The 125,955-nt window shown below is 42.2% G+C and overlaps 4 protein-coding genes across 6 annotated transcripts; 2 read left to right on the top strand and 2 right to left on the bottom strand.

The window, feature by feature from the left end:
* Positions 1 to 19,797: 19,797 nt before the first annotated feature.
* LOC310857212 (proteasome subunit alpha type-1-like) lies at positions 19,798 to 20,577 on the bottom strand (the record flags this gene model as incomplete). Its single annotated transcript, XM_083762822.1, has 1 exon — positions 19,798 to 20,577. The coding sequence occupies one exon, from the start codon at positions 20,575 to 20,577 to the stop codon at positions 19,798 to 19,800; it is 780 nt and encodes a 259-aa protein (XP_083618948.1).
* An 872-nt stretch (positions 20,578 to 21,449) lies between these two features.
* On the top strand, positions 21,450 to 22,205 carry LOC310857684 (proteasome activator complex subunit 3-like; the record flags this gene model as incomplete). The annotated part of the gene is made up of 1 exon (XM_083763472.1): positions 21,450 to 22,205. One exon carries the CDS (start codon positions 21,450 to 21,452, stop codon positions 22,203 to 22,205), a length of 756 nt encoding a protein of 251 aa, XP_083619598.1.
* Positions 22,206 to 25,355: 3,150 nt separating this feature from the next.
* LOC310858138 (anoctamin-1-like) lies at positions 25,356 to 97,678 on the bottom strand. Of its 3 annotated transcripts, none has more exons than XM_083764216.1 (25): positions 97,315 to 97,678; positions 84,052 to 84,519; positions 77,519 to 77,617; positions 76,817 to 76,968; positions 73,249 to 73,303; positions 72,470 to 72,521; positions 72,288 to 72,343; positions 70,423 to 70,461; positions 66,420 to 66,484; positions 65,375 to 65,509; positions 63,631 to 63,791; positions 62,998 to 63,080; positions 58,261 to 58,335; positions 56,198 to 56,275; positions 48,022 to 48,096; positions 47,249 to 47,450; positions 46,601 to 46,712; positions 46,224 to 46,281; positions 44,979 to 45,079; positions 44,193 to 44,335; positions 36,504 to 36,656; positions 35,353 to 35,405; positions 34,385 to 34,569; positions 33,291 to 33,396; positions 25,356 to 31,903 (listed from the first exon to the last, which is right to left on the bottom strand). In XM_083764216.1, the coding sequence occupies exons 1-25, from the start codon at positions 97,423 to 97,425 to the stop codon at positions 31,610 to 31,612; spliced, it is 3,111 nt and encodes a 1,036-aa protein (XP_083620342.1). In that variant the 5' UTR covers positions 97,426 to 97,678; the 3' UTR covers positions 25,356 to 31,609. The 3 variants fall into 3 exon arrangements, with proteins under 3 accessions (XP_083620342.1, XP_083620343.1, XP_083620344.1); XM_083764217.1 differs by having other exon boundaries at positions 56,198 to 56,272; XM_083764218.1 differs by lacking the exon at positions 56,198 to 56,275.
* Positions 97,679 to 115,559: 17,881 nt separating this feature from the next.
* On the top strand, positions 115,560 to 121,457 carry LOC310857211 (actin; the record flags this gene model as incomplete). Its single annotated transcript, XM_083762821.1, has 4 exons — positions 115,560 to 115,676; positions 117,193 to 117,303; positions 118,307 to 118,391; positions 121,450 to 121,457. The coding sequence occupies 4 exons, from the start codon at positions 115,560 to 115,562 to the stop codon at positions 121,455 to 121,457; spliced, it is 321 nt and encodes a 106-aa protein (XP_083618947.1).
* Between the last annotated feature and the right edge of the window lie 4,498 nt (positions 121,458 to 125,955).

The raw sequence follows: 125,955 nt of genomic DNA, 5'->3' as shown, positions 1-125,955 counted from the left end.
TGCCAAAAACAACACTGTCACCGACGTTTTCGCCTGGATCAACTACAGTATGGACATTACCCGGTAGCCCCTCTCTTAAATCTGATAGTCATGTCAGCAGCTTTTTGGTTAAAATCACAATCAAATGTGGCTGGTCAAAGGGAATGTTTTAAATCAGATGAGGCAGGTGGAATGAATCCACTCTCCGAAGAGTGTTTCTTGAGGTTATCTTCCTATACAAGGTAGTGTGGAGTTTGCCCAACTCATATTTAAACATCGTTAGATCCAGGAAATTGATGCTTTATTGTGAGAACTCAATGGTCAATTTAATATTGTCCGTTTAGTAACTACGGAACTCAAGAATTAACTGGAGTTTATAGAACAAACGTCTTCTCCCAATAGCCCAAATAAAGGCATGCAAAATTAGGGGAAAACATGAGCACCATGGACATACTGTATACCAATCAGTTGTTTATAAATCTCATCTCCCTGTAAAGTGTAAACATGAACACATTGTTGTGAATAATCCAGTCAGTGGAGGCAAAGTGTCTCTGTCAGAAAGGAAATGTAGTGTTAAAAAGCATGTCAAGCCATCTCCATATTCGTATTGAGAGATAGTGTGTGATCAAGAATTCAGAGTGACAAGTTGTGACGCCAGATAACTTGTTTAAAACATCAGTAGTGTCTTATAGAAATGATGGCAGTTTCATTATGTATGCAGACAATAATAACTTTGGGAGGCAGGTTCGGTTTTATCCATGCATTTTAAATAATTTGTTGCCCTGCCACTATCGGTGAGCACGGAGGACAAGATGACACCATGCAGAATCAATCAAGTTCTGAAGTTTATGAAATACAAAGATATAATTATAAAGATATAAAAGTCATACACTATGAAAAGTACACAATGTAGCCTACTTCAGCAGCTGCATCCCGCATTATCCTTGGACATGCAAGCCAAGGTGTCACAAAGAAACTTTACTTTTACTCAAGCAAAAGTAAAGCAACACAATACAAAATATATAGCCTACCCTGTTAAAAGTAAAAGTCCTCTATTGAATGTTTTACTTGAGTCTAATTATAAATGTATTTGCATCTAAATGTACTTACCAGAGTAAAAGTATCTAGGCCTATACTCAAATGTTTAAACACATACAAAAAGCAGATCTGCAAGGTCACAACACATGTGACATCATTATAGGAATGGATACACAGTAATTGATCCTCATTCTCATTGTGATATGATTATTTCTGATGATTATGATCTATACACTGTTGGACTCCTGGAGAGAAACAAATACTGAACTTTTAACTTTAAAGAAAATAGTAAAGTCACTCATGTCATGAGCTAATTGAAGTGACCAACATAACTACCGTAGGCGCATATATAATGAATTTGCTTGTTTTTGTCATTATTGATAGTTGAATCATTTATATTTTAGGACAATTCATTGTGCATTTTTGTGACATTGGATTACTTTTGTATCCAATGCTATTAAAAACTGATGTTCTACTGTACATGTATAGTTCAGGGGTGGATGACCCTGTCAGGCACAATATATATGCGTTAATGACTTGTTTCACATGAAGCCTGGTGAGATCTACCACTGCCATCACCAGACAGTGATACAATTATTTTTTTCAAAATTCCCGATTGGCTAATTCCTGATTGGTTAAGATTTGACTCGTTTTGAACAAAATGCCTCAAATGCTCGAATGCAGCATGCGATTCTAGGCAGAGGAAGACATTCCACACTTTTCAAAATGGCCTGTTATAGCACCACCAGCAGGCCGATTTTTGTACAAAATACCCCATCCCCACCATCATCATCATCAATAGTCCGATTTCCATGAAAGCCAATACTAAGAAAAGTTACCAATACCTTTCTCTTAGTTGTGTGGATGCTTGGTAAACATTTCCACTCCATATTTATTCCAGTGGTACCCTGGACAGTAACATCCCATTTGAATGTCCTATACTGACTGTAAACTAAAACTGTGCAAGAAATTATAATGATTTGATACACAAATCCACACAAACACAAGTGACTGATTACATGCTTTTATTATTTTAAGTGTACCTGCTGTGATTATATTTAATCTTTAAGAATACTAAACAGTACAGTTTTAGTGTGTGTACAAAGCCTCGAACAATGAGGATCAAAAACATTACAATATACTGGAGATCAATATACTGGAGCCCTCGATTCATGGCTGCAAAAACATTACAGGCATCAAAAAGGAAGGCCGACAGAAAGACGTAATATAACACAAAACCTTTTAATTTTAACCCAAAATTATCACGTGCACTTTCTTTAACTATAACAACCCTGAAATCAGGCGTTATAAATTTCCATAATCATGACAGGCGTGCAAGTGTCCGCCATTGTGGCCATCTGCTTGGTGACTGATTTGTTGCGGGGATTTTGGAGCACGTAGGTGCAGCAACCGACAGCACCCCTCGCAGTGTGTGGCGTCTTCTTCAACTCAACCATGTGGTCGCTTGATGCGGCGATTTGGTGCGGGAAAGATCTGGTACACTTCCACTCGAAACGTACATGCTTAATAGTGGGAAGAAAGAAGAATGAAAGTTAGAGCCAGAGGCATAATTTCAGACCCCACATTTTTACAATTTGTTGGGGTTGAGAAAGAGAAAATGTTTGCATATAATGACATGCCCAAAAGAGGAATGTCATGTTGAAACAACTGAATTTGAGGTTAAATATGAACACCAGGGGAAGAAATTGTCATCCTGGGAGACCCTAATTGACACCACTGGTTAGAGCAAATGATGAAAATAATAATAATAATAATGAACCAACCAATTGGCACAGCAGCCTGGTGTGCCATAAGATGTGCCGCCATGGTAACTGGAAAAGCAAAGCATGGTCAGAGTGCAAATAACATGTTAATCACTGATCACCACTGATGTGGTTCAGGTATATGCACCGACACATAAGAGCTTCTGGTACTCTATAAGCTTTGTATACTACTTGACTGCTAACAAGTAAATAGAAAATATATATGTATATATATTCTTACCTGGAATCAAAATGTATGTTCTTCTGTATTCAGTTCTTCAAGAGCTTCTTGGGTCCCGTTTCATATGTGACACAAATGGCAAGAATATATATACAGTGAGAGCAATTGGGGGCGGAGCTCCGTGTCGTCATATATAACATGGGGGCGGAAAATATGTTTTTTGTGCGACAGCATTCCCTGGACCTTAGCCAGCATTTGATACTGTGGATCATACCATTCTGCTACACCGCACTGCATTCTTATGGCTCAGTTGATACCTATACTCCAAAGAACCCAGTCAGGCAAGTCCAAAGTCAGCTTTGGCATCCCACAGGGCTCTGTGCGTCATAGACCCTGTTCTTCTCGTTATACATGCTTCGCCACATATGTTGCAGGTATTTCATCCAATGTCACTGCTACGCTGACAATACCCAAATATTCATACCACTCGCTCCCAATAATTCCTCTCAGAGCTGTTGTCACAGATTGAATGTCCTACAATTTGTCATTGGTCCTAAATCTAAACTACCCTCTACACAGATCTCACTTTCAACTTTCATATGTAACCGTCTATGAATAACCTTGGCATTGTTTTTTATTCCATTCTTCATTTTAACACTTTTGCTTCTCTCATGTTTAGTGAGCTTGTAGCGCTGCTATTTTCACTAAGATTTATATTTTATTCAAATGTCTAAACAAATCATAGATTTGCAAAGTGTCTCGAATTTAAGGACCGCTGACCAGAGCCTTTCAGTATCTGTCACTTTCACAGACTTTGAAATGACGTTCCACAGGTCTTGAGAGCTGCACCCTCTGCACCCTCTGTGGCCTGACCTAAAAAATTGTAAAACAAATCCCCAGTTTTCTGAAATAAATATTTTCACGATTTTTCTAAAATAGCAGACTTACATTAAGCTTGTAGCACGTCACTCGGTGGCTATGAGCTTGTAGATGTGCTATTTTTCAATAGCTAAATTACAACATAATGTTTAAAACACCAAAAGGGGTTCCCGCCTTTTTGGTTTGAGAAGCACCTAAAGGCCGTTTAAACAATTTGTGCATTTTATGTCTTTGATTTGAAGGGTTTTGTTTTTTCCCCATGCTCGAGTCAAGATATGTTTGAATCTACACTAGTATATATTCTGGAACTACACCACCTGAATGCTATATTGAGTCTGGCACTACACCTCTGAAATCCGGAGTACGGAAGCTGTCATCTGTTTACTAATGACACGGACCTTAAAAATGTATAAAATGTCAGCTGGTGGAGTAGGGCCTTCTCCCACCGTGCCCCTATACTTCTGTAAGACGTTGAATCCATGAATGTTTTTAAAAGCAAACTGATAAAACACATATTTTGTTTTTATTATGATCAAGCATAATGTCGGCGTCTGGCCGTCTGCATGACTGTTTTGGATGAAGAATTGTATTAGAGATTTTATGTTGTAAAGTGGACATTCTTGTGATTTCTACATAAATACCACTTGAACTTGATCCCACTGACATGCTGACAAAACTAAAAGGTGACAGAGGCTTTCAGTCTCTGTCATCTTTTACAGATTCTGAAATGCAGCCTCTGGGGAAATTTTTAAGAACCACTTAAAAGCTGTTAAGGGTGCAGTCACACCGAACTTTGCTAATGCTTTTCTATGCGAACGGACAGAGGCCTTCTGACGTCACCTACTTGTGGGTGCACGTGCGTGTAGCTCAACTGGCTCGACTACGTCCCTGGTCTTTAGTGTGGGGTCATGCCTATGTACCCTCAGCCCTATGTTCTCCCATTCCAAAACAGACCCTATGTTCCCTCAGCCCTATGTTCCCTCAATCCGATAAATGCAAGTATAATAAATGTAATAGTGTAATAAGTATAATAGTGTAATAGTGTGTGTAATAAGTATAATAGTGTATAGTGTAATACAGACAGCATTTCTTTCCCAGTGAAATTGGCTGACAGCTTGTCTCGTCATAATAATAGGTTCATAATAATTACTCAAATTAATTAACTTATAATTATATCGGTCGGCCTCATGGTGGCGCTATAACAGCCCACTTTACGTTTTGGCTTATAACTCTTGAACCATATCGTGTGTACGGTTGCAAGTTGGTCATCTCCGTCAACGTTTTGCAAGATTCTATAACCTGGACGTGGCAGAGCTTGCTATGACTCACGTAGTCCTGCGTCTCGCCTCTAGACGAGGCAGGTCACGTACATAGACTTTTAGGTTCGGGTAACTTATGTGAGTTGACCCTGGTATACCTATAGGGCATAGGGCATACCCCGGAGCATTTAGGTGGACCAGGACTGTCAGCTCAGTTAGCCTTTGGAGCATATAAGGGCATGTACTGTGTCATGGCGCAAAAGGCCCATTCATAGTCTAATGAAACTGTGTGCCTGTGGCACCCAGGGGTCCCTGGAAGGGCCTCTGCTGTGTTTATATGCTGGTAGAATCTAAAGCAGCAGCATCAAATATTTGCAAGAAAAACTAAATAGGTCAAAATGGGCAGATTGTTTTACAGCCCAAAACACACCTTCATTGAGTTGACTGACAGCTGACATGACAAGCCTCTGTTACGGCACTCCTTATATTAGGACCCCAGAGAACCAATGGGGTAGAACACTCCTTATATGAGGACCCCAGAGAACCAATGGGGTAGAAGACTCCTTATATTAGGACCCCAGAGAACCAATGGGGTAGAACACTCCTTATATTAGGACCCCAGAGAACCAATGGGGTAGAACAAACGTTCCGTCCTCACTGCATGTTACACTTTGCTAGTGCAATTAATTCACAGTATAAAACCTTCATAAAACTAAATTATTAAATAATTAAACAGACTCTTAGGTTAGGTTTAGGTGTGCTTCCCCGTGGGAGGTTAGGGTGTGGGTTTGAGATGGTTAACATCGGTAGACTGTAGACAACTTGACTGCGTGTACTGTACGTGCGTTTGATTTGTGAGTTCTCTTGGCACAGTGCCATGGGTGTGTACGCATAACAAAACCATGATGCTTCTATGCAATGATTGGTATGAAAAACATAATTGAAGCTGAGAAGTGTCGGCTATGTGGTTGACACGCACTGTGAGAAGATGAGTTCAGATATGTACCAGTGCCAATGTCTGCTATTTTGTTTAAAGCTGCATTACACCTCAAGCAGACTGAAATTATGAACCCTTTTGGGTGTTATTTTGTCCATAAAGAACACAAGATTTGATATATCCAGACTAAAATTATTAATATTGCCGCCACCACCAATAACCATGATAATACAGCAGCTATCTGCACCCGGGGAAATCACTTTGCCAGCTTGTGAATGTGATGGACATTTCCATTAATATTTTATTTTTGCCACGGACATGCAAAACAAGTGATCAATGATATTACCAGAACACAAATGTATAGCCTATAGTACTAATTGACTCTTGACGTGTCATAGTGTCTACTCTATTCCACTGCGCTACACATGTTAAAATAAGTCATTTATCAAAACGTATTTTTGGGGAAAAACATTACGGCATGTTGTGACCTTGTAGATCAGCAATTGTCCTTTCTTCTTAGCCTATAATGACATGCCCAAAATTGGGATTTCAGGGTTTAGCTATAGTTACCCAACTTAGCCAGAAAGACTGGGAAGTTATCCACTATATACTGGCAGGTGGCAGTCCTGAGACAGGCATTATATGTGGCATAATGCATGGTCCAAGTATATTCCATGTTTGGGATTTCAATAAATGGGTCTTATACAGTAAGTAGGCTACAGTTGCAGTCCGAGAAAGGGACACTTGGCTGCAAAGGTGAATGGGTGCGCAGTATACTTAATATTAGGTTATTGCAGATGGCCTTTCAGAGGACAGTGTTACTTGGGGACATGAGACAGGATGTTCTACAAGCTAAACTAGTTTTGTGTTTGTCAACGTAGCTTAAATAGTTGGTGTCAGTTCATTAAGGTGTGCACTCTAGGTTGATGAGACAACTATGCAATGGAAACATACCTGAGATTCAAAACAGATAATTAAGTAGCCTACTGTTTAAGGAATGATTCACTGTTCACTGTTTCACTGTGTTGTTGTGGAGCATTTGCTATAACAAAGTAGATAGACTAGACCCCATGCAGTAGTGTCGGAAACTGCCCATAGATCCGAAGTCCCATTAGTCCGAACCATAGACTGTAAAAAATATGGACAAAGCGTTCGCCGGGTCTAACATGGACGTAAAATGAAGCCTGTTATTCCTGCACTGTAAGTCGCCATCTTTCTAGATCCGTTTGGTACCAGCTGGCCATTGGCTGGCTCCGTTTTGGACCAGCTGGCCATTGGCTGCCCAGACAACGAGGCGGGACTTCCCCCCTTCTTCTCCGTTGGTTTTTATTTTGACTCGAGTGGGAGGGGAATCCCGATCATAGACTGTAACGGTAGCCACGCCCCTCAGAACATACGCAATGGTTTTTTTTCTTTATGGTCATTTTTTTAATTAATGGGACCATAATTTTCCAAAAAGAATATTATGACATTAGAAATGAGACTTTAAACTAGTGACTGGAAGAAGAAAGTATTCATGACCATGTTTATTAAGGTAATACAGTCTAGGTGAAGTTGGGCCAAAATACATGGGCCTCTATGGAGCTATGGGGCTTTTTGGGTCCAGTCCAGCGCCACAACAGGCGCCACATATGAACTACCGATTTCAAATGAGGCTTCACGAAATATCTGGCTGACTGCCCCCCTGGTCCGAACATGCACTGCTCCCGTGCTTGCGGTTAGGTTTGCTCCCGTGCTTGCCGTTAGGTTTAGGTTAGGGTTAGAGATAGGGATAGTAATTTCGGAACAATGAACCTTCTGACTAATGACACGGCACCGTAGTGTCATTGCTGTAACTTGGTATCTGTAATGTGTTCTGTTGCTGCAGGGTGAACTACTGTATGGGTAGCATTATAGTATAATTGATGCCTTACAGCCCCCCCCCCGCTGAGGGAACATAGGGCTGAGGGAACATAGGGCTGAGGGAACTTGGGTACGGTCCCTTTAGTGTGTGTTTGTATGAAAGTACAGTATGCCATTAGTATTTCAATGTTTTGCATTTACTTTACCTGTGGGACATGTTTTTCGGGCCGATCTGTCTGTATGAGTATCTATTGTCGTGAAGCTGTGCACGCACACTGTCTGGATGCCAGTGCAGAACCTCTGTCCAAAAATCTTTCACATCACGATCGAGGAGGCCGACTTTGTTACTCCTACAGATTTAGCAAATCGGTATACATAATCCATAGTCATGTCATCAAGACTTCCAAGGTTTGCAGGAGAGGCCGTTTTGAACAAAAGGCCTCAAATAATTTCCGTGAAACTTTTACCCACACATTCCCACTAGGCCAAGGAAGAAATGCCACATTTTTTTTATCACCTCCTGGTGGCACTATAACAGGCATATTCACGTGTTGCCCAATAACTCTTGAACCTCATACAGTCACAGTTATTGTCTCCACCAGGCCGAAGGCCTAGGGGGAGAGTATGTTTTGCACTCCGTCCGTGTGTCCGTCCGTCCGTCCGTGTGTCCGTCCGTGTGTCCGTCCGTGAGGAGCTAATCTCGGCCACCGTTAACCCGGTCGATGCCAAATTTTGCACACACACTCCCTGGATGCCAACGATGAACCTCTGCCCCAAACTTTCCAGAACGGCCTGTTATAGCGCCACCAGGAGGCCGCTTTATGCAAAACAAGTTTTTGCACAGTACACCTACAGATTTTGTCCAAACGTCACGCAAATTGGTACACAGTCTCTCTAGAGCCATTCAACGAAACCGGTCTTTCAGATTTCTCAGACTCCATCCTGATTGGCTAAGATTGGCTTCCAAAGTTCACAGGAGTGCTCAGTTTCAAACAAAATGCTGCAAATCATGAACACATTGCGTGATTTCCGTGAAATTGTGCACCCACATTCCCACTAGGCCGAGGACGAAATGTCACATGAACAATTTCAACTCAGCCTCAAGGTGGCGCTATAACTGGCCCAAAAGTGTTTTTACCTCTAACTGCACGGATCTGTGGATAACTTTGTATGCCAACTCCCTAGAGGCCAAGGAAAAACCTTTGTCTGGAATTTTTCACATCTGCTCTTTATAGCGCCACCAGGAGGCCCACATATGTAAAACACATTTTCTATTATTACTCCTTCAGATTTTATCCACATTTCACGCAAATCGCTACACATGATCTCCATAGTCATGTGATCAAGACAGCTTTGTTTGATTTCTCATATTCCATCCTGATTGGCCACGATTGGCTCCTACAGTTTTCAGGAGTAGCAAATTGCCACAACTCCTCAACGCAGCGTCCGATTGCGATGAAACTGTGCACGCATATTCCCACTAGGCTGAGGAAGAATCCTGGTGGAGACCTGTGCCGATTGGCACTTTATCTAGTTTCCCCTTGAATTCCTTGGGTTGTTACGCAACTCCCTAAATAAGCTCTCGATTGCTGTGAAACTTCGAACATAGACTAGGCCAAGAAAGTGGAGCTCTTCACGGTCCCTCAGATTCCAAAAGTACCTGACGGACCTGTACGGTTCTGGATCCATGTTTTATCAGTATCGGTATTGGTTCTAATACCTCACAACCCTCCAACTCTGCTCGGTCTATCATTATGTGTAATACCCGAGTGGATCCAAGATAACGTGTGCTGTGTGTAACTGTGCGGAACCCTGCACTGATCAGGAGAGAAACGCAATTAAGTGTGATGTTTCAGGCTGACCAGGATCAGGTTAGTGCAGCAGCAACATGAATGGCTGTGTAACTTGTGAGATGATTATACTGGTTTAGGATCACATTACTACAGCGCAAAAAATGTGTACCATACTGCAAGGCGAGCCATCTTGCCCCTCTGATTTGAAAACACAGGTGTGCAATTTGGATTGTCCTCAATGAGGTGTAAGCAAAGCTTTCAATAGGTCTGATATTATTTCATAAAGTCCACATTTATTTACGAAGAAAACGTTTTGTTACGCATTTTAAATCAATACCTCTGTATTTGTATTTGTTTCATTTTTTTAAGGGATGTCTGAGTCGGGTCTGTAAAATCTCGGAACTAATCGCATAATAAAAATAAGTTTCACAGGTCCAATTAGGGTCCGGGTCCATAAAAAGAACGGCTCGGAATCTGACCAAATTTCATGGGTCAATTTCAGTTTGGGTCCGTTTTTTTGGACCCATGAAGAGCTCTACAAGGAAGAAACTCCACCTCACATCAACCTCATCGTAGCACAACAACAGCCCACTTAACGTTTTGGCCAATAACTCTTGAAACGTGGTTCGTACAATACAAATATGTTTTTCGTTGGATTCCTTGAAGTCATACTCTCCTATAGGCCACTTGTACCAGATTACAATTTCCGCCATTATGGGTTTTCTTCATACACTTTTTGCAACTATTCCTACTGACCAAGACTCACACAAGCAGCAAGAAACGGAAACATGAAGCAGGTGTACGACACCACCAGAAAAATGTCAGGCAAATAATAGCAGGCAAAGACCAGTCAGAGATAAAGATGCAAACAGCATCAAACAAAGGATGGCCAACTACATAGATGGGCAGAACTTTGAGGAACTGCTGAATAGACCCCCCACCAGCAAACCCCCCAGATATACAACCAGCACAGATCAACCTGCCCATCAGCTGCGACATACCCAGCAGAGAGGAGATCAGGAAAGCTGTACAACACCTTAAGCTGCCCTTAGAGCGGAATTCAAAAGCTGCCCTCAGAGCAGCAATTTAACATTGGTGTATGTATAGCATTAAAATTAACACAGTTCTATGTATAGCATTTAAGATTACCCTGAGAGCAGAATTGAGAAAGTTCCCTCAGAGCCGCAAATTAAAACACTTTGAGAGCCAAGGCCTCAATCATTTCAAGCCATAAACGGATATGTATAGTGCAAACACGATGCATGTAAAATACGGGTTTCAATAAAAGTTAAAGAAAAAAAGTTATGGTTCTGTGTGTGGTGTACCTCAGCTTTCCAAATAAAATATGGGCTCCATGGTAACAGCAGCAGCATGCAGTCAGCAGCAGTGGAAGCTGGGCGTATATCATCATAGATATAAAATAAATATAAATAAATATAAGTGGCAATAAATAATCATCCAACTGCATCATGCAGTACACACACACAATAGATTAATTTGATGTAATCTAAAACATACAAACATAGCCTTCTTAATTGAAGGTATAGTGTAGGCTACATTCCAACTCCACGACTTCTGCTTGAGCAGTGAACTTGGCGACAATCCGCGAATATTATGACAACTTTGTCATAATTAAACTGAGACAAAGTGCTGAAGTCCTGGCATCACTCGCTCACCACTGGTTCCAAGGGATTCGCGGAGGTTTTTCTCTATGGAGAATAACATAGAGTCATCTTAAAATCGTCTCATAATAATAGTGGTCCTAAAAGAAACAAACTGTCTCTGCGATATTGTCGGGGAGGTGTCTCTGTATCCTTTACGTTTCTAGCGAAAATGTAACTAATTCGGCAGAAGTAACATTCGCTTTTTTGCGTTGTAATATTGTGTGAAGTGTATACATTTATGTGATTTTGCACATTAGATAAATACAACAAAAACTTGAAACACTGACATACTGAAGTTCCCCGCAGGCCAAAAAAAAGGTAATAAACAAACTAAATTAGGTCACCGACTCTGAAATGTTATTTTACAGGTCTTGGGAGCTGCAGCCTCTGGGGACAGGGGCATTCCAACGCACGCTTCCGAGTGCAGTATAAGGTTAGGGTTAGTGCATATAGGGTTGGACAGGGTTAGTAATGCGGCCTCTCTGGATATTATTAAGAACCATCTAAAACAAGTATTTGTGGAATGTCTTTGATTTTTGCTATTCTTGCCCTGAAGAGATACAAGATATGTTTGAATCTCAATAATACAAATATATAGGCTATACAACGCTTCTTCAATACTACTACTTGACATAACACAGGACAAAAAAATAAAATAGTTACATACATAGAAACATATGGGCAGAGAGCAATGTCCACAGCTCAGTCTAGTCCTGGCCAAAATCCAGATTAAGCCTCAGAGTTGAGAGCATAGTGATGGGGGATCTGTGTGTCTCTAGTGGTGCACCAAAAATAATCTCTTCTGTCTTTTTTGTGTTAATGATGAGAGCGTTGTTATCACTCCATTCAACACCCTTATTTACTCTGTGTTGGTGCAGTCCAGGATCACTGGAACTATCTAGAAGAGAAACTAAAGTTGTATCATCTGAGTACTTTAGAATGTACATGCTGCATTCGTGATTTGAGTCATTTTCAAAAATGTTGGTGGCGCTGTAACAGGCCAATGTGAAAAGGGTGGGATATATTCCTTTAACTCTAACAAGTACTGTACTTTTAGACAGACATAGCAGAATAGTATAACAACTAATTTCAGTGGACAATGGAGGAATGGAGGTTGATGCATGCATGGTAATGCATTATGGTAATTATACAGCTTTCCAGAATGGAATTTCCAGAACAATGGAGGGGGGGTGAGCCATTCATTATCCATGCATCATTTGACCAACAACAACAACAACAACAAACTGGTTCTAAATGTTCTAATATGAGAAATAACATGAAACATGAAATAAACATGGGGTTAGATATCCATGCTTTGGGGCGAGATATCCACGCTCTGGAGAGGGAAGTCTGGAACACTCTGGTGGAGCCGTTGCCCCCGCGACCAGACTACGTTTAAGCGGTTGAAGATGGATGGATGGTTCATGGACTAAATACTAGTTCTGAACTGAACCGGTTCCCAACCGTCAGTATGTCAGTATGTGGGTCACATACTGACATACTGAAGTATGAAGTATGAAGTATGAAGTTCCCCATACTGAAGTTCCCCTAGGTGACAGAGACTGATTCACAGATTCTAAAATGTAGTTTTACAGGTCTTGAGAGCTGCAGCCTCTGGGGACAGGTATTAATTTTTGCCCCGAAGAGATACAAGATATGTTTTAATCTTAATAGTACACATTTTAATTAATACATAAAGTCAACATTAAGTGGAAAAAATGTGTTATTTTGTCTCTTTCAAAGATTAGCTATTCATTTCCATTTGGTGGTTTGGGTAGGATATTTCAAGGATCAACGATGTACTTTGTTACATCTTGTGCAGGTAGGCCTACTTAAGAGTAAACCTTATTTTTGTTTGTCTTCCTTCAGACAATGCAGCAGCATATGTAACCAAGTGTAGCAAAGGATTTACTTTTATAGTTATGACTACACCACCTTGAGATAGTTCAAGGAATTACGTGAATAGACCAGTAAACTGGGTTCCCCAACAAATGCAAGTTATTTATAAGGACTTGAGACAAAGTTCCAAAACACAGGAATTTATTAACTTTTAAGAACAGTATGGAATAACAAATATTTATTAGACCAATGTCCAATTTCATATATATAATGCAGTAAAATGCGAACAATATCTTAAAAAACTAAGAACAAAACTAAACACACGCACTGAACCACACAGCATGCAGGAAAACAACAAGAGGAAATGGCTCAATTAAATAAAACCAAACACTAAAATCAGTCTAAACAAACATAAAAAAAAACAGCAGTGGTGACATCTATAAGGAAGTGAAAACAAAACATTTAGTACACTATGAAGTTAAACAAATAAATCATTGCAACAACAATTTGATATGATCATGTATATACCTATTTGAGTCCGTGTTCATTCGCATCGGCCCCTCTAGCACATGAGCTCATCGCTTCCAGGCACATGAACTCACACTGGGTAGGGTAGTATAGTAACAAATAATTAAAATACTTATTTATAAAACACTTATTTAGTACAATCTAAATAACATCTATCCATCATGTTACTCACCAAGGCAGGGACAGATAAAACACAATTAAGACATGATCTCAGGACCCACAGCCAACACCAAGAAACCTGTGTTTGTTAGACTGCAGGGCCTTTAAATAGTCAACACTGATTGACAAGGAAGTGGCAGGGCAGCCAGTCTACGGTGGCCCCAAAGGCTCAATTCCAGCCGGCTACACATAGATAGCGTAACATTCAAAACAACAAAAACACAGCAAGCGCAGCAAACAAAGGGATAGAACAAAGAGTGCAAGAAAGAGCAATCAAAGAGTAAAAAGTGGTAACGTACATGTGCATGTTTTTCCCTGTAGAAGCAAAGTTAGGAAAATGTCAGATATGGTTAAAAATGGAACCCCATGGGACATTATTTCAGCCTGGTACCTGGCAGAATCTTAAAATATACATAGGCCTACTATGCAGTTTGGTCAGAAAAATCCACCCTTTAGTAAAAACAGAAATAGGTAATCTGAACATTTTGCGGGTATGTTTTGTTGTGGTTTTGTCCTGTAATAGAGTCAATGTGCTTAAATTAATAATAACCACTTTAATTAATTCCTTGAATCCAAATTGTATTGTCTGTAGGCGGTTTCCTTCAAAGGTTGTGCTTTTTTTCGTGCAAAAAAATTTGACGCACCTGTAAAATATGTGGCCAAGCATGTATTACGACCAGGGGGGCAGTCAGCCAGATATTTCGTGAAGCCTCATTTGAAATCGGTAGTTCATATAATGGCCTGTTGTGGCGCTGGACTGGACCCAAAAAGCCCCATAGCTCCATAGAGGCCCATGTATTTTGGCCCAACTTCACCTAGACTGTATTACCTTAATAAACATGGTCATGAATACTTTCTTCTTCCAGTCACTAATTTAAAGTCTCATTTCTAATGTCATAATATTCTTTTTGGAAAATTATGGTCCCATTAATTAAAAAAATGACCATAAAGAAAAAAAACCATCGCGTATGTTCTGAGGGGCGTGGCTACCGTTACAGTCTATGATCGGGATTCCCCTCCCACTCGAGTCAAAATAAAAAACAACGGAGAAGAAGGGGGGAAGTCCCGCCTCGTTGTCTGGGCAGCCAATGGCCAGCTGGTCCAAAACGGAGCCAGCCAATGGCCAGCTGGTACCAAACGGATCTAGAAAGATGGCGACTTACAGTGCAGGAATAACAGGCTTCATTTTACGTCCATGTTAGACCCGGCGAACGCTTTGTCCATATTTTTTACAGTCTATGATTACGACCCGAAAAGAGCTAGGGGCTCATGAAGCACAGCTAGCCCTGTGCGACGCCAAAGCTGACTTTGGACTTGACAATAAATAGCTGTGTGAAACGGACTGGCTTCTATGGAGTATAGGAATGAACTGAGCCATAAGAGTGCTACAGATACCATGGTGGGTTGCCAATTGTGTGACCCATTTGTGCTACATTTATGCCGCACATGTCAGTCTGTAGCCCCTCTCGGAACCCTACATAAAGCTTTTCTGAAATTTTGATGAGTTTTATGTAGGGTCCCTGTTTATGACTATATTTCCGTATGGGAATTCTGGAACGCGGACATAAACATGCTCTCTAAGATCGAATCTGGTTTGCGTTAAGTATTTTTAATCTTTGTTTGACCGATTTGGTCGCTTTATTTCTTCTTGTTTGTTTACCGTTTATTGTACCGCCTCCCGGTGTGCGGTTGGCTTGTGCCGGCTACGTTCCTGCCTCTGATCTGCTCTGTCATAGCTATAGCGCCACTAGCTAGCCAGATAGGCGGTACAATGAGGTGTCAATAAACAAGGAAGGAAGAGAAGAATCAAAGCGACCAAATCGGTCAAACAAAGATTAAAAATACTTAACGGCTTCCGCGCCACAGGAGATATTCGCAGCGGCATGTATGGGTACTTATACTTCACATATTCAGAAACCCTCACACGATTTTTTTTTGTCAAAGAGCGCAGACAGGCGTTATCCATGTTGTTTATGTTTTATGTATGTCCGCGTACCAGGTGGCAGGATACTGCTGGAACAGGACCCAATGCACTGGGTCTAACAAATGTCAGAAACTTCAGTAGCATTGGGTTCTGCTTGGAGGGCTAGTCAGTCTGCTAACCGCAAGCGGGGGGCATAGATAAATACTGGAAATACATGAAATCTGTGTAAGATCACAGCATTCTAGAGCTAGTAGCATGTACCGTGTCACAACTCACAACCTTAAAAAGGGGGGGAAAAGAAAAAAATATTGTGGATCTTCTATTTTCCAAAAAAACAAGTAATCCATGAAGTCATAAAAAGGCTATGCATTGCTCAAAAAGGGGGGAAAAAGTATATTCCTCACCCAACCAGGAGGCCACAGCATGCAGGTTCCTCTTTGTCCAAAAGCTCTGAATTGACTCAGAGCTAAACCCTCAGAAATGATCTTTGACCAAACCTTTCTTTTTCAGATCTCAAGGATTTTCAGCCCCACTACTCAATTTCTGATTATGGTTTAGTATTGTCATTGACCTTAAAGGATTCTCTTTGACAAACCACCACCAAACACTCTTTTTGATAACTGGAAGTTGGAACCCCATGTCACTTCCTGTACTTTTATAGATGTTCCTGGTACCTCACTTCCTGGAACTATTGATAACATGCCTTTTCCCCACAGCTCTGTGAACAAACCTTGTCAATGGAAAATAAATGACATGGTTTAACTACACAAAACAAAAATCTTTACATTTCGGGGTTAAAACATAAACCTTTTTTTAACCAATCTTCTTCTTCTTCTTCTTCTTCTTGCTGCGAGAGTGAGGTCTAGCCAACACCAACTCGGGATTCCTGGATCGCTGCCCTCCGCAAATTCCTATCCAACCAATATATTTTAACCAATATATTCCCTTATTATCACCCAGTATGTTTCATAACATGTTTCTTTCAAAACTCATACCAGGGCAGGACATACATTTCTTCACACATTTATGTGGCAGCGTCACTGGTATTTAAGTAAATTATAATACTTCAGTTCCTTGCCTCATGTCATTAAAGTCATTCCAGTAGTGTTATAGGTTGATAACTGATAATCAGTTTTTTATTGTCATTCATCATCACAAGACGTACACTCTGGCCAGGAGCACCTGCTCCACATGGTCAGGTCATCTGCATTGTCTTTTTTTTTTACAATTTTGAAAAACTAGTTCAACTAGTCTACTACATCGACACGTTGTGAGCTTGTAGATTGGCTATTTTAACTATTCAAAAATGTTTTTCAAAATAGTAAAAAAGGCAAAGTTTAGGGATACGGGGTTCAGCATGGACAAAAATAGAGCCCTAAATGTTGTTATTCAAAAGGTTACTTAAAATGTTGTAAGAAGAAAAACATTGTGTTTATATATATATATATATATATATATATATATATATATAAACACAATGTCATGATGTGTCACAACTCCAGTTGGCTTTTTGTTCCTTGGCGTAATCGCCTTTAAATAAATACTTTTTGAAAAGTCTATGAGGAAAATGAACGAGGAATTCACTTCACTGGTTCTAGCGTTGTCATGAAAGGGGTGGGACTGTGACGCTCTATAGAGGGCACCGGAAGAGACTTTCCCATTTATTTTTCCATAGACGTTTCAGAAAGTATTTATTTAAAGTCCTTTAAGCCTCGGACAAAGCCAACTCGGCTCCCGACAGATCATGACAATAAACACAATTTGTTTGGGGCCAAGAAATTAGTAGGCCTACAAGAAATTGAAGTGACCAAGAACCACAAATCTAATCTAACACTATATAGGGCTACATCTTGCGCCACCCCTTAACCAGCTGATCTACAAGCTCATGACGTGTAGATGTAGATCGGCTAGTTGAACTACAGTACCGGTATATTTAAAAATGATTTTAAAAATAGTAGAAAATGGCAAATAAGTTTAGGGATAAGGGAGGCGCAAGATGGAGCCCATATACTGTACGTTCAACAGTGGCCACAACAACACAACATACACAGCCACTGTACGCTGTGACGGTCTAGTAATTCTACAGTCAATATGACTCATAGGTGCAGGATGATGAATTTGCACATGAACTTTGAACTCTGTTCCATCTATTTAATCTGTGATTGTGTGATCCCCCTTATTTTATCTATACTTTTTATTCAGCTCAGTCCGCCCTGAGATTGGGAGGTCGGGGTTCGATCCCCGGCCGGGTCATACCAAAGACTGTAAAAATGGGACCCATGCAGTGCCTCCCCGCGTGACACTCAAGGGTTAGATTAGGGGAAAATCCCTGCGACATACTAGCGTCAAGTCCAGGGGGTGTACTTGTACATCAAGCTGCCTCACACTGCAGAAACAGGAGACAGGCTCATGGCTCGGCAAGGCTACTTACTTTACTATCATTGTATTGGTGTATTTTACTATTTTTAACTGTGCATTATAGTGCTCTTATTAATGGATTGAGATGACTTGACTTGACTTGACTGGACTATGACGGGCTATTGGCTAACAGTTTTATGCCATGAAGTTTTAGCCCCATCAGTGTTTCTTTCTTTTGTCCTTTTTGTTCTCTCTCTGTTGATACTGCTATAGTGTTATGGTTGTCTCATACTGTGACAATAAAGATCTTCTCATTGCCAGTCAATGTAGCCGACTAGCAGTGCATGGTAAAATTATTTTTACAATATCAGTTGACAGATATTCAACCACACAGCTATACTTTGTGACCGTCAAATGTACTCTCCATCATGTTTATAGATAATAGTTAGTAACTGTGTTCAATTAGCACCTAAACCTAACAAGAACATTTGTCACAAATACCTCACAACGCGTCGCAACATGACAAACATTTTCGACAAATACATGGTGTATAAGAAAACAATCACACTTGTGTGAAGTGAGGGGCACTCTTGTCATCATACATCACATTCCGTGCTCAGCCAATCGAATAATTTCATTGCATTTATGCGGAATGGTTATTAGTTATTGTATACCACCGGTGAACGATAAAAAAAAGGGCAGCTCTGGTGGCATGCAGAGAGGTAAAGTACTTGCCCACCACCATAGAGTTTATAGGGGTTTGCATCTTAGAGAATATATTAATACTAGAGGCTCACCCAGCACATGAGGCGTTCTTCTAGGATTGCTTATGTGCCAGACATGAACGCGCTGGGTCGTTGACTATCATTGCGTGCGTTCACGTATGAATTATGAAACATATAGCGTTCACGTGTCATCAGCCCATAACGTGAACGTGTGCATTGCTGCATATAGTGCTGGCTCGAGCTGCAATACCACTTTCGGCCGCTATGTCCATTTCGCCTCAGGGTTTCCTCTCGGTGACGTCTCTATTATATTTCTAAGGTTTGAATCCACCACGCTGCATCCGGTTACGCCGAGTGTCTTTACCGAAACAATTTGCCCGTGTTCATTGGCCTGTATACTCCTACAGGCTGGAGGGGCTGTAGCCTGTCAGCGAGAGGGTTGTTTGTTGAATGGTAGTATAGGATGGAGGCACTATGTCCTCCCAGTTGGGGCTCCTCACTGGCGGGTGAGCCATTGAGGTACAATAACAGTGGCAACACAGAAAGGTCTTAATTGGCACTAATTCATCGGGAGAAAAGGGGAACGGCCCATAGATCCGAAGTCCCGTTAGTCCGAACATGCACTGCTCCCGTGCTTGCGGTTAGGTTTAGGTTTGCTCCCGTGCTTGCGGTTAGGTTTAGGTTTGCTCCCGTGCTTGCGGTTAGGTTTAGGTTAGGTTTAGAGATAGGGATAGAAATTTCGGAACAATGAACCTTCTGACTAATGACGCGGCACAGAGAAAAGCGGGTCAAATATTTGGCTATATTCACTCCCGATTACATGAAGGAAAAAAAATGTTTTTGTGAAAATGTTACGTTGTATAACATTTGAGTGAAAGTTATTTTGACTGGTGATGATGATGATGATGAGGGCTGTGACATTTCCAACCTCAGCCTTCCATTGGCTCTGCAGCAGGCTCCTCCTCTTCAGCCTGCTCCACCTGCCTCTGTGGTCTCTCCTCGAGGCCCTCAAGGAATGGGGCAACATCGTCGTCGTCGTAGATGGTGAACTCCATATCTTTGCCAACGATCCCAATGGACACATTCTTTGTGGTGAGATCTAGCTGAGAGGGCAGGGTTTCCCTTAGGGCGCGGACGCCGTGTTGCACGAGGTCATGCAGATTGCAGTCGAGGAAGGTGTCCATGTTTCTCTCCAAGTAGGTCCGTGCGGACTGGGAGCGCGCACCTATGGACATGGCCTTGCAATCAAAGAAGTTGGCAGAGGGGCAGGTTTGAAAAATGTGCGGACCCATATCGTCATATCCGGCAATGAGCAGCCCTACACCATAAGGCCTTCTTCCGTATCTCTGCGTCGGTATTTGGGTCTTGCTTCCGATGGCCGAGACCAAGCGAGACACGTGGAGTGGCTGGTCGAACACGTACCTGGAGTCCAGGCACTCCTGACGCATGAAGTTGCAGAGAAGCCGGGCGTCGGCGTTGAGACCGGCGATGGAGATACCCACGTGGTTATCAACGTGCAGGATCTTCTTCTGGTGGGCGGCCAACTCCGACTGAGCTCTCTTCAGTGCAACGAGGACCGCGTGAGTGCGAGACTTGAGACCCACCGTCGCCGATCCCTGCTTCACGGCCTCCATTGCATATTCAATCTGATGAATGCGCCCCTGGGGGCTCCAGACTGTAACGTCGTTGTCGTACCGGTTGTGGAACATTGTTCGCGATTTATTAGAAACTAGCTATATGTATTATTATTGTGTGATGGAGGGTCAGCCGTGGTTGTGCTATACTTTATCGATCCACTAATGACCAAAGACCGCAAATTACCTCGGCTGTGAGGCCTTTATACACACTCTTGCCGTGATGTATACGTCCATCTTTGGACTGGAGGATGGAGATGTCCATATTTAGGACATTATTATGAGATCATGTATGACGTCAACAACCATGCGTCAACAACCGTGTGCCAGACCAAACAAAAATTGTGTTTGTTGTCATGATTTGTCATGCAAAGAGTTGGCTTTGTTCGCGGCGTAAACGTCTTTAAATAAATACTTTCTGAAATGTCTATGAGGAAAATGAACGGAGAATCATTTCCTGGGCGGGACTGCGACGCTCTATAGCAATCGCCATGAAGAGTCCCACTTTGGCCACGCTTCCATCTAAAAAAACGGCTGCACTTAGAAGGCATTCAGACTTTAATAATGAAAATTCTGGTTGATCCTATCCGGGTGGTATAGGGTTGAAGTACCTGCCAACCACCATGGAGACTGGTTTGAGTCCAGATAGGTGCCTCCATTGTCCTAGCATACAATGGCAAACATCAGGAAACACTTAAACTGTGCCTGCACAAACTGCCGTTGTTAGGCGTGCAAGGCTACGGTGTGTGTGTTGTGTGTGACAACACACCTGAGCCCTAGGTCTGTCTGTATAAGGCGTGAAGGCACCCTCACTAGTAATCGTTCTCAGACAACCTGCAATGCACATCAATGGTAATTTAATAACTCACACAATTCTTGATGTCATAATTTAGGAAGGCACACATGTCTGGTACTGTAAGGGCCATCTTTATATAATTCGATTCAAGATGTCTCCACTCCTCAAAGTGGATAATGAAATAAAAACCAAGGTGGACGCTTTCAGGGAACGGATCACTAGAGAAGCAGAGCACCTCGTTGCCAATTTTTTCCCCAACAAGTTGCTGGAATTGGATCACTTCCTCACCACCGATCCCTGCATAAACGTCTCTGAGCTGAAGGAGATCCACTCGGAGATGAACCTGAGCAGACCTGACCCCGCTCTGATGGCAAACCTGCGCAAGAGGCTGGAAGCGCAGAGCGATGGCGGGTGGGAGGATAAGGCGACGGGCGCCGCGGTCTTCGACGTGCCCAGCGAGACGACGATGAAGAGCAACGCCAAGCTCGTCGACCTGATCGAAAAGGTCAAACCGGAGATCAAGACGCTCATAGAGAAATGCAACACGGTTCAAATGTGGGTCCAGCTGCTCATCCCCAAGATAGAGGACGGCAACAACTTTGGCGTGTCGATCCAGGAGGAGACGATAGCCGAGCTCCGGGTGGTGGCGCTCGTGGCCTTCTCCTACCTGGACCACATATCGAGGTACTACATCACCCGGGCACAGCAGATGTCTAAGATAGTAAGGCACCCACAGGTGGAGGACTACTGGCGTACGATAATAGAGATCGACGAGAACATATACATCAGTCTGAAGATCATCGTCTCCGATCTCAGGAACTATTATGTGACGTTACACGACACGATCATGAAGAACATCGAGAAGATCAGAATTCCCAGAAGCAGTAACACGGGTTCGCTCTACTGACGTCCCATTCGGCTGAGAGAGAGACACAGGCACGCACCAGTTGAAGCATAATCAGTACAGTATGACTACACGAATGATGACCGTCCATGTGGGTCGGATTGGCAATGCCTGCTGGGAGATGGATGAGATGAAAATGGGATGGATAATTCTGTCAACACTTTCTTCAGGGTATAACAGCCTAGATAACACGTGGCTATCACTCTTATCACTTCTGTAAACATTGTTAGACAGTAGACACTAATACCAATATAAGAAGTTTAACCAGTTAAGCTGTATCTCATAATTTCACAAATGTTCGAAAGACAGTAAAAATAGGCCTAGCTGATCTTACAAGCTCGCAGTGATGACAGGTAACAGGAAATCACAGTTTGATTTGAGGCAGTGACGAGAAATGACAATCCAGGACCCTTTGGAGTGCCTGTACTTGGAAAGAGGGGACAGTTCCAAAGCCACAGTTCCGATGTGACGCTTTGTCAGCTTGTAGGCCTACACAGTATGTCTATTTTGACTATTGATATTAGATCTTTTCAATCAATATTCAATCAACTACTTTATTAGTCAGAAATGTAAACAGCGTGAATTACAGTAAACTCTAAGGCTAAAAGTTTAACACACATGTTCTGAGGTCTTATAATTGTTTCCATTGTGGTCCCAAGTTCTCCATTTAACCAAATTGCCAAAATATTTCAAAATTACAAATGGGAACATTTTACATTTTTTTACATTTGCCTAAACAGTACAGTTCAACCACCTCTCCACAACAATATGTATTTAGTATCTTAGAGGGCATAACCCAGTCATTTATATTGTATTAATATGATTTGTTTAATAAAAACATGAATCACCTTGAAGACAGAATGATTTAGACTTAGTTGTATGAAGTAGAAATGTAAATACTAAGTTACTTTCCACCACTGGGATTCAGTGACACATTCAGTGACAGACACTGTTGGCCAAAGTACTCGACCCCACCAGTACTTCAGTCAAAGTATAGATAGGCTATACTATACTGTCAAATATAACTATATATAATATACTAAAGCCATTGCTTTAAAACATATTTCACCATTCAAGTAGCCTACATGATTTTAAAAACACTGTAGCAGTAGCATTCAAAAGCACCACACAAAGCCCATAGAAACCCCTATAGTGTACTAGTGTATAGTGTATACTGCAATTGAATAAACGAAAAGGATAGTCATTTATCTATTTATTTTTATTTAAACAGTAGCCTAATAATGTTAGCTATAGTGCTGAGCTAAATGAAATAATTTAGTTGTCATTAGCCTACATTTTTATTTTGGTCCAAAGCTTTTTTTCAAATTTATGTAGGCTGCAGGTCTTGGTTTAGTATGGAAATGCACTCAAATGGTTCACATCACATCACATTCAGAAGTGACTTGTTACGTTGCAGTCTTCCTAGAAATCTAGTTTAGATAGTTTCATAGAATGTTTTGACAGCACTATAGCATCGGTGTTATATAATTCATGTTTTTTTGTTTATTTACTTGTTTGTTTACACATCTTCTTTATCATTATACTCGATTCATGTCAAATGTGTATTTTCAGAAATGTGGCCACTTAAACCTGTGCTTTGTAAACTTTACCTTTGGCTCTGTACTTGGTCTTCTCTTTTTCCCTCCAAGGGCTCCATCTTGCGCCACCCTTATCCCTTATCCCTAAAGTTTAGGGATAAGGGATAAGGGTGGCGCAAGATCTCTCGATGGAGATCGGCTAGTTGAACTATTTTTAAATGTTTTTTTTTTTAATAGTAAGAAATGGCACATTAGTTTAGGGCCTAAACTAATGTGCCATTTCTTACTATTAAAAAAAAAACATTTAAAAATAGTTCAACTAGCCGATCTCCATCGAGACATTGTGAGCTTGTAGATCGGCTATTTGAACTATTTTAAAAAGTTTTTTTAAATAGTAAAAAAATGGCAAATTAGTTTAGGGATACGGGTTAAGGGGTGGCGCAAGATATAGCCCTAAACCTAGTAACCTCTGTGCCGAAAATAGCCGATCTACAAGTTCACAACAAGTCACTGTGCGACGTGTTGTGAGCTTGTGGATCTGCTATTTTCTGCAACTGTTCCCCTCAGACTAAGAATGTTAGGGTTGAGGTAAGGATTAAGTTGATCGTTTTTGTTGGGTTAAGGGTTGGGGGTTAGGTTCTTTTTGGTTGGGGTTGGGTTTTGATTGAGGTTCAGCCCAAAATAGCAGACCTGTTGCTGAAGGAACATTCTGTAGATACTCTCCCCTTGCATTTATCTGTTTTTGGAAATGCCAAATTATGTAGAGTAGATGTGACAGTGAGTTGGCAAGTCATTTCATGAACGCCATGAGCCCTAAAGGTCTCCACACACCCTTGGCGTGAATTCGGATTTTTAAGCGGCGTTTCTCCATCGGTCTTCCGAAAAACGCGGCCGGTGTGCAACCACCTTAAAGGTATATTCAGTGATTTCACTCAAAAAACCTTAGGTTTCGATTTTTGGCTGTGGGACCCAGCCTTTCGTCCAATCAGGATAGAGAGTCAAAAACGAAACCTAAGGTTTTTTGACCCCCAGGGGTTAACTGGGGACAGGGAGGAACTCCTTATATGGCCAGCACACTCTATAGTAGGGAGGATTATCACAACAAAACAAAAAAAGTGATATTTGAATTAAGTGAAATCACTGAATATACCTTTAATGGTTGGGTGCATCAATTTGCAGTGGTGGAAAGTAACTAAGTACTTTTACTTAAGTAGGCTATTGTACTTTTTGAAAGAAATTTAGGTATTTGACTTTGTATTTCCAATTTCCAGTACTTTTACTTCTACTCCACTACATCTGGGAGCCAAAATTTGTACTTTTACTCCACTACAATTATTTGAAAAGTTTAGTTACTATAGTTACTTCGGAGATTTTAATTTTGATTAGAAAACAAACATACATTAACCACTTAAACACTATACATCTTGGCAATTTGAAAATAGCCGATCTAAAAGCCCACAATGCGTCACATTGTGTAAAAACTAAATCTAGAATTTGTCACAGACAAGGACAAGTCTCGATGGACACACATTCATATTGATGACCCCCGTGTGCTGAAGTGATCTCTGTTGGCTGAAGAGCTCCTTGTCTCTTTATTTGAACAGTCCTACACGCATGAGAAGCAGAATCCACACCCTTTTAAAGCTTAAGGGAGATTCTAGAAATACAGCTATACCAAGTGCTTTACAAGAGAATCAGAATAAAAAGGTACAGATACAATCAATCAAAAGTAATAAAAGCAAAGGTAAGGTATATAATAGAAAAAAAGTCTTTCTGCACACTAGGACAGGTGTGTATAGGTGAGAACAGTTAACGTTTAAAAAAAGGAAAGCTCCCGCTGCACACTGTCACTTACAAGCACATTTAACCTTTCGGTCCAGCTGACCTTTAGATGTAAACTTTCAGTCCAACATGAACTTCTTCAGGTATCCAGGGGCAGGGGTCCATCATTATGTCCATACATGGACAATTGTGTCGGTGGCAGACTTGCGGTCTTGTCTGTGGCAAATGTTGGTTTTCTTTTTTTCTACACACCAATGTTCTTATTTTGATCATAAGACCCAATTAGCCCTTCACTAAATCCCACCCCAAAAAGTGATTATCCAATGCCAATCCAAATAGTTTAGCAACGGTTGCTATGCAGGTCAAGCTTTCTTCGCTGCTAATGTGCCTATTGGACAAGGATGGGTTGGGGAGGGACTTAGTGAACGGCTAATTACTGCATGTCAAGTCTCCAGGCTTTCTTCGGAAAATGTATTGCACTTATTTAGAGTCAGACCTGTTGTGGTCATTCAGGGCGATCTCTTAATGTGTTTATGGTCCGTGAAAATAATAATAATTGACAAACAATGTCCAGCACAAGCCAACATGGCAATGACCCCTGCAGTTATCAGATGAAGATCAGTTGGACCGAAACATTGTTCTGTATAAAGTGAAGGACCGGGCAGGACCATTCCTTTTTGTCAAGATACTATATACAAAATGACAAGAATAAAGTTAAATGTAAATCCTAAAAGATAATCGATAAGAAAATACAAAGATCACATTAAAATCTATAAAAGTGAGTTTTAAGAAAAGACGATACATAATGATACATGAAGTAAAATATATATATTTTAAATGCATCCACAAAAACAAATACCACTTCATTGCCCTAATTTTACAGACTAGTATTCCCATGCGTACACTTACTGTATGCCTTTCCACGAAATGTACTATCCCTGTCCAGGGCAGGCAACAGTGAAAGTTGTCACAATTAAAGGACCACTTCACCACTTTTCAACCTATCTTCATATAGTAGGTTCTCACAAATAATCATGAGAAAATGGCGCAATTCCTTTCTACTCAGTCTGTGTCTCATAGGAGGGCTGTGGGCAGTTCAGAAACCGTCTTCCAGTGACATCATCGATGGGGAATACAAGCTAATAGAAACTGCAGGCTTTCTAGTCCTGAAAAGTTGCAATGCGAAAATGGAAGCCATCGTTCTCACGATAATGAAAATCTAAACATTTTTGTAAAAGAATCTTGTTTAAAAAAGAATCTGCCTAATGATGATGTCACTGGAAGACGGTTTCTAAACTGCCCACAGCCCTCCTATGAGACACAGACTGAGTAGAAAAAAATCGTGCCATTTTATCATGATTATTAGTGAGGACCTATTGTATGAAGATAGGTTGAAAAGTGGTGAAGTGGTCCTTTAAGATAAATATACTATAGTTCTCATGGCAAGAAGAAGGGACTTGTTCTACCGGACAAGACCAACATTTATGCCCATTACTCTAGGGTTCTGAATCAGTGCCAAGCTACCTGCGTTCCAAACATCAGTGGCATTGGACCATCTCAATGTTGAGAAAGAGACGAGTGATTTGAAGCCTGACCTGAGATCAGATTCTAAAAATGTCTTCTACATCCTGACAGTTTTTCTGAAAAAGCTATGTTTCTATTTCAGTCGTTCTTCGATTTAAAAAAAATAGCAGACCTATAAGCTCGTAGCGCGCCACTCGGTGGCACGCTATGAGCTTGTAGATCTGCTATTTTTCAATAGCTAAAGCATAACATAACCCTAACACCAAAAGGGGTTCCCGCCCAAAATGGGTTTTAATTCTGACACATGGAGAAGTTAGCCTGCACAGTATGAGAGACCTAGCTGATTAAACTTTTTTTCTCCACTGCCTGTGTGTGTATAACTTCATCATTCTTCACAGTCACAGTCAACTTAAATAAAAACATGAAAGTGTTATCTATCAACACTTTGTGCAATCTGTAATATAAGAAGGAATATAATGAATGCATCAACTGTGTTCACTATATAACATACATACCAAATACAGTCACCTGTAGAATTATTGGCATTATTGGCAACCTTTATTGATAAAAGGCAATCAATGAATAGAAATTACAAGTATTAAAAACAACAAAAGATTCACAATTATGTCTTGCATTATGCCTAAGAAGTAGTACAAGTTATTTGACATTGTCCTGCAAAAGCATATACAATGAAAAGCCCTTTACACATACATTGAAATAGGATAGTGAGTCATGATGAATGTGAATAATGAATGTTCAATACAAAGGCGGTTTGTGTAATTAGAAAGCCTACTTTCCTTAGTGGACGCACAGTGAGAGCCCCCCACCACATAAAATGCACTTTTTGGCCAGAAAGGGATTGTTTTTCCACCGGAAAATAAATACTTTTAGTTACTACTCCACTGCGCCCAAGACAAGATTTTCCTTCCGGAGGTGGGGGGCTCAGAGTGCGTCCACAAAGGAAAGTAGGCTTTCTAATTACACAAACCGCCTTTGTTTTGGTGAGTAGGTAAAACGTATTTCTTTATATTTACACTACAGACGAGAGGCTGGTCTGATTTATGCGAGCGTAGGAAGAGAAGAACAGTTCCATAGCTCTAATGAAGGCATTAGAGCTATATGGACCAGAGCTAGAGAAGACTGTGAGCCCCTAAAGGCCGTGCTGCTCCTTACAGGACCAAACAGGTTTGAAGCAACTCACATTGCCATCCTTAAGAGCTCCACGTGCACACTAGTGGGGCTAAAACATGAAACAAGTTGGCGGTGCAACAGTTAATGGGATTAACTCAAATGGTTTAGGCTTCGTCCTCCGGGGTGGCATGAAGGTGCCCAGCAAATTACATGACAGTTCAGCAGCCAGTTGCTTTCGAGATATCTTGATTCGGATGAAAGTGCGTTGATGGGTTTAAGACAAGTCTTTCCATCATCCTGTCCTCGTCATCAGTTTCTGCTTGTGGGCAGCCTTTTCTGTACCATGTTAATGCACGGAGGAATGCAGACCATGTAAAATGTAGACACTGAAAACAAAGGGTGCACCAACAGAAAGCGGCCTTGAGGCCCTGTGAGGCACACCAGAGGGAGTGCTTTATGCCAAGTGCATATGGCACAGATACTGTCGACTCAGTTTGTGTCCAAGTTGCATACCGATAGGGTGGGGAATTAGTTATATACACTTTAGAAATGACACGCGTGCTTAGTGACCACAATGGAGTATCCATCCTAATGCTGGGAGGTCGGGGGTTCAATCCCTGGTCCCGAGTCATACCAAAGACTATAAAAATGGTACCCAATGCATCCCTGCTTTGGCACTCTACACCAAAAGGTAGGACTGGGGGTACAGTAAGTCCCAGCGACATGATAGCGTTATGCCCAGCAGGTATACAGTAGTACAGTACATGGCTGGGGGATGTACTTGTACATAAAGCTGCCTCATGCAACAAAAACAAGAGAGACTTCTATTGGAACCAGTGGTTCTCAAGGCTACTATATGTGATAAATATATAAAATGCCTTTTTAAGATAATACGTCATTCAACCAGCGTGCCAACAATTCTAGAGATGACTGTATTTTCTAACAGGATAATTGTTTCAAGTCATTGGTAGTATTACTATAATGGTGCAGACTTTATCTTAATTTTCCCATTACATATTGCAAGCAATATCCTCTGTACAAACATGTTGTGTTAGCAATCTGACATTCACCAACCGGCAACTATACATTTGTGAACATTCTTGCTAAACTCACTAGGGTTGTGCCGATCCGATCGTGTGGTCGGAAATCGGGGCCGATCACATCATTTTCAAATGAATCGGATCGGGAGCAAAATAAACTGTATCGGGACATCCCTAGTATTAATTTTATATCCATATCATGATATTATACTGGATATTGTCTGTGATTTTGGATATTGTACTACTATGATATGGCATAAGTGTTCTATAAAGATAACGCAGGTTAGCGGTCTTGTGAAACTGTGTTACCATGTCTGTCTCTTCCTCCATGTCCCTCAAAGCTTGGCCAATATGATTTTGGTATACTGCATCTCCAATCCGTTCCATGTTTTTTTATGACCTTTCAGTTAAGCAAAGATCTATTAGCTAAGAACATAACACTTGCAGGGCTGTTTTGTTAAAGCTGACCATACCTCAAATGTTATTTGATCTTATTGTTATTGCACAGATCTTATTGCACATATTTTCAAAGACACACAGTAAAAAGAAAAAGAAAAACATTTTAGCCACCTAAGCTTGCCTCCCATCACCACTAATGTAATTTTCGTGCTATAAAATATATATTGCCATCGTCTTAGTTATTGAAAATACAGTTGTAAGATTACAAAAGGCAGTGATTTTGTTTTCTTCTTATTTTAAAGACAGTAGGTTTGCATCAGTCTTATAACTGTTGGAAGACATAAACATATAGTTACAACTGAGAGCTCTAATCTCCAGATGAAGCTGTGGTTACAGGGGTCTTCAACGTTTTTAAGCCAAGGACCCCTTCGCCAAGGACCCTGGCCTTTGCTGTGAAGAGATGAAGCAGGGATGCCCCATTACTTATTGTTAAATGTGTGTTTTCAGACATCATGTTAAATGTGTGTTACTGATTTCAGACATTTAACCATTTAAACCCTCAAGACTTTGTGAATTTGACCTTTGGCATCGGTACATGGTCTGCTATTGTGTCCCTGTACACCAAGTCTCTGTCTTCGCAGTCTGCTCACAACGCAGACACGTTGTGAGCTTGTAGATCTGTTATTTTCTGCTAATGTCCCTCCGCCCCAGAATAGGGATGTGAGGGCTAATGTAAAAAAATAAAAAATAAAGTTCCTATCACACAAATAATATTTGGCTGGCAGTATCTCTCGAGGACCCCCTAGGCGGTGTCCCGGACCCCCTGTTGAAGACCCCTGGGTTAAGACATTACTTAGTGAAAGAAAATGGCAGTGTGAACTCTCTCTATTTTATAGCCTATAGAACACTGTAGTCATCCTACATGTTCTCAGAAAGCTCCTATTCCATATAAGTCCATCCCTATAGTCAATCATCAGAGTGCTGCTCTCCCATTCGCTGGAATGTTCTGGACAAGAATAAGGGCACATACTTGGTTACACCTCAGCTGTCGAGTTAGCTTCACCCAGCTACAGTAGCAACCCTGATATTCTGATTTGGCTGGGAGTACGTAGCTTATCAGTGGAGTAATTTACTTGTTAAAGAGTAATGAAACACTATAAGGCCAGTTTGAATGTAGAAAATCATGGAGATTTGGATAGTGGCTGCGTCAAAGTGAAAGGACTTAATGTTTAGGTTTTTTTTACACACCAGGGGCATATGGGCAAATTTACCTTACCTACCATATGGCGTATAAATGATCCAACAAAAAATGTAACTGCAAATATATGGTTTCAAGCTATATTCATATAGTTTAAAACTCATAGAACGCCCAATAGTTTACTTATCGTGGTTTCCATGAACTCCTGGAGCGCCAATGACTTCTTTTACGTGTTTTTATAGCTTCCTATTAATTGATAACATTATATTAATGACTTACCCCGGATCGGGGCTCCCGTTTGATCGGTAGCTCTCGGCTACCGATTGGCTTTGCCTGGAGCCTTATACAGGTCCGCACACAATGGAGAGGCCTGGAGGCATTTCTAGGCCTTTTTTCTCGTATTCACGGCTCAGATCGCGCCGGATGAAACATAGCGACTATGGTTAGCGGCTCAATCGTAAATCCACGTCGCCACCTGGTTAAAACATGAATTCTTCATAAAGACTCTTAGATAGACGATGTTGACAACTTGACATTAGCTTTAGCCGCTAGCTGCTTTTGGGGAGGAGGGGGTGCTCTACTTCTACAAGCGAAATAGAACAGGAGCCTATTACGTAGTCGCTGAACAATCGCCACTGCCCCCTACTGGCGGTGGACGAGTTGCTCATCGATCGCGCAGGTGGATGCTTTTATTTGCGGTGGAAAAAAATCACCACATAGATTTTTTTTGGGGTGAATTAATCACACACGCGCACAAAAAAAAGGACCGTTGGTGTTTCATTACTCTGCTAAGTACTAACCCACTACATTCAAGTTGTTGGCGTTGTTACTGTGGACTGTGGATCGCGGGCGGAGCGCTGGGCTGCGGTGGGCTTTGCTGCCGGGGGGCTGTGGGCCCGACGTTTGTACTTTGCTGCTGGGGGGCTGTGGCACTGGCATCATGCAGTCCAGGATGTGCATCTTGCCCTGCTCCTCTTTCATGAAGAGCTCCACCAGCAGGATCTTCTCCTCGTGGATCTGGAGACTGATGTCCTTGGGAATGTCGGGAATCAGCCAGTCCACCACGTCGCTCATCAGCAGCACCACGTTCTGTGAATGTGTGTGTGTGTGTGTTGTAGAGGGGAGAAATACAATAAAAACATATTATTATTGCACTATATACGACTGCTAGGGTAGAGTGGCCGGATGGGAACAAAAAGGTTCCCAGTTCGATCCCTGTGGGCTCCCCCAGACTTAGTGTCGAAGTGTCCTTGAGCAAGACTCTGAACCCCTAATTGCTGCCGATGTGCAGGTTGGTGCCTTGCATGGTTTCCTCCATCATCGGTGTATGACTGTGTGTGTGTGTGTGAATGGGTGAAAGTAATGCACAATCTATGTAATGTGCTTAAAGCGCTACATAATTGGCACCATTTACAAAACATTATGAATTTTCTTTTAATTTACTTTATCAGTAAAATTGCACACTCGCTTCCCAACATAGATACATTCTATACCCTAAAATAAATACATATTTGGACCATTTTCAACCTGGCAGCCATATTTTGACCTGTTATTTTTTAGGTGCAACACATTAACAACCAGTAAGACGCCCTGAAGGGTGAGGTCGCGTGCACGCATCCACCTGGGTGACGGCAGACTGCTGGGCGAGCGCTGGCGCTTTGGCATGGGGGGGGGGGGGGGGGGGGGTGTCAGATCAACATATGGAATTAATTCTGTACTGGCCATATGGAGCGTACAGGGTTTGATGGGGTTAGATCAACATATGTAATGTCAGAACAGGTCAGCTCCATATATGGAGATGTAAGGGTCACAGCGGGGGCAGTGTCTTTAGTGTACAGGGTTTGATGAGGGCCCAGGTAGGGCCGGTCCATAATTGTCGGGCCTGTTGAGAACCAGGCCCAGGTGCCTGGCACGGCTGCACTAATCACTTTGGGGCGAGAGTTTAAATGGACGGGTATCAGTCAAAAGGGAGACATCGACGAGGAAGGACGGGGGAAGGATCTACATATGGAATGTCAGAACAGGTCCGCTCCATATATGGAGATCTAAGGGTTTGAGGTCTGATGTAGAGTTTCTGGCCAATACTGATGACATCAGGGATCTCCATATATGGGCATTTCCCATATATGGGCTTAATATCGATGACGATGTCTCGTGATGTCACGTTATGTCACCATATATGGTCATGCCTGGGGTGACGGACTAACAAACTGTGGGTAAATGCACGTTTTCATAGTAAATGCCACGGATGCGTATATATAATATATACCGGTATATATATTTTTTATAATTCGTCTTGATTTTGTTAAATAAAATTAATTAGAGAGATGACTTCAGCACACCCGGTTTAATTTTACAGCAGGTGCGTATAGGTCCTGGCAGTGCGTATAGGTCCTGGCAGTTAAATAAAATAAAAAATAGAAATAGAACAGTATCATAAATCAAATCAAACTGCGAGTTGAGGGAATGGCGTTACCTGGAAGAGTATGACGAAGGCCAAGCGCACGGCGAGGATAGCGTAGAACTCCTTGGAGATCTCGTAGGGAGTGGCCGACCACGGCGGTTCCCTGTAGTCTTTATACCTGCAGACGGAATGAAGAACGTTCCATCTCTGATTTATAGATGGGTCTATTCACTCATTTAGGAATTAAGGACTAAAGGCCGATTCTAAAAAACACTTTCTAAATCCTGACCTACGTTTTGTGAAAACACTGCCAAATATTTATTCAACGATTACAAAACACACACCAACAGACGGACTAGGAGAAGAACAAAATACAAAATAGGAACAAACTAGGAAGTCAAAACCAGTGTTGTTTTTGGCAGCAAAATTTAGATTAAAATTTTAGTCATAGTCTCTGAATAGTTTTCATTTAGTTTTAGTCACATTTTAGTCACCCGGAATGTTTTAGTGTTAAGTGTAGTTTTAGTCGACTAAATATCATAAGATTTTAGTCGACTAAATCTGCAGTTGATTTACTCGACTGAAATGTGTTTTGGCGGGCCTTGATGCCGTCGTAATGATTGTTTTTACACTTGCTGAAAATAGCCGATCTACAAGCTCACATGGCAGCTTGACGTGTTGTGAGATTGTAGATCTGCTATTTTCAGCACGCAACCATGTGTAAAATGACTTATACTAGATCTCTAGTCCACTAGTCCCTTCCTAACATTTTAGTGTAGTTTTTATTTGTTGACAAAATTGTCAATACATTTAGTCTTAGTTTCAGTCATCATAGCTTAGTTATCATTTCGTTTTCCTCAGTGAAAAAGGTAGTCAACGAACATTTTTCGTCTTACGACCGATTCATACTCCTATTTTACCGCTGTAGTGCCGAAATGATTTTGGCTCGTCAGAAATCCCCCCCCCCCCTCCCCCCCCTCCCCGAACCTCATTATTCGGCTCTAAAATAGGAGTATGAATCGCGCCTTAGTTTTAGTCGACGGAATCAACACTGGTCAAAACATAATAATCTGTGGTAGGCCCCTCCAAAACGGGGAACTATATATCGGACCCAAAACATCGTTGCATCGTTCAGGTTCTTTACTGGCCTCTACCAGACCTCTCACCTGCACATCTCCACGGGGTAGCCCAGGTGCATGGCGTCCATGGGCGCCGTGCCGTTCTGGAAGTGGCTGACATTAAAATAAGACAGGGTGTGGTTGACGAAGCCGTGCATGGACCCGTCGGGACTGTACATGTACTGATACACCAGCCGAGGGATGAAGTCCGATGTGAAGGATATGACAAACGCCTGGAGAGTTGAAACATAACGCGTATATAGTGAAGAAATGGGAAACGGGGAGTGAGAGAGAGAGAGAGAGAGAGAGAGAGAGAGACACATAGAAGGAAGGAGGGAGTCAGAGGGAGAGAAATTTAGACCCGAGTTAAAACTTCTTTGAAAGAATATATATTCAAAGATTTGCGTAACATTTTTACGATCTTTCAAAAATAGCAGACCCACAAGCTCGTAGCGCGCCACTCGGTGGCGCGCTATGAGCTTGTAGATCTGCTATTTTTCAATAGCTAAAGCATAACATAATGCTAACACCAAAAGGGGTTCCCGCCCAAAATGGGTGAACAAAAACAGTATGAAGACAGGGAGCGTAAGAGTAAGAGGGGAGAGAGACATGCAAGGACAGAGTGCGATTGCAAAAGAGAGCATGCTCTCAATGTTCTTCCCTGATAAAATAAAATAAAAAATAAAAAACTGCGTCTAGTGTGTTTCGCCTCCAACTTTGTTATAGTTAGACGGCTGCTAAATCTAAGTGCAAAGTGTGCGTAAGATAGCAGTGATTGTGCCAGACCACACCTAATTTCAAAGCCAACATAATAATGCTCATGTAAATGGTCGCTAAATAGGCCGCAAGATCATTTTGTTATTCTAAACAACGTGTGGGCCGGGTTTACAAATGACATGGTTGGAAAATGTCCAGTGAGAGAAGTCTTGCACCAGGTTAGTGATCAATACAGATTGATTGCAGCAGGGAGCTGATAGGTGTGTGTCTTGCCATGTGTAAGATGAAGCTCTACTTACATTAATTATAACAGCCACTTTCGCCACTGCTCGGAGTAAGTTGTACCATATACCTGAAAACACATACAATATATTTAAAGGAGCATTCAGTGATTTGGGTGATTTTGAAAAACCCACGGTCCGCCCCGGTAACAAGATGTGCACATGCACGCACAGTGGGGGGACACGCGACAGGCCAACAGCACACACACCAAGGCCCGCCCCCGCTCGATCATGATTGGCAGAAGGCCCCTCTCTATCCTGATTGGATGAAGGCTGGGACACCTAGCCAAAAACAAAACCTTTATCTATTTATGCCATGCAAGGATAGCCTCAATGATACATAGCCAATGTAGTCCTTTACAAAATTACATATTTTGACATACTATACTGTAGTTTATATTTTGGCTGAACACGTAGGCTGTTTAGATCAGGTTCTTAAGACCTCCAAAATAATCCTAATCATTTTAACTGAGGAACGACCACTTGGAGTTGAGTCATTACATTTAGTTTGACTCAGTTCCATAGATAAATATTGTGAAAATAGCAGATCTACAAGCTCACAATGCCTCTTTCTTTTATTATTTGCAACTTGGTCGATGTTTGCGATAATGGTCTTTTTTTTCTTGTTTGAGGTATTATACAAGTCTGAATGTCTGAAGTTGTTAGTTGTGGGCGTATACTGTCAACCAGTGTTGTTTTCGTCGACTAAAACTAAGACGAAAAATGTTCGTCGACTACCTATTTTCACTGACAAAAACAAATGGAAACTAAATGAAAACTAAGCTACGATGACTAAAACTAAGACTAAATATACTGACAATTTCGTCAACATAAAAACTAGACTCAAATGTTAGGAAGGGACTAGTGGACAAGAGATCCAGTATAAGTCCTTTTACACTTGGTTGCAAGTAGATCGGCTATTTTCAGCAAGTGTAAAAACAGTCATTACGACGGCATCAAGACCCGCCAAAATACATTTTAGTCGACTAAATCAACTGTAGATTTAGTCGACTAAAATCTTATGACATTTAGTCGACTAAAACTAGACTAACCCTAAGACATTCCAGGTGACTAAAATGTGACTAAAACTAAATGAAGTTTCAGTCCAAAGACTATGACTAAACTAAAATAGAAATTTTCTGCCAAAAACAACACTGCCGTCAACCTACCGATATCTTTAGCTCTTGCTGCCACGGGCCTTCGGAGCTCAGCAACAAACTTCTTGGCATCGAGTCGGATCTCAATGATGTTGTTCAGCAGAGCAAAGAGAGGCGCCAGGGGGAAAGACGCCACAAACAGCGTCACGAAACCAAACTGAATGACTAGAGAGAGAGACAGAGTGATAGAAGAAATGGAGAGTTTGACGTTTTATACTGTAGTATGGATTGAATCGAATCGATTGCATTTCATAGGAATTTCACATAAATGTAATGGAATCACAGCTGTATTGCGTTGTACACAGAACTCCACTACACAGTCTCTTGGCTGCTAGTTTCTATTATGTTGTAACATCTGTGCCCAGAGTCACATTGTTTTTATGCATTTTTCATTTGCTATGCACTATTTTCATGTATGTTATTATTTTTCCACCTATCTGCCACACTATGCGTTTTTTATAGTTATCTGCTGGACTATGCCATGAGAAACCAGCTAGATACATGTGTTGCTATGGTAACAGAACAGGCAGTGATTGTGAAGCCCCGCCCACAGCTCACCTGGCTGATGGGGTGAGGGGCAATCACATTGTTTGGGCCACCTGGAGAGATTGAGTCTGGCAGTCCAGTGTGGAGGTGGAGAGAGACAGACAGCATGTGCTACACTGAGAAGCAAGAGGATTTATCCCAAGTCTTGCTATAGTAGTTTGTGGGATCGTGTGGATTTATACCCTTTGGAGAAGGAGAACTTTCTTTCCATTTTGGATTATTTCCCTGGAGTTTGGATTATTAGGAGGACGGACTTTGCGTACCGGGTGAAAGGGCGGTAAGAGCCGAGTAGACTTTCCACTACGCAACTTTGGAGCGGGTTCCATTTTGGATTTCTTTTTTGTGGACATTTAAGTTAGCCTTGAACAGTTCCAGGACATTTGAACCTCACACCCATCCCTTTTGAGACAGTTTATTTTATTTTGATTTCATTTAAGTTGACTATTGTTATTGGAATTTGTTTTGTTTTAAGTTTATTAAATTACAGTTAAACTTATTTACTGATTTCTTTAGTGATTTTATTCTGAACTGACCCACCACCTCCCTCATTTTTGCTATAATTGATTTATTTAATTGTTATTAGTGTAATCGTTATAGAATGGAGCCTGAACAGGGACGGTCAGTTCAATAGAATACCAATAATATAATCACTTTTCAGTAATTTAAGCAAACATGTCTGATGATGAGAACAGAGCAGGTGAGGAGCCACCAAACCTGTCTCACTACCCTGGGTCAGGAAATGTAGATCAGACTCCAGATTACAGTGCAGCCTCGTTTAGGACTAGGAGAGATGCGTTGTCAGAGTCCCTCAAATCACTCTATGGCGAGGATGATACAGATCCCGAGGGCAGTGAACAGGGCGTAGAGGAGCCTCCTCCACCCAACCCAGTCCAAGAACCTGCAGATGGGGCTAGTGGAGTGACTAACACTGACTTACAGGCAGAGCCACCTTCATCACAAGACAGGGTGGGAGCATTAATAACTCAACTGTACAGTCATTATGGTGACATGGACACTAGAGTCACGGCTGTTGAGCGGAGCCTTAACCTCACCAAAGCCCTCGTCGAAGGTGAATTCAGCCAAAGGTTGGTGGCAGTGGAGGCATTGCTGCAGCAACAGGGCGCAGATATTGGGGCTCTGTATTCAAATGCAAAGAAAGGAGAGCAAGGAGTTAATCACCGCATTGACAAGGAGTGCGCAGCTCTTAAAGATCTAGTCTCAACCTCCATTGAGAATCTTGACTCTGAAATGGTGAACTGCTTGAAGCGGAGAGATGCTCGGTGGAATGACATGATGAATTCTCGTCTGCCAGTTAGCACCTCTACCCCCATGCCGGTGGGTCATGCATCTGCCAAGTCTCACTCAAAGCAGAGTTCACCCATTCCTTTTGGGGCAAAGACAATGCCAGACGACAGCCAGAGGAGTGTCATTCACCCTGCCTATCACTTGAAACCTCCAGTCAAGGTGGAGTTTCCTTGTTTTGGCGACAGGGGAAGTGACTTGGATCCAATCTCCTATCTGGAGAAGTGTGAAGAGTTCTTGGCTGTGCGCCCCCTACCTGATCTTGAGATCCTTGCAGCACTTAATTCAGTCTTGAGCGGAACGGCCAAAGACTGGTGGAAGGCCGAACGAACCCGGGTGCAGACCTGGAATGAGTTTAAAGATGCTTTCTTGAGGTCCTTCCTGTCTGAGGACTATGAAGCGGAGGCCGAGATGCGGATCCGTGAGAAACGACAAGAACCACATGAGAGTATTAGAGACTTTGCTTTCCAGTTACGAGCTCTCTGTCTGAGATGGCAAGCCGATCTGCCTGAGAGAGCCATACTCCAGCACATTCTTCGCAATTGCAACCCTAGGCTGGCAAGTCTAGTCAGGGGATCTGTGCGATCGGTTGATGAGTTGGTACGTGTCGGGACACTCATTGAGAAAGACCTGTTGGCCTCTAAGTCATACTGGGCACAAGCTAACAAAGCAGAGCAGCAGAAGAAGACGACTGGAACCTCAGCACCTCCCACGGGGGGAAAGAAAACCCCTGGGAACCTTTCTGTTGTGCAGTCGGCTGAGACGCAAGAAAAGCCTAGCGAGCCAATCATGCTGTCTATGCTCCTGAAGTCATACCACTGTTGGGGTCTTCTGGATACCGGCTGTACCTATACTCTGGTGCAGGAGTCTTTGTGGAGACGTTTAAAAGGTCCCAGTGAGGGACTGAAGACTTGCCACAATGGTGCTTTCATGTTGGCTGATGGCAAGATCAACAGTGCCATTGGTCATGCAATGATTGACTGTGTCTTTCATGGTCGACAGTACACAGTCGATGTCAAGATTATGAAAGACGAGCACCTGGCTTTTCCAGTAGTAACTGGTCTGGACTTCATGTTTCTTACGGGAATCATCCTTGACTTCAAGAACTCCCGCTACGCCATTTCCAGAGGAGACCAACTTGAGTACCATCCTTTCAACCACCAAAGCTCGACACTTGACCCTTTGCATGGTGCCCATCTGTACCTTGCTGTCCCAGTGCCTGCTGCTCCATGTATCCACACCAGTAGCCAACTGGAGGATGGAAGGGAGCAAGAAGGTGACCCCGGTCCGGTAGACCATGTGCAAAGACTGGTTCAAGCAGCTTCTGTCAGTGAACTGGTTCAGGGCCAGCTAGAACATCTTCTCAATGACTGGTCATCCGTCTGTACGGACGCAATTGGCCACACCTCAGTGGTTAACCACAGCATCCTAACTAACGATGAGGTTCCTATCCGTCGACGTGCATACAGGATGTCACAAGAGAAACAGGAGTATGTGGCAGGAGAGATTAAGGACATGTTGGACAAGCGAATCATCAGGCCATCTGCTTCACCATGGGCTGCACCTGTGGTGTTGGTGAAGAAGAAATGTGGAAAGCTTCGGTTCTGCGTGGACTACAGAGCTGTCAACGCTAAAACCCCTTTGGACGCCTACCCCATGCCTCACATTCATGAGATCTTAGAGTCCATGCATGCTGCCACAGTGTTCAGCACCCTTGACTTGAAGAGTGGATACTGGCAAGTGGGAATGGATCCGCGGAGCATCCACAAGACAGCCTTCGCCACTCCACAGGGTCTATATGAGTTCCTTGTTCTGCCTTTCGGGCTCAAGAACGCAGCGGCAACCTTCCAACGCCTCATGGAAACAGTCCTGAGAGGGCTGATAAGGAAGTTCTGCTTTGTGTACATCGACGATATTGTGATTTACTCACAAAACGATCAGCAGCACCTACAGCACCTGAGGGAGGTGTTTTCCAGGCTCCAGGGCGCCGGACTCACCCTGAACTTGGGGAAGTGTAACCTCTTCCAGCGATCACTGACCTTCCTGGGTCACGAGGTGTCTGGCGAAGGAATCCACACTGAGGCGAGGAAAATTGATTCTGTCTTGTCTTTCCCGACACCGTCCTCAGTGAAGGACATTGAAAGATTCTTGGGGATTGCCGGCTGGTATCATCGGTTCATTCACCGATTTTCTGAACGGGCTGCACCCCTTAATGCGCTAAAAAAGAAGGGCACACCGTGGGTGTGGACCTCAGAGTGCCAAGCCGCTTTTGAAGACCTGAAGCAGGCTCTCACCACAGCTCCAGTGCTGATGGCACCAAACTTCAGTTTACCTTTCAAGGTTCAGACAGACGCAAGTGGCATCGGTTTGGGGGCCGTGCTTACCCAAGAGGTGGAAGGCGTTGAGCGAGTCATTGCGTACGCATCGCGTGTCCTCAACCCTGCTGAGAGAAATTACTCTGTCTCAGAGAGAGAATGCCTTGCCGTTGTATGGGCGGTAGAGAAATGGAGAGCCTTTCTTGAAGGGCGGAAGTTCGAGGTGGTTACTGACCATTCTTCCTTGGCGTGGGTTTTCAACCACCCAAAACCAACTTCCAGACTGGCACGTTGGACAATTAGGCTACAGGAGTTCGACTTCAATGTCATTTACAGGAAGGGACGATTTAATGTTGTTCCAGATGCCCTGTCTAGAGCACCTGTCGGGGTGGAAGACGTAGCCATTCTGTGTGTCAGCCGTACTGTTCACAGTCACCGATGCACCCTCCCTGTAGACTGGGCCGATATTTCTGCGGCTCAGCAGTATGATCCTGAAGTACAAGAGTTGGTGAAAGAGGTGCAAGATGGAAAAGTCAAACACGGACGCATCCACTATGCCCTCGAAAATGGATTCCTGTACAGGATCGTACCCATCAAGCAGGAAGGACAGAAATGGCAGTTGTTCATCCCAAAAGGAATGAGGTCCCAATTCCTCAACTACTTCCATGACAGCCCACTTGGAGGACATCTAGGAAGGCTGAAAACCCTACTGAGACTGTTGGATGTTGCGTACTGGCCAGATGTGAGGAAGGATGTATGGGGGTACACCAAGAACTGCATAACCTGCCAGAAGTACAAGCCCCAACTGACCAAGCTCTCAGGCCACTTACAATCGACTGCCGTGAAGGAGCCTGGTTTCATGCTGGGTGTTGATCTCATGGGGCCTTTTCCTAGGAGCAGGAAAGGCAACCAATACCTTATGGTGGTAGTCGATTATTGCTCCAAATGGGTTGAGCTGTTCCCCATACGAGAAGCGAAGTCCCCCAAGATAGCTTCCTTGCTAATCGAGGAAATCTTCACTAGGTGGGGTACCCCCAAGTACCTCGTGTCTGACAGAGGGGCACAGTTCACCTCTCAGCTGCTGGCACAGATATGTCAACAGTGGGGAGTGGTCCAGAAGCTAACAACAGCATACCACCCTCAGACAAACTTGACCGAACGCATCAATCGCACCTTGAAAACAATGATGGCATCTTTTGTCAAGGACAAGCACAATACATGGGACATGTGGCTTTCAGAGTTCCGGTTCGCAATCAACTCGGCATGGCAGGAAAGCACGGGCTTCACTCCAGCAGAAGTAGCCCTGGGACGCAAACTGAAAGGCCCACTGGAGAGGGTCCTGTGCCGAGCCCCTGATCCTGACGAGACCACTTATGCCTTGCTGGAAAGACAGAAGAGGTTAGTGGAGAGTGTCAGACAGCATGTGGCAAAGGCTCAAGAGAAACAGGGTCGCTATTACAATCTCAGGCGTGAGCAGGTCACATTTGAACCTGGGGATCTAGTGTGGATCAGAGATCACCCCCTGTCCAAAGCAGAAGCAGGTTTCATGGCCAAGCTCGCACCTAAGTGGAAGGGCCCTGCTAAGATACAGAAAAGGTTAGGCCCTGTCAACTATTCTGTGTCACTTCTAGGGCCGAAAGATCATAGTGATGTATATCATGTGCAGAACCTGAAGGCTTACTTTGGCCCCAAGGAGCCTCTTCCATTAGGGGAGGGGAATATGTAACATCTGTGCCCAGAGTCACATTGTTTTTATGCATTTTTCATTTGCTATGCACTATTTTCATGTATGTTATTATTTTTCCACCTATCTGCCACACTATGCGTTTTTTATAGTTATCTGCTGGACTATGCCATGAGAAACCAGCTAGATACATGTGTTGCTATGGTAACAGAACAGGCAGTGATTGTGAAGCCCCGCCCACAGCTCACCTGGCTGATGGGGTGAGGGGCAATCACATTGTTTGGGCCACCTGGAGAGATTGAGTCTGGCAGTCCAGTGTGGAGGTGGAGAGAGACAGACACACAGGCTACACTGAGAAGCAAGAGGATTTATCCCAAGTCTTGCTATAGTAGTTTGTGGGATCGTGTGGATTTATACCCTTTGGAGAAGGAGAACTTTCTTTCCATTTTGGATTATTTCCCTGGAGTTTGGATTATTAGGAGGACGGACTTTGCGTACCGGGTGAAAGGGCGGTAAGAGCCGAGTAGACTTTCCACTACGCAACTTTGGAGCGGGTTCCATTTTGGATTTCTTTTTTGTGGACATTTAAGTTAGCCTTGAACAGTTCCAGGACATTTGAACCTCACACCCATCCCTTTTGAGACAGTTTATTTTATTTTGATTTCATTTAAGTTGACTATTGTTATTGGAATTTGTTTTGTTTTAAGTTTATTAAATTACAGTTAAACTTATTTACTGATTTCTTTAGTGATTTTATTCTGAACTGACCCACCACCTCCCTCATTTTTGCTATAATTGATTTATTTAATTGTTATTAGTGTAATCGTTATAATGTATTATTAGGCTTATTAGGTTAGGTATCATTTATAGAAGCCTTCACTGCGGTGTCAGTACTCACAATGCCAAAACATATTTTATTAATGAATGTATTGTTTTTCAGAAGTGAATCCTGAACAACAAAAACACTATACAATTCAGAATCAGAATTAACTACTAACCTACTAGTCAAAACAGGGGATGGGAGCACTCAAAGTATTTGGGATTATTATTATTATTTAATTCTTCCCCCTTTATTTACCCAGGGTAGTAGCTGAGCACAAGTGCTCATTTTCAGCAAACACCCTGCACATAGAAACACACAAACACACACATTAAAACCTGGGAGCTGACCAGTACAGCCACAGTCTTATAAGGTTGGCCACTAAGCAGCTCCACTGGAGCAGTTGGGGGTTCAGTGCCTTAAGGGCTCACTTCAGCGGTGAGTGATGACCAATCACTTCCCGACCCAGATTTCTCATGCCCGTCTGGGGAATCGAACCAGCAACCTTTTGGCAACAAGGGCGTTCCTCTAACACTTAGGCCACCGCTGCCCATTATGCACGGTGTAAAATAGTTTATGTAAATGTCAACAGTTTTCTTTCCGTTTTGTTTAGGGAATTAAAAATAGCAGGGTTCCCCCCACATATTCCATTCATAGTCTTCAAGAAAGGCATTAGTTTAAAGATACCCCTACCAGAGTTTAGTCAGGTGGCTTAGTGAAAATTCCATTCTATTATTTTATTTTTTTGCCTGATGTTTACTTAGGGTCTATCGTTTAATTGTAGTCTATGAGCCCCTAGAAAATGTCTGTGGAATAATAAACAGGCCACAACAAAGCAGTGTTTATAGAAACCGCCTCTGCGCCTAGCATCACAGTTACAGTACTAGAGAAGGGTGCTTATCTTTTTTTACCTTCTGTTTCTCCCCAATTTAGTCATTATGCCAATCAATTCGTCTCTACACACATTTCTGCGTGTTAGAAGCACCTAGGAATGTGTGTGTGTGTGTGTGTGTGTGTGTGTGTGTGGCACTGACTCATTTCCATGTACTCTGGTGTTAGGCCAGCGAACGGCTCCAAGAAGTGGTCTATCTCATATCTCTGCAGTTTCTTCTCTCTCTCCTCCTCCTGGAACGGCATGCGCTTTGACTTGATGTAGCGGATCAACTTCTTTAGCTTTCTGAGGAACATATACGCACCGGCACACCGCACGCGCACGCGCGCACGCACGCACACACACACACGCACGCACGCACAGGAACAAGTGTGTTTGTTTTTTGGGTGGATACTGATAACAGAGTAATAATTTGTTATTAAAAGTTCAATATTATTTGCGATATTAAACGATGAACCCAAACATTTCACCGCCCTTCAAACTAAGCTCACACATATTGTACTGTGACTAGGTAAGAGGATCAGCAAAAAAATGCTGAGAAAGGAGGTTTGCATGCTCTCCCTGTGTCCCCGTGTCCCCTAGGGTAGGTACCCTCACAAAAACATGCAGTAATCCTGGTCTACATCCCCCTGGCCAGCCGGGACGCCTGATGGAGGGGAAAGGAACTGGTTGTTATAACGTGATCCTTCCATGCGCTATACGTCCAACGAGGGAAACTCCCCCCGTCAGGTGTAAAGGAGAAACTTGGACACTCAGGCATGAAGGAAGCATGAGTTCAAGTCCGTTGCTCTCCCCATGGTTGTCAGAGGGTGTGTAGAGCCCAGGACCACATTAGATAATTGACACAGGGGTGAAAAATGGGTTTCAAAATCGTGGGATACTAATTATTAAATAAATAAAAAATGCTGAGAAACACATATTTATTTACGGTATTCCGATCTCAAACAGGTTGTTCTGGATGAGCTGTTTGCCCAGCATGGTGATGCTCAGCTGGATGCACAGCTCCATCAGGCAGCCCCCATGAGCACACTGGGAAGGAACACACAGTGACACTGTTGAAAAGGCCCTCCAGGTGGGGCCAATTAGCATTAGAGGACATAACTCACTGATTGCTATGTAAGGCAGTATACAGCTCTAGAAGAGAAAAGTTTGTTGTGCAGTGTTGAGCCTTTTCTGTTCACGTGTGTGTCCATGGAAAAGCAAGTGAGTCATGTTTATGTTAGTTTCATGTTAAGTCCTATGTTTTTGCTTAAGTTAAATTGATGATATATGCATATTTGATTTGTGTATTTGTTTCAGAACCACACCTGTAACAATAAGGGAATAAAACAATTCATGTGAAACACCAGCCTCATCTTTGAACCACAGAGCTCTGATCGGCTCTCCACGGTAGTTTGATGAATCATAATCAGTTTACTCTCAGTTTTAGTCTACAGTTACACTGGGACAGATCTCTATATTAGTCCATCCGTTTTTTAACCCATTTAGACCTGAGGACGATTCTACAAAATGTCTTCTAAATCCTAAAAGTCTTCTGAAATGTTTCTATGTCAGTGGTTCATGTCAAGAACCCCCATCTTTATCTGTAATTGGCAGCAGACCCTCATCTGAAAATATGTTGATCCAGGGACCTCCCAGAAGCAAATATTTCAGTTTAAAAACGTTCGCTCTGAAAGAATATATACGGTATTCAAAGATTTGGGCCACATTTTCACGATTTTTCAAAAATAGCAGATCTACAAGCTCGTAGCGCGGCACCGAGTGCCGCGCTACGAGCTTGTAGATCTGCTATTTTTCAACAGCTAAAGTATAACATAATGCTTTAAAACACCAAAAGGGGTTCCCGCCCAGAATGGGTCAATGCATCATAAAAACGCACAAATCAAACTGAGAGCTTGAGCTTTTGGATTGGCTATTTTTCAAAAATAGCAGATCTACAAGCTCGTAGCGCGGCACCGAGTGCCGCGCTACGAGCTTGTAGATCTGCTATTTTTCAACAGCTAAAGTATAACATAATGCTTTAAAACACCAAAAGGGGTTCCCGCCCAGAATGGGTCAATGCATCATAAAAACGCACAAATCAAACTGAGAGCTTGAGCTTTTGGATTGGCTATTTTTCTTCTGTGGGACACGGCGTGATATTATGGCTTAAAACATGCGATTAATGCCTTACCTCTTCCATTCTGTACGACTCAAACACATATAAGTAGCTGCCTGGTCTGCCCACCAGCCTTTTAGGGAAAATAAACATAATGGTTAGGGAGTGGGAATCAATCATTGCCCAAATGAAGAAAAAGTGAAATGTCCGCACACAATATAATTCTGCTACCGGCCCTTTTTTATTTCAACCTACAAAAGGACGGGGAGCGGTGCGGTGTGCGGACATTCCACTTTTTCTTCATTTGACCACTTTTTTGGGTCCAACACCGTATACAAACTGGGATGTGCATATTGTGAAATAATCTCATGTTAAGTACTGTATGCATTCACTGGCTAACAAGATTGCCATGATAATGACGGGTCTGAGGGGTGTCAGTCATGGCTACTAACCTTCCTCTGAAGAAAGCGATGTAGATAATGGGCGTGAAAGCGTTCACAAATTTCAGGATGAAGGTCTTAAAAATAAGGCGTTCCTCAAAACTCTTGTCTGTCTTTGGGACCTCTGGAAAAAGAACAAAAACAAAAAAACAATAAAAACGGGAGAGCAAATTGGTATAGTGCGATGTCCCCCTACTCTATCATAGTAGTGTCTCCCATACAGTGTTATTTTTGGCAGCAAATTTTGATTTGATTTTTACTTTTCATTTAGTTTTAGTCACATTTTAGTCATTTGCCGGAATGTTTTAGGGTAAATCTAGTTTCAGTCGACTAAATATCATACGTTTTTAGTCGACTAAATCTACAGGTGATTTAGTCGACAGAAATGCATTTTGGTGGGCCTTGATGCCGTCGTAATAACTGTTTATACACTTGCTGAAAATAGCTAAAATGACTTATACTGGATCTCTTGTCCACTAGTCCCTTCCTAACATTTTAGTCTAGTTTTTATTTGTTGACGAAATTGTCAGTATATTTAGGTCTTAGTTATCATAGCTTAGTTTTCATTTAGTTTCCATTTAGTTTTCGTCGGTGAAAAAAGTTTTTTCATTCTTCGTCTTAGTTTTAAGTCGACGGAATGAACACTGTCCCACTACTCACCTAACTCTGTCAGCCATCGTGCCACTGCTCCGTACACCTCGTCCAGTATGAGTATCACCACCAGGTTGATTATGGCCGCCGTGGTCTTGACCGTCAGCCGGACGTGGCTGCGTGTGATGGGGTTGGAGCTCATGTGGAGAGCCGCCTTGGTGGAGATTCGATAAAGGATCACCCCAAACACAAGGGCAAAGGTCACACCAATCTGACGGACAGACAGACAGACAGACAGACAGACAGACAGACAGACAGACGTCAATGAGTCAACGTCTAACTTCACCTCACAACATATTATCTGATACATGTTCACATTAGATGTTGGCCTCAAGTTTAAAATCAAATCGTCATCTGGTTGTATTTTTTTTAAGATATATTTTTGCGTTTTTTTTTTTTTTTGAAGGGACAGACAGTAGGCTGACAGGAAACGGGAGAGAGATGGGGGAAGACATGCAGTAAAGGCCGTGTCGGGCTCGGGAGTCGAACCCACGGCACACTGCGACTGGATTACCAGTCGGGCGCCCAGACGGTTACGCCACCGCCTGGGCCTTCTGGTTGTATTTCAACCAGTACAAGCCAATACCAAGTGAGACTGCTTATTATGTCCCATGTGTCTAAATGTAAAAGTCTATAGCTTAGTAATATAAACACAATTACATATGGCCTATGTGAGTCACGATTAATACATTTTGCTCTGAGTTTTAACTCTTTTCAGAATGCCCTTAAATCTAATCAGAATAAGTGCCATAATAATGTTGAGTGTAGTATGTTTTTCTCACCATTAACAGCATCATGACAACGTTGGTCATGTAGGCAGGGAGACGGTCTCGACACGTCAGCTTCTCTTTGTCCCTCTAAATAAGACAGATTCCGACACTTAGAACCCTCACATCCCTCACAGTAGTCCTCACAATATAGTCGCATGGCTAAAACACACTCAAACAAGACAACATGCAAAGTGCATACAGTAGCATTATCGTTCCGTCATAGAAATGTTCCTCGTTTAGCTTCCACTGAATGCTGTGCAGTGACTCTTATCTGTCATTATTGTACCTTTTATTTAAAGATTAGACGTTGACTTTATAGCCACTGAATATCTTACTGTATCTGCACTATAACTTACCTGCATTGCAATTATGAGTAGGGTCGTGCAAACCACAAATATCGAGGAACTGCACTTACTAATACAAGCCCATCAGACTTGAAATCTTAATAAAACGAACACATTATTTTTTGTTTTGGCTTCAGATTCTGGATAGAATCACTGTATATTTACTGCAGTGTTCCTCTTGTGATTCGATTAACTTATTTATTGTGCGTAGTTAGTGCTCTGAGCACTATACAAACAAGGAAAACAGGATTCTGCACGTTTGAGCTCAATCGAGAAAGAAATGTCTGTGCATGCTGTTAATCCAAGTCTGCTGTGGATATGACTTCTACTGTACCATGTTTAGAGCGAGATGATGATCCTTACCACACCAAAACCACGCCTAAGCCTAACCTACTAACATGGTTTAAACAGAACAAAAATGAATCAATCAAACCACACCTCAAAAAACCATGCTGAAAACATAGATTAAAATAAATCACCCAAAAATGATATATCTATCAATTGCACACCATAAAATATTTTTGGTGAACTAATCCTTCAACGAAACCACAGCACACACCATGTGATTGGTTGGGTTTGCTGACTTACATTTACTACTTAGGCCTCACTCACACCTTCACGTCTAGCATACAACATCGTTGCATGCTAGATGTAAACAAAGGGTAAGCATGCGTGTTTATTGATATACTCGGCCATTAAGATTGTTCAAAATAATGTTCTGTTCATTCAAATAAGTCACAGATTGTAGCTTTTAGGCTATTGTGTTAAAAAGCTGCATTCATGTGGACGCATCCAACAGCTCATAAAGAAAATACTGGATTTGACTCTTAACCACATTCGTTGGGTTTCCCCACATTATTAATAAAATTAAACAAAAGACTAAAAGCATGTCTTATTTCAAGGTTGACGAAGATAAAGTATCAAAGCAAAGAGCGTATTGCCCCCCCAAAAAATCACTACTTATATTTTTTATTGTCGGAAGTGGCCATATAGTATAGCGGGATGTTCTATACTAGCCTCCGCGTTGTGAATCATTATCCCCCAATCAAAATGTGGTTCACTGGATAGTAGAGATGTCCGATAATATCGGCCTCCCAATATTATTGGCCGATATTAACATAAAAATATATTATCGGAAAATATCAGTATTGTTTCTTAATTTATTTATTACTTTCCCCGTAAAATTGAAATGGCCCTGTTATTTTTGCACAGAGAATGATTACATTTGGACATCTTTGTTTCATTTATGAACACATCCAGTGGGGCATCACAGTAAAATGTGCCATAATAATAATAATAAGTTAATTCCACGACAAGAGATATGTGATGTTCACATAGTACACATATCTCAGAACGAGTACCCAGACTGACTCTGCATCCCGACGGTCTCTTCCGGGTGCATTTAAAGATGGAGTGCCACAATTTTTGAATTTTTCCAGTTTTTCATGTGTCTATGAGGTGACAGTACTTAATTAGACAGACTGGAGTTGTTTTTATGTGCAATTGTGTATTGACTTTGTATTTAGGGTTTCTTCCTGGAGGCTGAACCCTTGACAGTCAAACGGGCCAATGAAGTAAACAGTAATATAGTGACATCACACTATCAGCCCCTCCCCTAACCCCTCCCCCTTTATCATACAACTACAGCTGTGGGTGTGGCTTCAGTTCAGGTGGATCACCACCCATCACCACCCACCAGGCAAACCCGGCATACTTAATGAACTGGTGGGCGTGTCCACATAAAAGCATGGTTTTAACAAATACTGTACACTTTTTGGAAAAAGTTCTTCCCCCTTATATTGTAATAATACCTGATGGTCATGTTTTAGGGTGGAAAGAAATGGTGGCACTCCATCTTTAAAGAATACTGGACAACTCACCCCGGTGCCTGCCCGTTTTTCCTCCCGGAATTTTCCCCAGTGAGGGGGATAACTGCTACAACTGCTAATTGCTGTTTGTATTCTTTTTGGAAAAATATAAAAAGATACTCCTATGGAAAGGCTTTATCATTTTACTTATATTGACCCTATAAACAATTTAGTATACTGTAGGCCTAAATGGTACCTCGTCGGATAAACTCCACATATCCTACAACAACTTCCGTGAACAGACTTCACTGTAGTAGCCTTTTCATAAATTATATTTGTACTTAGGCTGTCTGCTGTCGTGGAAGTTTATAGTTGGAGATATTCAAAGTCCAGCTGTCTGCCGTCCATTCTCTCCCACCCCTCACTGGGGAAGATTCCGGGAGGAAAACAGAAAAGGGGTGAGTTGTCTTGTTACCCATTTAAACAGCTTGTTGATGGAAATGACGCTAGTGCGCGGCTTTAACTTGTAGAGTGGGCAAAGCATTGTTTTTGCCCACGTTACTACTTGACGCCTGGACCAGGCGTTTTCTTGGCGACTGTCTGGTTATACCCTGTCTGTGCAGTGTGGTGTACTTGCACCACATGTGCTGTGCATGCGGTCGCAGGTGTGCAGACTCTGTGTGTGTCTTCTCAATTCTGTGCCCCCCCCCCCCCCCCCCCCCCGCCCATCTTTCTCTCTGATGCATTGTAAAACATGTGGTGTCTGATTACGCACGCGCCGTCTCACTAGTAGTGGATCCCATAGACCGGACGGACAGCTTGCGCCCGATTGGCTATTTGCACTCCATAGCCTTGTGGACACGTATCCCGTAGCCTGGAGGGACGGTGAGTCTGAGATTATGAATTCACAAAAATAACATTGTTATCGTTGAACGATTAGATTTTTTTGGGGGGAATTGAGTTCCTTGGCGTGCTGGCAGCGTGCACATGAAAAAAATTACACTGGTCGGTGTTATCTTTTTGCAAGATTAGTCATGGACATCCATGCAAACACAGACACACACACACACACACACACGCGCACACACACCTGCTTCCGCAAGAGAATACTAGATAAGACAAGAATACTCACACATTTAGTGGCAATCACAACACCATGCATCCGTTGGCATCTAATCTCTCTCAATTAGCCAGATAGTTTTAACGCATTGATGTATTATGTTGCATAATATACACATACACACACAGTAAACACACGTGAATCTGCAAGAAGGCTAGCAATCTCACCACAGTAATCCGGAACAGACATGGTTATAAATTAGATCCATATCCCCTGACCGAATGGAACACTGCATAATAACCCTGTTGTCAGTGCATGCGACCCGACCCCGCGACCCGACTACGGATAAGCGGTTGAAGACGGATGGATGGATGTCAGTGCATGCCATGGTGTGGAAACTTGGAATAAGATATTAACAATACATACATCACATCTGCATGTCCCATGCATCTACTGTACCAGTACCACAGTCCACAGACCAACAACAACCAGCAGCATGAAATGCAAGCTTCTTTTTTTACACATTCATTGAATGGGTTTCATTCATCAAGTGATCAATTTGTCATTTCAATGCCAGTGCCGGCATGTTGCATAAAATGCAGTTTTGCCTTTTGTAACTCTGTGGTTTTCACTTTTACCCCTTGAATGTTTCACAAAATTGTTCATTAAAAATAGATCAAATACTAGTAATACTAAGTACATACTAAGTACATATTTAGAGATATATTATGTAGAAACAAATGTAATTAAATTAGCTATTAACTAATTAATGTCATAATTATTACATGTATAGTTAATAACTATACATGTAATAATTATGACATTAAAGAAATACAGTAAGGAATACATAACTATTAGTTATGTATTCCTTACTGTATTTCTTTACCTATTTAAATAGTTAATATTTACCCCTTTCTACTACTATTCTAACAATTGTAGCAAACAAAGAACAAATACAACAAAGCACATATCTATGACTCCCAAACGTTTGCACAACATATTTCTATTCATGGTTTTAAGCACATAGTTGTTCAAAGGGCACCTACGGACGTCTGCAATTCAAAACTGGCCCCTGTAAAATCTGAATCCCCCCCCCACCTTTTCCCCTCACTGTATATACATCTTTTCCCTTTTTGCTTCCTTTATGATGCATTCCTGTTCTGTTCTTTAACTATATAGAAGTGTCTATTTGTACGTCTCTAAATGTTTTGATGAATTGAACATGGTGGACCAAACAAGTGTAATGCTTAATTGGGTCGTCCACTCACAGTTAACAGTCTTTGTATTGAGTTTGTGCTTGAAATGTACTGTAATTCTGCAAACTGTTAATACATATTTCAATAAATCAATTGTGTTGTGTGTATGAACTGTTGAATGAGGCCCATTGAGGGCATCTCCATTTACACCGGGCACAATTTACTACAGTATCCTTTTACGTACCTAAATACACCTAAAATCATTATTATATCATTATATGCACATCCCAGAAACGTATAGATCCAGAGGCTCACATTATTTTATGTGTAGATGTATGTGAAACAGCTAAGTATTGTTTAACTTGACCATAACTCATTACATAATCCAAGTTTAAACACTTATCACCTGTGACGTGATGATTAAAATCAGATTAGCTTGTGGTGTGTTTAGGATGCTTGGAGTATTGGCCGCAGGGTGTCATAGGGAAAGTTGGAAAGACGCCAGTATCTATTTCGCTACATTTGCTATAAGTGAGTAAGTGAGTAGCTGCTCAAAATTAGACTGGAACTCACCTATGCTCTTTATGGCATAGGCAGCTCCCGGCGGATCGGGAGAAACTAGGCACAGCTGCTGGACATGAGACTAATTTATTAGAGCGACAGAGAGAGAGGGGAGTGTGTGTGTGTGTGTACGTGTGTGCGTCAATTTAACAAAGGTGCAGACGATCAGAAATCAGCAGAGAGTGAGCGACGTTTGCGCTGCTGTATGCCGAATTGAAGTGGACTCGGCCCCAGACTTCTTCTCCCTGGAAATAAAAACGTCTGGGTTTCAGAGACTAGCTCAAAATAGACATAGCTACTAGAAAACAAACCCAGACAATGAATGAAAGAGTCCGGTATCAGCTCTACAGTAGAAGGTCTAGAAAGAAAGACACATGAGAAAGTAATAGCTTTATATATACGCCAGCTGTCTAATGGCTTTGTACACTCTGTAGGGGTGCATTCAATTAATCGATATGGCAATATATCGGACGATAGGTGAATCGATCGAGAGGCCGCTCTATCGATACAGCAATAAATGGCATGAATTATCTGTTCTGTTTAACGTTATCAAAACCCCCTTGCAAGTTGCAATGCACTCCCTTTCCAGACCCCTCGTTAGGATGTTTAGACATTTATCTTAATTTAAAGATCTCTGTGGGCCTGAAAGTGCTTTATTGTATTATTGTAACGTTTATTCGATGTATCGATATCGTATTGTGGACTCGGTATCGTGATATATATCTTGAGATTGCAAGCAATATCCCCCACTAACACACCACGCCACATCTGATATGTGTGGCATACACAATATCAGTAGAGCCCGAAATAAAAATAAAATGTTGGCACTTGACCACACAGAAAACTAATCTTGTTGTTGATCAAGGTGGTGATCGAGATATAAATCTGTGGAGGTGATTCCATCGGAGCAGAGTGGGCAGAAGTGGTGGAAAGTTATTTTACTTGAGTACTCTACTTTTGAGTATTTCCAATTTTCAATAAATTTACTTCTACTCCACTGCACCTCAGATCTAAATATTGTACTTTTACCCCACTACATTAATGCGACTCATTGTGAGCTTGTAGTAAGTAAGATCTATTATACATTTGAAAACATATAATGGGACATTAGTACTTTAGGTACATTTTGAAGCCAATACTTTAAGTACATATTGAATTGTATTTCTATATTGCAAAATTGATACTTTTACTTAAGTAAAAAGAAACGTGAGTGCTTTTTCCCACGACTGGTCTGGTCCGTCAGAGAACTGGAATTCTTTTGAAGCGACCGCTAATCGGCTCCCGTTACCCTGGTGTTTCCATGTCACCGCCTGGACCCGGAGCTGTTGATAATCACTTTTCACAAAGTGTGCACTATACCACCCAGATCACATGTTGCGTTATCTCCAATAGATCATTGCTGTTGACAAGACTTTTGCCGTCTAGTACCGAAGTCCTGACGCCACTCCCACTTAGCCTGGTTAATAAACCAGATTAATATCGCACGGACCGCGGGATATTAGTCTGGGGAGGCTCAGCTTGGATTTAATTTCCAGGGGGGGGCGGGTTGAAACATTTTCTCTTTGACGCAATTGGTCAGAGCTACTGTCAGTCAAAGGTCTCAAGCATTGAAAGTCACTGTACCAAAGCCCGCCCATATTGCATACCGTGTCCCGATTGGCCGCCCCATTTCTCTGGTGTAGGAAATGGACGTACAATTGAACCTCTCCAGACCGTAATCCGCCGGCAGGCAATTTATTTTTGCCAACGGCTGATTCGGTCTGGTTTATTAACCAGGCTAACTCCCACTGCCCCTGGGTCACAGCGTTATATGTTTTGTATTGGAAGCCCCATATGCACATTTTAAACCCAAACCGCACCAATTGGGTGAATTGAACCAGTTAAATCACGTGGGTCGACGTGCGCCAGCCGCCAGGACATATCCGTCCCAGCGGTGTGATATGTCCTGTTGCACGCCGACCCAAGTGGTTCGACTGGTTCAATTCAATGGCCCCAAACCACACCAATGGGTCGCCAATGCATCTACTCGCAACCGTTTGGTTGCAAGGAGTTGCATGGTGACCCTTTGGTGTGGTTGGAGCTTTAGATTTGCCCATGGGGATGTGACCCAGGCACATGCGTGTGTGTGTGTGTGTGTGTCTGTGGGTGGGTGCGCACGTGCGTGTGTGTGTGCGTGCGTATGTGTGTGTGTGCGCATGAAATTGAAGAAGCATTAAACAAGGTAGCCTCTAGACCTACGCTACGTTGCAGAGATGTTTGTATAATGTGCTTTATTCATGTAGCCGAAGGTGAGTTATAAAACTCTGGAAAACCTGCACTGCATGTGATACAGAATGAAATGCCCCCCCCCCCCCCCCTATAGTGGACAGATTCAAAGGAAGCAGTTCTAGCTATCTTGCAGTTGTGAGTAAGTATACTGACACTTTTGTTTATGGAAATAGTGATGAATGAAACCCAATGAGCATGGCACAAAAGTAAGGAATGGTATAAGGAGGAGCAGAAGGAATGAGGAAGAAGGAGGATAATGATTTGGGCAACAGAATGAAGAGAGCAGGAGTAGCATCAGAAGCAAGAGGAGGAGGGGAAAGATGATAGACAATGAAAATAACGCAAAATGTATGCTCCATAGGATGATGGTGTCACTTGCCGGCAAGAACTGGCTCCTCAAGGTAACAAGAACTGACTCGTATACCAACAATAATTTACTCTTCACAATTATTGACTCTTCAAGGTAACACAAACTGACTCTTACAAACAACAAGTACTGACTCTTCACAAGAACCGACTCTTATAACAACAACACTTAACACTAACAGACTCTTATACTAACAACAAGAACTGACCCTTCAAGCTAATACTAATACGAACTGACTATTACTAACAACAAGAATGGACTCCTCAAGGTAACGAACTCTTAACCATAACTGACTCTTCAAGCTACTGTAATAAGAACTGACTCTATAAGTGAACAATAAGAACTGACACTTCAAGTTAATAAGAAACAGACTTTTAAACCGATAAGAAAGAACTGACTGACTGACAATGTGTTGCAATGTGACACATTGTTAGCATGGATAAGTGTCCATTTTCGATGGCAAGCAACACCGTCATGTCATGGAGTATGAATACATTTTGAGGATGAAGACGAGACGGAGTGCAGTTAGTTATGATGGAAGCTCCTGGACGGTGAAAAAAAAGGATAGAGGAAGCTCAGTCTACCAGTCGTAACCCCGCCATGGCACTCTGCACTGTCTGCTGCCATTTGTTAGGACGATCCTCACCCTGATCTTTGGGCTTCTAGCACCAAGAAGGACAGCATACACACGCACACACACACGCACGCACAGAAAGACCAGACCACACATTGGTATTCACACACACAACAACAACAACAAATACAGTGTATATATATATACTGTGTTTATAGACAGATAGAAAAGACACAGGGAGCAAAAGTTGAGATAGCATTTTATGTAGACATAGCACTTTCTAGTGTATACTCATAGCTATACTGTACAGATGTTCTACTGTTAGACAGATGCTAGGTTTTTAGCGTCCTTGTGATTTTTTTTTTTAAAGATACATTTTTGGCTTTTCTGCCTTAATTGATAGTTTGAAGTGAAGATAGACAGGAAAGAGGGAGAGAGAGAGAGAAGGGGAGAGACACGCAGCAAAGGTCGTCGTGAACGGGACTCGAACACGCGACACGCTGTCAGGCCAGAGTCCGTGTGGCATACGCCTGGACCAGTCGGCCAGCGGGCGCCCCTTCCATTATGGTTCTTGATGACAAAGTATTTGAAGTAGCCTATTACCATGTGTTGTTAGCCTCGCGCTGCGATACTAATATACCACTGCGCTACACTCAGGGCATATGCATAATTATGCAATAGGGGCGGATGGAGTCTGGCTGCGCCAGGCTAATGTGTTGTCCTTGTTTATTGTAAAATCGCTCTGGATTAAGAGCGTCTGCTAAATGCCTAAATTGTAAATTGCAAAAGGATATAAAAATACAGAATTTGAATAGATGTAGTAGGAGAAATACTAGGCTACTGTTCCTATTTGATCCAGCAATTAATACTAATAGTCACACAGTTGTACATAAATGATGTCACTTCCACAGTATGTTCTAGCAGAAACAAATCATATATATTAATACTAATATACTCCCTGTATCTATTTATCTAGCATACTGTACACACAGTACACTAATATTATACAGTTGAACAGATAACGATCGTGAGATCTTAAGCAGTCACACCTAGCCTGAGTGCAGTGTTGTTTTCGTTGATGAAAACTATGACGAAAAATGTTCGTTGACTACCTTTTTTCACTGACGAAAACTAAATTGAAACTAAGCTAAACTAAGCTATGGTGACTAAAACTATAACCAATATACTGTCGATTTTGTCAACAAATAAAAACTAGACTAAAATGTTAAGAAGGGACTACTGGACAAGAGATCCAGTATAAGTCATTTTACACTTGGTTGCATGCTGAAAATAGCAGTTCTATGAGTCACAATGCGTCGCAGTATGACACATTGTGTGCTTGTAGATCGGCTATTTTCAGCAAGTGTAAAATCAGCCATTACGACGGCATCAAGGCCCGCCAAAATACATTTTAGTCGACTAAATCAACTGTAGATTTAGTCGGCTAAAATCTTATGACATTTAGTCGACTGAAGCTAGAATAACACTACGACTGGACTCTGGGTGTGGCTGCGCAACCTGTTGTGCATCGAGGAAATCGAGGCGCAGCAGGATAAATCAGTCATCTCCACAAACATTCAGGGAGAGCCACTGTCCGGACAGAAGAGAATCATCTGCTCTCGTGAAAAAGTTGTTTATTTCCTTGTTGTGGCTATGTACGACAGTATACACTAAAGGCATGGGAAGCAGCATGTAGCCGCTTGGAAATAAAGTATTTGTTTTTTTTATCGTGAAACATCGGCTGTCGTCTCAGTCCTACAACTGAACCTGTCACACCGACGCTGCAGTAGTATTGGGTCAAACAAAAACAAAAAGCTATATTTTGTACATTACTGGTATACTGGGGAGCACTGGAAAATAAAGTAGTCTTACTTAAAGTGGTATCGGTGCACCGCTAAATAATTCCTAAACAATCTACAGTGGAATGGAGAGACGGTTACAGTACGAGCACAGAGGAGACACAACAGCATTGAAAAGTATACATCACTCTGGAAGACTGAAGGAAGGACTTCCCCTAGAAGACGACTCTATAGAACTCACACATTTCTACCCAAGTAGACATAGTAGTCCTACCTTCAGCTGGTCTCTGTGTTCTTTCTTCAGCGACTTCTGCATGACTCGGAACTCATACTCCGCCCTGTGATGGTCCTGTGGTGAAGGTGGTGGAGGCACATGGGTCCGTGACAGAGTGGTGAAGGTGGTGGAGGCACATGGGTCCGTGACAGGGTGGTGAAGGTGGTGGAGGCACATGGGTCCGTGACAGGGTGGTGAAGGTGGTGGAGGCACATGGGTCCGTGACAGGGTGGTGAAGGTGGTGGAGGCACATGGGTCCGTGACAGGGTGGTGAAGGTGGTGGAGGCACATGGGTCCGTTACAGGGTGGTGAAGGTGGTGGAGGCACATGGGTCCGTGACAGGGTGGTGAAGGTGGTGGGTGGGTCCGTGACAGGGTGGTGAAGGTGGTGGAGGCACATGGGTCCGTGACAGGGTGGTGAAGGTGGTGGATGAATCCGTGACAGGGTGGTGAATGTGGTGGATGAATCCGTGACAGGGTGGTGAAGGTGGTGGGTGGGTCCGTGACAGGGTGGTGAAGGTGGTGGATGAGTCCGTGACAGGGTGGTGAAGGTGGTGTGTGGGTCCGTGACAGGGTGGTGAAGGTGGTGTGTGGGTCCGTGACAGGGTGGTGAAGGTGGTGGGTGAATCCGTGACAGGGTGGTGAAGGTGGTGGATGAATCCGTGACAGGGTGGTGAAGGTGGTGTGTGGGTCCGTGACAGGGTGGTGAAGGTGGTGGATGAATCCGTGACAGGGTGGTGAAGGTGGTGTGTGGGTCCGTGACAGGGTGGTGAAGGTGGTGGGTGGGTCCGTGACAGGGTGGTGAAGGTGGTGAATGAATCCGTGACAGGGTGGTGAAGGTGGTGGGTGGGTCCGTGACAGGGTGGTGAAGGTGGTGGGTGGGTCCGTGACAGGGTGGTGAAGGTGGTGGGTGGGTCCGTGACAGGGTGGTGAAGGTGGTGGATGAATCCGTGACAGGGTGGTGAAGGTGGTGGGTGGGTCCGTGACAGGGTGGTGAAGGTGGTGGATGAATCCGTGACAGGGTGGTGAAGGTGGTGGGTGGGTCGGCCACAGGGTGAAGGGTACAGAGAAGGAGAAATAAGAAAAAGGAAAAACACCATGAATTGAATAATGCATTTCTTACTGAGGATATCCATTCAATGTAAAAGTCTCAGACCGTATCTCATGCAGACCTTACAGGAAAACGTCATATATTATTTATGCAAAAATACATGTTGTACTGTACACAATTGGTAACATGAAACTGTTCCAACCAAGTATACTATAACTTTAATGGATTATTACCTTTTTCAACAACGCTTCAGGAGACAACATAATAATGATGATGGAACACATGACATGTAATAGAATGTTATGGTGATAGCTGAGAGTGCGGTGCTAATTGAAGAGGCAGTAGTGAAACAGAGTGAATACGGAGCACAGACATAGACAACAAGACATGCATGTGTGATAATACTTCACCAGAATTCTAGCGATTAAAGGATTGGTTTTCAGTGTCAGAATGGGGGGGAAAAAGCAAACCACTGCAGTGGAGTCTTTTGTGATAAAGACAAGACTGTTTTATTGCTAATTTACATGAGCAGTGGATTTGGCCTACTGTGTCCTGTGGGTACATACATACAGTACAGTAGTTGTACAGTGGTTTTCAACCAGTGGTCCGGGGACCATCAGTGGTCCTTGAATGTGTTCCAGGAGGTCCCTATAGCTAAATGATGGAGAGTTGATAAACAAATATCAAATGGAACCCTTGTGGGTCTGGGTCTGCATTAATTGATAGGTCCCTCAGCAGGCAAAAAACACATATGACACAAATAAATAATGGACCTTGTTAAAGGCTTGAAAACCACTATATATAGTAGTACTGTAGTATAGTAGTATATATAGTCGAACGTGTGAGTTGAAAAGTGTGACTCAAAGTTCAAATGTAACTACTTAAACATTTTTCGGAAAAACCCATGTTTCTATGTCAACCTTTTTCCAGAGACCCAATATTTTAGTTCAAAATGTTCGCTCTGAAATATATATTCAAAGATTTGCGCCACATTTTCACGACTATTCAAAAATAGCAGACCTACTAGCTTGTAGATCTGCTATTTTTCAATAGCTAAAGCATAACATAATGCTTAAAACACCAAAAGGGGTTCCCGCCCAGAATGGGTTAAACAGAAAAAGTAGCAGATCTGTGTCATCTTGTATATCTGCTACTTTTGATGCTTTTGTGTGACGCTATAGTATGATGATCAAGTATGATAATTTACGAAAACACAGTTTTGAATATGGAGATAAGAGGTTTCTGCCCGACAGCAACGATATATTTAGTCGACCAGGGTTCCTCCAGGCCAGCGCTCTATGCTAGATCCTCTAGTCTTTTCCCCTAAATCCAAATCTCTCTTTGCCGAAAATAGACCGACAAGGTCACACATTGTGAGCTTGTAGATACAATAGGCTATTTCTGTGAATTTTTCAAGTGGCCAAAGTAAAAAAAAAAGAAGAAATCTAAGCTTTTTGGCAGACCAAAAACACAGTGTGTGTGTGTATGTGCGCGTGCGTGCGTGCATGTGTGAAATACACACAACATGTGGGTAGAGAGGAGCAGTGCCAGAGCAGCAGACAAAGCTGTGGTGCAATTTCAGAGTTTTGAGTGATTGTAGTAGAAATGGAACAATTCAAACCTTGAGAGCCTCCTGTTAAAAAAAACATGGTGAGGGTTGGAGATAAAGAGAGACAAAACAAGACGACAGTAGGTAGGGGAAAGGGGAGAAGAATCGTTACTGAAAACATCCAGGACATTCTTCATTCCCTCGTTCCAGGGATTTCCTGACAATAGCAAAGAAATGTCATTCCTAACTGTGCATTAACTTTCATTATAAAATTCCTATAATGTGCATTAACTTTCATTATAAACACCATGCATTTATGAATTTAGCCTTACATCCCTATTCTGAGCATAACAATCATTCGGCAAACATATTAAGATAGGCAAACAAGGCCACACCAATGCAACTCCAACTACTTGCAACTCCTTCCTTGCAACCATTATCCCCGATCCCCAAAATGGCACCAGTCTGCAACTGGTCAGTCCACACCGCAGCAAAGGTCTAACGCTTTTGGCACATCTAATACCGTACATGCCTGTGTTACTTTTACTGTACTGCAAATAATATCTGCACCCAGATCTTATTTGAATGATGTTTGGGAGACAAGAAACACTTTCCTGGGGTTTCCACATGCGGTAATATGTGTTTTTAGATATTTTAGTATTTCAAAGTGTCCATGGGCTCCATGATGTCATGGACACTGCATGGGCTCACTTCCTTCCTGGACTACAATTCCCATAATGCTTTGGTGCACTGTTCCTCCTTGTGGATAGGGGGAGGGCTGTCTTACTGAGACAACATGTAGTCCAGGAAGGAAATAAGACCAGTGTCCATAACATCAGAGACACTGCTAAATTCTAAAATATCTATTCTAAATGTCATTAACATATATTATTTTGCAAAAAGGGTGAAGTTTCCCCTTAATGCATAGATCAAGTTGGTAAAGAATGTGAGTGTTTGTCTACATGTAATACTGTGACACAACTTTAATGATTATTACAGTATCGCATGTCAAACTTTTCAAACTCGAAATGGTCAGATCATCTCAGATGGCATCATGAAAAAAGACCCAAAATACACCTGTGAAAATCATGACAAGGTATCATCGTCATCAAAAGACCACACACACAGACAGTCAAAGGGATATTTCACTTTTATGTTCATCAACATATGTTTGGGGTCCTTTTTAACATCTGCTAGTGCTAGATACTCTATTTAGATATTTGCCATCTATTTTATCAGACTATTTACAAAACCCTTTGTAAAATGTATTTTATTTCTATTGAATACTCTCCCCATGTAGACTTGAATTCATGGAGACGAGAGGGGACTGCATGGTACAGTGCTTGTTCCCTATGGAGACACAAAGGAGTCTTTGTGTCTCCATAGGGAACACCCCTATTATTATTATTATTATTTTCAAGTCTATTCTCTCCAATTTTGAAAGAAATTTTAAATTCTCCTCGTATTCATTTTGAGCTTATTGCCGAGCTGCTATTTTTTCAATTTGAATCCTGAAAAGTAAAACCGTTTTTGGACACACAGATTATTATTTGTATTTGTACTTTACTTGAGCGTTTCCAATTTCCAGTACTTTTACTTCTACTCCACTAAATCTCAGAGCCAACATTTGTACTTTTACTTCACTACAATAATTTGAAAACTTTAGTTACTAGTTACTTTAGCGATTTAAAAAACAAACATTAACCACTTCAACCCTATACATTTCAAGCTCACATTTCAAGCTCACATTGTGAGCTTGTAGATCTGCTATTTTCAATCGATTTTGTACACATTTTGAACTTGTGAAATGGAACATTCTGCACAATGAGTCCTTTTACTTTTAGTACTTTAAGTACATTTTGATGCCGGTACTTTTGTACTTTTACTCAAGTACATTTTCAATTTCCGTACTTTTACTTGTAACAAAGTACTTCCAAATTGCAGTATTGCTACTTTTACTTAAGTAAAACAATTGAGTACTTTTTCCACCACTGGAAATAAGGCCCCTCTGCGTCGTGCGTACGTGTTCTGCTTGATTTACAGTTGTGTGCCGCAAATGGCAGATGAGCTATTTCTGGCGCACTGACAGGTGTTTAGATATATAGCTGTTAGATATGTTAGCTAGCACACACACACACCTCCTCATCTTCAAAACCAGTCAGGTCCCACTCATAGTTGAGCCTCATCTGTCGTCTCTTCCAGTGCTCCATAAACATAGCCGCTGTACAACAAAAGGGGGAAAAAATTATATATATCACAATCAGAACTACAGCCTCACTCCCTATCTCCCGCCGTAGTCTGCAAACCCACCTTTTCAGACTCCATCATGGCCCGTAGCACTTGCCTATAGCCCCTTAGATAGCAGTAGCACTTTATGTAGACTTAGATAGCATTTTATACAGACTTATAGCATGTTACGTAGACAGCACTATAATTGCTTTTTATGTAGTTATAGCACTTTATAGTATGTATATGGTATAGTATAGTATATTATATTATATATGTAGTATAGTTGCTAATTCAAAACAGGTGGTACGCAGGGCAGTTGAGTGATATCTAACGAGCACTTCCAAACTGCAACACAATTCAAGCTTTTCGTAAAGCTGCAATGTTGGTGAGTTTGACGTTGTGTAATACAAGCAGATAGGACTTTTCTGTTTGGATGAATGGGCTGCCAATGGGAAGTTGCACCTTGTTAGCACCTTGCCATTAAACTTATATGGAAAGATGGCCACGGTCTGCATATGGAGAATGTGTTTGTGTTCACTCACCCCATAGAGCCATGAATATAGAGAAGAACACAGTAGCAGGGTTATCAAACAGATGGCTGGCCCTGGCCGTGCCACAGGCCGTGCTCAGCTTCCAGTAGCTGCATGCTCTGTCACACAGAGGGCACATGGACATGTTGTTCTTCGGGTGACAGATCTCCATACTGGAAAAGATAAGAGTGCACGCACGCACACACACACACACACACACACACACACACACACACACACACACACACACACACACACACACACACACACACACACACACACACACACACACACACACACACACACACACACACACACACACACACACACACACACACACACACACACACACACACACACACACACACACCAACAAACTCCGGTAAACTCCCGAATTGTACAATCACACCTGTATAAATACAGTGCCCATAATTGCCCGTTATAACTCCTCTTTTCACGCAGCGTGAAAGACATTAACCTGAACTAGTTAGTAGGCCAATGAGGAATTTGCAATAGAACATAGTTTACAAAACAAATAGTTTCCCTCCTTTTCATTTCCCCGTCTCACTGTGTACACATAGTGTATCGTATCCAAAACTGGATTTCAGGGAAAAACACAAATAGTTAAATATGGATCTAAGATACGGTTTTCCCGGTTTCTGCCCCCCCCGACAGCAGCGATATCTGATGCAGACTGTGTGTGTATGATATTATTCAGGTTTATTCAGGTTTGTCTAAAAATGATCACATTCTTGGCAGGAAATTACCTATTATAGAATGCCTTGTCAATGCTGAATAGGACGTGACGATTACGAACGTGTCACACAGGAGCTCTGGGTTGTGTTACAGACCGTCATATTGCTGTGCGTGCGTGCGTGGCGTGCGTGCAGTGCGTGGAGGCAGTGTGTGTCATAATATCCTGCAGATGATGAGAACCAGACCAGAGGAAGTAGAACAGGACTATAAATGTCACAGATCATTCGTCAAGCATTCCTCTTTTTTCTCCCTTTCTCCTGTATTTGTCATTGTTTCGCTCCTTCTCGCCCACTATCTCTTTTACATTCCTTCTTCCTCTATTTATATACCAGTATACCTCCTCTATGCTTGCAGCCCTCATGTGCTTTCTTTGACGTGTTTCCCCTCTCTTCTCTCAGCGTCTCAGACCTGATATACTGTGTAGGCCTATACTTAACTAACTGAATGAGTTAAAGAGGGAGTGCCACAATTGTTGTATTTTTCCAGTTTTTCATGTGTCTATGGGGTGACAGTACTTCATTAGACACCCTGGAGTCGTTTTTATGTGCAATGGTGTATTAACTTTGTATTTAGGGTTTCTTCCTGGAGGCTGAACCCTTGACAGTCAAACAGGCCAATGAACAGTAATAGTGACATCACACTATCAGCCCCTCCCTTACCCATGTGTGAGACAATATTTACTTTACAAATACTACCATGCAGAAACGCTGGGTGTTGAGGGGGAGAAACAAGTGCGATACAAGTGACAATGTGCCACTGTGACAATGTGACACTAAGAGAGAGAGAGATGGAACAAAAAAGGATACAGAGGATTTGACTCTGAGTGTTCTGTTTGTGAGTGTTCTGAAGACAAAGTGGAAACGTTGGAGTGGAATCATTTTTCATCCACGGTGTGTCAGTGTGCGTGCGTGCGTGCACTCGCTTGCGTGTGTTTGTGTGCGTGTGTGCACTCGCGTGCGTGCACTCCCGTGCGTGCGTGTGTTTGTGTGCGTGCGTGTACCTTGGGATGTTGTCATCGACAGTAGCACACCCGTACAGGAACACAATGACTCCCACCACAGAGGCAGGGATAAGCATCTGCGTGTACAGACCCAACCAGGCGAAGTACAGGCCAATCTTCTCCCCAAAATATTTCCTAGAGACACACACAATAATAACATGAAAATGTAAGGCTATAAATAAAACCAGGCACAAGTTTACACAAGGTATATAATGAGTGGGCGGAATTATTTCGGGCAAGTTTTCCTCGACTGCAGTTACAATTGTTGAATAAACATGAAAAAGGTCCATTTATATAAAATGGACCACGCACCCTATTGTATACACAGTTCAGTCAGATATCGTCGCTGTCGGGAAGAAACCAACTATCTTCGTGTTTCAACTTTATTTACATTTTGTATTACTTTAATAAATCAGTCTTTGTGTGGGTTTTTACAAATATTGAATCAATGGAGAAAAAAAGTATAAAAAAGTGGTGAAGTCCATTGGATCCTCAAACTGTTGGTCTGATCACCTAACTCCAACTGTAATGAGTACATTCTTGGATGCAGGCGCAAAGGTACAAGAGAAAAGGAAACACTTGTAGTCAAAGGCAAAGTTATTTTCAGCAACAATATAAACGGACATGACCGTGTGGAGTGGCTAGAGTTTAGAGAAGACAAACAAATACTGACAGAGATGGAGTGGAAGAGGGAGGCATATAGGAGTGAACCAATGAGGAGCAGGTGCTCCTCATCAGTTCAGCACCTGCTGGGGTCCCAGAGATAGAAATGGTGGACCGTAGTCTAATTTAGGTCAAACTGAGGGTCCTCGAAATGAAAATGGTTGAAAATCACTGCTAGAAACGTGAGAACCTTCTCTTATGGGGGTCCTTGGCATACATTTTCAAATGGGGGTCCGCGGGCTAATGAGTGTCAATTTGGGGGTCCTGGGCATGAAAAAGTTTGGGAACCACGGCCTTACAGTATTTACATTTTGTGAGTGCTCAAAATAAAAAGTGGGAAATAATAAAAGTAAAAAATGTTAAATAAAATAATCATCCTTACCGTACAAGGCCAATGGGCTGGTATTTGTAGAAAACGCTGTAGCTTGCCCACTCCTCGTACAAGAGCTGGGGGGGGTAAACAACAACAACAACAGCAGCTATTGTGAAGTTTGTTTACGTTCTAAAACCTTGCCTTATAGCTAAAAAACCAAACAAAAAAATAAATAATAATAATAAAATAAAAAATCCTATGCAGACCCATAGTTCATAGCCAATTTGCCTACCGACAAAACAGATCCTTAGATGATGCCATAGCCACAATGCTATATACACACTGCCCTCTATACCACCTGGAGAGAGACAAGTCCTATGTGAGAATGCCGTTCATACACAACAGCATAGGCCTCACTCACACTGTTGCAACATGCATACAACATTTGTCTTGTCCATGTTTAATGGCCGCCCCAATGCATTTCCAATGGATGCCACATGGTTTGACAAAACATTTTAGTTTGATGCAGGGGAGGGGGACACAACACAGCCATCAAACAGAAATGTTTTGTCAAACCATGTGACTTCCATTGGAAATGCATTGGGGCGGCCATGTTGTATGCATGTTGCAACAGTGTGAGTGAGGCCTTAGCGTTACAACACCATAGAGCACCAAAGTCTGACGTCAATATCGGTATAGAGGGTGCAAATCCACTGGTTCATGTACATTTTATTTGCATTGTAATCCCCATATAGGGGGATTTTAGATCGCCTCATATACTGTATAAGTACATTGTTTGAAAAATAAACATGTCATCCCGGCCGTTACACTCATATAGATATGTAGAATCAACTGACTGAGAGAAAACGTTATTGTTATAGCTACTGAATTGGTTACATTTTCGCTAGAAACAGACTGTATCATATATGAGTGACTGACTGTCGCAAACTATTCAGATACACCTCCCTGACAATAACGCCAAGACCGGTATATGAAACGATTTTAAGATGAGCCCATGTTATTCTCCATAGAGAAATGACTTCCGTGAACCAGACAAGGCCAGGGGATGAGCGAGTGACGTCAGGACTTTGGCGCTCTATAATCCCACTCAGACTCGACACCAACCTCAACCTATATAGGGTTCAACTAGCCTCGTTCCCAGCTTTGACTTATCTCAGAGGAGAAAAGCCTGGTCACCTAATGCAGAGAGTCTCTATAGGGGCAGGAGGACTTCCGTCGTATGTATTTGCCCCGGAAACTATCTTTTTTGACTAATCTCAACACATTCACAGAGAATGTGAACAGATTTGTAAAGCGCCAGCGTCATTTATTTTGGGTTGTATTCCCGCCAAATTCTGGTACTTCCGTTTAGACACTCAACCTGATTATAGGTTTTGCCCAGTGTGGGGTTCAAAGTTCAAACCAAGCCTGCTGGATCCTGGACTTTCTGCGTGGTGAGGAGGATCAATTCTAAAACCTTGTCTGCCCTGAAGCTGAACCCAGAGAAGACTCAGCTAAGTCCTGCCCCATGCAGGAGCTAACTATTTCCATAGACAAGTTAGACAACACATTGGTAACTTTGGTTCGAACAGCCAAGAACCTTGTTGTTGTCCTGGACAGTCAGCTCTCTCTCATTCAAATCAAACATTATAGTGGTCACTCGATCCTGTAGGTTTACAATTAGACCCTTCCTCACCCAGGAGTCTGCCCAGCTCAGTCATATCAAAACGTAACTATTGTAACTCCCTCCTTACTGGCCTACCGGCATGCGCACTTAAGCCTCTCCAATTGATCCAAAATGCCTCACTCACTTGGTCTTCAACCAGCCAAAATTCTCACATGTCTCTCCCCCCTTCTCTGCTTCCTCCATTGGCTCCCGGTCGGAGTACAAAACTCTGATGCTGGCATTCAAAGCAACCAAAGGTATGGCACCCATATCTTGCAAGTCTGATCGGACCCTACAAACCCTACAGACGCAGGGAAGCTGAAAGTACCTTTGCTAAAAATGCCAGGACAACGCTCCACATGTCCCAAACTCTTCTCCCTTCTGGCTCCAAAACTATGGAATGCACTTCCCGTTGCAATCAGAACTGAAGACTCACTCCCAATCTTCTGCCGTAGTCTGAAAACCCACCTCTTCAGACTCGATCTTAGCCCGTAGCACTTCCCATAGCACTTGCCCTAGCCTCGATGACCTTACAGGTAGTATGCATAGGCTCAATTTATGAAACTTGAACGGAATTGTATGTATAGACATACCACTCTAGTGTTTCATTATATAGATATTCCACTGTTAGGTTCTTAGCTGGAGGGGAGAGAACAGATGGTGGAGGTGAACGGAACACTGTCCCCTCCCCTCCCAGTGAGCTGTGGTGTCCCACAAGGAAGCATACTAGGGCCTTTACTGTTCCTAATTTATGTTAACGACATGACTTCAGCTTGTGACTGCAACTTGTTCCTGTTCGCAGATGACTCAGCACTGCTGGTCTCGGACAGGAACAAACTGCAGGTTGAAAAGACCCTCAGCTCTGAACTCGGTAGAATCTGCACCTGGCTCGCTGATAACAAACTATCCTTACACCTGGGAAAAACTGAATCCATCCTCTTCGGATCAAATAGTAAACTCAGCAAGGCAGATGGCTTCTTGGTTAGAGTGGGTGACAATATTATCACACGAAAAGATCAAATTACCTACCTAGGTTCCATCCTGGAGGCTAATCTTTCCGGTGATAAAATGGCCACCAACGTAATCAAAAAAGTCAATCAAAGAACAAGATTCCTTTACAGGATCTCCTCACTGGTCAGCAAAAACACCTTGAAGACCTTAACAGGAGCCCTCGTACAAGGTTTCTTTGACTATGCATCCACCTCTTGGTACCACAGCACCTCAAAGGCCCTTAAAACAAGGCTCCAGACCTCCCAAAACAAACTGGTCAGGCTATACTTGGCCTCACCCCCCGAACCCACCTCACCCCTGCCCACTTTGACAGGCTGGGATGGCTTAGGGTCGTCGACAGAGTACAGCATCTTGCAATGGGTCTGGTCCACAAGATTCGATACACCACCAAGATACCCATGTACTTGTCTAAATACTTCCTTAATGTAAACGAAGTCCACACCCACAACACCAGAGGGAGTGCAACAAACCATGTACAACCCAGATTCGGCACAAACAAGGGACTAGATTCTTTTCGCTCCTATGCCACCAAAATGTGGAACGCCCTACCAACAGTCATTAAGACATGTGAATCCCTTGACTCCTTCAAAACCGCTCTCAAAGGGCACCTACGGATGGCTGCAATTCGAAACTGGCCTCTGTAAAATCTGAATCCCCCCCACCCCCCCACCCCATTTCCCTCACTGTATATTGTATATTTTCCCAGTGCTTGTATATTTTCCCTTTTTTGCTTCCCATATGATGAATTCCTGTTGTTCTTTAACTACATAGAAATGTCTATTTGTATGTCTCTAAATGGTTGTATGTCTTTAAATGTTTTGATGAATTGAACAATGTGGACCCTGTTGTAAACAAGTGTAATGCTTAATTGGGTCGTCCACTCACAGTTGACAGTCTTTGTATTGAGTTTGTGCTTAAAATGTACTGTAAATTCTACAAACTGTTAATAAATATTTCAATCAATCAATCAAAAGCTTACGTATGATTCATAATGACTATTTTTATGTATAATGTATTACCATGTTTTTGTTCTTGCTTACTGTAAACTCTGGATTAAGAGCGTCTGTTAAAGGCCTAAATTGTAGCTTCAGCACAGGAGCCTGCCAGGGCTCTCCAGCAGGTGAACTCTATTTATTCAGGGAATCTAAATAGAAAACACCTTGGCAAATGGCCGCCCTTTCTCACTGACAATGTTCTATTTCTGACAATGATGTTCCAAGACATAACAATAAAGAACCTTGAACCTTGAATCAAGTAAAGTCTGCATAATTCTTCTTTAGCATCTAATAAAAACTCACTCCTTTGTTCCCAGTATTCTTTGACTTTCAACAGGCTTCTTAATGTCATAAAAAAGGGGGAGTAGAGGGGCTATTATATGGTAAGTAAAGAGCTTACCTTCCTGTCGTTGTTCACTATATCGCCATGAACTTCTCCCTGTAAAATCACAAGTCAAACATTAAAGGTTGTATTGATATGGATAGTGGATACATTTTGGTTGTAAAATCACTAGATATTGGATGGAGCCCGGCACACCACAGGTACAAGAAAGACGTTCTTTATTGAAAATTCTGACGTTTTGATCTATTTGATCTTCATCAGGTCATGTGAACATGCACAAAAGTTTGTACTTTTATAATAAGGGAGTGCCCCCGTTATCCAATCAAAACACCACATTTTGGTGCCCCACTGCAGGTGTGACACATCAACCCAGAGTGAGTAGGTGGGGACCCAGACATATTAATATAAATATAATATATATATAATTATAATAATAATTGTAGTGCACCAATTAAAAACATACATGTATACCTACGTATACTCATTTCACCGATACATCAAATCAAGATCTCCTCTAAGAATCTACGTATATCTAACTAGGTCTGTGGGCTTTTTTCATCACTACCACTAAATCCATGCCATTACAATTTTAGAACCTTTTTAGAACCCCACCCCCACCCTGACAAGCTATTGTAGAAGCTGAGGCATTACATTTAGTTTTCCGGTTGCACAGATACATATTGTGAAAATAGTCGATCTTCAACCACTGTGTGACTTCATCGTCATCTGGGAACCCCACCTAAAATCATGTGGGGACCCCCCATGGGTGTCCCGAGTCCGACCCACAGGTTGAGAACCACTTGTCAATACAACGCATACCTGTATCTAACAGATCAGAAAAAAAAGAAGTAGACATGGGAAAATAAATGTGGCAAAAGGGAATTTGATGCCATGCTATTTGTTTGATCATATACTTAGGGCTTTGGGTTTTAACAGCACCTACTTATCTCAGGGGCAGGTTATTTTAAGGTAGCAAGGTATTTTAAAGATGGAGTGCCACCAGTTTTTTTTATCATACAACTACAGCTGTGGGTGTGGCTTCAGTTCACCACCCATCACCACCCACCAGGCAAACCAGGCATACTTAATGAACTGGTGGGCGTGTCCACATAAAAACAACATTTTAACATATACTGTACACTTTTTTGAAAGTACAATAAGACCTGATTTAGGGAGGAAAAAAAATCACGGCACTCCATCTTTAAGGTATAGCTTTCCACCAAACAGATTATAAGACTGCCAGTCGAATGAAGTCTGGAGATCAGTCGGCTGGAAGGTGTGGAAATAAAGTGGCTGAATATACCTGCGAGCCGACACCGACAGACGGCTACTATAGTGCTAAAAATAGCCTATGTCTTGATTCCTATGGCTTTTTCAACAACAAGCTGATATCTGCCGGTCAGCTTTCGATGCTTGACTGCAACATGCGAGCGACCCAACACAACATTCCACCCACCGGCCATTCAACAGCAGATGTCCGGCAACAGACGCTTTTCAACGCTTCATTTAAAGGACAACTTTAGTTTTTTTCAACCAAGGTTCATGTTTTAGGTTGTTATTAGAGAAAGTAAAAGTTGAGGGTTATTTTTTTTTCATTTGCTGCTTTCTTTCATTTTAGGGATTTTAGCTGTTTTTCACAGGGGGCAGGGGCATTCGAGCATGGGGCTATATACTGTATGTATTTTAAAAATAAAGTTGTCCTTTAAACGTACCACCGCGCTACCTTGAGGTCCACTTTTAGTTTTCTTTACATAATATATCTAAAAACAATATTATAATATGTAAAAGTGCAGTCATTGTTAAACCCAATGCATAGGCCTATACTTCATCACATGATTGCGTCGTTGTGAACTTGTAGGTCGGCCATTTTGGTTGAATGACGCCCATTCTAAAACAGAGCATAAAGGAGGCATTTTACTCACATCATGGAGAGGGAAGGCAGCCATGTAGACGGCACTAGCCAGGAGACTAGTGATACCTAGATAGGAAACAAAGTTAATTATTTGATTTACATGAATAACTATTCATATATTCATAATATTAATCACAAACCTCTGCGGTTACAATTCATTTAATTATGTATCGAGAAAGTGGGGGGAATTACCCATGCTGTACTTGGCCTTTGTGCATTTTGTCCGTTTTAATACCTCAAAAACCTGGTGAATGAATTAAGGCACTGAATTAATTAATTAATTAATTAATAATAAACAAACAAATGAAAAGATATCCCACTACCAATGATAACCTTTATAGGAAACAAAAATGAATGCTTTGAATTGCCAGCCTGGGTACGTGGTTCCGACCTGATTCGCTGCGTCGTTCTGTGGATTTGTTTTGAGACGTAGTGATCCACAGTTCAAAGTTGTACGACTTGTCAAACACGTTGCCGCAGTGAAATTTGTTCTCCGCATTTGACCCATCTCTTGGAGCGGTGAGCGCAGCCAAGGAGCGGTGAGCCGCAGCTGTGACGCGCTTGGACATCATTTGATTAGTTGATTTGACCCCCCAATCCAACCCATTGATGCTGAGTGCCAAGCAGGGAGGCATTGCGGGTCCCATTTTTACAGACTTTGGTATGACCCGACCGGAGATCGAACCCCGACCTCGCAGTTTCAGGGCAGACACTCTAACCACAAGGCCACTGTCTGGTAAACACAACGAATCAGGCTGGAACCCAAGCTATTGAATTGCCATTGAATTGTAGGACACTAGTCTTTGTTTATTGGATTTTCAACTTTGTATTTACAACTAATTGTGTGACTTGTTTTTCTTTTACACAGTAAATCAGAAATAAGATTAAGATAGGTTTAATAAATAAGGCCTCTTGATGTACTTAATGTATTTGTTTATTTACATGTCAACAACAGTAGACTATACACTTACTATTGAACTCCTGGTTTTACTGTCAAAGAAGTTATCTTTGTCGGACAGGTCAAACCTGTGAATAAACACAACATGACATGACATGACACACAAACACCCTAAAACACACACAAAAACCCAAAGCACATACTGTCTTGTACGAAAACCACCTAAAACATTTGAAAAATAATGCAAGAGCCTGTACGTTGTATAGGTCTATAATTGAGAAATAGAGGTCTCCTTCAGAGAGAGAGAGAGAGGGAGAGAGAGAGAGAAACATGACTTTTTCAGAAAACACTTAAAGGTGTAGTGAAACGGAAATGGTGAACAACATGAAAATGGTGTTTCAACATGAAACACCGGTCTGAAGTTTCTGAACCAATCAGAGCGTTGCATCCCTTCAGGCGATGGGACGGTAGCTATGCTATGCGCAACAGCGTGGTGTGTGTTTGTTTATAAATCAGATGGTCGGCCAGTTGTACCAGTTTACTGTTATGTGGCTTATTTCTACCCTATAATGTTTTCAGATACATAATTTATTTTAGTGTGATGATTAAGTTGAAAGTGAGTAATACACTGCCTGGATGTTATCTGGAATGGAAATAAAAACGGAGTATTCTGTAATCAATAGCAGCTGTGCTGGATGGATGCGCAAATATGGGGAATTAAACGGGTGAGCTTCATTGTTATTGGCTTTTATCGATGTGTATCTCTACACGTCATCACGCAGCACGTTTTCGTTTTAATAAATAAATAATGCAATCGTTTTTATGGACCTTTGATATAAAAACACACAGAAATGAGAATTTTCACATTTTTTTGGCATCCATTGTTAGGTATGGCCATATGATGACCACGGATATGGTCTAAAAGTGTGAAAAACGTCTTTTTCATTTCACTACACCTTTAAGATTCAGAAGGCATTTCGTTGCTGTTGGGCAGAAACCCCTATAACTCCATATTCCACGTGTTTTTTTCGTTAATCAACGTACTTGATCATACAACGTCACACAAAACAAAAGCATCGAAAGTAGCATATCCACATACAAGCTCGAAAAGAAACACCGCATTTTGAGCTTTCCGGTTTTGAATTTGGATCCCTGAAAAGTTTCAGACATAAAAAACATAAAAAATTGGACATGGATTGGAAACAGTAAACCAAACCAAACCAAACCTATTACAGTAGGTGATGACATATATGAGATGATTGTAGAATCGACCTATGCAGTCTTAGACCCGAGACACCCCATCTGAAAATATGTTGTTCCAGGGACCCCTCCAGAATCAAAGAATATATTTAAAGTTTTGCACCACATTTTCACGATATATATTTCTTTGCAGATCTACAAGCTCATAGCACGGCACTCGGTGCCACACTATGAGCTTGTAGATCTGCAATTTTTCAATAGCTAAAGTATAATATATATAATGCAATATGCAAATAACATAAAACACCAAAAGGGGTGTTTTTAGAAGTAGATTTAATTGTTCTCATAACATTAGCATCAGTGCTAAGTTTCCTAAACATAGTTACTTTTAACAGACTATACGGGGGAAGAAAACCTGCCTTGCTTTAAAAGTGTGTTTATCTACCGTTCCAAGTCTGACTGCAGCAGCTCTCTGTTAGCCTGGCTAATAAGCCAGACCGAGCCAGGCTAGCTCTCTGTACCACGCAGGGGAGAGGGGGTGGAGTTAGTTGCTTTCATAGACAGCTTCACGATGCAATGGAGTTGAGAGGTTCTTTCTGAAGCGGTTTTTGATACTTTTCATTGGTTCAATATTTTCAAAACCAAACACAGACTTAAAGGGTGTTTATATCGTTGATTTATGAAGAAAAAATATATAATAATAATATAAATCCTCCCGACAGTGACGATATACTGGTAGTTTGTTGACCGGCCCAGAGGTCTGTACTGTACTTGGTCCCCACCATTTTTCCCCCCGAAAAAGCCTTCGACGAAAAACGATCTACAAGAGTTTGTAGATGAGCTACAGTATCTCCATTGGGACGATATGGCCTATAGTCGCCCAAATGTTTACACCTATAATGTCATGCCCAGAATAGGGACGACGTGGTCAGTCGGACAACTAGGGATGCACCGATCCGATACTCGTATCGGAGATCGGCGCCGATCCAGGCTAAAATTCTAGATCGGGTATCGGATCGGTGGCCGATCCATTATCCGATCCGATCCGATAATTATGTGTAATTACAGTATGAAAACAACTCTACCTCCTCTGTGACACAGCAGTGTAGTATTGTCAGTATAACATGTGGAATGCAGCCAGGCTAGCCTGCGCACACATTAACCTGGTCTAATTGTTGCACAGTTATTTAATAAATAATTCAGTGAATTTATATCTGTGTTTGTTACATTTTGTTTTACAAAGTTGGGAAAGTAATGTTTAAGTCAAGCCTTGATGTTGCCTTACACAAAATAATGATTCCAGACTCCACACAGTGAGGCATACAGCTTAATAGGTTATTACGTTTCTTTGTGGGGGGTATCGGATCGGTACTCTGTATCGGCAGATACTGGACCCCCATGTATCGAAATCGGTATCGAATGCCAAAAAGCCGGATCGGTGCATCCCTACGGACAACCTAGATCAGGACAAGTTTATCACTTAAACTATAGCCTGCCAGCAGAGCCTTAAAATAGAGCTGATGTCATCTCGTAATTCCTTAACTCCTCTTAAAACCTGAGCTGCCGCTTCTGAGACGAGCTGGAGACAGGAAGGAGGAGGACGAGAGCAGCAGCAGTCTAAACAAGTTGGAATGAAAGCAGATCGAGGGCCCTCCATCAATGCTTCTCGGCCTCTGTGTGTGTGACATGTGTGTGTGTGCGTGCGTGTGCGCGTGTGCGTTTGCGCCGGCACGCATGCTTCCGTCTGTGTGCGTGCATGACGTGCGTGAGTACATATGTGTGTGCATGTGCACGCACGTGTGTGTGTGTCATGTTTATACTTCTTCGTCTTTATGTGGGACAAATTGGGTGTGTGTGTGGGGAAGGGGGGGCATTGTTCAGGTTTCTACTGTTATTCTTGTAGCTAAAGCTTTTAAATAGAATGAAGGTGTTTTGCAAAAACTAAACTAAAACAATACAAAATGTTAAATACCCGGCAGTGAGAATTGCATCAAAACTGTTCATATAGTTGATGTGTTCCGTCATAGTGTTCCCACGCACGCACGCACAAACACGTGCGCGCACACACACACACACACACACACACACACACACACACACACACACACACACACACACACACACACACACACACACAGTTTATATAGGTTATGCGCACGCATAAAGTGAGTGGCAAATCGAGTGGCAAAGTCAGTTTTAACATTGTTGATCAACATGGATTAATGGCAATCAGATAGGACCTTTTTCCGTTTGGATGTATAAGTAAGGGCTGTCAAGGCCAGAAAAGTTTTTTTGCCACTCAGTAGGCGTTCCACGCATAACGTCTGGGTAGGATGATGGAATGTCACACGCATACCCTCTATTAGAAGTGGTTCCCAGGCGGTGCTGCTTATGACAGCACGTGTTCATTGAGATTGTACATGGTGTACGACTGTACGTACAGGTGTTGTTTCTCTCGGGAGAACGTGTAGGACAGGTGCTTGAAGTTCTTGCGCTGGGTGTCCTCCACGTGCGGGTGGAGTGGCTCGGAGACTTTATTGATCAGCGAGCTGATCTTCTCAATGACACTGCTGGACTGCTTCATCTGGTACACCTGGAAGGTTCAAGCAGCACGCACACACGCACTTGAGCTTAGATGGGCTATTTATTTTTGAAGATATGTGAACCTTTTTCAAAATGTTTGAACCTATTTTAGAAAGGGAAGACAGGGATGGTTGTCCTATTCATTATTACTATTGGTATACTATTCCATACCCAGCGCCAAAGTATAATGCAGACTTTCTTGTGCATACGTTTTGGACAGTGAGTTAATCCCGTTGGCTTGTAGTGTGGTGTGTGTGAGACAAGCGGGTCATTTACGATCTAACATGGAATTGTTGCCACCCACAACCATGAGAAGTTCATCTTGATGCTGTTTGAGCTAAGCTATGTGTGTTAATAAAACACCAGGGATTCAAGCTATACACGTGTCATTTTGCGTGCTAGTGCTAAGGATATTGTATCCAATTCCAAAGTGCCCTCTCACTCGTGTGTCGACAGGTCTTAAATGAAAGTCCTTTATAAGTTTGTAGATTCTGGCGTTCTGACAGAGGTTTCCATAACCCTATTACATAATAATAGGTTTAGTATGTAAATATTCTTACTTTTTTGGTCGGCATCTTCAGCTTCATGAACTCAGCTTCCCGACAGAGAACACTCCATGGAGCATGAATCTTCACAAAACCCACACCTGGAGTCTTGGCCTGTGAGAGTCAGTATATATGACAAACATGAAGCACATATCAAAGGGCAGCAATGGTTTGGGGCTGGGCAATTTGAGGACTGGTCTTCAGTGGAGTGCACAGATAGACACTAAGGGGTGCTAGAGCACCATCTGCCCTTGCCCTCTGGACAGCAATGTGCCCTTTTGAAAACATTGACATTGATCAATTCTTGATTAAAAAAAAAAGCTTCTATTAAGCTTCTATTATTATTCATATTATTTATGCCCCAAAATCTAGAAATCTCACACTATGAAGGCAACCGGCCGGTTCCACGCGCTGTACAAGTTGCCCTTTTTCACTTGAGCACCTGCCCCTCTAAGTGTCTGTGCACGCCACTGCTGGTCTTGGCGTACACTAGTATATCCTGAATATGTTGTGTGTACATAGTTTGACAGCAATTTTTTACATTTGTAATCACTCAGGCCTACATGTTTGTGAAGGTTGCAAAGTGACAGCACATGCTACTGATTTGCTATGAATGTTTAAAGTTCTGGACTTTAGATAGTCGCTGTATAGCACCAACACAATTTCAGGTGAGGAAGTTTGGCATAGGACTGGTCCAGTTTTGGTTATTTAGACGGGAATGCAGACTTCCTGGCAGAAGGAAGAAGAAGAAGAGAGAGAACCTTTCAAACATTTACAAATAATAAAACATTCTTGTCCTTATACAGTATGTGGAAATGTGTGGAAATGATGTTGACCCAACTCATAAACAAGGGGGAGACGAATTACAATCCATTGTGTTTTAAAATAATATTTTCCGCTCTCCGCTTGGACGGACACCCTTAGTGTTATAATGCCATCCAGCATCGCAAATATTATATTTACCAGTTCTTGGCATCTCCGTCGCCGGGCAGAGATTAACCCATTTAGCGCTATAATTTATTGAAAGATTAGGACCTAATTCACGCTAGCATTTTTTCCAGTCGAGCTCTTATTTTGAAAAGCCACATTTTCAGTCGACCGGAAGTGGATTATCCCAGCAAGCTCGACGGAGCTGAGACAGCCTTTGTTTACATGATCGATCTATGCCGGTGCACTGGAGAGCTCCACATCGCCGGCTCTATGCCGTCAAAGAAACTGTGTTTTGACCGAAATGCCATGTGGGACAAGGAATGATCCAGGGCTGTGCTAACAACATTGCTAGCTAACCGGCTAACGTAAGTAGCATTATGGCTCGATCAAATGCACTATAAAAGCACAATTGACAAAGGTCTTCGGCAATGGCGATAAGCGTTAGTATCAAAATTAGGCTTCAATTGACAAAGGACTTCGGCAATGGCGGTATGCTTAATGACTTCATTCAATATTTTTTCCGGACGAAAACGAAAGTTTTTAGAGAGTGCCCCGGAAACGATTGATTATTACTTCCGGTTCATAAAATCAACTGGTAGCTGTTCAGAATAAGAGCTTATATGAATGGTGGTCTAGGGGCGACAGGTTGTGGCTTTTTGTGACCTTAAACGTCGGAGGGGAACGTTAAGCAGAGTGCAGAGAGTTTTTGACTCTTAGGAGGAGTGGGACAGAAGTCTAACAACATGTTGGGACTGGTGGGATCATTGATACATTTTGTATTTTTACTGTTTAATCCATTGTTGATGCTGTGCTCTTAATTGTTGCCAATAACGTATTCTATTCAGTGTGGCCATATAGAGCGTCGCAATCCCGCCCCCTCGAGAGACCCGGAAAATAAATCCCTGTTCATTTTCCTCATAGACTTTTCAGGAAGTATATATTTAAAGACATTTACGCCGTGGACAAAGCCAACTCTTGTCGTGACAAATCATGACAACAAACAAAACATTTCTGGCTGAACAAATAATTAGAAAGAAGAAGAAAACGGCAGGTTTAAACACTTTTTTTGTTGTTTTTCTTCTTTGTAATTATTTGTTTGGTCCAAAATAATGTGTTTGTTGTCATGATTTGTCATGACAAGAGTTGGCTTCGTACGACGCTTATAAGGTCTTTAAATAAATACGTTTTGAAATGCATTGGAAAAATGCATTGGAAACTAATTCCTGGGCCTGGCGTCGTCATGAAAGGGGGCGGGACTGCGACGCTCTACAGGCCAAGCTTTCTAGGGCAGGGACAATTTTCCTCCACAAGAATTGAGATCACAATTCTCACACGAACATTACCACATTGTACCTTTTGTTTTTATTAATTGTGCAGCACTAGTAGGTATGTTTGAGATACACATTTTTCAAAATTAACATTTTCTCCCCAACACTCCAAAAGGTAAGGTACGGTCGCCCCTTTTCCATCTCACCCTACTACTCTACCTAGCTGTAAATAACAAAAATAATTCATGTTGGTAATTATATAGAAGATATTATCGTATTAATTTATCATTGTTAAGTTCACTCTGTATATCCACGGGCATAATAGCATGATGATGCCATTGCAAAACATGTGTTTAATAAAACGAAATTAACTGCTAGAAGGTCCTAAATTAACTTAAAGGGACACTTCACCCTTTTTGCAAAAAATATATATGTTAATGACGTTTAGAAGATTTAGAACACTTTCCTGGGGGTCTTTATGTGTGTAATATTTGGTTTTAGATATGTGGTTTTTAGATTGTAGCAGTGAGCCCCTCAGCCCAGTGACTCTGATGTCATGGACACTGGGCTCACTTACTTCCTGGACTATATGTTGTCTCAGTAAGACAGCCCTCCCCCTATCCACAAGGAGGAGCAGTGCACCAAAGCATTGTTGGAATGATAGTCCAGGAAGTAAGTGAGCCCAGTGTCCATGACATCAGAGACACTGGGCTCACTGGGCTCTAAAACGACAAATTACACACATAAAGACCCCCAGGAAAGTGTTCTAAATCTTCTAAACGTCATTAACATGGCAGATTCATCTTCCCTCTATACGCAAGAGGGACCAATTCAGTCAATCCTCTGTTCCAGTAGCCATGACACTAGACAGTACATTGACACCATTCCTCCACCGTGCATGCAGGCATTCTGCCTTGTATTGGATGAATGAGTCATTGCTCGCGCTCGTGTATCTGACACCTCTGTGGTCTCTGACTACTGGGAGTTCCCCTGGCACCCTCGTCAGAGTCAACTGCACTAAATGCTTTTCACTGTGGATAGACTGAATACTCCTCTTTTTACTCAATATACTGTAGATCACTGTCCATTTTTGTCAGGTGAAACCTGACTAATGAAAGCTCATGACATGTAGACGACCTAGTCATTTTAGAGGACCTAGTCATGCAGAGCCATCTAATAGAAGTGTTGCGATGTTGAGGGGGCAGAAGACAGCACGGTCACGTGGTTCATGTACTCGCGCGAGCCCATAGACTCCAATGCATTCCGTAAACTTCCGGTTGTCACTAATTAAAGCCTTCAAATGGGGACAAACCAATAGAAGTCTGTCTAAGTGTCTATACTCTATGGCTCTGGTCATACTGACGGCCTAGCCTTGGCTGCCTCCTCTGGCCAATGAGCCAGCAAGCAAAGGCATGCCCAACGGCACCCACGCACACACTCGACACTCGCAATTCATAACAGATGGAGCTGTATGATGCGATCTGCAAGAATCACTCACAACATAATACCGTCGGGTCCCTCACAACAAGTGGACAGTGTGAAAATGCGGGTGCTATACGTGCATTAAAAGCCATTAACGTTGGTCCGGCTGGTTTTCGTTTCGGCCAACGTCGATTACGTGAAACAGCATGGCTGTGCCTGACCCGCGGATAATAATAATAATAATATGGGGGGAAAACGAAGACAAAAAAGGGGGACAATGGAGACAGCACCTGTTTCACCTGACACATTATTACTAGTATTGTTTACTATGCACGCACGCACGCACGCACGCACATGCTGTAGACTAGAGGCTCCATGAACGGGCACCGCTCAGTACCCTTATAATGTTCACAACAAGACCTTCAGTTACAGCCTATAATAACACAAACACTTTAAAACCTTGTCCCTAAAATGCCTCATAAATGTTTCACCTAAATCACCTTATATAACCTACACTATAAATGGGAATTGTGGTTACAAGGGGCTTTACTGTACACGTGGTGTACACATGGTGTACACGCCGTGTGCACCATGTGCTGTGTTAATTTAACTATCTCCGAGCCACATATTCCCCCGTAACCCGAGCGTCGTGGATTGTTGTAGTATGAGTATACATAGTAATGTCATCGTCAGACTAAAAGGGAAGCCCTCGCATCCCACGGAGCTGCTCCTGCTAAGCATGGTGTCATTACATATCTGCCCTGAGGCCCCCATGGCTCGTGTGAGGTCATGTGAGGTTGGTATGCGGGCGGGGGGGGGCATCATGTGGGGTCTCAGGGGGGAGAGGGGAGGCCATTTCCAGTTCCACCCACCCTGCTTTCACTTTTAACAACTTCTGGTCTGTGTTCCTAAACCTCTGGACGTTCCTTTTTGTTGTTTTTTGCATATTAATCTGATTTTAGATAATTGCTGAGTGCACGGCCAAACATCTACATTGGGACATGTGACACATGATATGGACACATTTATTTTTGTATTTTCTTTTTTGTGCCTGCAGCCATAAATTCATCAGCCTCTTTCAAGCTGGTATCCCTATTTTGGGGGCGAGCATTTAAAAAAAAATGTCCCACCTAAAATAGTAGGCCTACTGTGTCGAATGAGCTACAAGCTCCATTCGACACGTGTGTGAGCTTGTAGATCTACATTTTTTTGTTTAAGTGGTCACTTACTTTTTGCCACCCTCTAGTTTGTGTTGCTCATTGGTGGTGTGATGTTTTATGTTGATTGATTGATTGATTGATTGAAGTATTTATTAACAGTTTGCAGAATTACAGTACATTTCAAGCACAACTCAATGCAAAACCTGTTAAATGTGAGTGGGTCGATACCATAAAGCACATTACACTTGTTTACAAGAGGGTCCACCATTTTCAATTCATCATAAATGTTACTATGTGCGATGATAGCATGTGTGGCGGTGTGATGTTTTATGTTACAGTACCTGTTCTATGTTACACTACCTGTCTGTCAAACCAGACAACTTGTTGTTGTCTGGTTTGACAGACAGGTAGTGTGTGCCGGCTGGGTGGTGTGTGACAATCCGGTTGAAGTATACCTTTGGTACGGCGACAGCGGGCCCGGGGTACACTTCAACCGGATTGTCAAACACCACCCAGCCGGCACACACTACCTGTCTGTCAGAACCACACACCACCCAGCCGGCACACACTACCTGTCTGTCAGACCAGACGAGGGTCCAGTACTTAAACCACACACTACCTGTCTGTCAAACCAGACGAGGGTCCAGTACTTAGAGTTCACAACAGCACTGTGTGGTGGTGTGGTGTGGCGCGTTATGCGATACGTTGAAACAGCTGTTATGTTGGAATCCTCTGCAACTGGAGTGCTAGCAAAATTCTGAATCTCTCTCTCTCTCTCTCACTCACACACGCACATCTATCCACCCCCCTCTCTCCATCTCGCTTCTCTCTCTCTCTCTCTCTCTCTAAATGCATGCATTTACCGGTATGCATGTACTGTATTGCACGTACATACGTACAGTACGTAGACTGTACACACGTGTGCGCACACACACACACACACACACACACACACACACACACACACACACACACACACACACACACACACACACACACACACACACACACACACACACACACACACACACACACACACACACACACACACACACACACACACACACACACACACACACACACACACTTCATACCTAGAATATTTAGGCTGAGACAACAAAGACAACTATTCGCACATGCAACGGACGGCCTATGGTTTGCAGGGAACGGCAGCATACTAAACAAATACTGTATGAAAAATGCAAAGTTAATAAGCCCCTCACATCCTAAAAGGCACACATTTAAGGTGAGCAATTAAGGAATGCCCTTCAGCCTCTGAAACACGCATCCCTCTCTCTACTGGTGCTGTACTATATAGAACACAGTGTGGGACTATTGTCCCACTATTGTGGGACTTTAACATGGTGGGAATGCCACCACTAATCCAGCTGATGTCAGCAGAAGCACATAGTCCTGTGTTCCTCCCCCTGTGTGCACAGTGTCTTTGTCTGTGTATCCGTGTGTGTGTGTGTGTCCTCGTGTGTGTGTGTGTTTGTGTGTCTGTGTGTGTTTGTGTGTTCTATCTCATGCCTCTCTTTGAAGGGGTCAAGTGTGGAGTAAATATTGTATTCTCTCTCTCTCTCTCTCTCTATCGCTCTCTCTCTCGTTAGTGACAGGTCAGACAGAGGCAGCGTAAACGCCAACAGAAGCAGTAAGGCAACACGGGACGGACTTCCTATACTTTGCAAAAGAATGAGGAAGTAAAAGAAACGGAAGAGCGTAAAAGAGAGAAGAACGGATGGATGGACAGTCTCCAAACTGAACTCACCTCGTGGTCTGTCTCCAGCTCCAGCCCCATGTCCCGGAGGTTCGCCTCAAACTCCTCCCTCATGAGCCTCCTATCGACCTCCTGGTAGTCGGGCGTGTCGCCGCCCTGACCCTGCAGACCGCCCTGCAGCTCCACATCGCCGCCCGCCGCTGACGAACACGACGGGACCCCCGGCGTCGGCTCTGTCTGCTGCTGCGTGCCTTTGTTGTCCCCCTGGTCCGTGCCCCCTGCGGCGCGGCCGCCGCCGCCACCGCCGCCTCCGCGGCCGGCGTTGCCTCCTCCCCGGCGGAGCGTTCGTGTGAAGGCGTTGTCTGTGAGCAGTCGCGATGACTGGCGGCTGTGGCGCCCCCCACTGGGGGGCTTCTTGATGTGGTAGGTGAGGACGTAATCGACGCGCCGTTGCCCATCCTGGAAGTAGAGGCCCTGCTGGCACTGTGTGTTCTCCTCTGGCGTCAGAGCTTTCAGCAGCTGGCAGGAGGAGGAGGAGGAGGAGGGGGCACAGAGAGAGAGACGGGGAGGGACGGGCATTTAGAACAGAAAGGGGAAAACAAGGCAGCGGCCACGTGGACCGCGTGTGCGTGTGTGTGTGTGTGAGTCTTTGTGTGTGCGTGTGTGTTTGTGTGTGAGACGTGTGTGTGCGTGTGTGTGTGTACATTAGGGTTTGGGAGCAGCGTGTTGAGCAGAGAGGTCATTCGGGGGGTATATGTGCCCGTGACCTGTCATAGGGGGCTGTTGGGGGTTGAGATATATAGGGACTATATCCCTCTCTCTCTCTCTCTCTCGCTCTCAAAGCTGGATTGGAGTGAATCTAGAGTCAATAAATGTACACATTTTCAACTCATGTGTGTGTTTTGGGCATTGCAAAAGACACAATTTTACACGTGTGAACTTTACATTTGGAATGGTAAATAAATGCACTGCATAGTGTAGGAGTTCAGTGTCTCGTTCAAGGACACTTCGGGCACGCAGCCAGGAGGAGCCGGGCATAAGTGTTGTTTTTGGCAGCACATTTCTATTTTAGTTTTAGTCGTATAGTCTCTTGAATAGTTTTCATTTGGTTTTAGTCACATTTTAGTCACCTGGAATGTTTTTGTGTTAAGTCTAGTTTTAGTCGACTAAATGCCATAAGATTTTAGTCGACTAAATCTACAGTTGATTTAGTCGACTAGAGATTTTGGCGGGCCTTGTTGCCGTCGTATTCGTAATGACTGATTTTACACTTGCTGAAGATAGCCTATCTACAAGCTCGTGCCGCGTGGAAGAAGGAACACGTTATTCCGACCAGTTTTTCCCCTCCACCAGGATTACTGCATGTTTTTTTGTGAGGGTACCTACCATAGGGGAGGGGTTCTCAACGTTTTTGGCTGGGGACCCCCGGAAATGCTTTGGCCATGTCTCGCGATAAAATCATTTGGGGACCCCCCCAAAATAATTTGGCGAACCCCCCGAGATGTCGCGACCCACGGGTTGAGAACCCCTGCCTATAGGGGACACGGCGGGAACATGCAAACTCCACACAGAGCAGCTTTCATGTAGTCGAGTATTGACAGGTACAGGAGTATCTATGACTTTTACCCCAGCATACTGGGAGAGTGCTTCAGCCAGCTGGTGCCTGCCAGCTGCAGCCACTTGAGCAAAGTGGGGACTCCCCAAACTGTGGTTGCAGTCCACTCTAGAGTCGCATTAAGTCAGGATAATTGCCATGTGCCCATAATAAAAAGTGGTGCCAACTTGACTCGCCAGGCTGCCAATTCTACTGTGTATGCCACAGAGAATTGTGAACGTGTGCAGGAATTGTAAGCATGATAAATGTAGTTGTAGCCATCTAGCCACAGTGGCATACTTGTTGGGCATGAAGTGTGTCTGTGTGTGTGTGTGTCCTAAAGTTCTATGCAATTACGTTCCATTCCTTCCTTCAATTACGCTCTTTCAGTTACAATTATTATTTCAGTTACTGTTTATTATAGTTAAAAAAAACATTGATCAAAAGTATGGCCTATATCCTTATGTGCTTAATCACACTATATGTTACACTAAATTATGACACTTTTAACATTTAGTTTTTTTTTTTTTTTTTTTTTAAGTTATCCATGCATTCATCACATCACGCTTAGACTATTGTAACGTACTATACACAGGCCTAACCCATAAATCCATTTCCCACTTACAACTTGTCCAAAACGCTGCCGCCGCAGACTCCAGGAAATGGGACCACATCACTCCGGTCCTGGCTACACTTCACTGGCTTCCTGTTGTTTTTAGAATTTACTTTAAAATCCTTTTATTAACATTTAAGGTACAAAATGGGCCAGGCACCCCAATATCTTGCTGATCTCCTACACCCCTATAACCCTCCCCGTATCCTTAGGTCCTCAGACGGGGCTCTCCTAAAGGTTCCAGAGAAATTCCATCGCAGAACGAGCCTTCTCTGTCCGTGCCCCTAAAATGTGGAACACCCTTCGCAAAACCATCCGACAAGCAGATACCATTGCATCCTTTAAATCTCTTCTCAAAACTTATTTGTTCAGAAAAGCATTCCCCCCCCTGCCCCGTTGAATGTTTGTTCACTGAACTCTGTCGGTATTTTTTATCTATTACATTGTTGTTTTTATATTGCATCTTTAAATATGCTTTCTACTGTTGGCCAGCTGGCTGCAAGTTGTTGATTTGCTATGTTGCATCTATTTACTTGTGTTCGATTGTCCTGCTTTTTTTGTGAATTTGTTGTACAGCACTTTGTGACTTTGTCCAGAAAAGTGCTATATAAATAAAGTTATTATTATTATTATTATTTATTTGCCACTCAAAGTGACTACTGGCCAATTTACTGCCCATTCATCCAAACAGAAAAGTCCTATCTAATTATCTAACATCTAGCTCACACAACATTGCAGCTGAAAGATCCACGTAGACATGTTATGAGCTACTTCCTGTCAAGAAATTCATTGCAGGTGATTTCTTGTTAGAGTTTGGAAGTGCTCGTTGTATATCACTCAATGGCCCATGCGTACCACCTGTTTTGAATTTCGGAGTCGGAGGAGGCAGCAGGAGGTTGCTTTACTGATAACAAGCGCTTCCAAACTCTGACACTTAGGGCGCGTTCGGAAATAGTGCACTAACTAATAGGCGAGTGCGCTCCGGTGCGGTATTTTCAGAACACGCCCGTAGAAAATAAATCACCTGCAAGGTATTTATTGACATGAAGTAGCTCATAACGTGTCTACGGTGGATTTTTTTAAACAAACACTTTGCAGATAGAAAGAGGATAATTCAAGCTTTTTGTGCAGCCACGATGTTGGTGAGTTTGACGTTGTTTAAGACAATTAAATAAATAAAAATCTGTTTGGATGAATGGGCTGTCAATGGGAAGTTGCACCTAGTTAGCAGGATGGCAGCCGTGTGCATGAGGTCAATCACAGGGTACTGCCACACTATCAAAAGAGCTGCGCATGTTTTCGGCTGCGGACAGCCGAAAAACCGGGTTTTTAGACAGCTGGTGGATGGAAAAAAAGCTCCACTTCCGCGGACGATTTGCGAGACGGCCAGCTTCCCGGAAGCGCTCTCCTCCGCGCAAGTCGTCCGCGGAAGTGGAGCTTTTTTTCCATCCTCCAGCTGTCTAAAAACCCGGTTTTTAAGCTAGCTGCGCGCAGCCGAAAACGTGTGCAGGTTTTTTGATAGTGTGGCAGCCCTGACTGCGAACTTTCTGGAACTTGTCAGAATCATCACTTCCTCCTCACGTCCAAGGTTTCAGAAGGAAAGGCAATGGTCACGTGACTGGGCTGCGCCATGACACTTTCATGGACACTTTCATGGGAGCCAAAACTCACACAGGCAGTTCAATGAATACATGGCAGTGAATGGAGCCGGCTGGACCAGCTCATAACAAACACCATTTATGAACAATTGAGACCTTTGTCATATAATTGGTTCAGGAATATAAAATAATTAAGACATATCCCAGGTTGTTTTCTAATCACTTGCTTTTCGATTTGCACAGAGTGCACAGTATATCATTCTATTTGAGGATCTAAACAACAGCAGGTATCGTTTCTGGCTCGGAGGTATCGCGAGATTTGACTGACAGACAGGAAACGGTGGGAAGATGTGTTTGTTCATGAGCTGGTCACTGAGCTCTCATTGACTCCAGTGCATTCTGCCAAACTTCCGGGTGCAGTTTGGCTCCCATGAAACCATCCACGAAACTTAAGAAAGTGTCACGTGATCATGTCCATTCCTTCTCAAGCTTCCTTGCTCACGTCCTCAGTGACATCACTTCCAAATCCCAGAAAAGACACGCTGTGATTGGCCACCAATATATACAGTATATATATATATAGCTAGCTGCCTGGAATAAACCACCCAACTCCATTTTTGATGTTTTAGATTTTTTGTGATAAATCAATGCTATTGAACACCCTCAAACTACAAACAGCTACAGTAACTCCACCCGTTTAACCATCGTTTTTTTTGTCTGTGTGTTCGGAAAATTGCATTTTGATAAGCTTATCGATCAACTAACCGGTTAGTTGATAAGTGGCATTTTTGAGAATCTTAATTTCCCAAAATGTCTAACATAAAAATCTACACTTTGCTGATATACAGAGAGAATATAAAATGCATATTATATTCCTTAATCAAATAGATATTTGACCATTTGCGATACAGGGCCAGGCAATGACATCTTTGTATGAGAAATTGGGTTAAATGAAAAGTGCACTGTCTTGTCTGTCACATCACATGCAAAAGCAGAGACGTTTTGATTAATTCGATTAGTTATTAACTGTTAAGTTTAACTGACTAATTTCTTAACAGCGATTCATCGATTAACTATTAACTATTAACATCCCTAATTGCAACTAATTCATATCAAAAGACGTTTTTAATAATTAACCCACGTTTTTAAATATTAACCCATGTTGGGCGGGAACCCCCTTTGGTGTTTTAAGCGTTACGATATGCTTTATCTATTGAAAAATAGCAGATCTACAAGCTCATAGCTCATCTACGAGCTTGTAGGTCTGCTATTTTTGAAAAGTTGTGAAAATGTGGTGCAAATCTTTGAATATATATTTCAGAGCTTCTGGGGGGTCCCTGGTACAACATATTTTGAGATGGGGGTATACGTGGCCCAATAGAGATAATTCTGGGGGCCCTTGACATGAAAAAGGTTGAGCACAACTGACATAGAAACATGGGTTTTTCAGAAAATAGTAGGATATAGAAGCCTTTTTTTATCGCCATCAGTCCAAAATGTGTTAAGCCGACAAGCAGTATAAACTACGAGGAAACAGTACCCCCCTCAACCCCTCCTTTCTCCTCTTCCTCCCGCTGTCATTCAACACAAAATGTATGAGCTCACTGAAGTGTAGTGTGTTTATTTGCGGGGGCAGTGTATCATGGTCACTGTGACAGGGTATAAAGACCATTTTCTCTAAAGAATGTTGTATTTAGTTATAGAACAAAGTGGTGCGTGGGGTCATAAGCGAACAGGGTCTAAACTTAGCTCAGTCTGCAGACGCTAAGAATTGTTTGTGTTTTGTGCTGTTTTGTGTTGCCCAACTTGCCCTGCGTGTACGAAGGTTATCCACATACACATAAATAGCATACACAATAGTACTGATTCTCAGTCCTCACAATGACCCGGCACAACCTATTTTTTAATATTTACTGTATTGCTCTTTCAAGTTGAATAAACATATGATGAATAAACAAATACATTACAAACATACCATGAGGGTCTAAAGATACAGAGACAATGTTTTCATGTGTCTGAGTTGAGATGACCTCTCTAGACTAACCCAGTCTAGAGGAGTAAAATATATTTTTTATGATTTTGTTTCTCCGTCAATCAGGCAAATAAAACACACTGGTGTGTGTGTGTGTGTGTGTGTGTGTGTGTGTGTGTGTGTGTGTGTGTGTGTGTGTGTGTGTGTGTTTCCCGGGATTCAAACCCGGGTTGTAAGAAAGCCAACATCTTACTCCATTATACCCCATTTTGACCTCTCCCCACCGGGAAACCAGATCCGGGTCACGGCACCAATGATTGATTGATTGATTGAAATATTTATTAACAGTTTGTAGAATTTACAGTACATTTTAAGCACAAACTCAATACAAAAGACTGTCAACTGTGAGTGGACGACCCAATTAAGCATTACACTTGTTTACAACAGGGTCCACATTGTTCAATTCATCAAAACATTTAGAGACATACAAATAGACACTTCTATGTAGCTAAAGAACAGAACAGGAATTCATCATATAGGAAGCAAAAAGGGAAAAGATACATATACAGTGAGGGGAAATGGGGTGGGGGGGGGGATTCAGTTTTTACAGAGGCCAGTTTCGTAGGCTAACATCCGGGATTCGAACCAGGGTCTCCGCGTAAAAGCCAACTTCTTCTTAACCTGTAGCCTAAAGCAGGGGTTCTCAAAGTTTTTGGCCGTTTTTATGCATGTACTGTACTGTGTAATGTGTACTACAGTATGTAAACTCTTCATTTCCATTTTCCAGCCATTCAGTTGAAAATAATTTGGGGACCCCCCAAAATAATTTGGCGACCCCCAGAGGGTTGCCAAACCCACAGGTTGAGAACCCCTGGCCTAAAGGGGAATTCCCCATCCACATATCAACAGAAATAAAGAGCATGTAAAATATCTTGATATAGTCTGGATGTGTAAATCATGCATTAAAAACGCTCATTCGTCTATAACTCTACAACCCTACAGTATACAGTATGTTGGCCGGTTTCAGCCATCATCCAACATTGATACATTAGTCATATGAGGGTTTTTTATTCAGTACTTGCACTTGGGCTGCAGGGCATCCCCTTTTAGTAGGATACAGATGCAAAACTCCTGGCCCGTGCACATGCTCTCTCTCTCTCTCTCTCTCTCTCTCTCTCTGTGTGGGGAGCCCATGTAAACCTATACGCGTCATAGTTAACTGCATTCGCGTTGTGTTGGTGGCTGTGTGTCTGTCTGAGGAATTGTACAACTGAGCTTATCGCCTTGTGAGCTTCTTATGAGCATTGCGAGCTTCTCTACCGTTTGTAAACAGAATAAAATCCTGAAGTTCCAAAGGCAGGTGGCTGCCTTCATTGCCGATACTGGTACGTCTGATAAGCTCAGCTGGCGCACAAAAAATAAACCATGCCAGTACAACAGAAAAAGTTGAAACATGCAGGGAATGCTGGTTCAAAAATAGCCAATCTTGAATCTAACTCACAATGTGTCACTTTGACGACGCCTTGTGTGAGAGCTGTGTCGTTCAGACTGAAAACACGTATGTGCGCACACAGTGGTGGCAACGAGGCGCATTGTGAGCTTGCACAGTACAGTACAGTACAGTACAGTACAGTACAGTACAGTACAGTACAGTACAGTACAGTACAGTACAGTACAGTACAGTACAGTACATCAGCTGTTTTTCAATGGCCAAAATGTAAATAGGGCTACTGTGGTTACTGTATGTTTTGTTATAATATAATAATCAAAATCTTCAAAGTAACTAGTAACTCAAGTTTTCAAATATTTGTAATGGAGTAAAGTAAACGTACAATATTTGCCTCCGAGATGTAGAGTAGAAGTAAAACCTCAAAAGCCTCAAAACTGTACTTAAGAGGGGCACGGTGGCACAGTTGGTAGTGCTGTCGCCTCACAGCTAGAAGGTCCTGGGTTCAATTCCTGCTGGGGACGCTGTGGGCACTGGGGGCATGTTCCTGCATGTTCTCCCCGTGTCCCCTAGGGTAGGTACTAGGTACCCTCACAAAAACATGCCGTAATCCTGGTCTCTAAACTACCTCCCCTGGCTAGCCGCGGGGCGCCTGATGGAGGGGAAAGGAACTGGTCGGAATAACGTGTTCCTTCCACGCGCTACGTCCGGCCGGGGAAAACTCTCCCATGTCAGGTGAAAATAAGCAGCTTGGACTCCTCATGCATATAAGGAAGCATGAGGTCAGTCTGCTGCCCCCCCCCCCCCCCCCCCAGGTTGGCAGAGGAAGTGTAGCGCCCAGGATTACATTAGATAATTGACACTGGGTGGAAAAATGGGTTACAAAATTGTGGGATAAAACATAAAAAAAATAAACTGTACTTAAGTACAGTACTTGAGTAAATATACTGTACTTTGTTAGGAATAGGATACTTTAAAAGGCAGTGGCCTGCACGCGCACACACACACACACACACACACAAGATTCAATTCAGATTCAATACTGGTCAAATTATGGGCTTATAGGAAAGCAAAACAACCAAAACAAACAAATCTCCATGAATTCAAAAAAAGTATTCTTTTGGGGTGAACTATAGTATATACTCCTTTAAGGCCGCGTGAGGAATCTAGCCAGTGGAGGTCTTTTGCACCTCAGAACATGAGCCCCCTCTGAGTCCCTGCACACATCCAGTGTTAGGGTTAGAATTAGGGTGCGAGTGCAAGCAGTTTATTCTATTAACCCATCTTTGGCGGGAACCCCTTTTGGTGTTAGCATTATGCTATGCTTTAGCTATTGAGAAATAGCAGATCTACAAGCGCGCTACAAGCTTGTAGGTCTGCTATTTTTGAAAAGTCGTGAAAATGTGGCGCAAATCTTTGAATACATATTTCAGAGCGAACATTTTTAACTAAAATATTGGCTTCTGGGGGGGTCCTTGAAACTACATATTTTGAGATGGGGGTCCATGACATGAAAAAGGTTGAGCACGACTGACATAGAAACATGGGTTTTTCAGAAAAATTTTAGGATTTAGAAGCCTTTTCTTGTATCGACCTCAGTCCAGAATGGGTTAAAGTCCATGTCCGCAGCATTGAATTACTGATGGCTGCTTGTGCAGCTGTCAAAGAGCAGCACAGTCAGAATCCAGAGTGTTAACTTCTACTCTGAGAGTGTAAGAGTCCATTTGTAATGTTGTTATACCGCTCTCAAACGAGAGGCCTGCGCGTTAAATTAGCGCTCCAGATTCTCATGGGCAAATGCATTTCGGAAATACCAAGAGATACTGTGCAGTAGGCCGGCACTACTGCATTCGCAACCTTGTGCACGCACTACGCGCGGTGCTCATGTGATTAGATTATCTCAGTTTTGCATACTGCGAACACTAAATCATGTTGTTCATTGCCTCAGACATTCTGACGTTGGCCTCCTCGTCAGAGTCATCTAAAAGTATTCTGCCTGCAATACAACGCCCAGCACTTCCCACGGCTTCAAATGTTGTTGTTGGATGGAAAGAATCACACCCTTGTGAACTGAGTGGTGCAACTCCCCCGTGAACTGAGTGGTGCAACTCCCCCCCCCCACCTCTCTCTCTCTCTCTCATTAGCAGGCAACAGTGCAGCACTATCCCTCTCTCTGTTTCTGGCACAACAGCGCCCCTACTGGTACTCATTATACTGGTGCTCATTAACGTCACATAGGTGAACACAGGTGAACACATAGGTGAACACGGGAACGCGGACATTGCTGTTCCTTGGAGTGGTTGCACCACTCAAAAAACCAAGAAGAAAATTGGTAATCATCTTGAAAAGAAAAGAAACACGTTCAGAAAAAGTTACATAATCCTAATAGTAAAAGTTACATAATCCTAAATGTCACCTTCTTAAAATAATGGCTTAAGTAAAAGAAAGAAGACACTGTGACACTGGCAAAATTGCCTGCAACCTTATTACAAAGATCATGCAGTTCCAACCCAAGTAGTGTAACGGCCTTAAGTGTGACCTATAGGCCATGTTATGTTGCCTAAAGCCCAAACCACACCAGCTGGGATCAATGGCACTCTTTGACAAAACGGTCCAAACTGGTGTGGTTTGGGCTTAAAGGACAACTTTAGTTTTTTTCAACAAAGGTTCAAGTTTTAGGTTGTTATTAGACAAAGTAAAAGGTGAGTGTGATTTATTTTTCATTTGCTGCTTTCTTTCGTTTTAGCGATTTTAGCTATTTTTGACGGTGGGTGGGGGCATTCGAGCATGGGGCTAAATATGTCATTTTTTTACACATTTTTACTGCGATTTCTTTATTAATATTTACTATAGTCCCAGTAAATTACATCTGTCATCACAGGAGATCACAGGATCCGCTGAGGTAGAGGAGGTAGAGGTAGAGGTACAATCTGAGTTACAGACCCATAAGGGTCCATTTGGTTGCTAATTATCATTTAGCTTGGGACCCCCTGGAACTACCTCAAGGACCCTTAGGGGTCCCCGGACCCCACTTTGGGAACCACTGCCCTACAGTATTACGCCCTATGTGCAGGTTGGTGACTTGCATTGCACTCTCCATCGGTGTATGAATGTGTGTGTGAATGGGTGCCTATGTAAAGTGCCTTCGCACTATATAAATGTGACCAGATTTGACTGAGAGCCTGCCGTAGTGCAAATTCCAGCTTTTCACCAGAGGAGATTTTTATTTTTGTCAAAATGAGTTAATTCTTCACATACTAGAGCATGTCTGAAATAAGTGTCAGAGCTGAAATCGACATGTAAATATGAAATAAATGCTTAAACATGTAGCTAGGTGAACCTTTCAAGGCTTGAAGTGAATCTTTCAAGCCTGTTTTCTCAACTCGCTGTTTCTGCAAGACATTACTCTATAAGCCATATCTCCAAAACTGGTGGGTCAAACTGAACAACCAATATGTCAATTTGAAGCTATGGTTCCCTGCTTTCATATGACATGAAAAAAACGAAACTCAAAAAAATCCAATGGCAGTCCCTCAGTCAAATTTAGTCACATTTGGTTAGTTCCCACCACTGATGACGCCACAACTCAGTTATGACCAACAATCCTGTAACCTTGTTATTACTTACAGTATGATAATATTGTCCTATCGATGTTATGCAGCGTGTTTAGATAGGCATGCGACCCTGCCGATTGGCCTATTTGTTCTCCGTCAATCAAATGGATTGTTGGCCTACATTAAAAAACAGAACGGACTGATTCTAATCCAGGCATTCTGACCTACATTGACAATATGGAACAAACCTCATTCTTCTCAAAAAGTATGTAATTGGCCGCCGACCACCATCTGATAATATGTTGTTCCAGTGACCCCCCAGAAGAAGAGATTTGAGTTAAAAATGTTCACTCACTCGGAATATATATTAAAAGATTTGAGGCACATTTTCACGATTTTTCAAAAATAGCAGACCTACAAGCTCTAGATCTGCTATTTTTCAACAGCTAAAGCATAACATAATGCTTAAAACACCAAAAGGGGTTCCCGCCCAGAATGGGTTAAGGCCGGACGAATAAAAAAGGTGTAGAATAAAATGAATCACCAAGGCAAGTATCATAAAACATAATAAATAAAAAAACGCTACTATAGAGTACAGAATTCCTGACGTCACTCACTCATCCCCTGGGTCAGGGAAGTATAGTTTCTCTATTGAGAATAACATTGGGTCAGCTTAGAATCATCTCTTTGAATTGTGGTCCAAAGATAAACACGGTAATCTGTACCGTTTGCGATATACATTACTCAGTCACTCATATTTGATACACTCTGTCTGTGAGGCAGCAAACTTTTGCAAGAACGCATGTAGGGAATAGAATAGGCTACCGTACGCAACCATGGGTAATGGCTGCCAAAGCTTTGCCAAAGCTTTGTCTTTTTGTTTGTTTGTTTGTTATGTTATCTAAACCATTTCAAGTTTTACGGGGAAAGATCCAAATGAGACGCTTGTCCCGTGTTTGTGCCTATATGTTAATGTCTATGAACAACATTTAGGAACCCTGAGACTCAGGGAGGTGCACACATACTGTAGACATCAAAGGGGGCTTCAGCACCTGCCCTTTTACCCGTCCGTAAAACAACTGCCCTCTCCAGACCACGAAAGCAGCGTTTACTATAGTGGAAGAAATGCCACTCCTTTCCATGCCATGCCGGAAGGCAGCATTCAGGAGAATAGCTTTTTTCCCCTTAGTCTCCGGAACTTGAACGCAGCATTTTGCATTGAACAAATTTGTTTAGAAATCCATGTCGTTACCCCTGCATCTCCAATAGCTAAAGAGTGCTGGGTTGCGCCCAGAAATAGCTGATCTACAAGCTCACAACGTGTCGCAGCGCCACGCGTTGTGAGCTCTGCTATTTGTGTCTAAAAGTGCCCTCTTACGGGATTTCAGCCCCTGCCCCTCTAACACTCTCTGCACGTCCCGGCTGACACTGATGAAAAGAAATCCACAAATGTGTGTATATAAAGATGCCCACCACCCCCACCCCCCGTGGGTTACAACCGACAATGTTCTATGATTTGACGCTGCCCTCGTATTCAATTTAGTTCTTTGTTTGGCCACGTTGCAGCTTCCACGTGCTCACATGTTTACATTAGATGCTGATATCCTGAGGGTCAGGTCATTGCACAGCTTCTGCATTCTTCTGCGTGTTCATAATGTTTACATTAGACGTACTTATATTACCCGCAGGAGTAAGAACTCAATGCACAGAAAGCACCAAGCACCTTAAGCGTCAAGACACACAGTGGTTGAATCTGTTTCTTTTGTTGTTGTCTGTGTGTGTGTGTGTGTGTGTGTGTGTGTGTGTGTGTGTGTGTGTGTGTGTGTGTGTGTGCGCATGCGTGCGTGCATGTGTGTGAGACACAATGTGACACACAGACACAAGTAACAGTCCTATCAGACAACTTCACCTAATGAATCAGCATTGCACTTGGAATGCAGGTCCAGTCACAAGAGTTATCTGACCTGAAGACAATTCTATTCTAATCAAATTGTCAGAGACGGAACATTAATAGCTCGTCAAATGTCTACTGTGGCAAAACAAGCAGGTTCAACAGCTAGTTCAGGTGTTGTTCAGACTATTAAAAAAAGTTCATCTGACACATTTTGAGGACACATTATAAAGTTAACCACATGAAACCTAGTGTCCCTATTCTGGACATATCAAAATAGGTGAACATGCGAAGATATGCACTGTGAGCTTTAAGATATGCCATTTTCACTATTGGATGTACAAAAAAGTATTTCATTGATAAATAGTAAAAATAAATAAACAATGCCCATAGCTGAGAACGTTATGTTTCTGGAAAGGGTTTCGTCTCTAAAGAAGACTTAAAGCCTGAATGTTATCAGTAGTGAATATAAAGCTAACACAATCCATCTCATTCACTCACACCCTGCCTCATGTTCTCAGCATTTCTTTCCCTTTTTATCACCCTATAGCGCTCTATAATCCTCCACTGTGTGTTCACTGCAGGTCTAACCTTCTCAATCAGCCTCTCTCTCTCTCCCCCCCAATTGCCCATGGTTGCACTCACTTTAAACTTGCCGTGGAAGATCACATCTCGCAGGAAATGTGCAGATGGTGATCGCTGCTGGTCGCTAGGGCCTGGGGAACAGCTGGGAGTCTCTATTCCTTCCCCAGCCATCTTCCCATCACAGCCAGTGGACGGACAAGCGGACGGAAGATGAACAGGCGGAAAACACCGTTACAGGAGAGAGCTTGGGATTCAACTGAACACTCCAGTTTCCCGGGACCGTTTCTCTCCCTCTCTTTTCTGTGACTCCTTTTTCAATTACTTTTTTTTACGACTATGTGGCTCTGATTGGCTCATTGCATCTCTCTTCTTTTCTTTTTCCTCAGACTTCCTGTGTTGCCCCAGTGTGTGTCTTTAACGCTCACTTTGCTCTCATAGTCTCACGTCTGAAGGGGGGGTGAGCTGAGCCGACGGCCCTGTTACTTGAGAAGCAGTCGTGGAAGCCAAGATCTAAACATAGTCGACGATAAAGCTGTGATCTACGCAAGGTGCCCTCTCCCACTTTCTGCTGCTTCTCTCCCCCAGCCCCCCTAATCATTTACAACAAACTACCACAGCACTTTACCAAGCATCTCTCTCTCTCTCTCTCTCTCTCTCTCTCTCTCTCTCTCTCTCTATCACAGTGGGGTCAAGGTTAAGATGCATTACATGCTGGAGGTTAACATAAATATGGCCCACGAAAGACAAACATTCCAGAAGAGCCCCACTACAAGAGTTTCTTGATGTTTATGTCAATGGATATGTATACTTCAATGTAGCCTATATACTCACTTAACCACATCCAACTTGGCGCCCTCCTCTCTTGGGAATGTTGTTGTGAAAATGTCCCAAATTTTATAAATAAATACATTAATTAATATTAATTGATTGATTAATTAATTAAAAAAGGAGGGGAAAGGTGAAAATTGCTAGAAGATCGGCTATCTTAAATTGGCAATTTTTGCCATGCAACGCCATCTTACAATAAAGTAAAAAAACAAAAAAAAACACAGGTCTAGAGTAATAATAAATCAAAGAGCCGTCAAAGAGCCAGTGATATTCAGCCAGTGTTTGAACTTGGGATAACTGACGTATACTGTATAAGACAATACATACTGTACACACTGTATAGTCTATTCCTAGTTCAGGAGAGTGTCCATGTCCAATGTGTTTATTACTCTACAACACAGATGGTAGCAGCATTATAGGCAGTGGACATTCTTGTGTATCGAGCTTCAACGGTGTGGATTACAATTAGTGTGTGTGTGTGTGTGTGTGTGTGTAGGCCTACAGTACATGCCTGGCTGTTGATTCAAGATTTGTTTTGTTTTGGTTGTTTTACTGTTACGTCCCTCATAGACATGCATTGATAGCAATGGAAGGAAAACATATTATACTATGATACTATGAATTCGCAAAGATTTGAGTTAAAAATGTTCGCTCTGAAAAAATATATATTCAAAGATTTGCGCCACATTTTCACGATTTTTTGAGTGGTGCAACCACTCCAAGGAACAGCAATGTCCGTGTTCACCTATGTGTGTGCCTACAGTATGTATGTGTTGGTTCATGAGCACCAGTATGACTATGACTACCGTACCAGTAGGGGCGCTGTTGTGCCAGAAACAGAGAGAGAGAGAGAGAGAGAGAGAGAGAGAGAGAGAGAGAGAGATAGTATTAGTGCTGCACTGTTGCCTGCTAATGAGAGAGAGAGAGAGGAGAGGAGTGGCACGCTACGAGAGATCTGCTATTATTACAAACTATTTCAAACATTTGAGGGGAAATCCAAAGGGAAAACATAATTCACATATTTTATTCCTGAGAGAGTTTCAAGTGATATGTGTGTAGGCATAAAAGTATTAGAAACCAGGGAATCACCACTTGACTCTGCATGATGCCAACATGAAATGCTTCCTGGAGCAACTCCAAGAACTCCATTTGGACTATTAAGTTATCCACCCCTGTGGTTTCAAAATGTACAGACAGAAAAAACAGAACTTATTTTTGCTACTGCTACAATTTAAAACATTAACCCTAACCCTAAAATGAACATTTGTTTTATCATAATACATTGCAGTTGTTTATATTGAAGCATAGTCGCCCAGTCTACTAACTCATGTTATGTTATGGAATAACAAAAATGCATTCTGGCAGATTCATGTGTGTGCATGCTAAACACTGTTTATGCAGTACCCCCTTCTGGGACATGACACACATTACACAGCATGACATCCAGTAGTATGTCTACCAATACCTGATGAAAAGAGTTGGCAAATTGGGTGACCTTACATTACATTTGCAAAGAACAAATAACATAACATAATTATGTTACACAATATGAACATAATTTAACACAATGAGTGCACGGGCAGCGGCGTAGTTTCCCAGAAAAGAGCGTGCAAAGGCCGCGACTAAAACAGAAGCTAATGGCTATGTTGAAACAAAAACAGTGCAGACGGGGCCCTGACAACGGTGCACAGCAACCGGAGCGGTAAAAAAAAAAAAAAAAGCGATAATAGCAAGGCAATCTTATAGCGATATCAAACTGCTCAAGACGAGCCTACTGGTCAAAAGTTGCGCAAAATTAAAATAATCAGGATGAGTATACCTGGCAACGGGATCAAATGTGTTAATGTGTTTACTATAATGAAAAGGTGAAACCCACTACTGAGAATGAGAGCTCACAAATGTCCTGTAATGTCTCCTGGTTATACATGCATAGTTGCATACCGGTATCAACCCAGTACTAATCTATAGCACACCACCTTATAGCCAGCCAGACAGACAGGAGAAGACTTTGTAGTTTAATTCGTGTGGCCTACAAAAAATGTATAAGACCAACCCAGTTTATAGTTGATCAGTGCTACTATGTAATCTTAACATATCGGCGCTGTTGGGCAGAAACCAACTATATCCATTTTTCAACCTTAATTTTTTTTTTAATCAGTGCTATTTAACACCCTTTTCTGTGTGCGGGTTTTGAACCAATGAAACATATTAAAAAGCACTGAACTGACTGAACCTCCTACACTCAATTGGATACTCAAGCTGTCAGTTAAACCATCTAAGTCCAACTCGGATGTTTTTTTTCGTCTGACTTACTCATTCTAATCAATGATGGACAAAACAATCTCCACATTAATGGTCAAAAACTCCTAACTCCAGTTGAGCTACATTTAAGTGATGACACATCAAGTATCTCACAATGTATATAGTCACCATACCAACTTTGATGCTCCGTATTGTGTCGTTATAAAAACATGTACTTTTTTTTTCTTTCTTTTTTTTGAAAAGTAAACATTCATTTGGGACAGAATTCTCCTTTGAAACCAGGAAGACCTGTGACAATTTCTGAAATCACAATGAAGCTATAATTGTGGGTATTATTTCTTCTTCCTTTTTGTCCTGGAAATTGTCTTTCGGCCATTGTTTACTTTTGAGTGCTGAGTTCCAGAAACCAAAGTCCCAACACTTCAGTCCCAAGGAGCTTATGTAACATCACTAGCCCCAACATCCGGGCTCAGATGGTATTTTTAGACATAAGGAGTTAAAAAAGAAAAAAAGGGGGGAAAATGACAGCAAAAAAAAAAAAGAACCTCACAAGCGTAGGACGTGGAGGAGCGCCCGGCCACACGACACTCCCTGGGGGGAACATGTGTGTGTGTGTGTGTGTGTGTGTGTATGTGTGTGTGCTTGGGTGATCGGAGCAGGAAGTGGGGATGAGATGTTGCGCTTCTCACAAGAAACACCAGATTCTTCGTTACTCCATGCGGGTGTGTTCCCATAACTTAGTTGAACTCTGAAATAATGTAGTCACGTCATGTTATGTACTGTACAAAAGTGATTCATATGGTTTTTTCCCCCCAGTACTTTTACTCAATTACTGTACTTACTGTAAGTACAATTGTGAGGTATTTGTACTTTACTTGAGTATTTCCAATTTCCACTTCACTACATCTCGGAGCCAAAATTTGTACTTTTACTTCACTACAATTATTTGAAAACTTTAGCACTTTGGCAATTTAAATTTTGACTAGAAAACATACATTAACCACTTCAACCCTACACATTTCGGCCATTTGAAAATATTTTCAATAGATTTTGTACATCATTTTGAACTTGTGAAATGGGACATTCTGCAATATGAGTACTTTTTACTTGAATGCCGATACTTTTGTACATTTGTACATTTTCAATTCCGTACTTTTACTTGTAACAAAGTAGTTCTAAATTGCAGTATTGGTACTTTTACTTTTTCCACCACTGTTTTTAAAGGGTGCCCAGTTTGATATGATGAGTGAGGGTACAGAGTGGACCACCATTTGGATCAATTCGAGCAACCACGCCTGCTCTCCGAGAAGCACACCTTTATAGTTCTGTGTTCCTTATTTCCAGTGGTGGAAAAAGTACTCAATTGTTTTACTTAAGTAAAAGTACCAATACTGCAATTTAGAACTACTTTGAAAATGTACTTGAGTAAAGTACATAAAGTATCGGCATCAAAATGTACTTAAAGTACTCATATTGCAGAATGTCCCAAAATGTGTACAAAATCTATTGAAAATAGCCGATCTACAAGCCCACAATGCGTCGCAACAAATGGCTGAAATGTTTAGGGTTTAAGTGGTTAATGTGTGTTTTCTAATCAAAATTAAAATCGTCAAAGTAACTAGTAACTAACATTTTCAAATAATTGTAATGGAGTAAAAGTAAAAATGTTGGCTCTGAGATGTAGTAGAAGTGCAGCGGCGGAACTACCGGGGGTGTAGGGGGGGTGGTCACACCCCGGCCCGGACCTCCTGAGGGCCCGGCTGTCAGATGATCGATGGACGATTTTTTTACACAGTCACTCACGACTGATAAAACCAAGAAAAAGAAAAAGAAGAAAGCGACGGGCCCCCGCTGGTCGCTTTCTTCTTTTTCTTTTTTTCTCTGATGTAAAGAGAAGTCTGTGGCAGCGCGAGCTGCGCGACGCCACGACCCATGCTGCTGCGGCCCATGCACTCAGCACATCGCAATTTCGTTTTTTTCTGCTGCTGCAGTTGGAATTAAAGAATGACAAATAAAGCAATCTTGAATCTTGAATCTTGAATTAACCAGATACAGAGCCTATATAGCCTATAATAGTCTACACTTTAACAAAATATCATGTCTGTCTGATGAGAATTTACCGCGCTGCCGAGAGAGAGTCCAGCCAGGGCTACAAAAGTGGCAAGACCTGTCACTCATTAGTAGGCTAATCACTCTGTGTGATTCCACAACGGACTGTTTCGATTCTAAACCCCTTCTTGTTGCTTTTCCCTGTGTGCGATCACTCAGCAAAGGTGAAACAGAACACAAAGATGAGTATTAGCCTATTTATTTTTTTAACGCAGCACCTCTCTCTCTCTACGTGTCTCTCTCTCTCTCTCTCTCTCTCTCTCTCTCTCTCTCTCTCTCTCTCTCTCTCTCGTGTGTGTGCACTGCTGCGCAATGTCACAGACGCGATCAATAATATATAGCATAAATAACAGGCAAAATACACTTTCCCTCTATCTGTGACTGTGATCATCACCTCACACACACAACTCCTCTCTCGTTCATGCACGGCTGCTCAAATTAGCAGCAACTGTTAGCTAACACTTTTTTCCCGATCGGGGGGGGGGGGGGGGGGGGGGGGGTGCTGTTGGGAGTCATGTTCGGTGAGGCCCGGTCGTGCTGTCTCACACCCCGGCCCGGCCCAATGTTGTTCCGCCACTGTAGAAGTGAAAGTACTGGAAATTGGAAATACTCAAGTAAAGTACATATACCTCCAAATTGTACTTAAGTACAGTACTTAAGTAAAAGTATACTTACTTACTTTCCACCACTGCTTATTTCTTCTCTATTCTTGCTTTCCCCAATTCTAAAGGCTCATACATAGTCTGGATTTTCGGTGGTTAGGTGACCACCAAACTACAACATGACGTCACGAGCCGCGGTGAAGAGCAAACCACCGCCACCGCCCCAGCCCTTCTCTCTGTTTTTACTCACCACCGCTCAACGTTGGTGCTCAGCGGTGGTCGCGGTCATCAGCTCACCACCGAAAATCTATCTATGACTATGAATATACCTTAAGGCCTCACTCACACCTTCGCAACAGACTGATGTATGCTTGTTGTATACAAAGGGTGTGATACATCTTGCCCCAATGCATTTCCAATGGGAGTCACATGGTTTGACACAACATTTGTGTTGTATGAGGGGGAGGGGGGCAGTCGAAACACAGCCGAAAGCCATATAACAGCTTGTAGTCCAAAATGTTGTATCAAACAATGTGACTTCCATTGGAAATGCATTGGGGCGTCCATAGCCTCGGTACCAGGCTTTCATTTTTGTTGGTGCAAAAATTGAAAGCCTGGAGGAACGCATTGGCCGCTCTGGTCTAAAAGTGGGAGTCAACCCTTCTGGGTGGGCGTCGCTCCAAATGATGTGACGTAGCGCTGCACTAGGGGGGAGAGGAGGGGCCGGGGGTGACGGACAGATCGATGAGATCCAATCAGGGCGTGCGCAAATCTGAGCCGCGACCCGCCCCTCTAGACCAGAAACCTAACACGTTAGCTCAGGCTAGGGCGTCCATGACACTTACAGTACATCTTGCTTACATCTAGCATGCATCAATGTTGTATGCTAGATCGAAAGGTGTGAGTGAGACCTAACTCTTTCTGTAACTGCATAGGCACTGTGGTCGCTATGCCACAACCCTGGGGTTCATGGCATATATTTCCGTACCATATTGAACTGATTTTGCTCAATATGGGACCTTTTATAAACAATAACATGTTTTGTTAACACATTCCCTCCCGTTACCATAGGCGGAATCGTCACTCCAGGCTGGGAGTATTATTATTATTAGTGCAAGCTTGGATTAATGTTTTATAAGCTCCCTAACATGGTACTTTATCCCATTTTGTGCAGAAAAAAACACTAATAACCGTGTGCGCGGCCTTGTGCACGTTGGATTCGGATGTAGGCTGTTTCTACCATGTACAAAACATAATATTATTTTAAATTCTGGATTCAATCATATTAACTAAACCCAGAGATTTCTCGTGCTGGCAAATAATATGTTAATCATGTTCGAGGTCATGCATTCGTTCTTCTTTTTCCAAGGGTTAAGCCTTTGATCTATAAAAGCTGAAAAAGGTTTTCCGCTTCTATAGATCAAGGCTTATAATCCTTGAAAAAGTCAAACTTCAACACTAATCTAAAACTAGTCAATTTTAGAAGAATACGACTCGAGCTAAAACTACACGTGCACTCGTAAAGGATGAGGTAAAGACAATGTAAAAACTAACAAGAACTCCAGAGTTCAGAGGCAGTGACATAATAAAGCTCACAGATGTAATTAGCAGCTGAGACTGTTGACCACATTCTCGGTTTTTATCTCCGGATGTGGCTCTTCCCCTCTCCTCGATCTTTCCGCCTCTCCTTTCTTCCCCTCCTTCGCTCTCACGCCCCCCCCCCCACCCCCCCCCCCCCCCCTCTCTCTCTCCCTTACTCCTGCTCTTTTACTCCAGTCTTAACCCTGCTCTCTAACCCCGCACTCATCCATCTTCCTTTCTTCTTGTCCCTTTGAGACGTGCGTGTAGCTGTGCTGCTGTCACACACAGCTGGTCTGTGTCCCAAAGAACCTCCATCGTCACTCTCACCCCTTTCTTCTTAGCTCTGTGTGTATCAACTTCAGCTTTTGGGTGAAAATCTCTCAGTTTCTTTATACCTTGGTCAGAGTTTAACTTGCTCACGTGTGACTCTTGGCTTACTTTAATCTTGTGTTTCTTATCGTTTCATCTATTGTGAGAGCTCGCCTCCAGTTGTCCACAGTAACATTTGTTGTATTTGTTATAATCTGATCGCCCATGGCTGTGTACTTGTACGTGAGTACACAGTGTACTTGATATGTATTGTGTACTGCCTGAACTGTAGCATACTTTATAGTTAGGCTACGAGAGACATCTCAGACAGCAAGGTCAGCCTTGCTGCAGTTAGCGGTTGTTATGTCTGATATCTTGTGGTCACGTCAGTTGGGATCCAGAACTATAACATATTATGTTCCTGTTTGTGTAATAAACTTTGTGAACCTTTAGTTTAGCGTGATACTGTCTCGTGTCGCGTTATTGTTCTCCCGGGCCCGCCGCCGCTGTCGCCTTACCAAAGGTATACTTCAACCGGATTGTCACACACCACCCAGCCGGCACACACACTACCTGTCTGTCAAACCAGATGAGGGTCCAGTACTTATGAGTTTACAACAGTATTAACTTTGATATGTAGGCTATACCCATTCTGCATACTGTGAAATAACATTTTCAATCCATCAATCAACATGTTGAGTGTGGCTTACTGTATGTAAAAAACATTGCAATGGCTGAGTGATATGTTGCATTCTAGTACCAACATGGAAACGAATAATAATTCTGAAGAAAACACTCCCTCACTGAAAGATTGCAGATCTATGAATATTTAACCCATTCTGACCTGAGATCAGATTCATACGAGGTTTCCGCCGGACACACACTGGTCTGACGAACCCATTCTGACCTGAGATCAGATTCTAAAAAAATGTCAGTCGTTCTTCGATTTTTCAAAAATAGCAGACCTACAAGCTCGTATCGCGCCACTCGGTGGCGCGATATGAGCTTGTAGATCTGCTATTTTTAAATAGCTAAAGCATAACATGATGCTGACATGGGTTTGTTGACATCAGTGAACCAGTGTTGATTTTGTCGACTAAAACTAGGACGAAAAATGTTTGTCGACTACCCTTTTCCACTGATGAAAACTAAATGGAAATGGAAACTAAATAAAAAACTAAGCTAGGATGACTAAAACTAAGACTAAATATACTGTCAATTTCGTCAACAAATAAAAACTAGACTAAATTGTTAGGAATAGGAAGGGACTAGTAGACAAGAGATCCAGTATAAGTCATTTTACAATTGGTTGCTTGCTGAAAATAGCCGATCTACAAGCTCACAATGTGTCTCTCTGCGACACAATGTGAGGTTGATCTGCTTGTTGATCTGCTATCAACAAGCAGACCCCCCCCCCCCCCATAGGCCACATATAGGCTTTGGCCTGACAGCGCGTCGTGTGTTCGAGTCCCGTTCATGACGACCTGTGCTGCATGTCTCTCCCCTTCTGTCTCTCTCCCTCTTTCATGTCCATCTTCACTTTAAACTATGCCCAAAAAAAAGAAAAAAAAGAAGCCAAGACCAAGACCACTGACATTTTACTTAGGCATATCTCGCTCATTTCTTATGCGATTTTTTAAATTAGAAAAATCACCATAATCCTCGGGAACTCTACTTTCAATTGGTGTTGTCAGCCAAGACTGTATTGTCTTCCAATCTAACGATATAGTCACATTACGCACAGAGTCCACATTACGCACAGAGGCTGCATGGGTCTTCCTGTGCTGTCATTGAGAGAGAGAGAGAGAGAGAGAGAGAGAGAGAGAGAGAGAGAGAGAGAGAGAGAGCGCGCATAGATAGGCTATATTAAAGATATAATTGCTTGCATGTGCTGAGAGAGAGAGAGAGAGAGAGAGAGAGAGAGAGATGCGCTCCAAATTTGGTAAATCAGATCGTTCCGCAATGACTGCTTTCATTTCATGTCATGTTAATATTAGGATGATAAAAATGCCTAATTACTGTGTACCCTATATAGCACTCTCTCGACATACCCCTGACATGATAGAGTTACTAGGTTTAGGTTTGTAGGCAACGCGCATCATGGACAAGTAGCCTATAGTGGATTGAAAAATTATGTAGTAATGCCTTTATCTCACGTCAATTTTAGCGTCGTATACTTTTATACATTAGCATCTTTCATTCAGATTATGTTCAATAACGTTATGGTAGGCTACAGACTACAGTAGGTTACAGCCAGGTTCAACCAAGTTGTGGCTCTAACTGGAGTCGATCCCGTTCTGCCCAGTTCAGACCATGCTCGTGGGTCTCGTGATTGGCCAAGCGTTGATTTTCTGCCTTGCTCAAGGGCACGTCGGGACCTCGACAAATGAGCGATACCCTTGGCGCAGTCGGTAGTGCTGTCGCCTCACAACTAGAAGGTCCTGGGTTCCATTCCCGATGTGTGCGCTGGGGGGCATGTTCTCTCCTCCACGTGCGTCATCAGTGCCCATACCCGAGGCGGGTTGGCGAAAGGGCCTTTCTGTGTGGAGTTTGTATGTTCTCCCCGTGTCCCCGATAGGGTAGGTACCCTCACAAAAACATGCAGTAATCCTGGTCTCTAAAACTACCTCCCCCTGGCCTAACGTGTTCCTTCCACGCGCTAAGTCCGGCCGGGGAAACCCCCCCCTGTCAGGTGAAAAGAAGCAGCTTGGTCTCCTCATGAGTCATGCATAGAAGGAAGCATGAGGTCAGTCCGCTGCCCCCCCCCCAGGTTGGCAGTGGAAGTGTAGCGCCCAGGATTAGTAGATAATTGACAATGGGTGAAAAAATGGGCTGCAAGATTGTGGGATAAAAAATAAAAAATCTGTGCCATTAGTCCGGCAGCTCATTATTCCTTTACTAACCCTATCCATATAATATCCAACTGCCATCAGTATCAACTTAAGACATTATTAGCTAAATCAATGGAAATGATACATAGAACAATGCTGTTGTTTAGAGTCTAAGGCGGACTGCAGGACTGAAACCAATCAATGTTCAAACTGGTTTGATAAAATATTATGAACATAAAATACGCAAATACGCTACAACAGCATGAATCAGAGCAGAAACCACAAACCAGAGGACCCAGAGGGGCTCAAACAACACCAGAAACCTAACCGTAACCCTAACCTTAATCTTAACCGGCCACGTAAAGTAAACATAAAGCAAAGTTGTAGTATAGCGCAGTTTCACAATGTTTTTGCTTCGGCGGCAGTCGTTTCACTTCCGTGTTTCCTAATCGACTCCATTGCATGGTTTTGATAAGTAACCAACTGGTGATTTCGGGTAACGATTACATTCAAAGTGGGTGGATATTTCCATAGATCAACTCACAACTCTTGTTGCAATGCGCTGTCAATGTGTATGTCACTTATTTTCAGCAAAAAAAAATGGTATAGAGAAAAAAGGAAGGGGACATAGCCCTGGGGGACCCCTGGAAACATAACACATGGGGCTCCTAGTGAGAGCATGGGACTTTTAGGATTTGGACGTTTCAAACGTTTATGGTTGGGTGCGATGATCAGCATGGCCTCTAAGGACTGCCAAGACCTTTTTGACCCATTTAGGCCTGACTTCAAATTTAAAAAGAAATCGTCTAAATCCGCCTTCTAAATATGAAATAAATATTTTCACGATTTTTCAAAAACAGCAGACCTACAAGCTCATAGCGTGCCACTCGGTGGCGTGCTATGAGCTTGTAGATCTGCTATTTGTCAATAGCTAAATTATAACAATGTTAAAAAAAACAGGTTAATTTTATCCACGGCAATACAAAAGCATTATGGATTACTGTACATGATAATATGTAAGTATTATTTTGTCCATTGCATAACCATTTCAGGAAATGAGGGTATCACATGGAGGTCTATTTCTATTTAATTGTAATGTTGGCTGCGGTTAGGACAGTGGTGGCAGTAGTCCACAGTCACATGACAAATGTTCCAGGAAGTACATTAATAAAACGATGGCTCTGTGTCGATATCTGTTACTGTTTAGTGTAATAAATAGATGCTTGATTCGTGATTTTTATGCTCAGTTTACACTCCCTGGAATAGACTTGGATCACAAAAGCTGAACAGTGTTTATTTCTACAGCGTAGTGGAACTCTAAACATCCTATGTAAGTATGTGTTCCACTTAATCATCATTGCGATTCTTAAAATGGCTTCACAGGCCGCAGTGTTGTTGTCGTCGACAAAAACTAAGACGAAAAATGTCCCGTCGACTACCTTTTTCCACTGACGAAAACTAAATGGAAAATACATGAAAACTAAGCTATGATGAATAAAACTATAAGACTGAAACTAAGAAAAACAAATTAAAAACTAGACTAAAAGGTTAGGAAGGGACTAGTGGACAAGAGATCCAGTATAAGTCATTTTGCACTTGGTTTCGTGCTGAAAATAGCAGATCTACAAGCTCACAACACGTTGCAGCGTGACGCGTTGTGGGCTTGTAGATCTGCTATTTTCAGCAAGTAAGTACGACGGCACCAAGGCCCGCCTAAACACATTTTGTTCGACTAAATCAACAGTAGATTTAGTCGACTAAAATCTTATATTTAGTCGACTAAAACTAGACCAAGGCTAAAACATTTCAGGTGACTAAAACTAAATGAAAACTTTTCAAGAGTCATTCCTTTCCGTATGACTACAACTAAAATAGAACTTTGCAGCCAAAAACAACACTGCCCAAGCCCCAAAGTGATCATGGCAAAGTGATGTAGAAATGTATTATCTGTATAATGTTTTCTCCTAAGTAGCACTGCAGTAATTAGAATGCAATAATGTGACTAACTGGGCGCCCGCTGGCCAAGTGGTCAAGGCGCATGCCACATATAGGCTCTGGCCTGACAGCGCGTTGCGTGTTCAAGTCTCGTTCATGACGACCTTTGCTGCATGTCTCTCCCCTTCTCTCTGTCCATCTACACTTGATACTATCAATAAAGGCAAACAAATCTTTAAAATATATACCGGTATATATATATGCGACTAACGTCGCATATATATATACCGGAAGTTGGAAGGGCAGGCGCAAATATAATATTTAATCAAAGTGGCATCTGGCGGGTATCTAAACATAAGTTTCATATTTTTAAACTCTTTGTCACACTATAATATATACACTTGAGGAGTTCTCTACAAACTTTGGCAGACTTCTGTGTCCATAAAAGTGTCCACAAATCAGTGACTTTAATCCGTCTATATTTTTCAGGAGATGGTAGAGATTGCATAGCTTTCAGGCTTCTGGGCCAAAAGCCAGATTGGCAAACTGCTCAATTTGAATGTTGTAGCAGTGCAGCCTTAACCTGACTCTGACAGATGGGGGCGGTATTGAATAACCATGTTCCCCAAGACTGTGAAACAAATGTGTGTAGCAAGCTTCTTGGATCTGGCAGCGTCAGGTTAGTGCAGCCTGTGTGCGGGGAATGTTTTCCATTGAGAGACAATTTTGAGCAAACAGGTCCTTCCTTACATCATTGACATTTTTTATGTAAATTGTCTCGCCATACAGAACACGTGTATATTTCAAGCACTGCAAAACTGTTTGATTCCTGCCTAAGCGCTTCAAAAGGATTAACCATCAATTTATTTTGTATCACATGCTTTACACCAATGCAACTCATTGAGTTCTACAAGTGTCACAAGTTCACAACGTGTCACATTGTGAGCTTGTAGATCTTCTATTTACTGAGCATATGACACCGGCACACAACTAATTCAAACTTTAGTTAAAACGTGAAAGATTGGCCTGGGCTGGCCGAGCGGTCCAGGCACCTATAGGCTGGTAATCCAGCCTGACAGTGTGTCGCGGGATCGAGTCCCGATCCCGACGGACTTCTCTGCGTGTCTCCCACCACCATCTCTCTCCCCCTTTCCTGTCAAACTACTATAAATCTATCAATAAAGGCAAAAACAATATCACAAAGGATTGACCATCTGCCCTGAAGACTTAAAAGGAACCCTGGCTGATAAGACGTATATGGATTAAAACAGGGTTATTCAACTAGATTTGTCTGGGGGCCACAACTGTATAGAATGATTGTGTGTAGGGGGCCGCACAGTGTGCGTGCTTTGCACGCACGCAGAAAATGTGTGGGTTCTCAAAATTGCTTAAACACAAAGATGTGTGTGTATATATAATACAGTACAGTAATGAGCAACCTCAACTGACCTCATCAAACTCTGTACACTCAAGACACTGCCCCTGCTGGCACCCTTTGATCTCCATACATGGATGGCCAATACAGAATTCATTCCATATGTTGATCTGACCTCATCAAACTCTGTACACTCAAGACACTGTCCCCGCTGCCACCCTTAGATCTCCATATATGGAGCTGACCTGTTCTGACATTATATTTCATGTTGATTTGCAATGAAGAATGAAAAAGGCGACACCCGCTGGTCATGGCACTATAAAATGTCACCCATGAACCGGATAAAATGATACTTGGTGGAAACATTATGAACTCAACTTTACATACTTCTATAAGCAGCAACACTCTTTGATGCATTCCATACATTCCTATTAGTGCATTCACGCGTGCAAACGCAAAGATGCAAAGACAAATGGAGTATCATTGGAGCAGCTACGTGCATCATTGCATCATCATGTCGCTTGCTTCCATTGACAATGAATGGTAGACTGCTGCGTCGTTGCGTCTGCCTGCGTGAACCATAGACTGTAAAAAATATGGACAAAGCGTTCCCCGGGTCTAACATGGACGTAAAATGAAGCCTGTAATTCCGTGCACTGTAAGTCGCCATATTTCTAGATCCGTTTGGGCCCAGCTGGACATTGGCTGGCTCCGTTTGGGCCCAGCTGGCCATTGGCTGGCCCAGACAACGAGGCGGGACTTCCCCCCCTTACTCTTTGTTGGTTTTTATTTTGACTGAACGGGGGGTGGCTCCCGTTCATAGACTGTAACGGTAGCCACGCCCCTCAGAACATACGCGACTTTATGGTCATTCTTTTAATAAATGATAATAATTAAACTAGTGACTGGAAGCAGAAAGTATTCATGACCATTTATTAAGGTAATACAGTCTAGGTGAAGTTGGGCCCAAATACATGGGCCTCTATGGAGCTATGGGGGGTTTTTTGGGCCCAATGACAGCGCCACAACAGGCCATTATATGAACTTTCAGAAAGTCCCGATTTCCTTAGTGGCTTCACCAAATATCTGTCTGACTGCCCCCCTGGTGTGAACGCAACATATGAGCTGGACTACAGAAGTAGGCATGCAACGCCATACTTGCGTCGGGCGCTTTAAGGTTTAAGCCGTGGTTCTGCAAGAGGCTGGCTGTCTATCAGAATGTGTGCGTGCGTGCATGTGCGCGTGTGTGGCGCTTACAGATGAAAATAAATAAATAAATCATGAATTGCGTGCTGCTGCTACTATGCTACAGCCAGCAAAGCAGAAATAATTAGCAATAGGAAATATGGACGCTGCTATTATATTATTATTATATAGAGTTCAAGAGGTTCAGTGGGAGATAACTCAAGCCATGAACAGTTCCTTGGACATGATCTTGTGCCTACAGAGGAAAGCCTTCTGCAAATAACCACGGTCAAAACAAATACCAATAGTTACAAATCTACCGATAATCATGCATCTTTTAACGCATTAAGACTTGAGGCTGATTCTACAAATACCTTCCAGAACCACTTGAAATATTTTTCTATAAAAAAATAATAATAGCTTGCATATCTTTAAAAAAAATAATAGCCAACGCAAAAATCTAAAATGACACAGATTCTTTCCCAGTCTTGATGGGTTAAAAATTATACTGAAAACATTAAGTAGCTGGGCCATGCAAAGAAATCAAAAAACGCACATCAAATGATTTCATATGACCACAGCGAAAAGCCAATCTTTCCTTCTGAATCAATTAGCCTTCCCGTATACTGTAGCCACAGCTGAGCACCTGCTGCAGTAAAGCAAAAGGAACCGACTATAGGCCACGGTCATCATAGGAGAGCCCTCGTGACTTTTGGGTTGTGCCAAATATCAGAGTGTACCCATTATAAATCAGAGACCCTTTGTCTGTCTGTCACCACCAACAAAAATGTTCGCTCTGAAAGACTACAGTATATTCAAAGATTTGCACCACATTTTCACGATTTTTCCAAAAATAGCAGACGAGCTTGTAGATCTGCTATTTTTCAATAGCTAAAGTGTAACATAATGCTTGAAACACCAAGAGGGGTTCCCGCCCAGAATGGGTTAAAAAGTCCGGTATTCAAGAAGTAGTTATCATAATGTGTAAAAGGTATTAAAAATCTTCAGAAATTTCCAACATTTAAAATAGGACTCAAGTGGATAATGTATGTTTTGAAAAATAAGCAAAATCTATACAAGTAACTATAGTAGCTAAAGTTTTTAAATAATTGCAATGGAGTAACATGTAAACACAGCCCTTACAGTACACCATGCATGCTAATTCCCAGGCACTATAAGTGCCGAGGGCCAACACCATTTCTACAGTAGGCTATATGTGGTTTTTTATACTCTTTTTCCAAAGAAATTGAGGGGCGCTAGCCCCTCCTATTCCCAGCTTTGTGCGTTTGTGTGTACCCCATAGCGATGGCCCATTGGCTGAGCACGGAATGTGAGGGTAAAAATCACACCTGTGTGAAGTGAGTGGCGCTCTCATCATTATACAATATACATCATCTCATTTATTTTGCTCGTCTACATACAGTATGGCGTAAACTTTCCCTTCATTGTCAATGGTATTTAATGTTTGTGTTGCCACAAATTTGCGTCATATTTGAGGCACATATGACCTAATTTCTCCTTTCATTATCAATGGCAAATGTGAGACTTGTGTGGACCAAAGCTGTATATAGTGAGGACAGAAAAGTGAGGACATAAAAAGTGATTGGCCGGAATGTGATAAGAGCGCCCCTCACTTCACACGAGTGTGATTTTCATATATCTGTTCTGTGTTTTATAACCGCTATAAATGCCTGAATTTCCCCTATAAAGTCTGTCTGTTCATGTGTTTCTATCTTAGAATACTGAGGCACCACACTGCCTCTCTGCATTTGATATATTACCGTGTTTGCCCTGCTTACTGTAAAGCCGCTCTGGATTAAGAGCGTCTGCTAAAGGCCTACAATTTACAATTTAGGCATTTAGCAGACGCTCTTATTCCAGAGCGATTTACAATACAGTGTTCCCATCCATCGTGGGCAGGCCAAGACATCAGGTGTGTATACTGTGTAACATTGGATAACACATGCCACGTATGCATGCAGTAAAAACCTACGTCACATTGTAATGACACATTACAATGTGACACTATTAATGGTGTTGTTTTTGTCATAGTCTCTCGAATAGTTTATTTAGTTTTAGTCACATTTTAGTCAACTGGAATGTTTTAGTGGTAGTCTAGTTTTAGAAGACTAAATATAAGATTTTTAACAAAATGTATTTTGGCGGGCCTTGATGCCGTCGTAATGAAAATAGCCGATCTACAAGCCCACAACGCGTCGCAGTTGTGAGCTTGTAGATCTGCTATTTTCAGCATGCAACCGAGTGTAAAATGACTTATACTGGATATATTGTCCACTAGTCCCTTCCTAACATTTTAGTCTAGTTTTTATCTGTATATATCGTCAGTATATTTAGTCTTAGTTTTAGTCGTCATAGCTTAGTTTTCATGTAGTTTCCATTTAGTTTTCGCCAGTGGAAAAAGGTAGTCGACGAACATTTTTCGTCTTTGTTTTAGTCGACGAAAACACAAACACTGGAATGATGCACTACAGTGAGTGGAATGGTTCCGGGTGCATGGGTCAGGGGTGTGCTTGCACAAGAAGAGTGCAGGATGGGTCACGGGTGACCAATATGTGCTTGTTGCGTGTGCAATAGCAATCCTGTCCCAGATTCCAATGCCTTGTCCATGGCAATAGTATGTCTGACAAGCAGTGGTGAAAGTAGAAATGTTTTGAGTAAAAGCACTAAAGAATGGGCATAAAATAGTTTTTGCCTATATTTACCTCTGATATGTAGAATTGTAGAATATTGTACTGATGTGAATAAATGCACTTATTGTCCACCACTGTCGATAAGGAATGGTCATTGGTGACACAGCTGAAACAAACTGTCCAACTCTGGTGTCCAACTGAAATGTCTCACTCTGGGCACAAAACAGTTAATCTGCTAACCCATGCATTTAGGCCTGACGTCGACATTTAAAAAAATGTGATGAGTTTTCTGAAATACCTCATGTTTCTATATCAGTGGTGCAGCGGTGCTCAATATTTCATGTCAAGGACCCCAAATATTATATGTAATTGGACGTCTGAAAATACGTTTTTCAGGGACCTCCCAGAAGCAAAGATATAACTGTGAAATAGCTAATATATATATTTTTTTAAATTACATCTTCACGATTTTTCAAAAATAGCAGATCTACAAGCTCGTAGCGGGGCACTCGGTGCCGCGCTATGATATTGTAGATCTGCTATTTTTCATACATAATGATGTCAAAACACCAAAAGGACTTCCCGCCCAGAATGGGTTGACTGACCTATGTGCTCTGCCTTTTGTCTCCAGGGAGTGATGGTGGGCATGGAACAGAAAGACAGCTATGTAGGAGATGAGGCCCAGTCCAAGAGAGGTATCCTCACCCTCAAATACCCCATTGAACACGGCATCATCACCAACTGGGACGACATGGTCTCTTTCATTCCTCCTTTCTATTTATTTTGTATCCAAGAAGACACTGATATCCTGGGTACCATTTTATAGGCGCTGTATACGTATTATGATTGGTTAAAATAAGTGTTAAAATAGATCACTATAGAGCGTCGCAGTCCCTCCCCCTTTCAGAACAACGAGTAGCCCAGGAAATAAATCCCAATGCATTTTCCCATAGCCATTTCTTAAAGTATTTATTTAAAGACGGTTACGCCGCGGACAAAGCCAACTCGGATCGTGACAAATCATGACAATGAACACAATGTTTTGGGCCGATCAAATAATATATAAGAAGAAAAACAAAACAAATAGTGTTGTCTCCTGCCTTTATTTTCTTCTTTCTAATGATTTGATCGGCCCAAAATATTGTGTTCATTGTCATGATTTGTCACGATCCGAGTTGGCTTTGTCCGCGGCGTAACCGTCTTTAAATAAATACTTTAAGAAATGGCTATGGGAAAATGCATTGGGATTTATTTCCTGGGCTACTCGTTGTTCTGAAAGGGGGAGGGACTGCGACGCTCTATAGTGATCTATTTTAACACAAATAAATACTTTAGGAAATGCCTATGAGGAAAATGAACGGCGATTTCTTTTCCGGGTCTCTCGAGGGGGCGGGACTGCGACGCTCTATAGAGCGTCGCAGTCCCGCCCCCTACCAGGGCCCAGGAAATGATTCCCCGTTCATTTTCCTCATAGTCTTTTCAAAAAGTATTTATTTAAAGACCTTTTAAGTGTCATACAAAGCCAACTTGAGTTGTGACAAATCATGACAACAAAAAAATTGGGCCGAACAAAAGAAAACGGCAGGTTACAACACTTTTTTTGTTGTTTTTCTTCTTTGTAATTATTTGTTTGGTCCAAAATATTGTCTTTGTTGTCATAAATAAATACTTTTAGAAATGTCTATGGGGAATTATTTCCTGGGCCTGGCGCCGTCATGAAAGGGACTGCGACGCTCTATAGAAACAGGGGTCTCCCCCAATCTCAACAGCTTCAACATTTTCAGTTCATGATACCAAACTTTTGCCAATGAAGAGAGTGAAGATGAACAGGATACAGAATAAACAAGTGGAATTCGAAGTGATACAATAATAGTTTTATCGTTATTTAATAATGAGTAAACTAAATTGGAACTGTGAACAAATGCAAATTTGTTCTCTCTCCTGCGGAAGGGAGGAAATTGCTGTCCCAACTGAAAATAATTTCAATATCAAAAATGTCAAATATCAATTGCTGGGAAGAGATGGGGAGACCCTTGTTACCGAACAAACAATGCTACAATAGAATGGAATATACATGAGATTTAACATAAAAAAAAGAAATATTTAGTTTTAACCTGAAACATTTTTAATCACTTTCAGCTTCTTTAACTCTGAAAGTGTAAAAAAATAGTTTAATGTATAATTTTGATTGAATCTGTCTAGCCAGTAGCCACTGGAACACTACACATTTGACTCTTGTCTTTTTGGTTGTGTAAATCTTGTGTAAATAGATCTGGCACCATACCTTCTACAATGAGCTGAGAGTGGCCCCTGAGGAACACCCTGTGCTGCTGAGTGAGGCCCCACTCAACCCCAAAGCCAACCGAGAAAAGATGACACAGGTATAGGGAACCAAAACAAACAAAATACCCAAGACAACGGGCAGCTAATGAATGATGACTTTAGTGTCACATTATTTTATGCTATATGAACTTATGATTATGAATGAGGTCCTTCTTTAATTGTCTCTTAGCATATGATTCATATTTTTTTCTTCTCCTTTCGTACCCGTCCTCACCCAGGGCTCGACAGTGCGACTAGGTACTCGCATTTGCGACAAAAAATATCACCGTGCGAGTTGTAAAATTCAATTTGTAGCACAGGTGCGACTACAGGATTTGACCATTCAATCGTGATAAAGATAAGTCTCTGTCTACAGCAAGTGCACATTCTATAGTCGTGGTTCTATACCTACATTTATATTTCTGAACGGCGGTGTCGTTCGCCAAAAAGAGAAGAGCTACAAGCTAACAACGTGTCGAGGCTCAATGCGGTGTTCATTTGAAGATCTGTCCCCTTTGCTCCCACCGCCCCTCCCCTCACTGTGTTGCTGCTCCGTGCTCTTCCCTGTCACTGCTTGCTGACTGTCAGCAGCGGAAGACAGAAAATAAGTCAGAGCGAACTCAGCGGGTGCGATGCGAGGTGAGGTGCACGATGCGAGCAGTGACTCTTTGGCTTAAACAACGATATAGCTAATTTATTTTAAACGATAAGCAACAACTGTTGCAGCCTTCATGAAAGCAGTGACGCACAAATAATTAGGCTTAATAAAACATCCGACCGTAACAAGTCAACTGCCTGACACAGGCATTACCTCTCAAATAAAAAATATATAGCCTATAATCCAGAAAATGTATAGGGATTTAGCTTCTCTTCTGATTGAAACTCAGATGTGAAAACACCAAAAAAAGCACTACCGGCTGACCATAACATGAATGCAACTCTTAAATCAATCAAACCCTTCAGACCAGGTCTTGGGGTCAAAAAAAAAAAAAAGCTAAGCGTCGAGCCCTGTCCTCACCACTCATCTTCTTCCCCCTCTGCTCTGCTCTGCCCTGTCAACAGATTATGTCTGAGACCTTTAATGTACCAGCAATGTATGTGGCCATCCAGGCTGTTCTGTCCCTCTACGCATCTGGCAGAACTACAGGTGAGTGTATATATTTATATTTGTACTGTAGAAAGAAACCAGACAGCAGAATGAATAGTCATGATGATTATAATGATCACAAAACAGTATAATAACAGCTATGACATATGTACAACATATATGATATTTGGGGAAGGTAGGTTTCAGCCCAATCAGACTGCCATTGACTTCCGTTATGAAATTGAATAAATATATCAATCAAAAGTAACATTGTAACAACCACATCAAATTAATAATAATACTAATGCTAGAATGGTCCTTTTTTATAATCCCAATGATCACTGCCAAGTCACAGTTAAAAATTAAAATGAAGAAAAGTCCAGGTTATGGGAAGTAGGCTAATGAAGAGCTTCAGGTGCCGTTTGTGACAGAGATCTTACATTAAACAAGGTTATCTTGACAGAAGCTATGGGCTGTATAGTCTGTTTTTGGTTGCAATACGCTAATAAAGTACCACGATATTAGGTCATTGGGAAAATAATATCCTCCAAGGTGAATGTACTGTAGTCGTGTTCCCTACCTCAATACAGAAATAAAGTAGAATTATCCTGGCACAGGTTCTCAAAGTGGGGTCCGGGGACCGCCAGAAGGGTCCCCAGCAAAAATGAGGTTTGTTCCGTCCAGAATAGGGATGCTATAGGCTTCAAGTAGTGGTTAGTTAGTAGAGTTGTTCTGATAACGATACCAGTATCGGAAAAGCTGCCAATACTGCCTAAAATGCTGCTATCGGTGAGTATGCCAGTCTATATTTGAAAGGTTACTTCCCGTATGTTAACCAGTTCCATAGTTTGAACACAAGGGCTAGTGTAGCTGATCTTAAACCACCAGACCTGAGACATAGGGTAGGTAGAAGCTCATTTAAATATACAGGGGTGGAGGTCGAGGATTTGATTTCTTTTTTTAAATATGTTGAAAAAGTGGCTGATGGGCAAGTTAGTATAGTGCTGTATTTATATCTATTTATTGTCTTTTGTTTATTGATCTATGATGGCCGGTTGTAAATGTCATTAGTATTGTAATGTTAGTACACATGTTCTTCTTATCATATGCTGTAACTATTTATTTATGTATTAATTTGGATCACAATGGAATTAAGTCCTCTGACTTTTTGTGCAATCCTGATAATTCTGTACTGCTCTTCTATGAATTGTATCATGAATATACTGTATCAAATAAATCAAAAATGTATGCCATTCCGATACCACGTAGGCCTAATTTACAGTCATATTTTGATTGACTGTTTTATACTATATATATTTGTTTAAATTACACATACTGGAATCATATTTGTACTCTGTATCTATCGACCGATGCAAGTTATGGGCATCAGAATTGTTTTCGGAGAGAAAAAAATTGTACATCTCTAGTGGTTAGCACAATCGCTTTAAAGCAAGGTCCACTTTTCAAACCCAAAGTTAGTTTGTCTGTGCAAGTATGGGTCTTTACAAGCTTGGACAACAGGGGCACATTGGAAGAATTTAAATTACTAGACAAGTGGGCCTGTGAAGAAACTATACTAAGCAATCTACAGTATTGTACAAGTCTCTATATTAAGAGTCAAGACTGAAGCAATGGATGGTTCATGTTCTGTGCTCATGAAATAATATGCTGTAGTTTCCGGGCAGCTGATGTAAAGCCAAATAAATAAGGAGGGAAGACTGCACTCCATGTGCAGTCTTATTTTTGTATTCTATGTTCTCTGTGGCCCTCCTGTGGACACAATGAATGTTGCATACTCACAGATTTCGAGTGCTTGCTACGCTGCGCCACAAGCCTTTTATGGTGTGTGACGATGAACAAAATATGGCCAGTGTGACAGTGTTGATTTCGTTGACTAAAACTATAAGACGAAAAATGTTCGTCGACTACCATTTTTCACTGGCGAAAACTAAAGGGAAATTAAGCTACGATGACTAAAAACTAAGACTAAATATATTGACAATTTCATCAACAAACACAAACTAGACTAAAATGTTAGGAAGGGACTAGTGGACAAAAGATCCAGTATAAGTCATTTTACACTTGGTCTGCGACGCATTGTGAGCTTGTAGATCTGCTATTTTCAGCAAGTGTAAAATCAGCCATACAACAGCATCAAGGCTCACCAAAATACATTTTAGCCGACTAAATCAACTGTAGATGTAGTAGACTAAAATCTTAGGATAAAACTAGACTAAAACTAGACTAACACTAAAACATTCCGGGTGACTAAAATTAAAACTAAAATGAAAACTATTGAAGAGACTATGAGACTGAAACTACAATTTGCTGCCAAAAACAACACTGCAGTGTGATGATGACCTTTGTGTGGGGGAAAATGCCACAAATTGGTTTTAAAACTAAGATAAATTACAATGCTGCCATGTATGGGGTGTTCGAGGAAAAAATGTCTGCCGTAGAACAGGAGTTTTACTGGACAATTTTTTCAAATTGTGGAAAACCAGGTGTGCCGTGGTAATTCACCAGGAGGCCATCTCAGGAGAGGTGGTCTTTAAAAAATACAAACTGAACTGAAAAGACAAAGAACTCTTGACGCACGAAAAAATAAACTGACACCATGGCACCTAATATAGGTGTACTTGTATTGAAATGCCTTGATATATATATATATATATATTTATTTATTTTGTATTGTAACTTATATGTGTATATATTTGCATAAATTGTAAACCCTGAATAATTTTCAATAAAGTATATATAAAAAGCGAAACCCTAGGCCGATTTGTAGTTTGATTCCCGTACAGGTAAAAAACTGCAGAACGCTAAACATGAGAAGTTTCTCAATTTCATTATGCTTTAAGTAGCATAATATGACGTGTCAAACTAGGGGTTTTTCATGATTCTGAATCCATTCCAAGTATTAGTTTCGCACGAAAAACATTCCTTGGGCTAATAACTGCCATAGCCGTCATCACAAATGTGGTCAGCCGTTGACGGTCATGTTATTGCGTCAATCAATCATATTTTGCTCCCCCTCCCCCCACCCCATTTTCTGGGTGGTTATGTGGGTCATCATCACATTAATTAACCAAATAATGATGTGTGGCTTTTTCCCTAGATAAGTAGCATTGTTGCCGTGAAACACTGAGAATTGACTGACCTTTTCAAAGCTCTCTCTGCGCGTACTAGGACACTTGTTTAACCACATCATAGGCCCCTCAAACACTGTCTCTTCCGTGGACACATTGAGGACATTGAGGACCTCCGTCAGTCTGTCCACACACAGAGAGGAACTCTTCCTATTGATACATTATAACCCTGTTGTGTTCACATACTGCCTGAAGTAACCCATTCTCAGCACAGAAGTGCTCAGCTCACTGGTGGTTTATTTATATGTGTCCTTGTGGAAAATAATAATAACAAAATCCCAAGTGACATATTCATACTATTAATACATTGATATCCATACCAGACATTCAATTGTTTCTGCACAGATGTTTGGGTAAGCTTTGGTAGTGACAGGTTGAGTAACAGTGACAAAGCAAATAATATTTCATCAGCTAGGGTGGCCTGTCTCATACCACCAATCCCCACAAATCTATAAGCGAAAAAGCCCAAAACAAACAACTTGGTGAAAGCATGCTACCTGCTGGTAGACGACACAGAAGTGTTCATGAATGTAGTCCCTGCTGCTTTTCTCCAACATTTGACAGGAGTAGGCCTCGGCCAAGCCCTGAATCGCTATGCAGTTATTTTCATTCATGTGACGCTCCACGTAATGACAGCAGGCCTCTTGAACTGCTGGAACATTCAGCAAGTGTGATGCTGCCAGCAGGGCCTACAACATCAAACAAAATATGTTTTTAAGCAAAGATGAACGGCAAAATAGGAGAGGAGGCAAATATGGTTCATAAAGATTGATGATAATACATCACCTGCACATTATCTGTGGAGATGACCACCGTTGAAGTGTAAGGCATAGTTTAACAACAAGCTCATCATCTCGGGTTCCACTCCACTGATGGACACCCTTTCCTGTTTGGACTCCATCAAGTCTGTTGTAAACATTGCCTGTGCAGGATGAAATGGTGAACAGTTGTTTCTAATTATTTAGGCGTTTGCAATTATTTACACCGTCTGTGTCAACAAGGATATAACATGATATTGAGTTCATGTGAGTTGATTGATTCATCAAAAGAATAAAAAAAACAAAAGGCCCAAAGTCTTTTTTGGGCAGAAGCAACAATCTAATTGATCAGTGTGCATTTACCTCAAAGTAGGAGCTAAAGGTGGCTAGTATACGTTGCGATGGCCGGGGAACTCCTTTCCGCCACAACACAGAATCACATCACAGAAAACATTGTTCAGTCGAAGACTGTTTAGGCCCTCTAAGACCTTGCTGGGATGGCTGGTCTCCACAAACACAAAGTCCTCACTCTCCAGTACCAGTGAGGACAGTGGTAAACCGATAACATCCCCAGGGCAGGGAGGGGAACTGGCAACGACTGGAATCATTTCAGCCATGTCTCACTTTGCTAGACCACCCTATAAGACAGTAGAAGATTGAATAAATGGTCAGATTTGAACGATTGTCTCATGATACCTGATTTTTAAAGCATTCAGTTGAATGGTAAATGTATTCATTCTTGTAATGTGAGCGATGGGGACTGAGCTTGACTTTACATAAGGCCAACATCTATTGCTCACAATGCAAAAATGCCGTCGTTCTCACGATAATAAAAATCTAAATATTGTTTAAAAACAATCTGCCTAAAAAGGATGATGTCACTGGTGGACGGGTTTCTGAACTGAAATGGTCAAGAGGTGCACGCACAGCCACAAATGTCAACACGTGCAGGATCCAAAAGAATAACTAAGAAAGGAGAGAGGAGATCCGCACACCGTTTTTAAAGCTCCCAAAAAAATATTGACAACAGAGCGGAAAGACAATACGACAATAAGACAATTACAGTATTGTCTTTTTGCTCTGTTGTCAATAATGTTTTGGGAGCTTTTAAAAACTGTGTGCGGATCTCCTCTCTCCTTCCTGGGTTTCTGAAATGCCCACAGCCCTCCTATGATGAGACACAGAAGCCGACAGGCTTCTTTAGTTTAAAGTGGGAAATGTGTAGCCTGGATCCAGCCCATAGACCCCCGCCCACTCTCTGAGTGGACTCAATCAGACTAGGAATGCAGTAGCAGTAGCATGTGACGTGTCAAACTAGGGGGTTTTCATGATTCTGAATTCATTCCAAGCATTAGTTTTGCACAAAGAATACTCCTTAGTTGGGCTACAAATGGCCATAGACGTCATGACAAAATGGGATGCCGTCAGCATAAATGTGATGAGGTCAGCACATTTTGGGCAGGTGGCTACGGCTGTTTGTAGCTCAAGGAGTGCATTTTGTGCAAAACTAATGCTAAACTAATGCTTGGAATCATGAAAACAACCTAGTTTGACATGCCACATGCTATACTTAAAGCAAAAGGAAAGTGTGCCTGCCATAGGATGTTAATGGTAAAGTCACAAGAAACCCCTATAAAACAATTGCTCAATACTGACAGCAGGTCAGCAAGTGGATTAATTAATGTATATAGACAAAATGTTAGGCCAATAAAAAAAAGACACTCATCCATTAATAGAAGAAAATGGTGCCATTTTATCATGAACATTAGTGAGGAGTCTCCAATTATACGAAGATAGGTTGAAAAGTGGTCCTTTAAGACAGGGGTACCATGACTATAATCAACCTGGGACCACTGTGGTGTTGGGTGGGCTAAGATTAGTGCTTTTCTAACACTTGCTATGCATCCCATGTGTATACATCCCACTGTCTCTCAACCAATGGTCCATTGAATACTAATAATCTCCTAATAATAATGACTCAACCAGACAATCCAGTGCTTTCCCCTTCTTGAGATTGTAACTCCCTTTTGCTGTTGAATTTGTTGACCTCCAGCTTGTCAGTAAACGACTATACATGGACGTCATCATAGGTCACCAAGTTATTCAGTTCACGGTTTCTCAACTAGTGGAAAGATTTAAAAAAAAAAGTTAATCAACAAATCCTACATTACAAAATGCATGGTCAGGGACCACATGCAATGCCTCCATGGACAACCTGTTGAAAACCCCTGCTTTAAAATGATCAAACTGTGCCTTGCTCCAGCTCTTCCAATCTGGACCAAGCTGCACCTGAACCAGCTAATCTGCCCCAAATCAGTTGCTTTTCAAATGTTAAATAAATCTAATAAAAACGTGTAAATGTAGAATTAAATTATTCAACAAACATTCCATGATATTTAAACACTAACATGACTGCGACTCTGCGATCAAAACAAACACTCGTTTTGTTAACATGCATTGTTGACAAAATCAGTGATTCCCTCACACAACGGAAAGCTTCACTGAGCTCTATAGTGAAGACATGACTGAATCAAGAGAAATATTAAGCTTTTCATAGTTACCAACATATAAGTTAAGATAACCTTTAAGTTAATAACATAACATTACCTTCTTGTTTCATTCATGGACGAAACGGAACAGCTGCGCTAAATTCCGCAAATTAAAGTTTCGTGCAACGAGTCGTTGTGCTCAATGTGCTGCTTTGTTGTCACGGTGGTCGATAACAGCACGCGCACGCGCACGCACACGCACACGCACACACGCACACACACACACACACACACACACACACACACACACACACACACACACACACACACACACACACACACACAGGCCCTGACTGAGGGCTAAACCTGACCCAATCCTCTCTTTGTCTCCACCAGGCCGAAGGCATGGGGGGAGAGTATGTTTTGCACTCCGTCCGTCCGTGTGTCCGTCCGTGTGTGTGTGTGTGTGTGTGTGTGTGTGTGTCCGTCCGTCCGTGAGCAGCTAATCTCGGCCACCGTTAACCCGGTCGATGCCAAATTTTGCACACACACTCCCTGGATGCCAACGATGAACCTCTGCCCCAAACTTTCCAGAACGGCCTGTTATAGCGCCACCAGGAGGCCGCTTTGTGCAAAACAGGTTTTTGCACAGCACACCTACAGATTTTGTCCAAACATCACGCAAATTGGTACACAGTCTCTCTAGAGCCATTCAACCAAACCGGTCTTTCAGATTTCTCACACTCCATCCTGATTGGTTAAGATTGGCTTCAAAAGTTCACAGGAGTGCTCAGTTTCAAACAAAATGCTGCAAATCATGAACACATCGCGTGATTTCCGTGAAATTGTGCACCCACATTCCCACTAGGCCGAGGACAAAATGCCACATGAACAATTTCAACTCAGCCTCAAGGTGGCGCTATAACTGGCCGAAAAGTGTTTTTACCTCTAACTGCACGGATCTGTGGATAACCTGGTGGAGACCTGTGCCCAGAAGGGCACTTTTTCTAGTTACTCTATGTAAAGAGTTTGTATGAATGAAAGTAAATGAGATCACAGGAGGATTCGATACACCACCAAGATACCCATGTACCTGTCTAATACTTCTTATTAGTCTGGTTTATTAACCAGGCTAGCTAATATATAGCTATCCGGTCAAACTGCAACTATCACTCAAAACAAAATAATATTTTCTACAGTTGCGACAGTGTGGCGGTCCTACGTCACA

Source organism: Protomyctophum parallelum (assembly GCF_964188405.1).
Source record: "Protomyctophum parallelum genome assembly, chromosome: 4".
In the NCBI taxonomy this organism is placed as follows: domain Eukaryota; kingdom Metazoa; phylum Chordata; class Actinopteri; order Myctophiformes; family Myctophidae; genus Protomyctophum; species Protomyctophum parallelum.
Note: the sequence above shows the minus strand (reverse complement) of the source record. Positions and strands in the feature narration are given on the sequence as shown.

What these genes read in the sequence shown, in the direction of transcription:
- LOC310858138 (XM_083764216.1), bottom strand. Translation starts at nt 97,425, where the DNA reads ATGGCTGGGGAAGGAATAGAGACTCCCAGCTGTTCCCCAGGCCCTAGC. An exon ending in CAGCCCATTGGCCTTGTACG is followed by an intron (nt 65,510 to 66,419) that starts GTAAGGATGATT and finishes GTGTGTCTCTAG; the next exon opens with GAAATATTTTGGGGAGAAGA. An exon ending in AGTCGTACAGAATGGAAGAG is followed by an intron (nt 45,080 to 46,223) that starts GTAAGGCATTAA and finishes GTTCCTTCCCAG; the next exon opens with TGTGCTCATGGGGGCTGCCT.